Genomic DNA, 144,179 nt, shown 5'->3' on the forward strand with positions numbered 1-144,179 from the left:
CAACATGAATTCAAGACAGAACTAGGGATGTGGCATAGCTATCTGGATGATTGTTGGGCAGTATGGCAAGGCACACCTGAAAGATGGCAATTGTTTGTGGAACATCTTAATAACAACAAATATGGCATTTGGTTTAGTGGCAAAATAGATAGTAAAAATTTTGAATTTTTAGATATACAGGTCACTAAAGCTATGGATGGTACCATGATTATAGATTTATATCGGAAGCCATTTACTAAGAATTCTTTATTACGTGCGGACAGCTGGCATCCAGGTCATATAGCCAAAGACATCCCAATGGCCCAATTTAAGAGGCTAAAATGTATTTGTAGTAGATCTGCTGATTTTCAGATACAGGCAGGAAAATTAAAGTCTAGATTTCTAACCAGAGGTTATAGGGCCAACAAGATAAATTCAGCTTTACAGTCAGTTGACTCAATGCCCAGGACACAATTGTTACAGTTGAGAGAGCACCAAACTAGTGAATCTTCAGATATGCTTAGATTTATTACTAAATTTGGGAACAATACATTTAAAATCAAAGAAATAATAGATAAACACTGGCATATTCTAAAGGCAGATTTTTTTGACCTCCTTATTAGATAACAAGTGTAAGACGCTGTCCGGTTCGATTCTCAGCTAGAGCGTCTTCTGCGTGGAGACATGCGTGAATGGGCGTGCCTTCGTTGAAGGTTGTGCATCAGGGCTGGTAACTCGGCACGTAAAAATCAACTACCAATCACTAGCAGACCGGAGTTCCGCTGTGGCCACCCCTAACCTGGAAAAGCTGAAAGACACAACAACATTAGATAACAAGTCTACTTTTGGTTATAGAAGAGGAAAAACCATTGGGGAGAGTTTATCTAATTTTAGAAAAAGTAGAAGTCCAGCAGAGAGAACTGAGAGACAATTGGTGGGAAGTACTTTTTGTGGACATTGTATTTATTGTAAAGTAATTTTAAAAACAAAATCATTCACTTCAGTTAACACCACCAAAGTATATGACATTAGACATCCTATAACTTGTACTAGTGAGTGGGTGATATATATGGCTGTATGCCAGTGTGGTTCTTTTTACATAGGACAAACATCTTTAAGCCTGAAACAGTGTATAGCATTACATATCAGTGATATGAACTGTATGAGGGCATGCAGTGCATTATATAAACATACAAGTGCACCCTAGGGCAAATTTCATATACTTGGGTACTGACAAAGTAGTAAGATCAAATATAAGAATAGCACATAGAAATAAGAGTCTTACAAATAAAGAAAGACTGTGGATTGTAAATTTAGGAGCATTATTTAAACCAGGTCTAAATGAACATTGGTAGGAATATTTGCTGATTTTGACATTTTGAACTACTGATATTTTTTAATCTGACATGTATTTATTAATATGTGTTTTTTTGCAAAATGATGTGAACTAAAGTGAAGATCAATGTATGTATATTTTATTACTATATGTTGTGAATACGTATGGTGTTTGATATACACTGGGTGATGGAAAGTAGTACTGTTTTATAATGGTGTTGCTTTAAGGGCAAAAATATAAAATAGGGGCTTCCTCTTTCTGGCATTATACACTGATGACGCCATGAGGCAAAATCTTGATTTGTTGGGTGTGGCAGAACATGTCGGCCATTAAAAGAATGGATTGGCACTTTCCTGACTGTTGTGTTTTTTTTTTATTTTAACCTATTAGGGCTTTATTTAGAGTGCTGGAGTTTTGTGTCGGTTATATTTACATATATATATATATATATATATATATATATATATATATATATATATATATATATATATATATATATATATATATGGGTCCACTTCACAACATCAAAATTCTAAAATCCAGAAACCCATAATACCAAGACCACAATGTAGAAAACTTATATGACTGAAAGTTCACAACACAGAATTTTACAATCCTGAAAACTTAAAAAAAAATGAGGTATATAGTACCAAAATGTGCAAACATTACATTAATTATTTATTAAAAAATAAACATTCACCTAAACACCACCCACTAACCAATATCCGTGTACTTATAAAAAATCTCACTGAATATTAATGAAGATATCTGCATCACCTACATGAATATTAATTTGAGATTCCTCAGGTTAGTTATAACAATCACCAAAAACACACACCACGTCCGGCAGGAGACTTCTTCAAATCAAGTTAAAAAGAGTCAAAGCATATTTTTATATTTAATTCTAATTCCCAACAGTAGTTAATAATTAATTTGCTTTGTTTGTTGGCTTTAAATTTAAAAATCACTTTTTTTTTTTTTTTATGTTGAAACATTGAAAGGTGAAAATATGAAAATAATAAAAATGAAAGAATATTTCATTAAAATAAATACTGACTGTAATAAAAGTGCATATATTAAGGTGAATATAATTAAATATAATAAATAAAAAAATAAAATTCAATGGGTTGTTAATAAAATAAAAATATCTTAATATTAATCAGAAAACATATATATATACTATAATATACCTAAAACATATTGACAATAATAAAAACACATATATTAATGTACAATTTATGCAATTAAATCTTACATATAAAGACCAAATGTAACAAATGTAAAAATACTTTATTCACTTTATTTCAAATTAACTGTAGAAACTGAAGAAAAGAAAAAAAATGAAAAAAATGTAAAGAAAAGAGCTAGAATAAATTTAAAATAAATAATTTTAGTGTAGAAATGATAATGATTTTTTTTTTTTAAAAAGACATTGACATTTTAAAATGATGACACTTGACACAAGGGCATAATTGAATATAACACTGAAGTTTTAGAAGAGAAGTGAAAAGGATATTGACAAAAATTCATGCTGATATTATTAATGATTTTCTTTTCTTTGGAAGAATATAAAGTATTATATTACAGACACTGCATGACTGCTGACATAATAAATAAATATATTAACCGTAAGTTAAAAGAGAATTGGATAGGGATATTTCAGTTTATGAAAAGGCATAGTCATCATGGACAAATGGGACTATACCAAGAGAAAAGATATTTTAGACAAAGACCACCAGTATTGTTTGGTGACTAAAAATGAGATAAACAAAAACCAGTTATACCAGGTATACCAAAGATACCAAAAAGTCGGTGGTGACCCACCAGACCCCAGTGGCCCAATCAAGGGATCAAAAGAAGACTCGAACCATGTATTTAATTTATGTAGACACTATGACCAAATTTTATTATAGATATGAACAATATATTAAAGATTCATGGGATTTCTTGACTAAAATTAATGAAAGAAACCATTGGTATGGAATGGTTTGAAGAGGCTTTAAGAGATGAAAATTTCTACACCAATTCAATATAGAAATGTGCTAGAATGCATGGAATTAGTGTTAAATATATATTTTTGTATATTTTGAAGGAGATTACTACCACCAGTTTATACACTGGGAAAAACAATATGTTTTAATATGTTTTTTAAATCTGGGTACAATCACTACAAGTATTTATTTTAGGTTCCTGGACGACATTTTTATCTTATGGAATAAAAGAGGGGGAGAATATAATTTTTAAAGTACATTAATACTACTACATCCTTTTGAGTTTTGTGCATCAAATGAAATGTTACATCAAAATGTATTTAGGAAGGAATATTTTTTTAAATTCCTATCTCCACTACTGTAGTGACCATTATGTAATGCAGGGCAGGCGGACCAGATATAAACCAGACACACAGTACAACAAACATGTTTTCATCATAAATTTTTAATGGGATGTGGTGATGAAAAGGGTGGGGGACCAGCATAAACTTCACACCATATCTTACCACAAGGGAAAAAAATATGGGACTTTTAAAAGTGTGGTGGTGTGCACAATGTCCATACATTGCAGATACACTAAAACACTACCCAATTTACATTTGACTTTAAAAGCTAAAAAATATAGCACCTGTTATTCCAAATATAAGGGATATAAATAGGCACAAATGATAATATGCTCTGTATCGTCATGCGAATTTTGGGGAAGAGTAGTAGAATGTATGGAAAGAGGGGTGATTATCACCCCTGCACTAAAATTTTATACAAAAATTCCACCCATGCTCCCTTAAAAAAGTTTTTAAACACTGTTAGATGTAAAAAAGTATTTTGAAGTGGTTTTTGGAATTTTTTTCGACATGCTGGATGGCTTGTATTAATTATAAATTGTATTAAAATATGTGTTGTTATTATTGTCAATATGTTTTTTGTATTTATAATAGTATATATATGTTTCTGATTAATATTAAGATATTTTTTATTCATTTAACAACCCATTGAATTAACTATTTATTTAATTATTTATAAAATTTCTCTATGCACTTATTGCACACTATGATACAGTCAGTATTTTTAATGAAAGCAATATTTCCGGGAGGGAGAAAAGCGCTAAATCTGTGAAAGTTTTAAACTTGTTTGTTTGTTCAATTAAAGAAATTAGCTCCTACTATAGATTATTTCGTGGTTTATGCTGGTAAAAGTTATAACAATCACTTTACTTTTTATTTTTACATTTTTGCAAGGTGGCTGCACCCCCTAAACCACCTGAAAATTAAATATGCCAACTCCAAAATTCCACTATAGTGCGGAAATTAGCAAATTTCTGCTCAGCTGGAGGGGAATGTAAATTGCACAAGATATGCCCACTAGCATACAGACTGACCGGGGAGGCACTGTTCTAATGCAATGATGGTAAATTGACCTCCCTCCATCAGAGCAGGATTCTAAACTAAACAAAAGGATTCTAAACAATGCTTACCAGAAGGGAAATGTATACATCAACGACCAACACTTGATTGCCTTCTTCTAAACTTATCATAAAGTAAACATTTACAACATTGACGGACACATCGCACAAAACATTTGCCAGTGTTTTTAACTTAGCATGTAGTCATTATTCTACACATTAGCAGCTTCAATTTCAGCATTATAAAAATTGGCATTTTAAACTTTCAGCCTTATAAAAGTCGGTATTGTAAACTTTCAGTCATATGAAATTTCTATATTTTAGTCTTGGTATTATGATTTTTGGGATTTTAGTATTTCAGTGTTGTGAAGTAGACCCATATATATATATATATATATATATATATATATATATATATATATATATATATATATATATAGTTTACCTTTACATGTGTGTAATGCACATGTGTTTGGAAGGCCAAAAACAAAATGCATTGAATGTTCAATGAGCGAATGCACAGTCACATTTGCTCATTGCAGATTCGGCATTTTTGGTGCAAGGTGAACTATAGTGGGGATCAGGAAGTGGACCCTTTCCCCACTGTAGTGCGACCACAGAGTTAGAATAATAAAGTAGGGGGTGTGGGGGGTGCAGGGGTTATGCTTTGTCTTTCAGATTGAAGTTTGAAAATCAGTGAATCTGGTTTTAGATTTCCTGATTTTCAAACTTCATTGCAGATCGGACTGATGATTTTCATCATTCCGGTTCGCTCAAAGGGCCGTTCGATAAGTTGATTTTCAACCTTTCCAAGGTAAACAATATATATATATATATATATATATATATATATATATATATATATATATATATATATATATATGGATCCCTATTATATGATAGAAACCTCATTTGACTGAAACTCATTTGACTGAGGCCATAAGACTGAATTTTCAAAAGACTGAAAAGTCACTTGACTGAATCCCATAATACTGAATTTCAACATACTAAATTGTAAACTGGACCATATAAAACCAGACTAGATGGGGGCTATGCCCCCACCCCCAATGTGGGGGGCTGTGCCCCCCCACACCCCTAACTATATATACTAACTCCAGGATTGCACTACAGTGGGAAAAAGGGCATATACCTTTCACTTACCTTACAGTAGTCTACATGCTGCCACTACTATGCCCTTTTCCCCAATGAAGTGTGATCCTGGAGTTATTATATATAGTTGGGGGGTGTGGGGCACACAGCCCCCCACATTAGGGGGAGTGGAGGGCATCGCCCTTCACCTAGTCTGGTTTTATATGATCCAGTTTAAAATTTACTATGTTGAAATTAAGTATTATGGGTTTCAGTGTTATGGGTTTCAGTCAAAGGTCCCTCTACTATTTCATACAACCACTGTCAGACAAATAGCTGTTTGCTATTACAACAACTATATGGAGACAATCCAGCAACACCAGTGTGCCACAATGACAGACAGCAATGCAAACCTGCTGTTGTGTATCTTCCCTGTAGACATCATACTGCCCACTACACAGATGTTTGCAGAATTATAACGTGGCCTCGTCTAATTGGTCCTTTTTGCGCAAACATGTGGATGTGTGACAAACAGTTGGCCAATCATTGATGGAAAATATTGAGAATCTGGCTGTCACATGCCAGACCCCTCAGAAAACACTTATGCTATAATAATCTCCATTAGTCTATTAATAGTCTTTCTTTTTATGCTCAATATGTACACTCTGTCATTGAGTTTGAGCCTGTGTCCCCCACTAATAATGGCTATGACCTGAATTCCTGCTGTAAGCGGTTGACATGTATGTTAGCCATAGATCTCAAGCAATGAGTTGTGAATGTCAACAAAAGAGTGACCTAGCCAGAGTACATAAGGGACAGTCAGGGACACCTTTATAATGTCTGAACTATTTCTGTGTGACATTGACAGACTGAGAAGAGGTGAATTACAGTACATTGTGTGAAATTACATCTGTGTACACCCTTCCTTACTGTCAATATGTCTAACTCATAATTCACTAGCTTTCCTACAGGAGCCGACCATTGTAGGAGGGAGTAACACAGGCAGAGCTGTGATTTGATTTAAACCAGGGGCAGTTGAGAGGCATGCCTGCAGCTGTTGGACAACACAGTATGACCAACATGTAAATGACACAGATGTACTACAGGCCTACTGTTGTAATCTCTCTTCCTTATACCTCTGTCCTCCCATCTGCATCCCATTATATGGGGACATGTATTACATACCTGGTAGAGTGAAGTAATCCATTTATGACTGGATCCTCTGCAAACAGCTTGCTAAACTATAGTGTGTCTGAGTAAAGCAACACGTAGACCTGTTCCCATAGGCAGTTGATTGCCTTTTGTTGGGAATGCTCATTAACAGGTAATTTTCTATGCATCATTCTGTGGCTCAGACATGGTAATTGCATCCAGAACAGTTGGGGTGCACTTTCGTTAGCCAATGACATGGCACCATAGTGCAATATTTAAGGCCTTCATGTAGGCCTTGGCCTCTTTCTTTGTCTTTGAGATGAACATTATTGAGGTGTGGAGACTACAGCATCACAGAGGGTAGGTACAGCTATTGTCCACTGTTGAGATTGATGAGGTATGTCCACAGTTTTGTATGATATGTTTGGCCTTTGTCCCATGACATTGTGATTATCTGGCAGTCGGCGAAGGGATGTAGGCACATGTGGGGAAGTAAGGTGGGTAGGAGAGGTTGCATTTGCAGACAGACAAGACAGCATACAGGGGCAGTGTGTGACACATGAGAGGGGTAAATACCTTGGACTGGGAGGGTGTTGCAGAACAGAGATGCATGTGCCCCCATATGGCAGCAGCATGACTGAGCTCCCCACCTATGGGGAGTCCGCACTGCTCCTTTACTGCCCCAAAGGTGGCTGTGCTGGAGGCTGGGTGCCAGGGCCACCAGGCACCACCAGGTTGTTGAGCCTGGCCTCAATCCAGTGCAGGTGTTGTCCATAACTCCTATACACAATCCTGTGCACCATGGGTAGTAGTTAATATTGGGTGATTACTGCCCCTCCACCACCACTCCCAGTGGGGGTGATGGGCCCCATACCTGAAGTGGTTCCACTGGAGGTTGGTGCAGGGTCAGCAGAGGGGGCACCACTGTCCTGGGTCCCAGATGTGCTGATACCCGGTGCCACGGCCGGCTGAGGTAGGGTAGGTGGATCAGCAGGAACCAGCCTACCCTGTTGTGCTATGGTGATATAGATATAGCAAAGGGTATAGGTTAGATATGAACAAAACATTTTGTTATTTATAACATCATGGCAAAACATTGGAAATAACCCAATAACATATCAGTGCATATTATATGGAAGGCAACAATAAATAAGATAACAGTCAGTATATTAATAGCATACCAGTAACGGTTACAGCATAAGGCCAACAACATACATAAATCAACATGATATGTTAAAATGCAACCATTGTAATACATAACAATACTAAAACACATGCCCCAAATAAAGTTTAGAGAACAACATATGTTAATAGTAAACCATAACCAATGTATAACAATAATAAATTCAGATGAAGATAAGGGGTGGGGAGAGAAAATACAGTCTAATAATACTGATATAGGCTATATAGTTTACAACAGTACTGTCATTTATTCTACAGGTCTGTCCTTCCTTTATGTATAACAGTGCCCTGTAGCTGCTGTAGCATGTACAGACCTCTCAAGTTATCTGTATGGGACAGTATGGGTCAAGCAGTAACACCTGCAGGTACACAACTACAGAGAACACTTACACATCAGGTGGACCTATACAATGGATCTATATTAGATCACCGAATGCTTAAGTAAGCGAACGGTGATTAACTGACCCAATGTAAGCGAAAGCTTACAAAACCGAACTGTCAGAATAGCGATTTTTTTCCAAGGGAAAAAAATTGCTGTTACAACAAAAAAAAAAAAAAAAAAAAGAAAGAAAACACTTTAAAAGATGTCCCCCCTACTTAAATATACCAACTCCTAGACCACACTACAGTGCCAAAAACGGCAAACGACCAAAGTGGCCAAGCAAATTCTTTCCCAGGGAAATAATTTGCTTACATGCCACTTCGATATTTTTGCCATTTCAGTGTTTTCAGTTCGACCAAAATGCATTCGGAAACATGCGTCTTTGGTCTGCTGATAGGAACCCTATATAACTACCAAGATGTACTGTGGACTGATGCAGTGTGACTGTGCTATTGACATAATCATGTCAATGATACATCTGTGACAGGGATTTTGCAACAGTAATTACAGTCCATGACAGTGTGACACTTGAGAAACATGTATTGTGTACAGTACAGAGTAGACAAGTATTATGCTGTCCTTGGCAGGCATGGGGATAGACCTTCAGCAAACTTTCACAAACAATCCAGGCATACTATCTATGTGTGGCAAAATGTACTTCAGACAGAGAATTTAACAAACTGATCTATTGCACCACTGCTGACTACTCACCTGGAAACAAAATATGACCTTGTAATAGTACTGCGGTTTTATACTAGACTGCAGTGACAGTTGAACACACATGCATGAGATGCATGCACGACAGAGATGCTAGGTAAATTGTACATTACTATATAGAATGCAGGTGCACAAATATACTATTAGTGGTTGGAAATATTTGTGAAGTCTAGAAACCATATCAGATTATTCGGTTGGCTACCTCACCCATATATAGTTGCGGATAGTATATTTGCAGTCTACAGCTATTACACTGTCATACTTGCCTGCAGCTCTGTACCTTGGAGCATGAATACATATAGCTTAAATACAATGGTTAACACAAGACAATCTTGATATACAAAATATACATGGAGGGTTCATGCTATTGCTTCAGATGTTAGTGCAGAACAGGTGTCATAATAAATGTCTTGTACTACAGCTCCAAATCTACAGTTATTGCATAACACTCTTTATTGGCTATACCTTGAGGCAGGTAGTGGTATTCTTTTGTGTTTTTATTTCAGAGCAGATGTCATAATCAATTTCATAAAAAAACAGCCTTACTTACACACATATTGCAAAACCCAGCCTTATTAGGGGTACCTTCATGCAGATAATGGTATAGTTTTGAGTCTTTATTGCACAAAAGTTAATATAATGCAGGTGTTGCAATACAGCTGTAATTCCACAGCTATTGCAGTAGAAACTTTATTTCATTTACATTATCAGGGTTAATGCGTTAGTCTTCCCTGTTTATTACACTATAGCTGGCAGTAGTCACTTATTGCAGTACAGGCCTACATCCACCTTTATTTACTTTATTAATTTATTTCACATTTATTAACCATGTTAGTCAAACTGGGTCTGCAAACAAACCCATTTTTAGTGGAAACCCAAGGGGAAAAGCCCCAGCAAACATAAGTAAAGATAAAAGACAATATACAAATATTAAATAATCACAATACAAAATAATTGTAAAACAGAAAAGGTTATTAACTATTTGCATTGCAATGAATGACCTGCAATGTGACACCTGCAACAGAAGGTGGATGGGCAGCAGTCCTCCTTTGAGCACTCCTGTCAATATGCCTGTGTGGGACTTTGCCAGCTCTCTAGCTATGGCCATTGTCTACACTCACTGACACCATAGTTCTCACACTGTTCTGTACTAAGTCACCACTCTATCACTGTCCAATATCTGTGGCCTGTGGTGACTGGGTATTTGTGGACATACTGACTTTGTATAGGGACAATGGGGGCAGAAGAGGAATGTCAACCTCTGGGACAGATTCAGCCACAGACAACCCTACCTATGCCTCACTATGGTCACCATCATCATCAGAGTCTGATGAGACACTGACATCAGGTTATAAGGGGGAAAGACTCCAACCCCCCTGTTCACCTGTGAGAAGCAAGGCAAAAGCAGTACATTAGCACTTGCACTATTATGTATGGTAATCCACACAGACTCATACAGATGAGGATCCACAACTGCATTACATGTTCCACATCTTCTCATCTCTGATTCCATGCATAACACACAAACCAACAACAGCATACACAGACAGCCCAGGCCCTATATAACATGCACGTCACCTATATCTGGGTAACGTTGCCAGTACAATACTCCTGTGAGGTATGCAATATGACAATGTATGTGCCAGAACTACACATGAAACCCAGTACACCTATTTTAATAATAATATGCCAGTTGTAGTAGCTCTGCCTCAGGTATGTACCTTTTCCTTATTGTGTTTGAATGGGTATCTTAGAGTAATTGCCTCACTTTTAGTAGGCTGTGTAATTGCTCATAACTATCAGTGCAAACATGTTAATGTTTGTACAAATAATATGCACTGTAGTTAACTGGTATGAAATGGAACATACAATTATTCTACTCTGGCTGAGCACAACAGTTGTTCATAAGGCAAAATGTCAGCACTTATCATTCATAGGGCACATATGATCTTTAAAACAACAGTATCACACTTACCAGGTACAGAACCATGAAGTCTGGCCACACCTGATGGACCTATGAAAAGGTGAGGAAGAGGTATTGTCAACAACACCAAGTGTTGCAGTGTTACTAGGTAATATGTTCATATATCCACATGTACAGTAGCTAATGTAATACTGGCTATACTGCTGACATTCAGAGTATGTGTGCACAAGTGTGGGTAAAAGCTAAACCCTGCCTCCTAATGCAGATAGACCTCACACCCATGCACTGGTCTGTAGAGCCTGCCACATTGACTAGTAATGTATTACCCTGGTGAACACAGTAAGCTTACTGGATGTTCCTCTGATGTGGATGATGTGGCACCCACCTCCAGGACATATGGCATGATGGTTAGCTGGAAGCTGTTGGGTGATCCTTGGTTCACCAGGAATTCCTCTGTGGCTGAGAGTGGTTGCTCTGTTGCAGGCCCTCCACAAGTGGCAGTACGATCCCTGCCAACAGCAGCTGCCCTTTGACATGTGGCATTGACCATGTCTGTGGCCCGGTGTCGGACCTGCTCGTAGGTCCTGTCCTGTTGGCCAATATGATTAACTCATTCACAAGATTGGCCCACAAAGCTGCCCACTGTTTATGATTGTGGTTTCTCCTTGACAGCAGGATGTGGTGGTTGAGTCTGCAGCCATTCAGTATAGTGTAATTTTCTGCAGATGAAAATGGAGAATGTGTCAGTCAGTAAATTGTTCTTGCAAGACAACAAGAGGGGAATACGTTACAAGACCAGATTCATGGATGTACACTATGTACAGACCCTGCACACCCATGATGGCCTGCACTACCCACTGATCCCTCACATGTCAGACTTCACAGTTTGGCAACACACTACATGTGTGGCTTTCACCAAGATAATAGCAATACTGGGTAATATCTCTGTGTGTAGTGACAGATTCTGCTGTATGTCTCTACAGCCATCCCTGCAGTGTACTGTTGTGTGTACTATATGGGCAAATCCCCACTAATATGTGATGTGGCCACTGTCCAACAAAAAGCAGTGTGCTATTCCAACAACTATATGGGGACAGTCCAACAACACCAGTATGCCACAATGACAGATAGCAATGCAAACCAGCTTTAGTATATGTTCTCTGTAGGCATCATACCTCTCAACAATGCAGATGTTTGCAGAATGTCACCATGTTTGCCTCATAGATGTGGTCCTTCTTGCACAAACTTGTGGATGTCTGACAAATGGTTGTCCACTGATTGATGGTGGCTGTCAGAAAACTGACACAGAATCTGTCACCCATCAGACCCCTTAGAAAACACTTATGCTACAGTAATATCTGTTAATCTAATCACATTTTTACTTTGTATGGCCAATATGTATACTCTGTCACTGAGTTTCAGCCTTTGTCCCCACATTAAAAAATGGCTTTGCCCTGTTTTCTTACTGTAGGAGGTTGAGAGGTATGTTAAGCATAGCTCTCAACCAGACAGGGACGAATGTCCATGAAACAGGGACTTAGCCAGAGTACATCAGGGACATTCAGGGACATTTTTACAATGTTAGCACTATTTATGTGTGACATTGACAGACTGACAGGAGGTGAATTACAGTACATTGTTTGATGTTACAGGAGTGTACACCCGTACTTAGTGTTATTATGTTTTACATGTAAACCACTATCTTTACTATAACAGCCGACTGTTGTAGGAGGGATGGACAGGGACAGTGCAGAAATGTGATTCAAAGCAGGGCCAATTGAGAGGCATGCCTGTACGTGTTAGATAGCAGAGTATCACTGACATGTCATTATCATAGATATAATACAAGTCTACTGTTTTAATCTATATTCCCCATACCTCCACCCTCCCATCTGCATCCATTTTATGGGGAAATGTACTACATACCTGGTAGCGTGCTGTATTCCTTTTTTTGAAGTGTTCCTCTGCAAATGCTTTGCACATACACTGTCTGTGTGAAAAAAAACACGTACAGACTTGTTCCCCATAAGCAGTTGCTTGTATTTTGTAGGTAATGCTCATTAACAAGTAATTGCCTCTGCATCAATCTGTGGCTCAGAATTGCTAATTGCATCCAAAACAGCTATATTGCACTATCATTAGCCAATGACATGGCACCACAGTGCAATATATAAGGCCTTCATGTAGGCCTTGGCCCCTTTCTTAGTTTTTGAGATGGACATTACTGAGGTGTGGAGACTACAGCATTGCAGAGGGTAAGTACAAATACTTTCCACTGTAGAGAGTTATGAAGTATGTCCAGAGTTTTGACTCATATGTTTGGTCAGTGTCTCATGACAGTTTGATCATCTGGCAGTTCACTGGCAAACATTGTGGGTTGAGGTCAGAAAGGGGAGAGAGATGTGAGTGTCACACTTCATACCCATCAGAATATGAATGTTAATGCGGTAGCTGCTATTCTATCAACTTACTATCTTTGTAGGGGAAAACTGTGAAACATATACCTATTTCTGGGCTTTGCCCCCCCCCTTTATATATGGTTGTGTCCAGATCCCTTGTTATAGGGGGTTGGGAAGTATGGTAGGTCTGTAGCAGCTACCTTAACATATAGTTTTGTATGCTCCAGGCTGCAGCTGTTGCTGCATCTTAGAACACAATGGGGAGGGGGGGGGAGTGTGAACACTTTGGAGGCCTGCAAGCTGTAATTGTAACTGTGGCAGCTGTGACAGCTCTATCGGTACAGCAGTGCCAGGGTAAAGGTACCCGTTACAGTCCAATTGAGGCATGTGCTTAAAGTACATCTGTTATGCAACAGTCCCAATAGCAGGGTAGTAGGTGACATATAGTTAGGCTATACGAATATGTGCAGTGTGTCCCCACCTGCAGGCATGTCACTTGCAAAACTGGGTAGCTGATAATTCAATAGCAGTAACCTACAGGGATTAAAAGTGCATGAATCAGTCATTACTTGCTGTGTTTGCAACAATGTAATTGAAGAGCAACTCACTGGATTCAAAGCCAGAACTGTATGTGGCAAAATGTTCTGTGCATAAGGCATTTAACAAACAGAGCTAATGAGTCAGTGCTGCAGTAGGTGTATTTGCCAGATATATATGCTGACATACCGGCTGTGACACAAACCTGTGCTAAAAAATTAAAAAGAAAATAAAAAGTAGATGATAGGAAAGTGGTGAAATGGGAGCAGGCAGGGGAAAACCATAGCTAAAGGCAGGTAGGAATGTGCAGGACAGGTGTAGGGAAGAACCATAGCTTTCCATTTCTTGTACAGCAACAGGTGTGCAGTTTGACAGATTTTGTGGATGAATTTGGACTCTCAAACCCCCAGAGAGAGGGGTGAGGACAATATAAATGTGTTGTCAAGCCAATTGGAACAAATTAGCTGTGTCCAGTGGACACTTGTTTGAAATGGAGAGCTATGTTTGGGGCCATATTTTTTTCTGTGAAACAGGTGTCCATTTTTTTTTTTTTTTTGGAGAGTGGAATGTTGGAGAAGGTATATATGAATGTGTGGGGAGGTAAGTAGGGTAGGAGAGGATGCAATTGCAGACAGACAAGACAGCAGACAGGGGTGGTGTGTGACACACCTTGGATGGGGAGAGTGTTGAGGAATCCAGAGTCCATGTACCTCCTGCTGTTTCACTGCCCCAAAGGTATCTGTGATGGAGGCTGGGCACCAGGGCCACCTAGCCCCACCAAGTTGTTGAGTCTGCTCTCATTCTGGCACAGGTAACATTCATAGCTCCTATGAACAATCCTGTGCACCATGGCCTGTAGTCAATCCTGGTTGGCTACTGCCCCTCTGCCACTGCTCCTGGAGGGATGGGCTCTGTTCCCTGAAGCAGTTCTGCCTGAAGGTGGTGCATGGCCTGCAGAGGGGGCACCAACGGCTTGGATCCCAGACATGCTGGTATCCAGTGCCATGGCCGGCTGAGGTAGGGTAGGTGGATCAGCAAGAATGGGCCTACGTTGACATGCTGTGGTTATGGCGGTGAAGCAATACATTTAGATTAGTTATGACAAAACCACTGTTAGTAATAACAGCATGCCAGAACATTGGAAATAATGTCATTACATTTCAATCCATATTATGTGAAACACAACAATGAATAATAGACCAGTCAGTATATTAACAGCATGGCAGTAATAATTATGGCATATGGCCAACAGAATAGGTAATTCAACAAGGTATGTTAATATACAACCACCGCAATACATAAAAATAATAAAACGCATGCCCCAAAATAAAGTTTATGGAACAACATGTGTTAATAGTAAATCATAACCAATGTATAACAATAATAAATATTTGAAGATAAGGGGTGGGGAGAGAGAGAAATGCAGCCCTTTAATACCATTATAGGCTATATAGTTGACAAGAGTAATATCTACTCTTCAGGTCTGACTTTGTTTATGTGTAAAAGTGCATATAACTGCTGTAGCACATACATAGCTCTCAAGATATCCACATAGAACAGTATGAGCCAAGCAGTAACAACTGCAGGTACACAACTACATGGAACACTTAAACATCAGGTGTATTTATATAACTACCAAGGTGTCCTGTCAGCTGATGAAGTGTTACTGTGCTATTTATGTAATCATTTTGATGATGCATCTGTGACAGAGGGAATACACAACAGTAATTACATTCCATGACAGTGTGACACTTGAGAAACATGTATGTGTACAGTACAGACAGTAAACAACTATCATGCCTTGCTTGGCAGGCATGGGGATCAAACCCAATAGCAGTGACTGCAGAGGACATCTCTATCAGATGTATTAATTGAGTGCAGGAACCTTTAACACACACTCCTGGCATGCAGCCATACCGAAGTTTACACATTTTATTTATTTTCTTTTCTTTTATTATTACACTTATTTCCTGTATTTTATGCTGTATTTTCACATTCCTGGTGATGATTGTAACAGTCTGTGGCATGTAAACACACAATAATGTTCTGATAATGTGGGGTATCTCACCCATTTACCTGTAGTTCCTGTGGAGGGAATATTTAGATTTACACGGCACTGGATTCGAACCCTGGTCTCTGTGTGGCAAAAATGTACTTCATACACAACATTTGGCAAGCTGAGCTACTGAGTCACTATTGATTACTGACTGACTGATATTTGTCTAGAGCTCACCTGGCACCAAAATATAACCTGCTAATAGTGTTACAGTTTTATACTTGACTGCAGTGACAGTTGAACAGCCATGCATGACATTCAAGCATGATAGAGATACTAGGTAAAATATATATTACTGCATACAATTCAGATGTACACAATACATTGTTAATGTGCTAAAATATCTATGAAGTCAACAAATAATATCCGATTATGGGTTATTATTTGTAGTCTACAACTAGTACACTGCTACGCCTGATTGCAACACCATACCTCACAGCCTGAATGCTTGTAGTTGACATGCAATGGTAAAAACAAGACAATCCTGCTGTACATGATTTACCTTGTCGTTCTTGTTATTGGTCCATGTGTCACTGCAGACCAGTTGTCATAAGTCATTTCTTACAAAGCAGCTCTGAACCTACACTTATTTCACAACAGCCTTTAACTTTATGCAGCTACTAATATTCATTTTGTGTTTTTTATTGCAGAATAGTTGTAATACTTGATTTCATGCAAAACAGCCCTATTGCACAACAGACTTTATTAGATGTACCTTCCTACAGGTACTGATACTATTTCATGTTTTTATTGCAGAACAGTTTTAACAATTGATTTCTTGTAAAACAGCCATACTTCCACAATCACTGCACAACAGACTTTATTAGAGAATCCTTCAATCACTTACTGGTATACTTTCATGTTTTTATTGCACAGCAGTTGTCATTATGCAGGTGTTGCAACACAGCTGTAATTCCACAGTTATTGCACTACAAACTTTATTGCATATACCTTATTACAGTTACTGCTTTAGTCTTCCCTGCTTATGGCAGTACAGTTGGCAGTATGCACGTCTTGCAGTACAGATAAGTCCACATTCATTACAATACAATCTTTACTGTATATACCTAATCACAGTTAATGCTTTACTCATTCTTGCTTATTTGACTATATATAGCAAAATAAATCTGTATTCACCACACTCACAGTGCAACCTGGTCAAGTGACCAGCATGTGCATTGATGTTGTGAGCCCTCTCCTCTGCTGTTGTTGGGAGAGAAGAACACCATTATGAATACCAGTTTAGCAGACATTCAAGATTAGATATTGATGAAACACAGGTAATGGTACTTATGTAAATGTGGGACATTCCCAGCCTGAAGTTCTTGGACCCAAGTATCCAAGAGAGCCTCCTTCCATCTTTTCAGGTTGTCATGTTGGTGATGCCACTGCTCACCTGTGTGGGGGATATCAGTTGCACTGGTGAGGTCCCTTGCCAGCTGGTCCCAGGCCTCTGCCTTACACTCTGAGCCCTGGTAACCTTCCTGCATCAGTCAACCCTCATGGTTTCTGACAAGGAGTCTGGCAAAGATCCTGGACTCCTGAATGCCCCACCACTGCTCTGACAAGTGCAAACCCTGTCTAATGCCTGCCATTGTGTCCTTCAGAGACAGAACTCCAACAGATTATGCTGTATTCCTGCCTATTTGGTTTATTATAGCCTGTTTTCTCACCCTTACACACTACTGGGCAATATATAATAATGTGGCCCATTGTTTAGCACTGTGCAAACCAGCACAGCTGAGCTGAGCAGTGCTAAAACCCATATGCTTAGCAGTGCTTAGCACTGTGCAAATCAGCCAAATTATGATAAGCAGTGCATAAACAATAGCCACCATTATTGGTTTATGCAGTGCTTAGCAGGTCTTAGCAGAGCTTAGCTGAGCACAGCAGGCCAGTATTTAAAAATAATTTGCATAATTTGTATTTCAAACAAAAATGCTAGTTTGCTCTTCTATGCATTCAAACCATGCACCTACTGCACATAAGTCCATAACTCTAACCATTTAGCTACATAAAAAATGTGTGAGCTTTTGCTATACCTTTACATATACCTCTGAGCTACTTCTAAGCAATGCTGAGCACCGTGGCATACTGAGCAAACCCACTCAGCTACTCTTAAACATGACCTTTACAAGTTAATTAAATATATCTGGTTTCTATTTTAAGATGTCTTGCTGATGTCTTGTCACCGCTTAGCACTGCTGCACTCTGTGCTGTACCATGCAAACATGCTTTAAAAAATAAATAAATAAATTACATTGCTATAATACAATTGGATATTGCAGGGAGTGTGCTCCTCATCTGCAGATACAATTAGCACCACACATATAATATAATAAAGTACAAAAACAATTAAACAATATATATTCACAACATATACACAATAATCAACAAATAGAATTTAACATTTTAAAAAATTATATTATAGAAGGCATAACATATTATGGTGTTGCATAATATTTCATGTATTTATTTTAACAAGAATTCGTTTTTAATGGTTTTAATATTTAATAATTTATTTAGTGTTTATTAAAAGTAATATTCATTATAATATTAAGATGTTACAACTGTATTAATTTGAGATGTTTTTCTTTTGATATTTACAATATATTTAAGTGAAGCATCTTGTCATATACTGGAACCAGGCTTATATCTCTTTAAATAGTAATTAATTAATTTAATTGATGACATCACAGAAAAGTTAATTGTATTCTATATTTAAATAGTTTACTTGCTTTATTTGTTGTTTCTGATGAAGTCTCAGTTAGAGATGAAAGCGCTAAAACCTGTTACAATATCTGTCATACATCGTGATTATTTGTGAATAAAGTGGATTTTTCTACACTACAACAGATGTCCTAGAGTTCCTGGAGTTCCTGCTAACCTGAATTCTTTATTCATTTATCGGTTTATTGGTGTTTTTACAACAGTTTTCTTCTTTTCGGGTTTGCATATGGATATCTCCGGGGACTTGAATTTATCAAGTACCGTACTGGCCGAGGATTCCGGAGCAGCTATTCAACAACTGAGAGGTGAAATCACTCAAATTAAGGGTGAATTGGCCAAACTTATTGAACTTTTGACACAGAGGGAAAATAGTTATGCAGGTGCTGGATCCTTTATTGGTGAACGTACGGTCTTTGTCCCGCCAGGGTATAACTGTTGTGGTTCTAACATGGTGTCTCATTCAAAAAACCCGCCAAATTTACATTTACCAGTTTCCGTGAATGTTACAGCAGCGGGTTCTGACAGCGATGTTCCTGGTTCCAGTAAGACAAATACAATTGTTTCCAATGGTTTATCTGAGGGGAACATGTGCAATGCTAATACATCGGTGACTCAAACTTCTCCTATTTTGGCTAGTTCAAGTAACATGAACCAAGACTCTCGCAATCCTATTGTGCGTCCTAAAAAAGGTACTGTTTTTTCAACTGTAAATCAAGTTATCTCAGGACATAACAGTAATAATAGAGCTGTGGGTGAGCGTGTTGTTAGTAATACGTCTGGTTCTCAAACTGAAGCCAAAAATAAGTTTGATAGAATTTTTGCTAAACATTACTCTTTTTCTTCGGACAACAGTCGTGAGGGCATTTTGAACAACAACGCTGTGGACAATTCAACGCACGAGTCTTCATTTAAAGACTTGATTTTTTTTATTAGAAAAGAGATTGTTCAAGTACAAAACTGTTGAAATGGACATTGCTTACTTTAAACAATGTATTGACTTGAAAATTGTGCCACAAGGTTTGAGAATTTATAGGTTTCCTTTTGGAATTAATTATACTGATGAAATTATATCGGATTACATAGAATTTTTCAATGAAATTGGTCTGGGACTAATTTCCAAAACTTTGTATTATTATGAACAGGAAAGAGAACGTGTTTTAAGTGAGGTGAAAAGCCTGGACAGTAAAATTAAAAATGACTTGTTATTTTCACATTACAGTGCATTATATTTTAAAATATTAGACAAAGTGGATAGTAGATGTTATAATATTTATCAAAAAAAAAAAAAGAAAATTAGATAGGGACCAAAAGAGTTATCATAACAATAAAGCATATATTTTTAAACCTTCACCATATCAGCAGTTTAATGGGAAGAAGGATTATGCCTTACGTGGTCATGTAAATAATGAACAAATAGAAAGTTACAGTTCAACAAATATGGATAGAATGGACAGGCAGAATGATGAATGGGAAGGCGAAGGGGCAAACTTAGATCCCCAGTATGAGGAGGATTTTCCCATTGTCAGACGCTCAGAGAGACTGGCACGGTATTACACAAAGGAGGGGGAGTACAACAAAACTTACTACCCCCAGAGGAGGAACCAATATTCCCACTACAGGAATTACCGTTAGATACCCATTTGGTGACTAACCTTTCAATGCTTTTTAACACTAGTGTACATCATGTTCAGTATCAAGGTTTCAGTATTTATAATTATTCAGATAGAGTTATAACCAAAGAATATTTTACTCTATTTTCCAAAGGTATAAAATTCATTCCTTCTAATAATGGAAATTTAGTAGACAATATAATATCTTTAAAATTATATACTAGAAAATTAAACTTTGCTATTAGTAAAAACCAATTAGATGGGCCACTTTCAACAAGTGATTTTAATGACAATGGATTAAAAAAGAGAAGTATCTTTAATCCACCTCTTCATCCTTTAATAGAAGTTTTTGAAAAATTAGTTATGGAAGACATTTACAAAGAATTTAAACAAGGTAAACAAACTGAATGGAATTTAACCAAGGAAGAAATTATGTTACTTAATGATTTAAGAAGTGATAGTAATATACGCATCATGGTCCCGGACAAGGGGGGCGGAATAGTAATTTTTCATAGTATGGATTATTCATGTGAAATGTTAAATTTATTATTGGATGAGAACACTTACACCAATGTTTCTAAAAATCAGATTAATATATCTAGTTCCAGAATCGATAGTTACTTAGAAGAATACTTACTTGATGGTAGAATAACTAGAGATGAGTATGAATTTTTATATAGACAACATCCCAAGATTCCCGTTTTTTTCGGGATACCTAAAATACACAAGAATGTTGAAAAACCTCCATTTAGACCTATTGTTGCGGCTAAGGGATCAAAGATACACCCTCTTGCAGTATATATTGATTCCCACCTACAACACATAATACGTCAGGTTCCCCATATTCTTAAAGATTCTTGGGAATTTTTGAGGCAAATTAAACCAGAACTATATGACGAGACAATTATTTTTCTCACAGTGGACGTTAAAGATTTGTTCACTTGCATTCCCAAAGTTGAAGGACTAGTTTTTTTAGATGAAGTCCTATCTAAATTTTCTAATCTAGACAATGACAAAACTAATTTGATTTGTGAACTTATGGGGATAGTCTTAGATAACAATTATTTGTGTTTTGAGGGGGAATTTTATCAACAAATCAAGGGTGTACCCATGGGTGCAGCATGTTCCCCAGTTTATTCGAATTTAGTTCTTTTAGGTTGGGAAATGGAACATATTTTTGAAAGTCAATATATGTCTAAAATAAAATTATACCTTAGATACCTTGAATATATTTTTATTCTACGGGGTGGTACAGAAGAAGAAATTCCATTCTTTATTAATTACATTAATAAAAGTACAAATTTTCTGTCTTTCACTTTTCATTATGACATTTCAGGGATGAATTTTTGGACACTTTCATTTCCAAAGATATAAAAAAGGGACAATACAAGTCACAGGTTTATAGAAAAAAGACACTCTGCAATGCATATCTACATTTTGAAAGTAGTCATCCTCTAACACAAAAAATTGGAATTATTAAAGGACAAGCTATCAGGTTAGCAGGAATGACTTCCAAAAAAGAGGATCTACAAGAAGAATTTTGGTCCTTGAGTGAAATGTTCTTTGAACGTGGTTACCCTATTGACTTCATTCATTCTATTTTAGATGGAATATATAAGGAATGGGGGACCAAATATTTACCACTTTTGGGTAATAGTGAAACTTCTGTTTAAAATTTTAGTCAACATGCAGATAACAATACACAAAATGTCAATAATTTTAACACAGCTTGTGTGTTGCAATATAATTCTAGATCTGATAAAATTCGAAAAATTTATCAAAAAAATTGGAATATTTTCAGAACTAATGAAGAAGTTTTCAACAAGATGGGAAGCAAACCTAAATTTGTAAATAAAGTAGGGCAAAACATAAAACAACTGCTGGAAAATAAACAAAGTACCACTTCAGTTATACAAAGTACCAAAAAATGTGGAATGTGTCATTATTGCATGTACATTAATCAAGAATAGAGTACAGTGTTAAATAATTGTTTAAAAAGTAAAGTATATTTCAAGTAGGGTAATTGCAATACCAAGGGAGTGGTCTATTTGGCTTTGTGCAATTCTTGTAAAAATTTATACGTGGGTAAAACCGAACGTGCATTAAAACGTAGAATATATGAACATTTAAATGATATAAAGAATTCAAAAAGCACAAATGCCTTGTATAGACATAGTATTGGCTGCCCCAATTTTGATAAATTTGTTTTCAGTATTCTGGAAGTGGTAAATATAGATCTGAGAGGTGGAGACTGGAAAAATATTTTAAAGAAAAAAGAAAGTTATTGGCAATATAGGTTGGCATCTATGTTTCCATCTGGTATAAATGACCATGTTTCCTTAGTACCTATTTTAGTAGAAAGAGCAAATGATATTTAATATTTTTTAATATAATAAAGTACAAAAACAATTAAACAATATATATTCACAACATATACACAATAATCAACAAATAGAATTTAACATTTTAAAAAATTATATTATAGAAGGCATAACATATTATGGTGTTGCATAATATTTCATGTATTTATTTTAACAAGAATTCGTTTTTAATGGTTTTAATATTTAATAATTTATTTAGTGTTTATTAAAAGTAATATTCATTATAATATTAAGATGTTTTAACTGTATTAATTTGAGATGTTTTTCTTTTGATATTTACAATATATTTAAGTGAAGCATCTTGTCATATACTGGAACCAGGCTTATATCTCTTTAAATAGTAATTAATTAATTTAATTGATGACATCACAGAAAAGTTAATTGTATTCTATATTTAAATAGTTTACTTGCTTTATTCGTTGTTTCTGATGAAGTCTCAGTTAGAGATGAAAGAGCTAAAACCTGTTACAATATCTGTCATACATCGTGATTATTTGTGAATAAAGTGGATTTTTCTACACTACAACAGATGTCCTAGAGTTCCTGGAGTTCCTGCTAACCTGAATTCTTTATTCAATTAGCACCACACACCCTACACTGATTCAAAAACCAAGTTCAACGTCTCTCCCTCAGCAATGCACCATGATTATTATGCATGGCACGCTGCCAAGAAGGAACCATGTACACAGACACAGTAACATTCCATCTAGCCTCTACACTATGTCTACATGGATTTTATTAAATCTAGGGATTAAAGGTCTGTGCTTTAACATTATATCACAACAAATTCACATTTGATTTATATGTGTTGACATTCTCAGTCTCATATTGTCCAGCTTGTGTAAATGAAAAATCATTTTCTATTAGCCATTTACCCAATCAAACTCATTAACATCACAACTATTATTAGTAACTCATTGGGGTACAGTAATACTATTAAAGTCACCTTTTTTAAAATGCAAAGTCCTTTGCTCTTTTGGTCTTGCAGCTTTGGTTATTCTCTTATCCATTTCTGATTCCGCTTGACTTTATGCCTGTGACCGAAATAAGCCTGGTATTCCACTCAGTGAAAGCTGTATACATCTCTCTAAATCCAAAGCTTCTCCGCCATTAAGGCTGACTTCTACTTCCTGTCCACACTCTCTTCATTTCCTGGTTGCCAGGCAATGTAGTATTTCTTATGCCTAGCAAGGAGTAGAAATTATAGCTGGTGAGCAGTTTAATTGAGTAATGTCATCCATTGTGTTATACAGATCCTTGCAGCCAGTACCCTGGGCAGTTTCCCTAATTGGGAAACTTTCCTGTACCTCTGTGACCTCCATAAATTACAATACCAACACTACAAGAGAGTATCAGTGCCTATGCTTCTTCCAAACACAATACAAAAAAGCACTGCATAGGTAAACAGGATAAAAAAATGTAGAGTAGTCCAGGAATCGAATAAATGTTGTAATAGTATAAATACAAATGATTTGTTAATAAAATAAAAGATAATAAGATGTTTAAATATATTAATAATGTTTAAGGGTGCTGCATTGTCCATTGTTTATGTAGAACAATTCAATTTTTAAGGAAGCCAGTGAAATCAGCACACTGCTTATGAATGCCAATTTATATAGCTTTTGTGGCAATGGTATGAATATATCAAGCTGGAAAGAGGAATGTATGCATTTATGAGTAATTGACAATAATCTTAATTGCATTCTAGGAATGCTAGGCAATGAAAAGTGGTTGTGAATGGATGGGATCTCAAATTAGGATTTAAACCACTAACAGATGTTTTACTAGTACCCCTGAAATTATTTTTACAGTTTTTATAAAAGTACACAGATTCAGGATGACTGGAAATATGGCATTAACCAGAGTATAATATGAAAGGTTCACATACATATTAACAGTATTAACAGTTGCAGTCCTATTTGTCTGAATTTTATTTAAAACTGTAGTATACTTGTAGGCATGGCATCAGTCAATATACAGACATGAAACCTAGACCAAAAAAAAAAAAAACAAACAATAGCAGACTGAGTACAAAAACACAGCAAGGAAAAATCATAGGTAGTTGATGAAGTATATTATAAAGATCAGTACTGGACCCTTCCTTGTTTGGCTTATACATATTACACATAATCCCAATAGAGTTTTCTTTTTTTCTGGTTTTATGCCAGTGGCTTGATACCTATAAAGTATATTACAAGTCTAGATTATCAGGAGAAACTTCAGTCTTGTTTAGTACAGTAAGTGTCTGGTCTGTTGGAAATAACATGATAAACATAGATAAAACTAGGTTGATTATCTTTGTCCCCCTTATATTTTTAATACTATTTATTATTAACTCTCTCACAGTTATCTTGAAAACACATGCTGAATCCCCCAAACTGCTCCTTTACTAGATACCCCTTGTGTTAATGTATTAATGGCTGGACCCAGTCAGCCTTGTGATACTGCAATATAGTGCTGACAGATCTTATAAGGAGATACAGAATGCGAAACCCAGAGTTTTCATTTACATGGAGCCAGTCAGAATGTCTTTGATAGGGTGCGGCATATACAATTCTCCTATTTAATTAGGCCATCTGAATAGCTTGTGACCCACATCAGATATCACACTTATAGTAGTTTCTTTAAACTCTCTTCCTGGTATTGGAAAACAAGTCACTGGCTGCTTCATCCTATCACCTTTCTGGTTGATTCTCCAAGCACAAACTAGGAAAGCTCACAAACAAAGGCAAAAAACAAGCTGAGTAATGCAAGTCACCACACCACATATCAGGCAGTTTGAACCGTTTATTTGTAAAGCACTTTTCGTCTCAGGCAATCCCAAGACATCTTCAGACAAAGTACTAATACACATGCCTCTTCTTATAACTTTCACAATTAAATCAAATGGCACACCATTGGTTAAAAACATCAATTCATTAAGTATGCTAAACAGCTCTAGGTCAGGGGCCACAAGCCCACCCCTTTATGAGCAAATCACAAGACATTATAATATAGTATAATATAAGCAAAAAAAACTACTTGCATTCGCCTTATGCATGACACAGTTTCAATCACTAAGCTAAAATGCAATGCCTGCAAAAAGCTGTCATGCATTTCAAACTAACTTTCATGTGAAGACATGTTTTACTCCCTAAGAGTAGGTCACAACCCAGTATGAAAGAAACATGCTGCAAACATGCCTGTTTAGTCGTAAACATCCACAAATAAAATATCACACCAATAGTTAGAAGCATTACAACATTAGGTATGCCTCACAGTTCTAGGTTTAAAATCACAAGTCCGTCCACTGAGAACCAGTCACAACTCAGTATAAAAAGGGACGGATAGCATGCTTTCGACTTTAAGCATGAAACAATTGAGCATAAAAATAAAAAATAAAAATTAAAAAACCTAAAAGGCAGTAACTACAAGTAAAACTGTCATGCAATACTGACAGACACAAACAAGCAACATCAAACCCTTGACTTTAAACTTCAGGTCATGTTTGATCCAATAAATGAGGGCAAAGACAAGAGGTGCAAGTCTACCAGATATAAACTGGTCACGGCACCGGTCAAAAACAAGCTCCAAGCTGATTTGTAATGTTAATCGTGTTTTGACCCTTGTAGGCAGGTCTAACACCAAGTAAGAGAACTGGTTGTATGTATTTACTTTATACATACAACAGTTATCATCATAAACTAAAATACAATACTCACTCAAATAAAAACAGTCAATGCACTGGCAAAACATGTAGCTGACAACACCAACCATAATTTTTTGTTCAAGGCTATTGACTGTGTAAATTCTGATGGGAGAGGGGACCTTGAAACCACCCGCCTTGAAGTGTTGGAACTCATGTGGCAAATCTGCACGGACGCCAGCACATATCCAGGTTTAAATGAAACATGCTCCATTCATTGCATTTTAAAATTGAAGAGTCTTGTAAGATGACTTGGTTCCATTGCCTAGTACCTGGGCATTAGAGTTCAGGATTCAACAGTCCATATCACTTTTGACAACTTTATTGCATATATTGTTTCATATATCTATATCTATAGATATATATATATATATATATATATATATATATATATATATATATATATATATATTGCTTCATATTTGCTGCTTATTCATTATTTATTTATCATTCATTTCCTTTGACATCTGTGTAAAAATTTTTTAACACATTTTTTCTTTTCTCTATTATGTTTTCTCTCTATATATATTCTCTGCATATCATAACATTGTTGTTTAATGGGTTGTATCTCAACCTCCTTCCACTAGGTGTCTCGATTGTTTTATTATAGACAGGAACAGGTTTGACTCTTAGTTTTACCAACAGATTCTAGTTGTTAGTTTGTATTACCAGTTTTTACTATATAAACTGTAGGAGTAGTGGTGACCCACTGTTTATGGTAGCCATGTACTATGTTATGTATTTTTGGCATCACTGCTTTGTCCACCATCAATGGTTTACGTAAGTAGATGTTGTAACTTGTTTGCCTCAATTAGATTGATTAGATTGTGTCTGTCAGTATGGCAGCTTTTCCTTTAGGTAAGTGATTGCCATTAGGTAAGTGATTGAACATATTATTTTATGCCACGAGGCAATCGTATGGAGCCGGTAATTTTAAATGGTGCCATGACCTGTTTACAACTAGTGGTTTTACACCTTTAGAGTTTGTGCTGTTGACTGGGACAAACATGACCTAATACTTGCTTGTGTCACTTGATAGCCTTAACCTGTGAGTATCGTGTTTTAGTTTATGATGATAACTGTTGTATGTATAAAGTAAATGCATACAACCAGTTCTCTTACTTGGTGTTAGACCTGCCAGAAAGGGTCAAAACACGATTAACATTACAAATCAGCTTGGAGCTTGTTTTTGACCAGTGCCGTGACCAGTTTATATCTGGTGGACTTGCACCTCTTGTCTTTGCCCTCTTTTATTGGGTCAAACATGACTTGAAGTTTAAATTCAGGGGTTTGATGTTGCTTGACTGTGCCTGTCAGTATTGCATGACAGTTTTACTTGTAGGTACTGCCTTTTAGGTTTTTAATTTTAATTTTTTTATTTTGATGCTTAATTGTTTCATGCTTAAAGGTGAAAGCATGCTATCCATCCCTTTTTACACTAAGTTGTGACTGTTCACAGCAGACAGACATGTGATTTTAAATCTAGAACTGATAGGCATACCTAATGTTTTAATGCCTTTAACAATTGGTGTGATATTTTATTTGTGGATGTTTACGACTAAACAGGCATGCTTGCAGCACGTTTCTTTCATACTGGGTTGTGACCTACTCTTAGGGAGTAAAACATGTCTTCACATGAAAGTTAATTTGAAATGCATGACAGTTTTTTGCAGGCATTGCATTTTAGCTTAGTGATTAAAACTGTGTCATGCATAAGGTGAATGCAAGCAGTCATTTTTGCTTATATTATACTATATTATATTGTATTGTGATTTACTCATAAAGGGGTGGGCTTGTGGCCTCTGATCTAGAGCTGCTTAGCATACTTAATGAATTGATGTTTTTAACCAATGGTGTGCCATTTGATTTGATTGTGGATGTTATAAGAAGGGGCATGTGTATTAGTACTTTGTCTGAAGAAGTCTTCGGATTGCCTGAGACGGAAATCGCTTTACAAATAAACGGTTCAAACTACCTGATTTGTGGTGTGGTGACTAGCGTTACTCAGCTTGTTTTTTGATTCTCCAAGCAAACCAAAACATTTCCCATGCTCAGGTAACCAGCAGCATCTGCTCCATTGGGTTAGCTTTTGGTCCCTCCAAATTTGCTTAACTGTTATAAAACTAGGAAAAGAGTAAAGAAAATGTTAAGTTAGTCAAGGATTTATCAGGACCAGTGCCTTCAGCATTTACTAACATATTGATATTGTAGTTAAACAATGCATTATAATGATCAGTTATATTAGAAAATACATTAAATCATGAAAGCACTAGACTTAGCACTGCAAAATAAATAGTGGAAAAAGCAAAGTCTTTTACATTTTCAAAGCAGTTTCACCTTTTTCTTGTAAGTGCTAGTGCACCGGGACAGCTCTATGTACTACAAACAATTAAGACCAGGTCTCTCTTCATACATTACTTGTTCTATCTGCTCATCAATGATATCAGGATTCATCTCTTCAGCTTCACCTCACTCCACTCTTGAGATGAATGTCTCAACATCCATGTCTAGAACAGATAGCAAGTAGGTCACGATTACAGATCCAGTCATAATCCTTTATGTTAAGTGTAGAGTGTGATATGACAGCATATATTGTATTAAATGCAGAATATGTGAAAAAAGAAGGTGAACACAGTAAGAATAGGAGGGAATATGGCTGCTGCAGTGTAAACATCCCTACAACATGGCTCCTCTAAAACCAGCTTGTCTACTACAATCAGCTCTGGCACAAAAAGATCAAGACCTAGAAATTACTATTACTTACTACTCTACATTATAGGAAATCTTCCTTTCTTTTTCATCTAGGTGTTTCAATCAATGTTCACTATAAGTTTGCTGCCTTGTATGTTTGCCACTAAATGCTTTACAACATCTTGCAACCCATAGTATGATCCAATTTAACAAAATACTCTCATTTGCAAAGTGAATGCAGAAAACTGATGGTCTTCTTGACTAACATATGGATTTTCACATATTTGACAGATACGTTTGGAGGAATAGCTGAAGAAATGGACTAAATGGATCTACAAATCTCTAAAACTAAATTCTCAGCTCTGTTATCCCCTGAAGAAGACGCTACGTGTAAACAACCAAATCTTCCAATAAGGAGGATAAAATAAGCATATCATCTAAATCCAAATCTGAACAAATATTTATCCTAGAATAGTTAAAATCTACTCTTTTACCTATTCAGTAAGCTATTCAGAATTTGTCAGTCCAGATCATGGATACGAATAACACCTTACAGAACATATCTAAAAGAATGGAAACATCCAAATCAAGAATATTTGTTTGTGAAGACAAAATATCCTACATTGACCATGTTATTCAAAAATAACAAAGATATCACAATTATAAATGAAAACATTTATGGCTAGACCTGGCAGCACAAAGCACAACTTGATAACTGGAGGCCTTCCAGAAACCATTGAACAATATATTTTAATAACTACTTTGCATAAAATCCTCACTAATCTTCTGGATAACAACCCTTCTGCTAGCAGCATTATCACTGAAGGAGCCCATACAACCTTGAGATCTTCATCATAAGTGAAACAACCTAGATAAATCTACATTAAAATCCTAAACTGCCAAGATTATCTAAAATACTGACTATAACAAGAAAACAATAATTTTTGGCTGGCAAGGTTACAAATTAAGGATCAGTCAAGACTTACTACGACAAATTAAAAAAGTCAGATGGCAGCTCGCTCCATTTTGTGCTTACTTAATTAATGAAAATATACAAATTTAGATGTGCCTATCTACCCACCTCTAATTGAAAAATGCAACATTTCGCCTCTTGTCGATACCAAATGTATCCTTAAGCAAATATTTGGCTTTAAGTCTGACTGACCTCTAATGCACTGTTTCATTTGAGTGTCTGCTTAGACAGTTTATTCTTGTCTAAGGGCTATTTGCATGAATGTGTCTGTATCCAAACATCCATGTTCATTGAATCTCTCTCAGATCTATCAGACCCAGGTTTTACTTTCTTTATGCATTACTTTAAAAAATGTAGTAAACAAGTTGACTCAAATTCATAGTTGCACTTTTTACTCAGGATTTACTCCCTTGCTTTCTGAAATGCAACAAAATAATGTCTTGACTTACCAATATCTTGTTTAATTTAGAATGAAAATGCTGAAAGAGTTCATGACTGTCATGAACTTGATATTTTGTATAACTACCCAGTTTGTTCCTGTAAAACCTACCACAATCTTAATAATGATGGCAAGGATTGTTTCATTTTGCTGTACTTTGATATCTAGCCATGGTCAAGAGAAATAGTGTTCCATTCTGAATTTTTATTTTGATAAACTACAAAATGCAACATGTATTTTTTTAAGTTCAAAACATACTTATCATAATGTGCTTTGTTAATGATATCTCAGTTTGTAGTAGCAGAGTCTTGGAAAGTTATATGATCTATTATAGCCTTTCCTCATTCCTGCAAATTCTTATATTTACATTAAATATAGTTATAAATGCTAGTTACAATACTATACATACCCTAACTACGCCGACTATCTTTTTGTTGTTTTTTTATTGCTTACTCAAGATTAACCTAGGGCGGCCACGGTGGTGCAGCGGTTAGCATTGCCGCCTCACAGCAAGAGGTTCACCCATTCGATTCTCGGTTGGGGTGCCTTCTGTGCAGAGTCTGCATGTCCTCCCTGTGGTTGTGTGGGTTTCCTCCGGGTGCTCCGGTTTCCTCCCACATCCCAAAGACATGCTGTAGGTGGATTGGACACTCTAAATTGGCCCTAGGTGTGAGTGTGTGAGTGTGTGCATGTGTGTGCTTTCTGTGGAAGGTTGGGTGCCGAGCTGGCAAGTCGACACTGTAGAACTCCACTGCCAATCATGAGCGGACAGGTGATCCGCTGTGGTGACCCCTAACTGGGAAAAAGCCGAAAAAAGAAGACTCAACATTAACCTAATGTTTCCTTTTCTTTCTTTTTTCTTTTTTTTTTTCAATAGCTTGTAATGCAAGTACCTTAAAGTGTGTTAATTGTTTGGTGATGTGCTGTTGTATAGTGGATTATCAATGTTGAAAATGTATTGTATTTTCCTGCTTAGTATGTTTTTTTAGTTTAACTACCAATTACTATACTATCATTTTGGGATTACTTAGTCTCATTTTTAATTCTCAAAAGTTTACTACCATGCATCTCCTTTTAACCCATTATGATAAGTTTTCCTATATAGGGGAATATAGGGTCAGACAGGTAGGTCAATAAGAAGATAAATATATTTTGTGCCTCTACTCAGTGAATGTACCTATCTTTCTAGAAACATTAACATCACTTATCGCAACAAGTGTACCTTTTCCTTCCCTTCTTCTGAGTATCTTTTTTTTCTTCCCTCTGTATAAATGTGATATGCACATTAACAGTCCAGAAGGTAATTTCACAAAACATTTTTCTTGCACATATAATACAGCTTTGTTTATTTTTATCATATCTTGTTTCAATATGGGCTATCAAATCATAGAATGTTAATGGCATTCTACAAGCTAAAAAATAGAAACTATTTTATATTTACTTGACAAAGCTAAGGGAACAGTCAGATTCATACAGAAAACACACTTGTCCAAGCTGTAGTGGAATCAAATAAAAAATGGCAGCAATCCATTATTGCAGCTGCTGACAACACCAAAAGCAAAGGGGTAGCCATACTAATTAAAACTCTATCCTTAATATTTTTGACAGTGGTTGACAATGGTTCTGAACTTGATGGTAAACAGTGCTTATTTTATATGTAAACATGTAAACTTTAATAATCCAATTTTATCTTTAAATGTTTATTCTCACTGATATAATCAGCAAAAATTCATAATGGGGATATATAACTTATTGAATAAAATTAAAAATTACTTGTAAATTATTGGTGGGGACCAGAATTATGTCATGATCCAAAAACTGATAGAACTTCTAATGCAAAATCTTACAATGGTATTGCTTCCCTAACTATTCTTGATTTAATTTATGAATTTGATTTATTTGATCCACAAACCTTTTCAAAAACAAATTCTTCTGAAACTGATTTATACTTATTAATCTGCATGCCCCAAAACATATTCCAGAATAATTTTTTTCTTAATCTCTAATATATTTTGTTGCAAGAATATATATTTCACCTTTGAACCTTGATACTTTTCAGACCATTCTAAAATAATTTTAGATATAAATATCTCATAAGTTATGATCAATAAAACAAATCCCCAAAATTGGATATTAAATCCTGCCCTACTTCAAAAGGAAGATGTTCAAGATGAAATAACTCCCTCCTAAAAGAATTTATAGATTCTAATGTTGGTTCTGAAATTCTAATAGATATACAATGATCTGCACAAAAAGCTCAGTTAAGAGGATTACTCATGTTAGGCTTCCTTTTATAAGAAATTGAGCAATGAAAATGAAACTAACCTACTCAACAAACATATAATTAGAAACTAGACAACTGATCTATTCCAATTTGTGACTGGAAATTGATATCATTCAAATTAGGAAAGAATGTAACCTTCTCTGTACTACCCAAATCTCACGGTATGAGACATGTCTTGCAAAATATGTTGAATTGGCTCAAACTATTTTTAAGATTTTTGCCAGACTAATCAGAATTAATAATGTCCCTCCAAATATCGCAACTATCAGAAATAAAAACTTGCCATTACCAATACCATGGACATAATTTAAAAATTCTCAAATATTTTTTTCAAATTTATATGGTTATCATAATTTAAATAGCAATAAAGATGAACTTCATTCATTCTAGATTACATTTTATTTTCATAAACTTAATGATACCCAAATTAATATTTTAGATGTCTCTTTACTCAAGAAATTACAAATATCATTAAAAACCTGAAACAATAAAAAGTGCTTTGTCCAGATGTTTTTAATGTTAAATTGTATACATTTCTTGTCCAAATTTTAAAAACTTCTATTACAATTGTTCAATACTATCAGAATTCAAGAAATATCTGTTTTATACCCAAGTGGCTCTAAAATCATCTTTATACTGAAAACTAATCATGATCCTACTAACGCAGCAAACTACAGATCAATTTCACCTATTAACATCGACTTAAAACTATATGCTGCAGCTATGGCAACCAGATTCTATTTTATACTTCCTTCAATATTATCTCCCAACCAACTGCTTTCTAAATTCCAGACAAACCTCCAATCAGACTATAGAAACATTGTACTAATATATCTAATTTAAATAGCTTCATCCTAGCAACTGATTGTATCAATCTCAACTTTTTACTTGCAGTTATGGAATATTTTAAATGCCATTCTTCATTTATAAAAGCCATATAGACTGTTTATAATAAAGCATATACCCAACCTTCTATGACTAAAGTTATATCTCAAACTGTTCCTATTTCTAATAACACTAGGCTTTAACTATTCAATCTATGTACTGAGCCCCTTTTTTCTGATGTTGAAGCAAAAAAAGCATATTATTTTCCCCAAAAAATTCATAATGTCACCCTATGTTGCACTGCTTTCACATACGTCATTGCTGTTTACTTCTCACTTCCTAATCATGATTTACCTAAATCATATTCTTTAACTATAAGTTAAATCTACACAAATCTACAATGCTCCCTATAAATTCAGAATAGTCTTATCTAGGGAACCTGATAAAATATAATATTAAGATATCTTTTTCTTTGAAATATTTAGGTATTTATTTTGATCAAGATTAATCAGCAATGTTATATAAAAATACTACAAGTACCTGGTACAACATACAAAATGACACTGACAGATGAGGTAAACTCAATCTCTTTTTATTATCTTAAGTAACCATAATTAAATTAAACATTCTGCTTAAGTTCATATTCCTTCTTAGCCCAGCTTTTCAAATTATTTCTCTTAAGTTCTTCTGAAACTTTATTTTACAATCAAGCAATTTCATTTGGACACCTAAAACAGTAAGTATATTATATAACAAACAAATTCTACCCAAGAAACATGGTAGTCTAGGCTTATCACGTTTTTACTTGTACTACATGGTTATTAGCACAACAAAATTGATTAAAGTCATAAACATATCATCCAGTTCTGATGTATGGCAACCCCTCTAGATTAATATTTGACACAATTGCATTCTTAAATTTGATTGTAGCCCTTGAACATTGTTGGTCTTAAAACAACTAGATGCCAAAAATTTGGAAATAAATATATTTACCTCTAAAAGAATAATTATGTTTCAAATATTTATTAACATTTTAAATTTGAGTAATAGTTTTAATCTTTGTACAACCTATTAATAGGATTCCAAAAGTTAAGCTGAATAATCATATGATAAACTTATCCACATGTCCTCTTATTAAAGACAAATTAGTCATAGCTTTTTTAAAACACAAACCCTTTATGCCAGGTAACATCAGTGATCAATTAAATTCCACAAGAAATACCTACCCATACTTAATCAAATTTGCTACTTAATAAACTGACAGTTTAGTTCTGCATACCCTGATCCCTATGCATTAAAGCTTTTTAATAAGCTGCTATCTTCTCTGCAGTCAGGTAGACAGCTCTCCAATACATGCAAATAAACTTCCAAAATTAAATATAATAACTCTTTCACATATTCTTTATATTGGCTCTCCACTTAGCTTGATCTCTCTCTGGAAGCACTTCATACTTCCATCAAGCTTAATTCCACCCACATTCCTCTTAAAAAGCTATTATATACTTAGTTAATGATTACCAGCAGTGCCTACATGACCGCTTCAAAAATTGCATCTTACTTTCCAAATGTTTCACCTATGTGTTCCACATGAGCTGTTTAGGAAGTTGATCTATTATGTATTTCCTCAAATTTTAAACATTCTTATCAAATTTGGATGCATTTAGGATATCAAGGAGAAGTCTATACTATAACATCTATGATCTTACATATTCCACTTTTCCAGCTTAACCCCAAAAAGACTTATACATCCTGGCTGCTATCAGTATGGTAATCAAACCATACATAGCTCATAATTGTACTAATCTGAAAAATATGATGTGGCCTGGCTTTAAAGAAACAATCACCAAATATATTAGAGTCTACAAAGTCTTCTTACAAGATAAAAATAATAAAAATAAATATTTTTTCAGTGACTTGACTGGGTATTAGTTAAATATTCTTTTTTTTGTTTGTTTGTTTTATATTTTAGTTATCTTATGTTATTTCTTGTATATATTCAACATAAAAGTTAATAAAATAATTTGGAAAAAAGAACACAGTAAGAATATGCCCTGAAGAAAGACATACATTTTGATGATAAGGCTTTTTAGACAAAATAGTTTGTAATTTATAGCAAACTCCCTTAAGTGCACTCTTGGATAATACTGCACACTCCAGATATCTTAGCTGCCACAAAAACCTGGCTCTACCAAGAAACAGGTTATAACATTACCAAATTAGACAGAGCTAACAAAAAAGCTATTGGTGTTGCTATTTTCTACAAAAACATACCCAATGTCTCCCTTTTTCACCACACCCTGACAAATTTCTTTACCTCAGAAATCATACTAACTATGTTAAAACAGATTTACTATATTTTGTCAAAATGCCAAAATATCGAATAGCACTTCATCGATGCTCACAATTTCAAATTCACACTTCATCAACTCCCCAGACTTTTCCATGGTAAGTAACCACTTACCCAAGAAGCTAAAAAACCTAAACCACCCCATCCCTAATCCACGAAGGTGGGGGTTATGCCCCTCCACAACCCCCAGTGTGGGGGGATGTACCCACACACCCCTAACAAAATATACCAGCTCCAAGATCACACTAAAGTTGGGAAAAGGGAAAAATTGAATGTACCTCACAACCAGTTACTTACTGTGGGAAAGTCTTCATCGTTCCAATGAGTCGATGAAGTGCAGCTTCAATATTGTGAGTGTCAACAAAGTGGCATTCAATGATTTGGCATTTTGACAAAATCAAGTAGACCCGTTAAAACTTAACACTCACAAGAAAATTACAATTATGGGTATATACATACCCTTGGGTAACAATATTAAAACACTATAAGATATTCTCATCTGAGCATCCTCAAAAATCATTTATGAAACCATAATATTCTATGATGTTAATATAGATTGTCAAAGTATAAAATCTGAAAATCCAACCAATAATATGCAGCTGTACAAGTTCACCCAACTTATATTCACACTGACTAGATATAACAAAGCCACAATCAGATCTTCAACCCTCGACTGGATGCTGACATCCATTTTGCATCAAATATCAGACAGATAGATCTACACCATAATGTATCAAAACAACAGACCCGCATCATACCATTACAGCCCTGTAGGAAAACTTACTAACTGCATTGGAAGCACTTATTAATATACTATAAATCCTCTTAATTTGGAGCCACTAAAGGCTCTCCCGATAAATGATATTGTCTCTGAACTAAACAAAATATTCCTACCTAAACACAAGTTCACTCAGAATAAAAAGAGTCAAAGCCAGCTTTGCCCCATGCCAGTCCTCAGTAACTAAGCAACTCATGAAACAAAAAGATAAAGCCTGAAAGGTCTGGACAAAAAATGAAACCATTCCTACTTTACTAGAAGACAGAAAAATAAGAAATCTAAATAAACAACTTGTCACCAAAGATTAGAACACCTACTACTTAACCAGTCAAAATATTCACATTAATAATCCAAAACTGCTCTGGGCTTTAAACAATAAACTGTTAAATCCAAGTCAAACTACACAGCCAACACTAAGCACACAGAAGTAAAATGATACCATAGCCAACCAATTCAATACCCAATTTACACAGACAGTACAGTCATTAGCCAGCAAGACAACTACTCTTGCTCTTGAGTTTCCAACTTTTGTCATCATTGTATTTTGCAACTGGTTCCCTTAAATACCATCCAAAATAAGTCAGATGTTAAAGCCAACTACATCTGTTCCTAATAATCTACCTGGTGATTATCTTAAAATTGCAGCTGAGGCTATTGCATGTCAAGTTATAATTCTCATAAATTGAACCATATCTGAAATTAAAGTTCTCACTACAGAAAAAAAATCATTATTCCACTGCACAAGGGTGGATTCAATACAGATCTTTCAAACTTTATGGCAACTGCCATTTATCTCCCATCTCAAAAAATCAGAAAAAATGCGTTTTTAAACAACCTATCAACTATATAATAGACAACCAGCATCTGTCTTCTATCCTTATCACAGCACAACTGCTGATGATTTTTGTTAATAACATCTACACTCTCAGAAATGCCAGAAACCTAGAATTCACCATCTTCCAAGATTTCACCAAAAAACACCAACAGTGGTCCACAGCAAAGGCAAAATCCAAAGATAGTTCCAAAGTGTTGCTTTATTAAAAAATGAACCAAGACAAGTGCTTTTGCATATAGCTTTATCAAGTCTTCGCTGAACTGAAAACTAAGCCCTGTTAATATAGTAAGTCAATTAACTATATAACAAGCTACATCACCAATTACTAACTAATCAATTTAGCATTGAAACATAAATATAAAGTAATATTAACATAAAAATATAAGCATGTATACTTTGAAGTCCATGTTAAAACTGCTACCTAAACATAAAACCAAATAAATAACAAAGTAAAAATACATCATTTCAATTTTTCTTACGAGGTCTGGCTCTTAGTGTGGGCTGAATGGATATGTGCTTAGGGCTTAGTTTTCAGTTCAGTGAAGACTTGATAAAGCTATATGCGGCAGCGCTTGTCTTCATTCATTTTTTAATAAAGCAGCACTTTGGAACTATCTTTGGATTTTGCCTTTGCTGTAGACCACTGTTGGCATTTTTTGGTGATTTTACTGTCTTGGTTTATCAGTGGATTGCTTCCTTGGGTATCGTTTTTGAATTTTATTAGTATTATATCTTCCAAGATTTATCAAAACCTTTTGATACTAACTACCACCAGACACTCTTACATAAACTCTCATCCTTAGGGCTCACCAACTCTTCACTACAGTGGTTTTATAGCTACCTCTTAAATAGGGCATAAGCAATGAAATTTAAAATAATTTCTTCACCTTTTTGCCAGTAAGTATTGCCCTACAAGAATCCATACTAGGCTCTACACTTTTCAATATATTCATCAATGGTCTTTACACTGCTACAAAAAAGTGCTACCCTAGTTTAATGGGTCTATGTCATATAATCGAACTTCCAAAATTTCAAACACCATATGTTTGAACTTGGAAGTTTTAAATATGACAACATCGAAAACTCAGAACAGCAAATTTTTTCCCAGGAAAAAAAATTGCTGTTCCTAACAACACACACACAACACAGGCACACCAAAAACCTAATAAACCTACATTACACCTTGCATACACAACTATCTGTGCACTAACCTTAACCCAAGCCCTAAGCCTAAGATCCTTCACTATCGCACACTTACCTTACCTGCACCATAACCCTAAAGTCTGTCACTATCGCACACTTACCTTACCCACTCCCTAACCCTAAAGTCTGTCACTTTTGCACACTTACCTTACCCACGCCCTCACCCTAAAGTCCGTCACTATCGTGCACTTATCTTACCCTCGCTCTAACCCTAAAGTTCGTCACTTTTGCACACTTACCTTACCCGCACCCTAACCCCAAAATCCATCACACTGACACACTTACCTTAACCCAATTCGTAACTTTCACACCACAGTACAGAAAATGTCGAAGCCGTGGAAACAGCCAACCAAATTCTTTCCCTGGGAAAAAAATTTGAATTTCCATGGCTTTGCCATTTCTATTTTTCAAACTTCCCCATTGAACTTCCAGTATTCAATATTTAAAACGATTGATTAAATAACAGGTACCCAGTTTAATATGCTGATGATTCGACAATAATCTGCTCTTCCAAATCTCTGTCTAATCTTAAAGACCTTGCACAGCAATCATTCTTATTGATTGAAACATGGCAAAACGATTCACAACTACTTCTAAACCCTAAATATATATAAAGAAATTATTACTTTTCTCCCCACAGCTCATATCTATTAACACAACAGTATCAGCTCTGTCAAAACCATAATAGAACAAGCAATCCACAAACAATTCCTGTCTGTCATCATAGATGACCTGTTGAAATTCATCCACCATGTATTATGTGGTTTAAAAATATCATCAAAAGCTAGTTAAATTATACAGAGTAAAAAAAGTGTCAAACTACTTTGCAGCTACGCCATGATAAAGGAAAAATTATTACTCCAGGGATAAAAAATTCATAGGGGAGTTTTTCAGTGTGGCTTTTTGTCATCACTGCTCTTTTGTCTTGCCTTTAATCCATTAAGTTGTCTACTTAAAAGATTAGTTCATGTTTGCAATTTAGCTCACAGAAAACAACCAAGTGTAAACACTTCCCATGTTCTTTTTGTGGGTGATTTAAAACTTTATAGTTCATCAGATGAGGTGCTTAATGCACAATTACTAGTGGTTAAAACTTTTTCAGATAATGTAAGAATGCCATTTCATCTTAATAAATGTGCAAAAGCAACATTTAAAGCAGCAAAGCTGCAGCATCAATGAAATCTCAGTCTGAGATAGTAAAAGTATGATAAATAGTATTGTGTATGGATATTTTAATTCTGGCAATCTGTGGAAATTACTTTCTTCCCCTTTAATAAACAGATTACATGGGTATTTTTTTTTGTACTGTGTTTATTATTTTGAAGTATGGACGGTTATTTGCTTTTTGCCTTGTATCAGCAAAGTATATGAAACATTCTGAAATGTTTTTATTTCTTCTCTTGTGGAATGTACTTGTGTGGGCAATTATTAGCTTTTTTTCATCTTATATCAGCAAATTACATTGAAAAGTTTATCTCAGTATCATAGCATAGATTGCAGCAAACAAAGGATATATTTTTTATGAGATAAATGTATTTTTAATATGTCTGATGAAGCACATTGAAAAAATGTAAAGGGAGTGCAATAGTTTCTTAATTCCTCTTATTAAGGTGTGGGAAGCAATCATCTAAGGGAATAGAAGAGGTTGCCCATCTTCCCATCACTAAAACAACTGGTATACTAGATAACAAGGGGAGAATATGTAAAATTGTGGATCTTGACTGGAGCATGAGCAAATAGAGAATAAGGAAACCAGAATACAGTGTGCTGATGGGGTGATGATGTCTAAAACCATAGTAGCATAGTTTAGTCTAGTGATGTAAACCACCTGCAATTATGTGACTGTCACAGGTAGCAACCTGTTGTTAATCTGGGAATAAAGGAGTTACAGCACAAGAGAAAGCAATCCAAATAAATTCATTAATTGAGGGAGGGAGGTGATAGAATTATAAATAGAAGAGTATGGGGGGTAGATGACCTGATGGTGGTGATGGGGTGGCTTCAGGGTTGTGTTAGAGTCCTAAGTTTGGAAAGGAGAATGCCACCTAGGATGAGAAAGTTGTAAGAAGAAAAGATAGAGAGCTTTCTAGAATCTAGGAGATATATCTGGAAATAACACAAATGTAAGCGGTTCTTTAAATAATGTCTAAGCTATGAGATTAGGTGCATATAATTGTATGCAATCATTGGAGCAGAATTAAGAATTAAAACACACATAGAGATTGACTGAATATATGATGATATGGAGTTCTGCTATAAGAATAGAAAGTGCCATGATAGGAAGGAAAGCAAATAGGCGACAAGTGGTTACATGGAAATAGCTATATAGGGACAAGTGACATCTACAAGGAAACAAGAAGCAGGCAAGGATAAACTGACAAGTTGTTTATTTAAATAGTGATTGAGAAGAATGTGATGAAATGTGACATAGAGGAGATAGAGTTTTATAACCATGCTCATATAAGCTTAGATTTAAAAAAAAATTTCAAATAAGATTCCTACTGGAAATAATGAGGATAAAATAAATGGGTTTTGTGAGCAATAGCAAAAGTGAATTACATGGTTGTCAAACAATAAAATGTTCTGTCCATTCTTCCGTAAAAGGAATATGTCGGAGATGTGATCAAGTACACAATGCAGATTGGAACCACATTTTCTTTAATTATGTTAAAATTAAGCCATTTTGGAATGGTATTAATAACTTTCTACAAACTTTATTTAATGAATCATTTTATTTAACTAAAGCTCTTGTATTATTAAATGTGAACGAAGGTCCTCATTTGAATAGGTCAAACATGTATCTAGTATTGACTTTACTTGCAATGTCAAGGAAATGTATAACAAGAAGATGGAAAACAAACACAATACCAACTTTGGAAAACTTCTACAGCCTACTGAAAACCACAGCATTATTGGAAATTAAAATTAAAGAACTAAGAATTGAGCCAAAGCCATTTATCAACAATCCTTGGGGAAAAGTCATATCATTGATTGACACTATACAATAATTGATCAGACACTCTGATAATGGATTGGACATACTTATAAAGTAACTGTATACATTAAATTTGTTATAGTGTCAGGCTAATGTAAATAGTGCACATAGTTATTTAAGATGTTATGTATAAATACTATGGAATTCATTCAAATGTATTTGAAAAATAAAAAAAAAATTGAGAAAAAAAATGTTCCGTCCAATAAAATGAAGCCAAGACTGCATGGCAGAAGAGTTCTTCAACATAGTAGAAGGTAACAATAAGTGTATAACTTACTGGGCATAACAAAAGATCTGTAAATTAGTACCAGGCAAAGGGGGTGGGTCATGGATAATAAGAAGTTAGCTGCATTATACTAGTGATAAAGGAGAGTGTAGTTGTCAAGGCATAAATAATGAGATGCAAACAGTTCTTGTAGTTGTAGTGGCTGTAGGTATGAAAGGTGCTGGCCATATATTTAAACAAAAGATAGAGGGAGAAATAGATTACTGTCTGGAGAACAAAGGGGCAGATTTACATAGTAATGAGATTAGGAACTTAACAGTGAATTTCTGTAAAAATGTATGTGGTTCAGTTTGAGGACAGTGCATCAGGGAAGGGATAGGGTGAAGAAAAAAAAATGTGACTGGCAGAGGTCATATTATGGAGTAGTGTGCACTGCTGGGTTTGAGGATTTCAGCTGAGGGGATTAGATAGGCTGTAGGTAAAAAAAGGAATAAGAAGGTGGCAGAATATTATCTCTTTCAGCAGACCACAGGAAAATGGTACAGGAGGAGGTGGCAATGTTACAACTAGGAAGGCTACCGAGTGACAGCTAGATGGACAAAGCAATACCTTTATCACTGCAGGTCCAGGTGATAGTATTTGTGAAAGGAGGAGGAAATAAATATATAGGAAGTTGGTAGCAGTTAATTTAGTTGGCTTTACTTCAGTGACTGTGTTTGCCGTTGATTAAAAATACCAAAAGTTCAAATGCCCGTGTTACTGAAAATAAAAGGTGATGTGCATGTGTTTTGGGAGTGTGTATATGTTTGTGGACTAGGGTTAGGGTTAGCTATGGGTATACTTTTAGGGTGTCAGAGAAAAATGATGCAGGTACTGGGTAAATGCTTGGTATTCACCTCAAAGCTTCACAGATGAACAAAAAGAAAATGAAAAACCATGGCTGAAGGAATAAACACTGTTTAATAAGTAAACAAATAAAAACCAAGAGTACGTGCTTTTGCAATCTTCCTGATCGCTTCTTCAGACTAAATTACATTACCTACCTCCCTGAACTTAAACTAGTAAACAGCCAATCAAATCACAGAGAAAATTCTTCAACATGATGAATATAAGGCATTGTTAAAACACAATACACATAAAAAATGTACTATTGCAATAAAATAGAATGCATCGTGTTAATCACAATTAAAACTTAGTACATTTAATAATTCATAGTGCTCATTCATTTAAAAATAATGCATTAGCATATTGAGACCTGTCTTTTACTGTCTGCTAGAAATTATTTTAGAAAACAATGTTTTTTTTTCTTTAGAGAAGATTTTTATATGCAGGAGTTGGGCGTAGCTATGGGCATAGCTTGTGCCAATAGCTACTCCAACCTAGCCTTAGTACATTGGGAGAACACAAGTCTTTTACATGACAATGAGTTCAGTGAACATATATTGTGGTATGTACATTTCGCTGATGACATGTTTTTTCTTTGGCGTGATTCAGTAGACATGCTAGGAAGATTTATTAACTACTTGCAAGCGACAACCCCTTTTTTGAAATTTGCTTGCAAATATTCTAATGAACAGATTGAATTCCTAGATACCCTAGTTAATAAGTCAGAATTAGGTAGACTAGCATCTGGTTTATATAGGAAACCAAGTAAGAGAAATTCCCTGATGCATAAAAACAGTATGCACCCCAGGCATGTCAGTTGGAATGTAATGAAAGGTCAGTTTCTGAGAGCAAGCAGATTACATAACAGAGAAGAAGGATTAAAGTTAGTGATGCTACTGTTAGGGGAAGATTTCCTAAACAGGGCTATAATCAATTAGAAATAGATGCATGTATCAAGAAAGTATGTAAGGAACGTGAAGGTAAAGAGAGACCATATTTCTCAGAACATGTTATACGTGAACCATCTGAACCTAATTTTGTAAAAGAAAAACTTAGGTTTCCCAAATCCAATGCAAGTGACATTAATTTATTTTGTGAGATTTTTAAGAAGAACTGGAACATCCTTACAGCCACAAAAGAACTGGAAGATGTTATTGACCCTGTACCACATTTTTCTTTTATAAATAAGAAGTCACTTAAAAGACAATTATGGTATAAGATGCTAGGAGCAAAATCTAAGGATTTGTCAAATATGTTAGGGACCTACCCATGTAGAAATTGTACAGCCTGTAAATATATTTTTTCAGGCCCCACTTTTTTGAATCACAAACAGAACTTTAGAATAAAGGTAGATTTCTATGCAGACTGCAGGACAAGAAACATTGCATACCTTAGTTTTTGCCAGTATTGTAAAGTCTTTTATATTGGCAAAACTAACAGAATGTTAAAGAAGCGTATCTTGGAGCACATGAGGGATATAGTCAATAAAAAAGAGACGAGTGCCATATCTAAGCATGTTGAAGCAGAGGGGATGCTTCATGTGTTTCATTTTCTGGTTTTGGAGGTAGTGACTGAAAGCATCAGAGGGCGTGACATTAAGAACAGAACTAAAGAAGTTGAGCAGAGATGGATCCTACAGCTGAATGCTGACAAACCCCCAAGGATTAATGAAACAGTATTACTAAAACCATTTCTAATAGCAAGAACACTCAGACATTGAATTCCCAGTAAAAGACAGGTTCCCATATGCTAATGCATTATTTTTAAATGAATGTGCACTATGAATTACTAAATGTACTAAGTTTTAATTGTAAATTAGCATGATGCATTCTATTTTATTGCAATAGTACATTTTTTATGTGTATTGTGTTTTAACAATGTTTTATATTCATCATGTTGAATAATTGCCTCTGTGATTTGGTTGGCTGTTTACTAGTTTAAGTTCAGGGAGGTAGTTAATGTAAATTAGTCTGAAGAAGCAATCAGGAAGATTGTGAAAGCACTTACTCTTGGTTTTTATTTGTTTTCTTATTAAACAGTGTTTATTCCTTCAGCCATGGTTGTTCGTTTTCTTTTTGTTTGTCTGTGATACTTTTAGGTTGTGTTTGGTGGTCATTGTGTGTGAAACATATGTATGCAAGTGTTTGCTTTTATGGGTTTGAATTAGGGTTTGGTTAAATGATACTTTCAATGTAGGGCATGTGTATGTGCTCTGTATCCAAACATCTTGATTAGTGCTACTGCTGGGTATTTTTTGTTCTTACCATAATGGACAGGATTGAGGTTTGGCACAGTTTTAGCAAGAATGAGGAGAAATGGCGAAATCTTCCCAGGTGCAGTGTTGGGGGGCATAATCAATTGTTCCTATACCTGTCCTCCTGTCCTGTATCATGATTTTGAAAGTACTAAAATGTTGGTACAGCAAGGCACTTTATAGGTTTGTTCTGTATTTTTTTTTCTGAGGTGGGCATGTAGTATCTGTAGAAAAATGATTGGTACAAAAGTACTAATCGGATTTCTACATTATGCCATAGTCTTTTTTTTTATTAGCTCTTCCCTGAAAAGCTGATGATACATGGACAGACTGATGCACCAACTGGCTTCCTATAGTCAGTCAAAATCCTCTTTTTTTGCTTTTCATTTGAAGAGCTGGAAAGGGGTGGAACACTACTTTGGGGACTGGCACTGAATATTGAATGAACCAGCTACAGCTCTGAGAATTAAGATCATGGGTTAGCAGATGTGAGAAAGGTCAGCTTTTGTTCTGCTTTATTGATCAATCTGAGTCTAGGAGGCTGAGTTTTCAGAAGTGTATATTTCAGCTTGCAATGACCAATGATAGTGATTTTGACCATTTGCAGGTCAGAATACTTGCATGTAATCAATGAGTTTTACACCTCCTTCTCTCATAAATGGAAATATGAAGGTTTGGGCAAAGGTTTTGGTGGACATGTTGGATATGGTCCTTAATGGTATAGTTCTGTCTGATTGAATAGCTTTTATTAAAGGTAAAACATCAGACTTGGGTGATTGCTATGTTTTAGGGCTCATGGGCTATGCTTAGATATTCCTTTTCAGCAAGGATATCCCATTTTCTGTGAGACATACTTAAGTCTCCATCATGAATAAGATCTGAAGTTTAAACTTTCATAAAGTGCTCTTCATGATTTCAAAGTCTCTATCTCTCTTAAAGTTCAACTTCAACTGATTTGAGTGCTGCGACTAGCTTGAATACTAATAACGTTGGTTCTCTACACTGTATTTCATACCTATATAAGCAAACAAATTTCTGTGTGAAGGACTACAGATCTTCCTGCACCCGCTAGAGGAAAAATAAATCTGTGCCTCCAGCTTTCTTAAGCAAAAAAATATTCCTTACATTATTTTATTCATATTACAGTCACCAGTCTCAATAGGACACCCCAAATTCTTCAAACCACATGCCAAGGCATCATGTGTACATCTTACACCCTAAAAGCAGAAATTCATGTATGCAATATTTTGCATCAGAGGGAAAGACAGGGTGCACTTTGAACAAATCTTTTTAAGCAAAGATATAAAATTGATGATACTAGAAACAGGCATAGACACAAGAATACAAATGCAATGAGCATTCACTCACACACACACAAATGTACATACCCATGGAAACATTGTGACACACACTCTGGCATATATGGTCACATAGTTATAAATGCACTCTTTTTGGGCACACACATGCACGCACACACACACACACACACACACACACACACACACACACACACACACACACACACACACACACACACACGCACATACCTACAGTCATTCATTCAGAGCAGTGAAAAAAACAGCTCAGTTTAGTTCATAAATACTTACTAGGGTAATGAGCTGTGAGCATCTTTAAAAAGTTTACCATTCTATTCCCATTGTTGTTGTTAGCCTTTTTATTTTATATAAAAATAACACAGAGATGGGACAAACAAGGGTGTATTGGGACATTTACATGTTGAGGGACAGGAGTGCTTTACAAGGGGGGTGGGTTACATTTATGTTTACCCATCCATTCATTCAAATTACATTTAAATAAAGCAATTGAAGTACTTTGCATTGTGTGGAGTAGAAGATGGTTCCATACAAGTTACAGTCTGTGCAATACAAATGTAGCCCTCCAATATGTTTTATTTTGCACTATAGATTGAGATCCCATGAGCAGGTGATTCTGATACCTTTGGTCATGAGAATAGGTCTGACAGAGTAAGGTCTGTTAAAGTTTTGTATGCAAGGGAGACATCACCTTTTGGTATGCGTGATCCTGCAAAGACCGACAAGGATTTGAGATGGTCTGCATAAATGTTATGATTTAGGACCTTGATTTTTTTTTTTTTTTACTGAGAAAGTGTTATGCCATTTGTGACAAGTGTTTTCACAGATGCTTACTGAAAGGGGCAGTGAAGTCAATGACTGGCCAAATGAGTACCAAATACAGTGGAAGAATTCACTGTTGACATAGGTTCCCAAATAAAAACAGCATGATATACCACATGAGGATTAATAACTAAAGAACTGAAGTAGAAGGCCTGCTAAAAGTCAACACCAGAATGTATTCATAATGAAAGGACTTGGTGCTTTCATCCATAAAATCTGACTTCCTCAGAATCATATTCATGCCCATAATGCTTAGAATTTATATCATTATCCACAGGTTAATAAATTAAAAATGGGCTAATCATATTGATTCAACAGTCAAACAATTTACAAGAAGTGACACATGAATTAAAAATTATTTACAAATCACGTGTAAATTTCACTTATAAAATACATAAATATGTTGTATGTATTTTTGGCATTTCAAAAATTCATAAAAATGCCAAGAATCCCCATTTGCATCCAATAGTATTTGCAGTACAGTCTAAGACTGAGCCTATAGCAAAATATATAGATGTTAAATGTAAGGACCTTTTTTATTCATATGGATTACATTCTAAATGACTTATGGCATTTTTTGGACAACATGAATGATATTAAATACAATGACGACTTTATATTTATCACTGTGGATGTTGTCATAGGCTTCCCTGGTATTTGTAACTGGGAAACAGCCAGAGTAGTTTATGCAGCAAAATGTTTCTCATGTTATAGTTTTTACATTGGTAAGGCTGAAAGAAAAGGTTGAAATATAGACTTTATAAGCACCTTTATAATATTAGAATGCAAAAAACTGAAAAATATCCTATATGGACATTCAAACAACTGTGCAGATTTTAGCAGGTTTTGTTTTTTGTTATTGACAGGGTATATGAAAGACGTTGGCAGGGTACCTGGGAAACCAGGCTTGAATAAAAGGAGCTGACCTGACAATTAAGTTTAAATGCCTCAGTAATGCCAAGGTTAAATGATAGTACATCTGTGGCAAGTGTATTGAGAATGAGAGCAGTAAAATTATAATCCTGCAACATTTTGTAAGGGGCTTATTTTTAAATTTAGACAATTTTCATTTTTTATGCATAAGATGTTGACTGAATCTTCATTATAACATGTTGAATTGCAATATATTTATGTATTTCATAAGTGAAATTTACAAATGATTTTTAATTTATTTTTTACTTCTTTCGAATTGTTGAATCATTATGATTGGCTCATTTTTGATTAACATGATGTTAATCATATAAATTCTAAGCATTACAGGCATGAACTTGATACCAATGAAGACTGATTTTACTGACAAAAGCACTAAATTCTTTCTTTGTGAATAAATCCTGGTGCTGATTTTCAGCAGATCTCATATTTGTGTTTATAAGTTCCCAGATCCCAGGACCAGATTTCAGTGGTGTGTTCTTAGTGTGAGAGTTACAAGAGGAGTTAAGCTTGTGGAAGGATATGATTATAAACTTCTTGGCATTTAATTCCAGTCATTTGTTTTTAATACCAGCTATTTGTTTCAGACAGGCCCTCTTGGAGGATCTTGATGTGCTCTGGGGAGTTTAAGATGGCACAACATTTGCAGTAATCTGGAGACCTGCAAACCCTTTACTGATGCTTTGACCTCTGAAAAGTAAATGTCAAAGAAGAGTGGTCCAAAGTGTGAACCCTGGGATAAATTGCTAGCGCCCGGTCTTTTGGATGAGGTATAACCACTAACTCTGACTTCCTGAGTTCTATTTGTGTGCCAGTTTGCTATCCAACATGCTATGTTTAGATTGACATTTAGCTAGTAGAGTTTATCTACAATACCTGTGAGTGGGATGGTGCTAAACATCTTTGCAAAATACAGCTATGCAGTGTGCACTGTTTTGTCCTCAGCTATTCCTTCAGTAACTTTTGCAAAGAAGTCAATTAGGTTAAATAAACAGGACCTACCCTTGATGATTCAAACTGGGTTAGCTCAAGAGTTTGCAGGTTATACCTTTACTCTTATATATTAATTCCTTTCCATACTCTTTCAGATGAGAATGGCCAGGCTTATGAGTCTATAACTATCTTGGCTCATTGAAGCGCCAACTTAGTACAAGGGACTGACTGTTGCTTTTGAAGTTGTTAAATATTACTTAACATATGATGATGCACTCTTAACTATGCATATTTGCGATTTTCTTTCTGAAACAGAGCTAGGGTACATTTCTCAATGACTTAAACACATTAATATAAAATGCTGTCTAAGTTATTAACTGCTACACAGCAATCTAGATGCTAGTAAAAAAAGTAGTAAGTGGTACTAGTTTGTCGTTATTTTCTTTTTGCTGCTGAGTGGTTTGACATGAGCAGCATTGCAGCGATATCCTTTGCAATGACTTAGCACAGAGCTTGTTTAAATACGCTGGAGGAATTGAAACAATTGCCTGAAATTTAGAGACTGCGTACATTAGCTCAAAACATTAATTGATGAAACAGCCCTCATATAAATTACTTTTGCAGCATGTGTTCTTGTTTGCTTTGCAAGGCTTCTTAGCTTTCCAGCGACATTTATTAAGGCAGCATCACAATGATATCTGCTAAAGCTAATATCTTCACATTGACAGTTCAGAAACACAAATCTGTGCAATTACTACTATGACAGTGAGGATTAATGGTTAAATAAAAAAAGTTTAGAAATGAGTCTAAAATAATGCTTAGTGCAGACATTTTAATTAATATCGAATACATATATTTATTCTGATTTCCTGTACGGAACAACAGTTTCCAAAAATAATGCAAAGTAATGTCATACAATATTTACTGCAATAACAATGCACACTGGAATAATATACAACTTCAGCCTACACTGTAGAATTTTAAACTCTCAAAGGATAAAGAATCACTATTCTAAAATAAGTTTTCACACATAACTGTAAGTATAGGTGAAAATCTAATGGGAAGGAATAAATATTTGAAGGGATCCTTGTTAAATATTTTCAGTCTTAAAGATTTTAAGAACAGCATGTTCAGTGACTATTCATTATAACTTATTAGTCAGACATTTGTCAGATATAATGACAACCAACAGACCAGATTTACCCTTTACTATGCACACATGGTGTTACCATGACTTTAAGTAAGTATAATAACTATAATAAGCACCTTCATTCAGAACTAGTAGTATTTAAAGAAAACAATGTTGAATGTGCATGACTTTAGTATAAAACAGAAAAATGGCAATTACATTTGAAAATACAACGCTGAAATTGCCTGACGTTTGTCTTTATTGAGTTCTCTCACTCATGAAACATTACTGTGGTTCCATCCAAGTAAAAGGTAAATCTAGTCACTGAACAAATATACCTAGTAGTACATCATAGCAAACAATGGTTAACAGATACAAATGATAAAATTAGAAAAGATTCTTTACATAATGGCAGTGATGTCCATCAGCATGAGTGTTATATGTTGTGAGGACCAGTAGCACAGGTGGAAGGACTCCTCATTACTTTCAGGTTAATTGTTTCCCTAGAATGCCAACCTTGCAAGGAATTACTGCACTTAGTTTTTTTGTTTGTTTCCTGTCATTTTCTAGAAGAAAAATTGACCATTTTTTCTTTGTTTGAATTGCTATATTTTATGTATTGTATTTTTCAAATGAGTAGATAATACTCAATGAATATGTTCACCTGACTGTAAGTGTGAGTGTGTGTGTGTGTGTGTGTGTGTGTGTGTGTGTGTGTGTGTGTGTGTGTGTGTGTGTGTGTGTGTGTGTGTGTGTGTGTGTGTGGTGCAAATACACATTTGTCTTTAGCAGTGTGGAACTTTTCTGATTGGTATGAAGCTGTGATACTCTATTTTGCATTTTCTGACACAGAACACACATTTCAACAATACAATCCTCTTCTGTGCTAATGGGCATTATTCTAACAATAAAAAAAGTTCTTCTGCAACTTCAGCTGTGACTTGTAGGCATGTCAATGGAGTTGCCTCACTTTGTATTTTAAACTGCATTTTAAGTGCATTTATTATCTGCCTATAGACATCAGTCCTCCTACAATCAGTCGGGCAATTGACCCAGTCATTTGATGTGGGGCAAAAGACGATTGTGGGAAGCTATTATACAGAAGCAAACACTATTTTTTCTTTATTAGTCTATAACTCCCTTGCCCAGCAGCTGACATGCATATTGTCCCCTGTTTATGTGTATCTGTATGTGCACATGCCTGCACATTCACAGTGAATGCTATCACATGAACGTGGATTGGCAGTGATGAGTGCATGACAGGCCTTACAATGCATGATGTGTACCTTAAAAACAAAGAGGCACATGGGACTCCTCTTTAAGGTCAAAGGATGAAGGGACATTAGTACAGTCTCAAACTTATTTAAGGCTGCCATATGGTCACTACTTGAGAACAATGCCCTTTTCTTTTCAATGACTCTAATAGATATAAATTCTTTTGAAATGATTCAGAGAAATTTTCCCCAAAATTTCCATCTAAAAGAAATCTCTCTTACAGTAAAAGACTGACTAAACTGAACATATTTAGTGGAAATTTTCACTATGTAAGGATACGTTATGTCATGTTGTTTATATCCTTGAGGTTCATATATTGAGTGTTGTTCTAAACCCTGAACACTAAAATCCTTCCATTATAAATAGTTCTCTTTAGTAAAATTGTTACAGTGACAGATTTATCATGCAGCTGATTCCAAAATTATGAAATTAGATATGCAGGATCACTAATTTTAAGTACCTTTAAGGTAATTGGATGACAATGATTAAACATTGTCATAACAAAAAAGGTGGATAATTTTAGGACCTAAATGACTTTTGGGAATATTATGAAATTATGAAAGCTCTCTGTCCTGTAGGCCTACATTATAGTGGGTCCTACCTCTTCTATTCTCACCCTAGAATTGGTGATTCACCATTGGACAGTCACTCCCAGCTTTGGCTCAACTTGGTCATAGTGAGGGCATCATTCCTAAAAGCCACAGAATCAGGCACTAACATACTGGGATTAATTCAATAAACCCTACACAGTGTGATTCTCCATGTAGGAATAGTGTTGCAGCCCGAACACGGAATATGGCCACCAAGCGGTCCAGGAAACAAGGCTGGGGGGGGTGCATGAGTGTGCGGACACCGTGTGAACACAGAGGTGTCTGTGGAATGCAAATCACTTCATCTGCTGACAAAAGCCATGCAAATGAGGTGATTTTGCAATCCAGAAAGCAGAAAGGCATCCATGTAGGTGCCGTGTATGCAGGAAAAATGTATGCAGATAGTAACCATGTACCGGCATTAAAAATTAAAACAGGGGCTGTAACAGACCAAACATAAGCTTGTATATGTGACAGTAGCCATGCAAATAGCCAAATATATGGCCATTGAGACTAAAAAGTAATGCAACATATCAAAATTCATCTTTTTTTAATATATAAGCCACGTTTAAGAGGAGCGCAGAGGTGTGCAAACATACTATTAATTTAAAAAATTTGTAAAATATGAAATTTAAGGTAGGCAAAGCAAGTGCATTTTAGTGCTCAGCATACAGTCATATAATGGCAGGTTATAGTGGTAGCTAAGGAGATAGGTCTTTGTGTAGCACTGTATCCAGGGTATACGCAATTAGGTGTATGTAAATGATCCAGGTTTATTGAATAGCAAAAAGATCTAGTGTGTTCTGTAGTTGTTAACTGTGGTAGGGCTAAAACTGTGTTGGTGTAAGAATAACAGATAGCTAACATCAAAAGGGGGTGTGTCACACCTTCTTTAAGCTGATTGAAGCTTAGTGGTGCCTGTTTGTGCTCAGCAAAGCACAGCTAAGCAGGGGGTGTGTCTGAGGCTGCTAAGCTGTGCTTGCCCCACGGCAAGTGTTTTAGTTGGTTAAAGAAAAGGTAAGCATGACTGTGTACAGGGGAGGGCCTTTTCTGCTCAGCAATGTTTACACTAGCTCTGTGGGTTTGCGCAGAGAATCATGGAGCTTAATAGTGGAAGAAATTAAAAAAAAAAAAAAAAAAGGGGGAAATAGCCTGGGAAAGCCAATCAAGCATAAATGACTGATAAGCTCTGTTCCACTGACACTGGCCCATTCAAAGCCCTCAATAATATACCTGGCAGGTGGAATGTATCATAGTCATCCAATTACATAGACTGCAACTGTCCCTGAGCCTGTCCCTGTAGGCAGATGGAGGCATGCGCAGTATGCCCTGGCCTTGGCAAAGAGGCAATGTATAGCACATACACTGACAACCTAGGGATCCAGGGACTGACACCTCACTCCAACTCACATACACACAGTAAAATGGATGCCAACCACATCACACTACCTATATCTTACCATGTATAGGTTGTGTACTGCATGCTTCTGACAGAGTCATCCCTGAAGCACTGTCCTCTCAACTGCTGCTGGCATAAGGTAAGTCACTCTTCTTAACAACAAATGAATAGGGTAGTAGACTGTAGTAGCATACATATGGTATTGCTGCATGTATGCAAGGAAATGGAGTGGGCTACTGGGATAGCAGCAGGCAACAGACAGCTATGTGGGATAACAGGAACTCTCTGCCAAATACTGGCTGTCCCATAATATGCAGTAGGCCCCAAGTCAACAAAATCCACTGCACTATGTGAGGGACATACAAACAGCTAGGTCATAGGATGGATGCATGGATGTCAGTGTTGGAGTCACATATATACCTCTCAACGTCTTACAGCAAGAAATCTGTACAAAGCCATAAAGAAATGTGGGGCAAGGGACCAAAAACAGGAACAAGTGTTAAATATTGTTCTTACAAACAGAAAGTTGATAGAATAACAGGTTTTTCAGTAGTATGAATTCTCTGAAGAGTAAGAAGTCTGAAACTCAAATGTCTGTCATTACTTTCTAACTTCAGTCTTTAATGATTTCACATTGATTTTCCAGGCAAACACAAGTTTATGAAAAATGGACCCAAAATGTGAGGCAGAAATTTGGACATTCAGAAAAAATCTGTACAGTTCAGAGGTATGGTCCCCTACCCCCGACATACCTGTGTTCCCATAGAACTGCATTAACAGTTATGTTTGTAAGGTAATAGCAGCAGACCACACATTCTCAGGGCTGTCCCAATCAACTTGCTAACATGTTCCATTTCCACAATATGCAGGGGTCAATGTGCTATGCATGTGTGTGGTTAATAGTGTCAGGAAGAAGACAGCACAGACTGGTAGCTGTTGTGGTTCACTGGGCTAAGTACATTACTGTGGGTGACAGGGTCCATGGTTTGAGACTGGCTGTGCCTACTGTTTTGCACGTCAGCTACATCTATGGCAGAAGTTCTACAGGCTGTCCAGACATCGATATTTGTTACTGCAGGAAAGCTGGACAATGGAGGGACAGTGGGCCACAGATATGGACAATACACAGCTCTGAGTAACCTAGATAGTGCCTACTAGAACAGTCAGTTGTGACGAGTCTGTATAGCGCCAGGATACAAAGGCTGCCATGTAACTGTGTCAATACTCATAACAAGTTAGTGGGCACCTTCCATACCCCACAAATGTCAGGGTTTCTCAGAATGTCCACACATATGCCCCTGTATATCTGTTCTGTTTGTCATAACATTGCATTTGTCTGGCAAACTATTGGATAAACAATACAGGTTGGTGTGAAAACATCAATGATAGATGGTTGAGATGCAAACTTTATACCCATAAGAAAATGCAAGCTAATACAAACCAGTCTACCAACTGTCCACATTTGGAAGAGCAATATTAAGCTGCTGTTCCTATGTCTGGGCCTGTGTCGGACTATGATATATGGCCCTGTCAAGATGTCTGCCTGTAATAGTTAGACAGGTATGGCCAACATGTAGCCTTAGAAGAACAATGCAACACAAACTATCTGAGCTCCAGAGCAGATGTATGGGTCACAATGTTGGCCAACCTGCTAAACAGGTATCATCTGAAGTGTGTAGTCCGCAACCGTGTGTGTGATGTCATGACTTCTACCCCAGTCACACCATAACTACAATTACATAAGAACAGCAACTGTGGACAAAGCCTGTGACTGGAGCTGAGCAGGACAAAGGGCCACGTATAATTGAAGGAGGAACCACTGGCCACACATACATTGAATGTGCAGACTACAACACGTTGTGCAGTAGCATGGGTTCCCTGCAGTGTATGGAGTCAGTAGACAAATGTCTGTCAGCAGTTCCTTACATTAATTCCTACTCATCTGCCACTGACATACCAGGACATCACAGTGCTGTGCAAAATATACCTCGCATATTATGCAAAATTCTGCTCAGTCCAATACAGTCTGTACCCACCCTAGATATGACTCAGTTAATAAGGATAGCACACAGCCAGGAGATCTCTTAGCTAATCTATCAGTGAGGTGCTGGACTGTGTACAGGGCTCATCAGCTAATTGGCTATAGCACACAAAATCCTGGACTGGAGTACAGTTAGGTCTGGACTGGAGTCCCACTCTTACTATTGATGGTCATACTGGGCATGCTCATACATTTAGCTTCTGTCAGTCCATGTTGGAACCCACATCTGACTATAGAACTGGGATGTACATATATCTCTTCTGCATACAGACAGCTATGTACACCTTAACTGTCTATCCCCAGTCCCATTAGACATGCTTACCTCCATCTATCCGTATGTGGTACATATAAGATTTATTTGGATCAGTTGACTGTGATGTACATACAGATATATAGGTAATATATACAAATATATAATTTACAGAGAGGCAGAGACGGAGGGTGGGAGGAGAGAGAGACAGATAGACAGACAGACAGAGAGAGACCCTGAAAGGCATACAGTGATGTACTGCAACAGCCACATATACACCAATTTGAACAAGTGGCACATGCAAATACTATGGTGAGGCACATTGTGCAACAGTAGGTAGGGAGGGTTTGTACTCTCACATTAGTCACTGTGTGTGTGTGTGCGTGTGTGTGTGTTTGTGTGTGTGTGTGTGTGTGTGTGTGTGTGTGTGTGTGTGAGAGTTTGTATGCATTACATGTGCAGCAGAATACACACACCCAAGAGGCCTATGTCTGTGTAATAGCCACCCATATTTTGGCCCTGTGACTACTGTCCTCCACAACAGTGATCTCCCTGCCAGCAGCTACTGATATCATCTACCACAACAGCACTGCCAGACACTCTCTACATGCATAATTCCCATGGTGCATGCGATAAGTATGTGCGACTATAATGTAGACAGTTAGATAGGTAGAAGTTCAATTCCCAACAATGCTAACTGAGTTTGTGTGTGTGCGCGTGTGTGTGTGTGTGTGTGTGTGTGTGTGTGTGTGTGTGTGTGTGTGTGTGTGTGTGTGTGTGAGTGTGTGTGTGTGTGTGTGTGTGTGTGTGTGTGTGTGTGTGTGTGTGTGTGTGTGTGTGTGTGTGTGTACATGTCTGTGTGTGTGTGAGATACCATTCTGAGGCCTGTTCTGCCCTGCTGACTCGCCCCATTGCATTAATTCACAGGGCCTTTTGATGTCATCCACCTTAGATACAGCATTGGACACTCTGCAGGTATATGCTCTGTGGTGCATGTGATAACTACCCAGTGCTATAGTACATATAACTAGATAGGTAGGAGCTCTAATATCAAGACTGCCAACTGTGTGTGTGAAGCAAATCCCCCATGGGGTGGTTATACCATTTCAAGGCCTGTTCCACCCTGCTGACTCCCCTCATTACATTAATTGGCAGGTCCTGTTGATTTCACTCACCTTAGATGCACTGTTTCACACTCTGCAGGCCATGCCTCTCAACTGTATACAGTTTTGGAGAATGTCCAGATGATTGCCTCATATATTTCATATGTGTGTCATAAAATTATGGTTTCCTGGCCAATATCTGGCAAAGCATTAAGACATGAAGTCAGAAAATAATGACAGACATCTGAGTGTTAAACTTCAGATTGAAGATGTGGACATCGACTGGAGAGAAAATACAGCAATTCAAGGAATTACTCATGGCTCTAGCACCCTGAGAAGAGGAGGAAATATGTGGAGTTGAACAAGAGTGGCAGTGTCTAAAAGCATCATGTGTTAGGACTACAGAAAAGATATGTGGCCAAGCCAGGAATGGAAATAAGGTATATAAGAAAAGCTGGTGGTGGAATGCAGAAGTCCAGGAAGTCATCAAAAGAAAGAAGGAGTTCAGGAAGTAGTGGAAGATAGAAAAGACTGATCAGGCTAGGAAGGACTACTGGCTGGCTAACAAAGAAGCTAAGAAAGAAGTTGCAATAGCAAATAATTGGGCATTGGAGGCACTTTTCCACCTTCTGGAAAGTGACTCAGTAAAGGGCACAAAGAAACTGTATCAGGTTGCAAGACAAAGACACAAAGATAAAGAAGACAGTCAGCCACCCTTCATAATGGATGCCAGCAACAACCTGATCACCAGTCCACTGGACATCAAAGGCAGATGAAATGAGTATTTCCAGCCGCTTCTGAATGAAGAAAACCCCACAGAAGCTGTACTGTCCTAGAAACAGCCTACAATGAGAGAAGAAGTGGAGCCCACCTTAGAAGAAGTAAGAACAGCACTAAGGAAACTGCAGTCAGGGAAAGCAGCACACTCAGATGAGTTTGACAACCGATATGATAAAGATGCTGGGTGAGATATGGGAGAAATGGCTCCTGAGGGTACTAATAGCAGTGTGGAGAGAAAGGAGTATCCCAGATGACTGTAGAATAAGCATACTCATTCCAGTGTACAAGAACAAAGGGGACATCCACAACTGTGGGCAGTACAGAGGAATCGAACTCCTGCCACATTGCATGAAAGTTCTGGAGAGGGTGATTGATAAATGGATATGCAGAGTAGTAGAATGGAAAATGGGAGATGAGCAGTTCTGATTCAGATCAGGATGCAGCACAATTGACCTGATGTTTGCATGGAGACACATACTTGAGGAGAAGCTAGAGATAAGGAGAGATTCCAACTGGGCATTCCTAGACTTGGGGAAAGCATATGACAACATCCCAAGAAAGCTGATCTGGGCAGTAATGTGGTGGTTTGAAGTCCAAGAAACATTGGTAGAGTTAGTGCAGGCTATGTACAAGGAACCAGTGACTCAAGTATGAACATTGTTCGGCCTCACAGAAGGGTTTCCAGTCAGAGTGGGTGTACACCATGGTTCAGCTCTGAGCCCACTGCTGCTCATACTGGTGATGGACTACATTAGCAAACAGGTTGGAAGGGACAGATCAACAAAGCTGCTGTATGCAGACAGTATGGCAGTGCAGGCAGACTCTGAGCTAGAACTTTAGCAAAGGATAGGAGAATGGAATGCACATCTGAAGTTACATAGGATGAAACTAAGCACAAATAAGACGGTGGTGATGGGAGCAAATTGGGGAAATCAGAAGAAGCTGAGAATAGAGAAAGAAGGGAAGATGGTGGAACAGGTAAACAGCTTCAAGTATCTGGGAGGGGTGGTTGAGGAGAAGAGTATTCTAAATGAAGAGGTCAAAGCTATAATCAGAGGGGCTGCAATCAACTGGCATAGAGTATCAGGTGTAGTCTAGGACAGAATAATGCCAAAGAAGCTGAAAAGTAAAGTGTACAAGACATTGGTGCGACCAGTACTACTGTATGGTACAGAAACCTGGGCAGTAAAGGCAGAACAGTTGAAGAAGCTAGATGCGATGGAAATGAAGTACCCAAGAAAGGTGGTAGGATGCACACTGTGGGACAGATGAAGAAATGAGGAGAGCAGAAGACAAAGTATCTCCAATTGCTGAAAAGAATCAAAGAGAACAGATTACAATGGTTTGGGCACATATGTAGAAAAGCAGAAGACATTCTGGTGAGGAAGATTTGGTACAGACAGGAAGAAGGTAAGAGGAAGCAAGGACATCCAGCAAAGAGGTGGCTGGATTGCATGAAAGAAGATCTACAGCAGTCAGACATGAGTGTGGAAGAAGTCAGGAGTGTGGCACTGAATCAAGAAAGTTGGCAACAGTTAACATAATACCTCAACCCCATGTAGAAAAAATGGGAAAAAGGAGGCTGATGATGTTGATGATGATGATCTGAATGTCAGACTTCATACCATTCACAGAAGTAATGGTAATATGAAACCTGTCACTCTATCAGTTTTCTACACTTGTAAGAGCAGTATGTAAAAACTGTCCCTATTTTTGGGCCTGTATCTGCCATTATTAAAGACTGTGTTCAAATGTATTGTTCTAACAGGTTGAGAGGTATGCCCTGGGGATATAAGCTCCATGGCATATGCAATAAGGACATAGCACTATACTTCATACAACTAGATAGGTAAGGGTTGTAATCTCAATACTGGCAGCTGCGTGTCTGTGTATGCAGTATAGTGCTATGTCCTTATTGCACTATACTGCATACAACTAGATAGGGCGGCATTGTAATCTCAATACTGGCAACTATGTGAGTGTATGTGTCTTTGTATGCATATCGTCTGTATCAGTGTCGCTGTCTTGCCTGTGTGTGTGCAATGCCTATACTATTTTGTGTGTCTGTGCCACCCTGTTAACTACACCATTACCAACCTATTCGTGGCCTACAGGTGTCATGCACCTTAGATGCAGAGTTACACATTTCAACATATGGCTGTCTATACTCTACATAACTAGACAGATATGTCTTGCAAGTCCAAAACTGGCAACTCTCTCTGCATGACTGTTGGAATGCATGTTTCCCTGCAGCAGTGTGTGTGTGACATGGTTATACTATTTTAAGTGCCTGTTAACCCCCCAGTGGCAATACTTACAGCACCTGCAGATGTCAACCACCTGAATAGTAGTGGCAGACACTGCAAAACTGTATAAGCTCTGTGGTTCATGTGCTATGTATATTGTGATATCTTATGTATAACTGGGCATGTAGGGGTTCTACTGTCAACAAGGGTAGTTCATGAGTGGGTGTAGAATTGTATGTATGTATATATCCTTGCAGCAGTCTATCTGTGTTAGGGCCACAAACATACCTCTCAACCCCTTACAGAAAGTCACCTGGAGAACCCCAAACAGAAAAGTGGGCAAAGCCCAAATATTAGGGTCAATCTTTAAATATTGCTCTTACAAACATACAAAGTAAATAGCATACCAGGTTGTGTATTCACATGCATTTTCTAAAGAGTATGAAGTCTGACAGGAAAATATGTGTCATTATTGTGTAACATCAATCTTTAATGATTTACCACTACATTGCCAGAAAACCACAATGGTATGCTAAACAGAACAAAAATATGTGGCAAACATCAGGACATTCTGAAGATATCTGTATAGGTGAGAGTTATGGCCACCATCTGTCTCATCCTGCAGGTTGGAGCCCATGTTTAGCTAGATGTGACCTGTGACAATGACACAAACAATACAGAGGTCTCCAGAGTGCAAGACAACAAACATTTTCTAGGGTTGTCTACTACTTGCATAAAGCAGTTATTTCAGATCAGAAGCACTTTACTGGTATGAGAAATAGCATAACCTATGGTGATGTGATACAAAGAAGCTATCATATTGGCAAACCATGGGAAATCTTGTCTGTTGCACTTGCCATTGGTTATGGCATGTCCTGCCAAGTGTCACAATAATGCAAGGCATGTTCCACATAGGTTCATAGGTTCCTAGGTAGGTACTAGGCTATCGGCCCTAGGGCCTATACAAGCTTAGCAAAACAATTCCCCGGATTTTTCTTCCCACAATATCTACTTCCCTGGACCCCTGTTTAGCAAGGTGACTGACGTGAGCCCTAGGGTGAATTTCCTATCTCTCATCCAATCGTCAAGGTTCCTTTTGAAGAGGGCCAAGGAGGTGCTCTGCTTGACATGTATGGGCAGTCTAATCCAGAGTATGGGGAGTCTCTGGGTCAGGAACCTATCCCTCCAGCATGTTTTGTTCATTGTGATGACAAGGTTTAGATCCCTGGAGCATGTGGCTCTGAGGGATTGGGATTTCTTTAAGTGGAGCATGTCCAACAGCTCAGGATCTGACATGGCCTTGTATGTTAAGCAAAGATCACCTCTGAGTAAACAATATGCAACAGAGTAAAGCTGACATTTTTTTAGATGGTCAGCATAGGGCATCTGCTTTAGGCCTGTGATTCTTTTATTGAGGTATTTCTGTGGCCTTTCCAGTTGTTGCAGATGTCTTGTGAAGTACATACCAAATGGGGCGTTGTACTCTAAAATGGGTCTAAGGAGTGATGAGTACAGTGGGACAATAACCTCCTTTTTTTCTGGATGAAAAGCCCTTAGTAATGAGGTGTGTCACATAGAAGGATTTACTGACTGTTGTGGTGATGTGGTTATCGAAGGTGAGACCACTGTCCACCTGTGTTTCCAAGTCTGTCATCACACATTCGGTGTTTAGTGCACTGCCACCTATATGATAATTCATGGGTACATGTTTTTTTCCCAAAGGGGATAACTATACATTTCTTGGCATTAAGCTTGAGCCCATGGCTCTGGCACCAAGCATCTGTTTCTGTAAGGCCCTTTTGTAGAATATCCACATCATTTGGGGATTCAGTAATGGCTCCCAGTTTGCAGTCATCTGCAAAGTTTGTTAGCCAGAGTCCCTTAGTGTTGGCCTGTACTTCAGAGAAGTAGATGTAAAACAAGAGCGGTTGCAGGACTGAACCCTGAGGTACTCCACTTGTCACTTGTCTGGAGCGGGATTTGGAGTCAGCCATTTTTACAGTCTGGGTTCTGTCAGTAAGCCAGTTGGCAACCCATCGAGTGACATAGGTATTTATTCCAGCTTAGTATATTTATCTATGATTCCAGAGTGGGGGATGGTGTTGAAGGCCTTGGCGAGGTCCAGATAGGCTGAGTGGACCACCTTACCCTCATCCACAGCTCTGGAGACTGATTCAAAGAAATCAATCAGGTTCAGGAGAAAATATCGGCCCTTCATGAACCCAAACTGGGTGGGGTCCAGTGTTTGAAGGTTGCCAATGTCTTTGTTTATAAGTTCCATGATAATGGGTTCCATGCCCTTGCAGATCAGGCTTGCCAGACTGATGGGATCGTAGTTCCCGGGATCCAAGCTGGATCCCCCCTTGTGGAGTGGGATAACTGTAGCTGTGCACCACTCAGTGGGCACAAAGCCTGAGGTGAGGCTATGCTTAAAATGACACTTAGGTGAGGTGCCAGTTCATTTTGTAGTTCATGTAGTACATAGCCTGGGATGTCACCTTGTCCCATAGATGCTGTATTCTTAGCTTTGGAGTGTGCGGTTTCTACCTCTGTGGCCGTGATTACCAGAATTTGGCATTTTTTGGTATTGAGATGGGCCATTTAGGAGTGAGAGGGGGGTGAAGTTGGCACTAAATCGATCTGCCAGGATATTTGCAATATCCTTGGGATCAGTATATTTAATGCTATTCTGTTGTAGCTCAGAGCATATCTGAGCATTGCCATTTAGATTCTTGACATAAGTATAGAGTGCCTTGTGGTTGTCTTTGGAATCTTTGGCAATTTTATTTTAGTAACTAGCTTTGGAGAATCTTATGAGGGATCTCAGCTTTTTACTTTGCTGGAAAGGGAATTTTTTGCATCCTGGGATTTTCTTCTTTTCTGCAACAGTTTCTTCCTTCTGTTGTATAGTTTGTTTATGGCAGGGAACCACCAGATTGGCTTATTTTTTGAGTGGATTTGCTCGTACAGTGCCTTAGTGTAGGATTCAGCAGTCGAACTTTCAGCTCTCATCTGCATGGGTGCCATAAAGTTTGTCACTTCTGATTTAAGTAGCATGAAGTTGGCTTTGGAGAAGTTTTTTACAGATGTTTCCTTACTGGGGGTGGGATGTGGATGTCAAGGGTGATTTGCTTATGGTCAGACCTGACCAATGAGGGGGTGACAACTGGTGTGGAATATCTATCTCCCATGTTAGTAATGACCAGGTCTAGGATATTGGAGCCCCTGGTGGGAAAATGGATTAGTTGATCCATGCTGTTGGGATTTATGAATTCCAAGAACCATTGGGAAAAGGTGTTGGTACCCAAGTAGTTTTCCTAGTCAATGGCAGGGTAGTTGAAATCACCCAGTATTAGGGTGTTTGGTTTTATCTTAATATTTTCCAGTATGTTTAGAAAGGTGTAGTGAGAATCTTGGGGCATGGTGGGGGATCTGTAGGAAGCTACAATTTGGATTGCAGTCTTACCTAGTGTTAGTTGCACCTGGAGAATTTCAGATGCATTGTGTTGGGCAACTAGCATGGAAGTGTGAATATCCTTGGTGAATATGGACACTCCTCCACTAGTGTTTCAGTCTTGGTTTGGTGGCCAAAAAGTGTGGTAAGAGTTCTAGCCTGGTATTGCAGGGGTGCTCTCTGGAGTCTTGAACCAGGTCTCAGTTACTGCACAGATATCGATGTTCTTCATTTTTAGGAGTGTCTGGAGAGAGTGCATTTTGAGGTTTAGACTTCTAACATTGAGTAGCATTACCTTCAGATTTTGCATGTTTGTATCTGTTATGGTGGTGGTTTTGTCCTTTGAACCTTGCCTAAAAAAGGCAATAGAGGGGTGGCAAGAGCTTTAGCCAGTAACCTGAATTCCAGCGATGACAGGCGCATACCATCTCTGGCAAAGCATTGTGGTTTGTCGATTATGCCATCCCAGGCAGACAGATACTGGATCCCCATTGAATGACACCAGAAGCTTAGCCAATTGTTGAAGTCAATAATTTTGTCCTTATACTGTGGTATAGTTCTGGGCGAAGGCAGGATGCTACTCAGGACTAGGGTCATACCTACCTGGGCCACATGATTTGAGAGCTTTTCCATGTCTCTTTTCATGTAGTCCAGGGAGGTACATCTCAAGTCATTCACTCCAACATGGACAATGACAGAGTCATATTTGTACTTGTTATGGAGTGACTTGAAGTCATGCGTTATGTGGCAGATCCTGGCACCCGACAGGCAGCTGACTGTAATTTTCTCCTTGCTCTGCCTGGGGAGTGGGACATCAGAGTGCCTGACTATAGAGTCACCTATGACTAAAGTGATGGGTACGTTGTCTTGCCTGAGGGACTGTTGTTGGGTGGCACACTGGTGTTGTGAGCTATGTGTTAATTTGGTTTTGACTTGTGTTTGTTTGCGTTTCAGCTTTGCAGGTCCTTGTTGCTTAGGCAGGTTAATGTTAAGGGCCTCCGCATATGTGGGTTTAGTGTTGCTATGTGTGGATGTTGATGGTGTGGGTTTTGAAGGGCTATGTGTTGCTTGAGGTGTAGTGCAGGTATTGACCTTCTCCTCTTGACTGCCTAGCACAATCTTGACTGGAGCGAGCTTTGCTTCCAGTTTGGCTATGTAAGTGCATCTCTCACAGGTTGTAGTGTTGGGTGGCAGGAGGAGAGGGTTGTCTCTGCACATGAGGCAGTAGCTGCATTGTCCCAGTATGCCTAGATTCACCCGGTGGACAGGAGAAATCACCGGAAGCTGGCCCTTGGACATGGCTGTTTAGGTGCTTTTTTTGTAAAGTACAAGAGCTATTTTCCTTTACCTTTGCAAGGTACTTTGCAATTATAGGCTGTTTAGTGCCTACGATTAATTTCTCCTTATTAACAAGGAAAGTTGAGTGCTTGTATCAGTTTAAAGCTTCTTAGTGCAGCAGGTTCTAGAGCAAGTGCTAGTCACAGGGGTTCAGATTTCAGTGCTTCTACTGAGAAACCAGCTAGTTCTAAGGGAAAATTTGAAGAGCAAACTTTCTGGCACTTGGAATAGTTTAACCATAGCCCCACGGTGCTGCATGATGTGAAAAATGTGCAAACACATGCATTTTTAAGCCAGAAAGTTGAAAGGGATAGAAACCAGCCCATAATGGCTAATAAAATTACAATTTCAGAGCTGGAAATCACCACTCCTCTAGTGTTAGGCGGTACAATGCTCACCACCCCCATTGGTAAGCAGTAGGACTTCCCTCTACCACAGCAAGGTCTGGATAGCTCTGAACACAGAAAATAAAGCCCTGAAACCAGCAAAGTCTGGGATCTGGACTATACTAGCTAGGCAAGGCAGGAAACATGCAAACAAGATAGTATTTTTTTTTTGTTTTTTGTTTTGGTTAAAACAGGCTAAACAGTGCAATAATACAGTAAATAAACACAGAAAAGGCTAACACACTTGATTGTGTAGCCCTAAACAGTAAATGCAATTAAAACTCTACAAAATTAGCAATTTAAAACTTTTTGAATGAAACAAGGCAAGCGCACAACTGAAAAATGATTTAAGAGGCAGTAATACAGTAGAATAAGTAGCTAGTTTACATATACAGAAAAGTCTATATATACAGAAAAGCAGCTAAAATACACTAAAACAATTCAAATGCAGTGCAGCCTAAAGCACTTGAATTGTAGCAATATTAAGGCAAGTACAGTTTTAATAAATGCACTAAAATATACTCTATGTTTACAAAATGTTTGAGAAGCACATTCAGAACACAAGGAGATTCAGGCAATTCTTTTTGTAAGAAAGGGAGAAAGGAGGAACAGAAGGAAAGAAACTAAGTGGGTTGGCCTTCTCAGATGTTCTCTTTTTATTAGGTAGAACAAGTTAATGACACTAGACTGGGAGGAGTGTCCCAGATCAAATTTACAGTATGGTAGGGCAACTGCAAAGCCAGAAAGTAACCATACTAAAGCTAGTAGCCTACATTGTTTTAGACAGTAACCACTACAAAAATGTTTATTGCAGCAGTGAACCACAAATGAAAGTTTTTAAACAGATAAAGGAGCAAGGAGACTGTACAGAATTCATTTAACTGCAAATAAATCAGTTATATGATACACTCCTTGGCAGGAAATCAGAACAAACAAATAGGTGCTTAACAAGTACAGAAAATTTCCCGTTAATACCTTTCATACAGTGAAACTAGCTATAAAGCATTACAAAAAGTGGGACAGTAAAAAACTTCTTTCTCAGGCCCTGTAAGGCAGAAAATTTTAGTTTAACCATGCAAATTAGTTACTAGCAATAAAATACAGTAAAAGTATGCAGCAGGCAGTAAAAAGTGCTATATATAAATTGCAAGATGCAGTAACCAGTATAAAAAAGCCAAAAAAGGATACTTATTGTTATATATCTCAGATCAGAGTTGTAGTCAATGTCCCTCCTCCACTCAGCTCAGATAAGGTGGCAAGCCTAATCTGTGTTGCCTATGTGTGGGCAATATGTAGATATGTGTACACCCTGCAAGTAGCTTCCGCCCACAATGACCTACATGTATGAAGGTATGAATGCTGCCACCTCCCACATATGTAGGCACAGCCTAAAGCTGTGGCAACTATGAGTAGTGTGCTGTCTGTCATTGGCCCACAAATTGATGTTTACACACTGCAATGGGGTCATACAGTGGGTATGGAATGGTGGCCAGGTCCTGGCCTCCAACTGAATGCAGAAAACAGTACCATTGTACCATATGGTGAGGACATGGACCCACTATTTCCCACATCAATGGCAACCCCATAAATGCACCAACTGCATCGACAGACATGGGTACTCAGGTTGATAACCCTGTTGCATTCACCCATCCAGTAGTGACAATGGTCAGAATAGGCTTGGATGTGGTTCACCACATAGGTAAAGGGACTGCATCCAGATAAAAGGTGGACATTAACTCTGTATAGTCCTCAGTCAATACAACAATGCGTGACCAGCATGGCCGGTCTGGTATGTACTTATGCAGACATCTGCATCAAATGGAAAGGCTATGTTAACACCCACAAAGGTTATCCATGGCCTTCAACACCTGTTCCATGTAGACAGCCTCAAATCAGTACTGACCCACTCGGCATTAGACAGGTCATCCACAAGTGGGCTGTGGCATGCTTAGATGGCAATGTTTTCCTCAGCCCTTCAACAGCTGCCCTATATATGTCAGTATAACTCTATGCACATTAACCACATGACAGACTTGAATCACATATGAGACAGCAAAAAAAAAAAAAAAAAAAAAAACAGCTAGAGAGGCAGGTTTGTCTCCTAGAGGCTGCCTAATCTTTGGAATGCACTCACCAAAAATGTCAGAGTACCATGCAGACCCTCATCAACTGCATGAAGGCTTAGTGGATGTGAAAAAAATCTGTCCCAGGGGTCCAAAGTGTGTCAAGCAATGCCAGGGGGAACAGGTGCTGATAGATGATTCTATTAAGGATAGAGTACTGGCTAGGCTTGTAAGGGACCCAGGGTCAGTACTGTAGTAACCTCCTCTGTACCTATGAACCTGTGATTCCACGGAACTCCCAGGTGACATGTATTAAGAGTAGCATGCTGTGTCAAGGGGTATGAATGCAAGGTATGCCTTCTGCCCCATTGTCCCTCATACAGTGTTTCATGCATATGCACCTAGGTAAACATGCACATATACAGCTGTACCTTGGTGATGAAAAGGTCTGTGTTGCCACTCTGCCATCCTGAGCTTCAGTAATGACAGCAGCCCACCATGACTTAGACACACAGACACCTGGAACAGAAACAGAAAAAGGTCTGTGAGACAACAGTCAGTCAGCAGTACTAACAGCAATAAAGCACCATGGCACAAAGGTACATACATTTTGATGTATACGCATGACAATTGTCAGCAGACAGCACCTTACAGGCCATAACACTACTACACTACAAACTGCCATAACTTGTACTACATTCACCCTGTGCATCAGACACTTATTAGCATGTCCCTGCAGTGATGGTATGAATAATAGGGATGTGGCACAGGTATCATCACATGCACAGGGTGTGGTATGGTGTGGGGTTGCCAAAGGCATAGGCTGTGCCATACAGTTGACATCATGTGTGTGTGTCTGGAGGGATGCTGGTCAGCTGGGCAATGGAGGGGAGCTGTGTGCATCTGTCAGTGACCTGTATGTGAAAGTGATGTTAGAGTGTGTGTATGCACACAGTCAAGCCATGTGCTAGCACTACACCAGGGTATGTTGGACAGCTGTGGACCGTACATGGCAGAATGTACAGTTCATCATCTCTGGCCATGAACCTGGGAATTGGTTCTTCCAGGAGTGGCACTGGCAACACCATGCCCAAGGCCAGATGCAGTACTACTTCTTGATGGTGACAGATGTCTGCTGGATCTGTGTCTCTCATGGCACCACACAGAACCACGTGCCCATGGCCTGCCATGTTGTGGTCTGGACAGCACCCTCCCTTCAGTAGTGCTGGTGGTATTGCCACTACGGGAGTGTGACTGTGCATGGCCATGTGGGCTCTCAGCTGATGTTGTTGCTGACCTATGTCCACATGTCCAATGCCCTACTCCTACAACATGTTCAAGCACAGACATTGCACAGTTAAGGACTGACAATGTCTCACCCCACTGTCTATCCACTACATCAGCAGAATGATGTAAGGCATCACCAATGCTGTGGAGGGTGCCATGCATGCCAAGCAGTGTGACATCCATGACCCTGAGCATACATCTGGTGTGCCATTCACAACCTGACTGTGTCTCCATGACAGACTGAAACATGCTTCGGCTGACACGTGCTGTGACACCTCTGTCAGGTGTTGGATGAGCAGCAGTCCTCCTTCGAGCACTGCTGTCAATCTGCCTGTGTGGGACCTCTCCAGCTCTCTAGCTATGACTAGTGTCTACAGTCACAGATGCCATAGTCCCCACACTCCCCTGTTTGATGCCACACCCTCTGACTGCCCAATATCTGTAGCTGCTGCGGACTGGGTATGTGTGGGCATACTGACTATGTGTGGGGAAAGTGAAGGTGGAATTGGGGTGTCAATCAATGGAACAGAATCAGCCCCCAACAACCCCAGCTTTGCCTCACAATGGCCACCATCATCATCAGAATCTGAAGAGACACTGATATCAGGTTGTGAGTGGGACACACTCCAATCCCCCATGGTCACTTGTGAGGGGAGGACAACATGACTACATGAATACCTGCACTATAATGTTTGCTGATACACACACACACACACACACACACACACACACACACACACACACACACACACACACACACACACACACACACACACACACACACACACACACAGTTAAAGTGCCACAAAGCCATTATACACACCACACCTTCTGACTGATAACTTGCACAACACAAAATCAGACCACAACAGACACACTCTGGACAGGCCCTGAACAACATGCAGTGCAGCTATGTGCAGTTAATGTTGCTAGTACTATACACCTGTGAGATATGTGACAAGTTGGAGTATGTGATGGACCTTCACTTAACACACAGTGCACCCATTTACACAATAGTAATGCACTCCTGTATAGCAGACTGGCAACACCTATATAAAACTATGTGCAAATATGTTACAGCTCTTGCAAATGTGCTACTGTGATTACCAGTGTGATGCACTGCAGTGAACATCACCACAAGTGAACATGCAAGTATTGCAACATGGCTAAGCGTAACAGTCGTGTGCATGGCAAACTGGCATCCCTTAACATGCCTAGGGTATAGGTGAGCCATTACATGACAGTTCCACACTCACTGGCTACTGGTTGATGTTCCACAGCCACAAAAGAGGTACCTATGGATTTGTGGGGGGAGAGGTATTGCCAGCACATACACATGTGGCATTGGTACAGGATAATATGTGCATTTATCAACATGTACAGTACAAGTTGCGATACTACCCAAATTGCTGACATTCACCATATGTGTGCACATGTGTGCATTACAAAACCCCACCCACAAATGTAGATTGACCACACATATGCATACAGGTATGCAGACGCTGCCACTATGAATGCTACAGTATTAATATGATGACCACTGGAGGCTTACCTGGACACTCCTCAGCTGTGGAATCTGTGCCAACCACCTCCATGACATATGCACTGATGGTTTCCTGTGAGCTGGTAGTTGAACCCAGGTGTGCCAGGAACACCTCTGTGGCTGAGAGTTATGGTTGTGTAGCAGGCCCTCCCCCTGTGCCAGCATGGTCCCTGGCCACAGCTGCAGCCCTTTGCCATACATAGTGTATGAGATCAGCTGGACCTGTTCATAGCTCCTGTCCCGGTGGCCCACATCACTTACTGTTGCTGCCAGGTCTGCCCACAGTGCAGTGCGTTGTTGCTGGTTGTGGTGACTCCTTGACAAAAGCACCTGGTGATGGAGTCTCAGGCCATCAATAATTCCTGTGGTTTCAGCTTCTGAGAAGGGTGGTTTGCAAAGTCTGTACATCCCACCTGAAAGACATGAACAGGGGAACATGTCACATGGCTCCATACATTGCTCATCATTATGTACAGACCCTACACATCCACTTTTGCCAGCACTATCCACTGCTAAGCCCCACATCATAACCCTGGCATCTATCAGCATAATATGTCTGTGGGTATCAGCAACATAGTGGCAATACAGCATGCATTGCCCTTCGATCCTGATGTTTCATGCTACTTGATGCATGTGCTATGAGGTGTTGCAATGCATGTACCTGTTGTACCTATTACTGCTTGTTCATAGCCTGTCTACATGGTCTGCTGTGGTGTCAGCCTCCTACTGTATTAGTAATCACCTGTTCTGTAGGCCCACCTCTCAGGTCTCCCTAGCCTTCCTCCCTCAGATTCTGGACTATATAGCTGGACAATGCACTACAGTTTCCCCAGCCAGTGTGGTTGATATGGGAGTCCTGGCACTGTGTAACACCTGCCTCATGTATAGACACCACCAAGAAGGAACACAGTGTATGAGAAATGCAATGACAGTAGGAACCTGCAGTCCATGTTCTCTTCCTGTCAATGCCACTTATCTCTCCCCAAAAATGTTGTCAACACAATCAGTTCACCTCACACTTCACCCACTCCTACACAACACACACAAACATCTGCAGTGGTCCTTAGCATACACATCCACAAATAAAGTGGATCTCCAAGGCAAAGTCACACATGAACACCACAGCCATACACAGCACATACCACACATGGCTACACACCTGTGTATCACAGCCACACAGGGGTCAGCCCATGTCAAACATGTTACACATAGGGGACTTGAGTGGAGACACACTGGTGTGCCTCTGACCAGGCTGTGTATGTGGATGGTCATAGTTACTTGTGTGTCACCTGACAGACTCCACCATATTGCATATGCACTGCTGTCTCTCATCAACAGGTACTGTCATGGGTCTGTCACAGTACATGTTGGCGTGCCTGACCTGACATTTACATCCGTGGACTATATGCAGTGAGACATTTGTGAGCAGACTGGTTATGTGTCCTCATGCAGGTATGCCCCTAGATTTATTCAGCATTATACTGTCACCAAGACTGAAGCCACAATACAATCAGGGAATGATTGCCTTGCCCTTAACATGTGCACATTTATCCTGTGATATTCCAGGGGTTCCATTACTTGTGAATCTGGGATGATATGGTAAACAGACCATGATGTTCTGCGAGAGATGGCCTACATCTGTCTTCACTGGTCTTCATGCATCTGGCACTGGTTCCCTCCAGCCCCATAGTGACTCCATAATTAAAAGTGGTGAAGTTAACACTACCAACATACAAGTGTCAGTGCAGCACACATTGAAGGCCATGCTGCTAAATGGTAGAGGTGTACACATGACTTTGCCCTAATTGCAAGTAGTCCTAACCGTAGGAACTGCAGTCATCTGTGCATTCACACAGACCATGGTTCAAAGCTGCAGAGAGCACCCCAGCTGACATGGTCAAACATCTCATCATATATTCAGTAGCCAGAGTGTTGCCATTAATGCCATGGGACATGTGGTTTCTGTATATATGAGACAGATATACACCTCCACACTGTACAGGTAGTAAGATGCACAGGGGACACTGCAGGGGCAGTTCACCATTGCCAGCACACATCTATTCAAATCACAGCTAGCTACTGGCCACCACATGTGACCAGGAAGCCCATTCGGTCTATATCAACCTCATCAATTGTATTAGGAGTCGCATCTGTATCCTGATCCTGGGTCAGTTGAACAACCCTAACATACATTGTAAGACTACACATGCTAGCACACAAATGGCCAGAGAGCAAGCAACAGTGGAAGTACAAACACCTTGGTGTGGCCAGGGGATACCTCCACATGAGGTGAAGGTGTAATGCAGCTGACATTACACAATACAGGTTACCAATGCAGTATATTTACAGTGTCATCCTCTGTGGCAAAGCAACCATCATGCGGTCAAATTTACAGTCACCATCACCCACAATACTCGTCTAGCTAGGGTCAGCCATACATATACCTCCAACATGGAATACACCCTCCTGGGGGAGTATACACAGCCTCACAGCCCCCAACCTCTCATTAAGGTCTGGTACCAATATCCACACATACAAACAAGCAATATATGTGCATTTGTATAGATGCATGTAGTCAGATATACCTGACAGGCCTATATCATCCTCTGCTAGGATATGTGCACCTGTCTGGTGGACATCTGCAATACATACTGTCCATAACAGGGATAACATACTGCTGTCCTAGACAAAGTAGGGGCAGGTGCCCAATTTGGATCAATGTCTCCTTAGTGTGTACATGAGAATGGGATCAGTCCTGCAAATCTGCACAACAAACACAGAGCTTATATTGTCTACATCCACTACAGACATTCATCTCCCCTACTGCACATATGTCTGCAACAGCACAGAAAGCACCTGCAGCTGCTCACTTGTGGTGCTCAAAGACACCGGCTATACCAGTGCTGTTGCTATAGCATACTGGATGCCTGAGAGAGTTGGTGTAGGCTTCACCCCTTGTCTTCCCCATCAGTACATCAGGATAGCCACAGTACCTTCTCTGTCTCTATATGTAGGGAATAGGTCACCACTGTCATGTGAAAGTCATGATATACATGTGTCATGGAAGACGATCACATCACAGGATGCATCATACATGACCCCAAGCATAACTTTGAAACACCATAAAGAACCATATTCAAAGGGGGGGTGACTATTGCCTTTGTCTCAGCCATTTCATGGATGACCACTGTTATCCCTTTAGACTAAGCTGGGACGTCTCCCACTCAGTCACATGATAGACCCTGCAGCCTAACTAGGCTGTTCTGCAAGGCCATAGCACAGTTTAAAGTGACCCCATTAACAAGTAGATTGTCGACCTGCACACACTCCATCACGCACACTAAGGCTTTGCCAAGGAAGGATTCATGTCTGTTACACTTGGTTGACCTCTATGACACAGTCACCAAAGCCATGGACAGAGGGTGACAGTGCAAATTGCCTACCTTGACCTGGACAAACTCTGTGACAGTATAACCCACATGACCATTATAGATATAACACCCCCTAGTATGCATCACACCATATGTTACCATAGGGGTAGCACACAAGTGCGGTGACATGACCTACCTATTACACATAGGGGAATCCCCCTCAAGCATTTGACCCATAAATAGGTGTGTAACCTGTTGTTCTGTATTTGGTCATCTGCTATGTGTGATGTACACTTCTGAGGTGCATGTAACAGCCATTAACCTATGTCCGACAATGTCTGCAGATGACTGCATGCTGTGTTATGTCACCAGATGCCCTAGTGTTGTTGACATCTGCCTAGAAGGGTCTCACACAGGTACATAACTCTTGCCAGACACATGGTCTCAGGCCACATAGCAGGACATGCAGTGTCAACCCCTTTGAGGAATGTGATGTCCCCACATAGTATCACAGCACCAACAAGATCCTAGGCACGCAATCAGTTGTGAGGGAGCTGTGGACACAGGTCTTTGGCAACATGGCATTTCAACACAATGTTGCTCCCATTGTAAGGCAAACCTGGTTCATGGCCCATGTCATCAAGGGACATGGGGTATAAACATCACCATATTCCCCCCAGTGAGGTCCATTATTGTGTCTAATTCCCTGTTATGTCATTGACATCATACAGCACATGCAGCAGCTGAGGATATCACAGAGGTTCCCCATCAGGGAATACCAGGGCATCAAACATCTACCATGCACCGATAGGCTATAAGGGCAACCCTCTAACTGGTTTCAAAGATACTCCTAGGGGTGACTTCAGTGTGGCATATAAGGCAATCTTGGACTCCACATGGCTGGGACTGCTGCACAAGTGCAACTTATGGTCTAGTCTGTTAACACACACACACACACACACACACACACACACACACACACACACACACACACACACACGCACACACACCCTCAGCCTGGCATGTGACATGAACTGGGCATATTGGCAGCTCAGATGTGTGTCCCACATAATCACCCTGTGGTGAAATTAGCCCCCTGTCCACATCAGGCAGGGTAGCTATTTACACCTTTGCAGATGTAACCTAGATAACTGGATGGTTAACTGCACATACAGCCTTAGGACACCACCTGTGCCCCTGTTGGACTGGGGCATCAGGTGCTGCCTTGCATACACATCGACTAACATCTGGCCTAGGCTTATGGCTCCTCAGGGCCCATAGCCTAGTAATGTCATATGGTACTAAGAATACCAGATATGGACTGAGTGCTGTAACAGACTGTATTGTTATGTGCCCACACGCATCACTGCCATCGACTGTTGGGTGTCCCCTATGGGCAACGTTATAGTACCATGTCATCCAGCTTACATCCAACAAATAGGTGAGTGGTAGTACAAGTGCATATGGACATTCCAGCAACACCTGTGCTACAAAATAACTGAGAGCAGTGCATATGTGGTGTAGGGTGTCCTCCCTGTAGGTGTCTGACATCTGCAGTACCCATATGTTTGTGGAATGTGTACATGTGCCAGATAGATGTAGACCTCCTGCCAGACAAATGTGGATTTCCAGACACCAGTTGGACAATACATAATGGTTGTCCCCAGAGTTTGGGGGCTGTGTCTGTGACATGCCAGACCATTGGGAACACAGTAATGGTACACTAATATCTGGTAATGTACTCATTCCCTTACATTGTATGCTCAATATGTACAGACTGCTGCTGAGGCAGAGCCAGTGTCCCACCACTCCTGCAGGGGGTCAACAGGTATGCTATCCATAGGTGTCAAGCAATGAGATACAGGTGTGGAGTACACAGTCACCTAGCCAGAGTATGTCAGGAACTGTCAGGGACACCTGGACAGTCTTTGAACTAAGCCTGTATGACATTCATAGACTGAGAGGGGCTTTGAGCTGACCATTGCTGGGTTGAGTCAGGGGCCAGAGCTGTGATCTATGTCACTATAGACAGTGCCATAAGGAATGACCATAGGTGCTGGGCAGCAGACTAACAGCAACATGTCAGTCCAAGAAATGTGGTTGAGCTCTACCGTGTAAATTCCTGTTTCCCATAACTGCATCCTCACATCTGCATTCCATTACCTGCTTAATTCTATGACATACTTGGTATATTGCTGTACTCCTTTGTGAGAAGAAATCCAGTTGTAGTCTCCTAGAGAATCGCAGTCTGTCTTCATGAAGAAAGTGTCAGACCTGTTTACCATAGGCAGCAGCTTGCCTTTTGTAGGAAATGATCATGAACAGGTGATTGCCTGTGCAGCTATGTGTGACTCCCACTAGCTAATTGCATCCAGAACAGCTGGGTTGCATTGCCATTAGAAAATGGCATGAGAACACAGTCCTATAATCAAGGCCTTCATGTAGGCCTTGGCGCTTTTTCTGGCATGTGAGGAGGACATTATTGAAGTGTGGGGGGTAGAGCAGCACAGAGGGTATGTAAAAATACTGTTAACTGTTTGGACTGATGTGTTATTTCCACAGTTTTGCATGCTGTGCTTGGCCATTGTTAAAAGCATTTGTGATTCTGTGGCAGGTTACTGTTTAACAATGTGTATTGGGCTCAGTAAGGAGACAGGCAGATGTGAGTGTCATACATCTTTTCTATCTGAATGTGCATGCTGTTGCAATTAATGCTGGTATATCAGCTGTCTATGTTTGTAGGGGGAGACTGTGACACATGTCCACAAAACAAAGTAAAAAAAAAAAAATAGCACAAGTCCAAGAAAGTGGAAGCCAAACACAATATTAGTGCTTTTGTTTGCCTTTTAATAAGACACTCAAACTTCATCAGAATAATTTAAGTCTACTCAATGTTTTGACTAATGGGAATCATTATTACATAATAAAACTATTCATTTTAAAAACATTTTATTTGGACAGGTTAAAGAAACACTACTACAGTACTTATGTAATGCCACACCTTCATTAGTCAAGTAAAATGTGCTTAAACAATAAAGTTAAACAGCTTATATTCCTGAAAAGGAAGACAATGGATAATAATGTTTAAAAAAAATATATATATATATATATATATATATATATATATATATATATATATATATATATACATGCATATATATATATATATATATATATATATATATATATATATATATATATATATATATATGGGTCCATTTTGTAATTTCGAAATACTGAAATCCCAAATTTCAGTGTTTCGAACTTACAAAGTCGAACATTCACATTTCTGAAACCGGCAGAAGTGCGGAATTCAAAATACCGAAGTACCGATATTTCGAATTTCGGCTTCCGGTGGTATGGAATGTGGATGTTTAGGTTTTATTTTGGTAAGTTTGTGTGTGTTAGTGTGCTGGTTAGAGGTTTAGTGTGTGTAAGTGTGTGTTGTGACTGTGGTGTGTGTTTGAGGGACTGTAAGATGTGTGTGTGTGAGTTTTGTTTGTGTTACTGTTTGTGCGATCTCGGAGTTAGAATATATAGGTAGGGGGCTTGTCCCCCCACTTATATGTAGTTTAGATTAGTTTGTTTGATTGTGGGGGGGAGTTTTGTATATGTTTATATGTGTGCTGTATGTGTAGTGTGAGTGCGGGATTTTGAATTTTCTGGTTGTGTGTTTTCGAGTTTCTGAGTTTTGGTTGGGTTTTCGGCTTTGTGGTTTCAGAACACTGAAATTCGGGATTTCAGTATTTCGAAATTACAGAGTGGACCCATATATATATATATATATATATATATATATATATATATATATATATATATATATATATATATATAGATTAAAAACAATAAATTTTATATTAAAAAAATTGCAAATGTCCTGTGTATTTTGAACATCATAATTTTTGCAAATGCAAAAAACATTTTATATTGATAGTTTCATTAAGCCCTGGACTTTGTTCGGCACTAAGTTTTATTTGCCATTTGCTCTCTCTACATCCAAGTAGACTTTTAAAATCATCAATAAAAACACCTGTATTGACTGCATCTAGTGACTGGCCAGGGTGAGGGTAGCCACTACAGTCCAGGTGAGGCATGTGCCTCTTTTACATTTGTACATTAATAAGTAGTACAATCCAGTGAGTGGTAGGGGAGGTTTGGGACATATATTGATTTTTTTGACATGTGTCCCACCTTCCAGGCCTTTGACATGCTACTGTGGATGACAGTGGCTGTGGTAGCAGCAACCAGGTCTGCTGGACATTGCAGGGCTTAGTTATTTCTAAGTTTTATTGCTGAGCATGTAGTTGTCATGCAACAGACTGGACTGTGGCCCTGAACTGTGGGTGTCCAGATGTCAGACATGCTAGCAATGTTACAGATAGAGCTGCGGAGTAATTATTATGGGAGGTGTAATTGCAAGACATATGTGCATCCATACAGTGTGTTACACAGGATTGGCATGAGCATGTGTGTTTGCATGGCTATGACATGTGACACTGACCTGTCTGTCATGTATTTGTAAAATCAATCCGCACTGCCTTGCCATTACATCAGCACACAGAATAGCTTTGATGACAACCATGCCATTCGTAGGTGACACAAATGTGGACATTCTGCAACAGTATGTGCAGTTGTCAGCTATACCTGATACCCGAGGCTTCACTTCAATCCATCAACATGTCTCTGGCTCTGTACTGGTTTGGTGTCTGCATCACAGGCCCAAGTACGCTGTCAATTTTCATAACAACACCAGTAATTCCCAAGATTGAGTTGGCCTACGGGGGTATTGCAGTGAACTGTAGTTCAGAGGGTACTAGGGCCAATACTTGGCAGGGGTGTCTTTCTTTCCTAATGTTACATGACTGTACTGCATGATATATTTAGATAACAACAGTAATTCCCCACAGCTTACTTGGTCTAGTGGTCTATTGCTCTGACTATAGTTCAGAAAGTCTTGGATTCAATAGTTGGCAGGGGTGTCTTTTTTCCCTAATGTTACATCACTGTACTGCATGCAGTGGCAGCTGGTGACTTCAAATTAAAGGGGGGCTGCAGGAGACAGCTGAATGAGTGGGGCCAATGGGAAGGGGTGTGGCCAACTAGAAAGGGGCAGAGCTATGCTCAAAACCACAACAACTGGAACTTTAATTAAATATGCTGCCCTGGGTGCCAAACCATCATTACCAGAGTCCAATCAAGATAAAATAAAGTATAGAAGAAAAAAAATATTTCAGTGCATTAGCTACATGACAGCTTACTTAATATCTAGATGGAAACAAAAAGGTTGCGAGGCATGAACAAATAAATTACTTTTTAAATACATTACTGTAATGCCAGTCAAAATCAAGTATAAAAAAGAAACAAGCAGCACTCATCTCAAAACACTTTTCTTTGCACTGCAGTTCTAATTCTAATTTATATTCAGTTTTATAAAAGTACCAAGTAACATGGTGAAAGTAGCAATCTCTGTGATACCTCCACTTGCAAAAATGTTTGTTATCCAAAAAAGACCTGTTGCCTGACAACAACAACTATCTACTTGTTCCTTGGGGAAAACATGATCAAAGTGAAAAATGAACAGCAAACAAGAAACAAGCTCAAGATAAATTGCTTAAAGGATTACTGCACAGGTTATGGACCACACATGACAGACTGGCATTCTGTTTAGTTTATGGGTAAACCCTGCAAAGATGGCTGCAAGTCTCCAACAAATATAATGAGCTTCTGAAAATACTGTAAATCTGTCATTTATTACAAATACTGTCTTATGCATTTTAATACCATCCACATACTTCTGCTCTTCCTGGATCACTGTTACGAAAATATTGCATGCAGCAGCTGTTAGATACACTGGTCAGTTTAACATATGCTGACACTTACTTTATTTCTGAGTATGCCAGTAACTAAAAATTATAAAAGGATAAAAAAAAAACAAGAAAACCATCATAACATCATCACAAATGATTGCCTTGAGAATGTCAGAAATTGTCTTTTTCCGAGCATGTGGTTTAACCTGATGCTTTTCATCCATGCCTCCTTATAACATCTAATCTTGGTTGCTATTTACATTCCTCTAACAGCAAAACATTTTTAAAAATCATCCTGTCTTAAATTCTAACTTGTGCTAACACCTGAAAAGAAAATGTTGCATCATGCAAACATTTGTTATGAAATTCAGTAAGTGTGCTATTCAAATTACATGTGATTTTTTATCTGAGTATGCAAAGCATAGTCTTCCCATGTAAAAAGTTCCACACTGATATTTACCTAGATGAAGAGCACTTTCCATTAAACATGAAATGTCTTTTACATTTACTGCAGGTATATCTAGTGCCAAAATTTATGAACTTAGTGCTGCCATTTCTATACTCATATCTTTTACACCTTAAATGTGTCATCCTCTCCTTCAGAATCTAGTTACACTGACCTGCTGCTTTATGACTGAATAATTCCATTAGGCAAACCACAGCACTTCTCCCATGATGTTAATCACAATCCTATTTGTCTGAAGTAAATTCCAGATGTTCATCGTGTTTCACTGTTGCAGTCATGACTGTAGGGTTCTCCCCTGCCGGCAGGCAGTCCTCGGTCGGCCAGAATCCCAAAGTCTGGGTCCAGCGTCAGCTGCTCAGCCATGCTCCCTGACGTCAGAGCGCCAGGAGTACAAAGCTGACAGCTAATGCCATGTTCTCCAGTCTTTCTTGCTGTGCAGTGATAGCAGTTCGCAAGTGCCGGTCAGCTGACTCCTGACAATTTTTTCTAAACGTACTTCAGTCCGAAAACTTTCTTCTCCTACTTAAGTACCCCGTTGGGGAAACTTTTTTCTTGCTCCAGTCTGATGTCAGAAAAAGGATAAAGATAAGGATTTTCATTCTTACTGTATTCCTTGCTTAGGCTATGACCACGACGTAGCTAGTTGTCGGTTTTGTGCTAGATTCAATCAACGTACAATTAAACGAAGGTATGATTTTGCATTTCATTACTTCGGTAGGCGTTTTAATTACAAAATGTCGTCGGATATGGTTCCGGCTACCGGAGTTCACAAATGATGCAAGGACAAAGACAGGCCTCCGAGGTCCAAATCAGACGATATCATACAAGCAGAGCCAGCTTCAGGTTCAGCCGTCGTCGATGAAGCGCTTTTGCAGCCCCTGTTGTCGGCCATTTCGGAACCGATGACTGAAACGGACTCCCACGAGGAGCCAACTAGGTCTTTGAATATTTCTGTTGCAGGACCTTCGGACAATGCTCCTTCGGATGGGTCCAGAGCCACTGTGCAGGTACCAGCTTCCGAAGGGGTTTTCAGGCCTACTCAACTTCTAATAAAGGTAAAGCCAAAGACAAAGGCAAAGACTCCTTCCAAATCAAAGACTGCAGCCCAGGCGTCTTCTGATCCGGCACCCATGTCTCAGAAACAGTTACTCAAGATGGCTGAAGACTTACTTACTATGATTAGGGGTTCACATCCCCCTCCAGATAAAAGGCCAAGGCAGGAAGTGTATTATGACTCCTCTGATCAGGCTTCTGTTTCTTCAGTTTCTTCTTCTGACAAGGAATATTCTTTCCCTCCTTATGAGGATTCTGATGCTGAGGAATCCATTCCTTCAGCTTCTCCCCCTGAGGATTTCTCTTTTGGGGAAACTTTGCATGAAATGAGGGAACATTTTCACTGGGAAGGACAGGAGTACTCGGAATCTAAGAAAAGACTAAGGGATTTTCTTCTTCTTCCTCAACATAGACCCCTGGCTATTCCTCCTATTTTGGATATTGTGGATGATGCTTTTTCGGAGGCTAACTTAACTCCTGACTCTTTTCCTCCAGCTCCTGTTAAGCCAGACAGATATTATAGGGTTCCTGATTCCCACCAGTTTTTATACAAGAATCCTACTGCTGATCCTGAAACCATTTCTCAGGGTCCTAAAGGGGTTAAGGCTGCTTCTGCTAAAAACCCCATTCCCACTGAGAAGGATTCCAGATCTTTAGAAAGATGGGGCAAAAAAGTGTACACTTCTGCTACTTTATCTATTAGGGCTTTAAACTGTCAGTTTCATATGCTGAAATGCCAGCAATTTCTTCTGTCTGTTCTTAAACAAAAGTTAACTTCCATTTCCGCCTGTGCAGATGATAAGGAATTAAATGACTTAATGCATGCCACTGAACAAGTTGGGAAGCATGGTTTACACTGTGGATTTGATGCCTTGGAGGCTTCTTGTAGGACTGCTGCCTCTGGCACAGTCATTAGAAGGCATGCATGGTTAAAGGAACAAAACTTGCCAGATCAAGTAAAAGCTAAATTATTGGATGCTCCTGTTCAGCATAATGTTTTGTTTGGATCTAAAGCTGAAGAGGTGATAAAGGAGATGGAGGACAAGGCAAAATCCATGCAAAGATTTCTTACAAGTACAGCCACCCAGATTTAGTAGGAATTGGCCTACTAAACATTGGTCCTTTCCCAATTCTGACAGGCCTCAGAGGGATAGGTATAGACGCTCCCAAGGAAGGCCTCAAACGCAAGCCTCTTATAGACCAAGACAGTGGACTGCTTCAACCGCTAGGGGAGGAGAGGACAGGTCGCAAGCTCATAGAAAACAGACTCAATGACTCCCTCTGTTGGGCTGCAGGAACTTCTTGCCTGGAAGTCCCTCTCGGAGGAAAACTTTCTCTTTTTCACCTAAATTGGACTCATATAACCCAAGACAAATGGGTTCTGGATGTGGTTTCAAGAGGTTACAAATTCCATTTTCATACCCTACCAAGACCAAACAGATGGCCGGATCTTCCAAAACATTAATGGTTAGAGGCCTTAAACCAGGTGGAAGCTCTCTTGGCTATGAAAGTCATAGAACTGGTTCCACTTTCAGAGATGGGACAAGGTTTTTACTCAAGGCTCTTTTTAGTCCCCAGAAAGCAAAATTCATGGAGACCCATTCTGGATCTGTCAGTCCTGAACACTTTTCTTGAGATACCAAAATTCAAGATGCTTACTCTACAGCAGCTACTTCCAATGCTGACCAAGAATGCATGGATGGTAACTTTGGATTTAAAGGAGGCATATTTACACATTCCCATCAGGCAGGAATGCAGAAAATACCTCAGGTTCAAGGCCGGATCGAGGCCCTATCAATTCTCTGCTCTGCCCTTTGGATTGTCTACTGCGCCCAGGGTCTTCACCAAATGCCTGGCTCCAGTAGTAGCTTATTGCAGACTCAAGGGAAATCAAATTTACCCTTATCTGGATGACTGTCTTATTCAGGCAGACAGCAAGGATGTCTTACTCCAGCATCTAGAATTTGTTCAGAATCTTCTCAAGTTCTTGGGATTCACTGTAAACATAAAAAAGTCAAATTTGACACCCTCTCAACAGATAACTTTTCTGGGTGCTCTTCTCAACACAACAACCCAGATGGCATTTCTGACATACGAAAAACAATTACAGCTGGCTTCAACTTTCAAAACCTTGGCAACATTAACTCAGCTATCTGCAAGGAAATTCCTGCAGGCTTTGGGTTACATGGCCTCCTGCATCCTTCTCATACCATATGCAAGACTACATATGAGGAAAATACAGTGGTACCTAAAAAGTGTATGGTCTCAGCATTGCCACAGTTTAGACATACAGATTACCGTCCTGCCATGTCTTCAAATGGAATTCCTTTGGTGGTCCAAGGCATGTACTCTAAACAAAGGAAACCCTTCAGTCTGCCTCCAGCCACTCAGATACTAACCACGGATGCCTCAGATTATGCACGGGGAGCCCATTTTCAGGGAAACTGTCTGCAGGGCCTTTGCACAAAGGATCAGAAGCTCCTGCATATCAATTTAAAAGAAATGTTAGCCATTCAGAAGGCTCTATTGGCCTTCAGGACTCTTCTACATCCAGGACAACTACTGATACGAACAGACAACACCACAGTTATGTGGTACATAAACAAGCAAATGGGATCTCATTCCTATCCCCTTTGCAGACTAGCCATGAATCTATGGAACACAGCTCTAGCTTGCAAACTGGACCTTCAACCTCAGTTTCTACCAGGGAAGCAAAACTTCCTGGCAGACAGTCTGAGCAGGAACCTGTCAGACCTACACGAATGGATGCTGGACACCGAAATATTCAAGATGATTACAGCAGTCTGGGGATGTCCTCACATAGATCTCTATGCATCCCACCTCAATCATCAACTACAGATTTATTTACACCAGGATATTCCACGAACTAGCTTGGAAAGTGGATGCACTATCATTCAGTTGGAGAAACCTCTCGGGGTATGCCTTCCCGCCTCTACCTTTTCTTCCACGGGTGTTATTAAAGATCAAACAGGACAAGCCCAAGATGATAATCTTGCTGGCCCCAAATTGGCCTCGACAGTTTTGGTACCCAACACTGAAAAACCTTTGTCTGGAGCCCCCTTGGGTTTTACCACAGACTCCGAACCTTCTGTTCCAACACCAGGGTCAGGTTCTGCACTCCCATGTCAAAACTCTCAGCCTGGCGGAAGGGTAATCCAGGGTCTATGATTCATTCTCTCCTACCCAAGCAGGTTATGGATGTCATTTTAGAAGCCAGATGTCCTAGCACTAGAAAATCTTATGCAGGAATATGGAAAAGATTTTGCTCCTGGATGCAGGTTCTGGATTCAGATCCTCTTATTCCTAACATTCCTCTGATTTTACTTTACCTGACAGACCTCTTACATAAGGGTCTCTTTTTCTCTTCCATAAAAATACATGCCTCTGCTATTTCTGCTCATTATAATACAGACCCTCCAATCTTTTCCCACCAGCTCATGAGACAGTTTCTCAGAGGAGCTAAGAACTTAAGGTCCCCTAGATCTCCACCCATTCCTGCTTGGGATCTCAACTATGTTTAGGAAAAGCTCACCTTACCTCCCTTTGAACCTGCTGCCTCATCTGACATCAAGTTTTTATCTTGGAAGACAGCCATCCTGTTAGCTCTGACCTCTGCCAGGAGGGTTTCAGAGTTGCAAGCTCTTATGGCTGTGGAACCTTATATTATTTTTCATCAAGACAGGGTGTCTTTAAGGACTAATCCTACTTTCATGCCTAAGGTGGTTTCCAAAGTGGCTTTAAATCAAACTATTCACTTGCCAACTTTTTTCCCCGCTCCTCAAAATAAAGGGGAAAGGATCTTGCATTTCTTGCATGTACACAGACAACTATGTTTTTACCTGGACAGAACCAAGAACATCAGGAAATCAGAGCAATTGTTTGTTTCTTATGCTTCAAGTTCTCAAGGTAAAGCCATTTCAAACCAGACCATTTCTAAATGGATTGCTCATGGAATCAGATTTTGCTATTCACACCATGGAAAGCAAATCTCAGGGAGTATAAGGACTCACTTTACCAGAGCTGCTGCCACTTCAGCTGCCTTCCTCAGGGGAGTTCCTACCAAAGACATTTTGGAAGCTGCAACTTGGAGACTTTGCTTCTGCAGTCTTGCAGGGCCTTTTAGCCGCCCCCTCTACTTTATGACCACCTCCCTTTTATTCTGCTTTGGGATTCAACCCTACAGTCATGACTGCAACAGTGAAACACGATGAACATAGTACAGTTGTGTACACTTACCATAAATAAAGATGTTCGAGTGTCTTCACTGTTGCAGTATGGGTTACCCTCCCTCCTGTCCCCTCTTATTTTTTCCTTTGTGTGGTTCCCTTCTTCACCCTTCTTCTGAGGTGTATTTGCAAAGGGTATGGGATATTACTCATTTTGGAACACCTGACTTCTGGGGCAAGAAAAACTGGAGAACATGGTGTCGGCTGTCAGCTTTGTACTCCTGGTGCTCTGACGTCAGGGAGCATGGCTGAGCAGCTGATGCCGGACCCAGACTTTGGGATTCTGGCCGACCGAGGACTGCCTGCCGGCAGGGGAGAACCCTACAGTCATGACTGCAACAGTGAAGACACTCGAACATCTACATTTATGGTAAGTGTACACAACTGTACTTTCCCCACAGAACCTTTTCTACTTTTTTCTACTTTTAGTTGATACCAGACAGATTAAAGCTGACAATAATACCTGAAATTTATGTTACTTTGACATGAGAAAGATCGTATTGTTTGTTTTTTAACAACATTTTGTTAAACCCTTTTTAATTTTTGCACCCCAATTATTTATTTAATTTATTCTTAATTCTTTGCCAAAATTTCTTTTTTGTACTCCTTTCAAAGAAATGCCACTAGATTGTCAAGAGTAAAGCAATCCACTAGCACCATGATTAGCACCAGAATGTCATCATCTGCTAGCGCCAGACAATAAACTTGTGGATTGGTTTCCTCTTGATGATCTAGTGACATTCCTTTGATTTGAGTTTACAGTTGGTGAATTGCAGTTTGTGCTTTTTATTTATTTATTTATTTAACATTTGTTTTCTAGGAAAGTCTGACTTGGAATGAGACATTTTTCAGTGGAGGCCCGTGGAGAAATGCTCCAGATGCATGTGTTTGTAATGTTGTAAATTTTTATACTTCTTCTGTAAAGCTTCCATTTACTGTATACAACCTCCAGTGGAGTATCATGCAAATAAATTTTTCATGGAGAAGAGTTATAAATTAAATTATTTTTAAAGTGTAAGGGAGACCAGATAATTAAAACAGTCACCAGTCTTCCCGTGATGAAAGCAATACAAAATCATGGGAAAAAAGCAATAATATTTTATGTACTTTAATAAAAAAAGGTTAAGTGCTTCCATCCTTAGTATTCACAAACTGATAAAGTCAATGAATATTAAGGACAAGAGTAATAACCTTTTTTATTTAATATAACAATATATATGTATTATTTATGTATTTAAACTGCCTCATATACTCAGCTGGTTACACTATTTCTTCTGAATGAACCATGCTTAACTATGTAGTCTAGGTTTGAGTCTGGTGAAGTAATCAGTTTCTGAAGTAGTGCAATGACTATCCCTGGCCTTTCAAGTGGATTTGTAGGTCTTCAAGGAGGCATTGGATCAGTCTCTTTACTGCACTACAATATTTACAAAAGATACCAAGCTTCTCAGAGAACATATGACTGTCCCCTTTCAAAGTTATAATTGTAAATATTGTACTAAAGCTGAGTTAGTCCAAGAAAAAAATGATGAGACAAAATGCATATGTTGAGAGCAGTTAACAAACACTTGGGCTGCAGAGCTTGAACAGTTGCTTAACTGATGGATGAGCTAAGTCTTTGTTTAACAAGTATTTGTATTGCAAAGGTACTGACAATTTAGTAATATGATGTTTAAACTACAACATATGCAATACAACATGATGATTAAAAAGCATGTCAGACATTTCATGTGTAGATATTTTCAAATTAGACAGGTGAGAGTTTTTTTTTTTTTAGCTGATCCAAAGAATAGTCATTTTGTGGTAGAACTGAAGAACTCAGAAACTATGAAGCTAGACTGAAACATTAGAGGCTAAGGCCTGCTAGGTTTCACAGGATGAATTTCTTAGATTCATGAGCCTGTCAAATCTACTGAATCTAGAGGTGACCTCCCAAGGGAATCAATGTGACAGGTTTAAATTACAGCTTTGGGACAAAATCCAACAAATGTGACTTATTAGAATGCTACACAGTTATCACTGCTTTGGTTATAAAAGATTTGCAACTTGTTTTCTTTATTTAAGGCAACATATCATCCTATAAAATATTCTAGTAAAAATCAGTATGAGCAAATTCTGCAGTCTTCTAGCTCTCAAAGTTCCACAACACAAAGCATCCTCTGACAACACGTATACACACACACACACACACACACACACACACACACACACACACACACACACACACACACACACACACACACACACACACACACACACACACACCCTACCTGAAAGTCCCATAGTGGCTAAACCACAGTCTCCTTGGTCGCAGAATGGCTAAAATTTTATTTATTTATTTTATTTTATTTTATTTGCATTTGTTTAACCAGGATAGTCCATTGGGCTCAAGAACCCGTTTTCAATGGAGTCCTGGGGAGAAAAGCTCCACATACATATTTAACAGAGAATGAGGATATACATAGACATTACATGGGGTTCAACATGAGAAAAGTACCAAATACAGAGGAAATACATATACATTTGATGGGGTAAAACATAGTACAATTTATGTAATTAAACATGCAGAGACAGCTGAAACAAGGCGATAAGAGTTACACCAAATTTATAAAAACAATTTTTTTTTTATATATATATATATATATATATATATATATATATATATATAGAGAGAGAGAGAGAGTTAGTGTAGTATACAGGTAGGCCAAGGGTAATGCTGCCTGGTGTTCATATAGTCAGAACTGAAAGAGTTACTAGATGAAATAGTAGGTTATGAAGGGTGAGAGCAGGAGCAGCAGTCCTGAATTAGTTCCAGTCTCCTTGGTCCTGCTACACAGTAAAAGCAGTCTCCTCAGCCTGCGCAAGCTAATGGCTGGTTTCTGGGTTTCTGGTTCACCTGGCTGGCTGGTTTTCCCCACGAGAGTAGGATGGAGGCTCCAGCCTGCAGACAATGCAGTCTGGTGTCCTTCTGTTCTATGCGGTCATCACCACACAGACTTCTGGGCTGCAGGGCAGAGATGCCTTTCTCCCCTATCTAGACTGCCTAACACAGCAGTCTGGAGTTCTGTGAGTACCAGGAACTGCAAGCATGCATGCGTGTAGTTCTGGGACTCACAATTTTAGTTTTGTTTTATTTTCTTCTTTCTGTCTACAGGTGGGGGGGGGTCTGCAGTCCTGCAATCCTATAGCATGAGCCGCCCCTGACTGCATGATATATTTAGTAAAAAACAGCAATTCCCCTGAGCTGAGTTGGCCTAGTGGTATTTGCACCAACTGTAGTGTAGAGGGTCCTGGGTGTGTAAGACTTGCTAGGCCTTGTTATTTTGTTGCTGGGTAGAACCATGTCTGAATCAGATAGGGTGAGTAAATCAGTTTTAAGCGAGTTTGCGAGCCACTCTGCAATGGCAAGTGCCACTCATCCCTGCTTAACCCCAAAAAAGAAAAGAAAAAAGGGGAGATAGAAAAGCAGTGAAATAGGGGCAAGCAAGGGGGAAAACAATATGAAAGGTAGCTAGGGATGTGCAGGATGGGTGTATGAAAGGACCCCATAGCTGGAAAGGACCCCATAGCTGGACAGGTGAAATCCTTGGTTACAGTCAAGGTGTCCCACATGGCTCTGTACTACGCCCTTACTTGTTTAGATTGTATCTTTTAGACCTTACTTTTTTTATCTGAGGTGATCAACAGTCTATATGCTGATGACCTGAAATTGGGTAAACTGATTACAAGTGTTACAGATAAGGCATGTCTGCAAAATAATTTGACTAAATTGACCATTTGGGCACAGGAGAATAATATGTTGCTAACTACATCAAAAACTAAGCATATGAGATTTGGGAGACATAAACTGAAAGGTGAATATTTAATACAGCACACAGTGATTGAAACTGCAGACTCATTTAAGGACCTGGGTATATGAGTAGATTCAGCTATGAGTTTTTCTAATCATATCGACCAATTGGTTAATGATAGTTATAGAACTATAGGTTGTATAAAAATATTTATAAAGTCTAGGAAATCAAACATAATGAAGTCATTGTTTGTTAGTTACATTAGACCCAAACTTGAATATGGAATAACAATATGGAAACCCTATAGGAAAACAAGCATGAATAAACTTGAAAGAGTACAATGGAAATATACTAATAGCATCCATGGATGTAAAAATATAAGTTATTATGAAATACTAAAATATCTGAAATTGTACGGTGTCTCTTATAGATATTTAAGAGGAGATCTTATTCAGGTATATAGGGCATTTAGGGACAACTACCTCTGGGAATGTTTGGTGTTATCAAAAAGTACTAGAGAATCATCAGATAACATATGTAGAAGATTCTATAGGAATGAGAAGTGTACTAATTGGTTCTCTGACAGAGTAGTTGATGCTTGGAACAGACTACCAAATTACATTAAAGCAAGTACTAGTTTAGATATTTTTAAGAACAGCCTGGACAGTTGTTATGGGAACAAGTGTTTTGGCATATTGGCAAGCTAGAAGGGCTTTAATGCCCATGCTTGAAACATTTGTATGTATGTATGTATGTATGTATAGCTCTCCATTTCTTGTGCAGCAACAGTTGTGCATGATGTGGACAATTTGGAATTTGGAGCCTTGCACCCCACAGGAAGAGGTGTGGGTGACATAACTTTGTTGATTAATTGAGGAGATAATTGATTAATGGCAGTGTATGTGGTGGAGAAATGGAGAGCTATGTATGGGTCGAAATTGTTTTTGGGGACAGGTGCCCTTTTTTAAGGTGAGAGTGGGATACTGGGGAAGGGTTTTAGGTACATTTAGGGAGGTAAGTTGGGTAGGTAAGTTTTGCTTTTACAGCCAAACAAGACAGACAAGACAGTGGACAGGAGCAGTGTATGACATATTAGGGAGGGTAAACACCTTGGGTGGGGAAAGTGGTTGGAGATCAGAGGACCAAGTGAACCCAGATGGCAACAGTGGGATTGAGTTCCCCACCAATGGGCAGTCACCACTGCCCCTTCATGGCCCCAAAAGTGGCTGTGCTGGGTGCTGGGTATCAGGGCCAGCCTGCACCTCACGGTGTGCCAGTCTGCCCTCAATCTGGCATAATCTATAATCCAGGTAACATTGGATGACCCTGTGCATCATACCTGAAACTTGATTCTGGGTGACAGACTCCTGTCTGCACCTGTGCACAGGGGGGGTGAGCCCCATTCCCTGAAGCAGTTCCACCCAAGGGTGGTGCAGGACAAGTAGAAGGAGCAGCTCCAGGTTGGGTCCCAGACATGCTGGGACCTGGTGCCATGATCAGATGATGTGGGATAGGCAGATCATCCAGAACACGGCCTACCCAATCATGCTATGGTGTAGAGGTTTGACAAGGTGTATTGGTTAGTCATGAACAAAACATTTCAATGTCAGTTATAGCAGCATGCATGGGTATTCCAAGTAACACAGAGCAATAGAATTGCATAGCATGCAGAACACAGGCATAAATGGAATAACAGTCATTATTTTAACAGCATGCCAGTAACAGTTATGGCAAAATGCCAACAACGGTGGAATTTCAACAAGATATGTTAGTATGCAACCATTGAAATATATAACCAATAATACAACACAAGGCCCAACATTCAGTTTTGAGAACAACATATGTGGAAATGAAACCATACCCGCAGTATATGAATAATAATATGTGATGCAGATAAGGGGTAAGAGGAGAGAAAAACATTCTATTAACAACTGTATAGGCTATATATTTTGCAACAGTACTGCTGAACACTCTACATGTCTGCCCTTACTTTACATCTACATGTGCCTTATAGCTTCTGTAGCATGCACATACCTTTCAAGCTGTTGACATGGCATGATATGGGCAAAGCTGTAAGAACTATAGGTGCATAACTACAGGGGACTCATACATGTCAGGGTAAGATATAGATGTATAAGATATATGAATAACAAGGTGTACCCTGCACTTATGTTGTATGAGTGTTCTATTGGCATACTTCAACTGGATTTATATCTGTGTCCAAGGTTATTGGCAACAGTGATCACATGCTTGACAGGGTGACATTCAAGAGACATGTATATACCTCTTCCTGCTGTCATTCATAGGCATGGTAGACATTTGTATACCCTTCATACAGCTAATACAGACATTTCTTTACCTGTATGTCCTGTGTGGGAAATATCTGTTAATAGTATGTGACTATTACTATAAATTGTCAGTGCTACTTGTCTGCTACTATAAATAAATCTTACTACCGGTCCCTGGATTCAAACCCTGTTCTGTGTGTGGAAAAATAACATGTATTCCTTATCACACTGACTGATCAAGAGACATGTATATACCTCTTCCTGCTGTCATTCATAGGCATGGTAGACATTTGTATACCCTTCATACAGCTAATACAGACATTTCTTTACCTGTATGTCCTGTGTGGGAAATATCTGTTAATAGTATGTGACTGTTTCTATAAATTGTCAGTGCTACTTGTCTGCTACTATAAATAAATTTTACTACCAGTACCTGGATTCAAACCCTGCTCTGTGTGTGGAAAAATAACAACATATGTATTCCTTATCACACTGAGCTACTGGGCCACTGCTGTGTGTTTGTTGACTGATATGTGCCTAGAGCTCATCTGCTGACAAAGTCTGACCTGGTAACATCAGTAGAGTGACACAGCAGACTGCAGTGATAGCTGAACATACATGCATGAGATTCACACATGACAGGGATAGTAGGTGAAATGTGTTTTAATACTTGGAATCCAGGTGTAGACAATTAACCCCTAATGGATGGGTATATGTGTGATCTGTACAGACCATATCAGGGTTCTGGGATGCCTACCTGACCCATATACACTTGCAGATGCTACATTTGCAGTCTACAGCTACTATTGTGTCATACTTGACTGCATCAACATACCTACAATCAGAAATGCATACAGCTGAAATGCAAAGGTTATCACCAATAAATCCTGATGGGAAAACACTATAATACCTTATACATTACTATTCAAGATTCACATGTTAGTGCATAACATATATCAAATTGCATTCTATCTTTTGGTACATCTCCACATCTACACTTTAGCATAACAGTTCTTTTGCAGCCAAACGTCAGTCACTTCATTGTGTTATACCCATATTTTCTTTGCAACACCTGTTAACTTGGACATCTTCAACAACAAAACAGAATACACACAATTGCCAGAAGACAGCTTTATTGAGAGTGACATGACATAGTCATTGGTATAAATTTGACAAACTTTATCTAGTTTAATAATGCATGCATTGATGGTGTGCTGTTATTACAGAACCTATGCAATACTAACACTTTTACCTTCACATTTCTGACTGCAGTTGAACTGTATTTCCTGTAGATCATGAATGGATGCTATTTATTCTCTTTACATTTAGAATGTCAGTATGATTTATTACTGGATAATTAGTATTAATATCATATACACGTCATTCCTACACATTATTACTGTTATTGCAGTACAGTCAGAACAGAATATACCTACTGGAAGTTACTACTGTACTCTTTCTTATTAATATTACTATATATTGCAAGATATATCTGTACTCACCACAATCTCGGCACATCCTCACTAGGCGCCCTGCTTGGGCTCAAAGTTGTGAGTCCTCTCCTCTGTAGCTGTGGGAAGGGATACACACCATTATGCATACCTGTCTATCACATATTCATGCCAGAATTTCATAAAACAATGGTCCCTATACTTGCAAACTTCTGGGACATTCCTGTCCCAAGTATGTTGGATCCATTGGGCCAAGAGTGCCCCCTTCCTCCACTTCTGGTCATCATAATAATGTTTCACCTGCTCACCAGTGTGGGGGATTCCAGTGGCATTGGTGAGGTCATGTGCCAGATGGTCCCAGGTCTCGAACTTGTATTCAGAGCCCTGGTGCTGGCCCTGCAGCAGTCTGTTGTCATAGTATTTAACAAGGAGCCCAGCCATGACCCTGGACTCCAACATGCCCCAGCACTGTGCCCAAAAGTGTGCTCACGCTCTGACACCAGCCATAGCTCCTGCAGTGATAAAACTCCAACAGGTTCTGGCTGTATTCCCACCTGTGCAGCTTAAATAAGGCTATTTTCCCACTCTTTGCCATCATTGGACCATTTTTAAAAATGATAAGCTCTGCTTAGGAGTGTGCAAATCCACTAAGTTTAGTTGAGCAGTGCTTAAAGTGGAAAATGCTTAGTAGTGCTTAGGGGTGTGCAAATCTGCTTAGCTCAGCTGAGGACTGCTTAGAATGGGACAGCTTAGCAATGCTCAATCAGGTTAAGCATAGGTTCATAGGTTCATAGGTTTATACTAGGCTATCTGCCCGAGGGCATTTACAAGCCTAGCCCATAGTTTTGTGGCTTACGCCACCCCTTTAGTTTGGAGAAACTATGGCCATTATTTTGCAGTGCCTCTGTTGAGCAGAGACACTGAGGTAATCCCTGGGGTATATCTGCGATCTCCCATCCATTGGTCAAGATTCCTCTTGAACAAAGCCAGCGAGGTGCTCTGCCTCACATATACTGGGATTTTGTTCCACAGCATAGGGAGTCTTTGGGTGATGAATCTATCCCTCCAGCACGTCCTATTAATAGCTGTGTCTAGGTTTAGGTCTCCTGCCCTTGTGGCTCTAAGAGATTTCGATTTTTTGAGGTGAAGCATGTTCATCAAATCTGGGTTTGACATGGCCTTGTATGTCAGGCACAGGTCACCTCTGAGCAGGCAGTAAGCGACTGAATAGAGCTGGAGTTCTTTCAGCCGGGCAGCATAAGACATATCTTTGAGACCTTTTATCCTTTTGGTGAGGAACTTTTGGGGCCTCTCCAGCTGCTGCAAGTGTCGGGTCAGATACATTCCGAATGGGGCATTGTACTCAATCATTGGTCTGATGAGTGATGAGTACAGGGAGACTATGACCTCCCTTGATCTAGATGTGAATCCCTTCATGATCAGGTGGGCAATGTAGAAGGTCTTCCTAACTATTTTAGCAACATGAGTGTCGAATGAAGGGTTACTGTCAACCTGGGTCCCCAGGTCCCTGATAACTTCTTCTGTGCTCAGTGGATTGCCTCTTATATGGTAGCTAGGGGTAACCTTGATTTTCCCGAAGGGTATGACTATGCATTTTTTGGCATTTAACTTTAGGCCATGGCTCTGGCACCAGTTATCCGTTTCTGTAAGGCCCTTCTGAAGGATATCTGTGTCAGATGTGTTTTCGACTATGGCGCCCAGTTTGCAGTCATCTGCAAACTTGGTCAGCCATAACCCTCCTGTGTTTGCTTGTACTTCGGAGAAGTAGATGCCGAACAAGAGTGGGCCCAGGACTGAGCCCTGTGGGACACCACTTGTGACAGGCATTGAGTCTGACATGGCGCCAGCAACTCTGACCCTGTGGGGTTGTAAAGTAGTACTCAGACAGGTCCTATTTAAGCATTGCTTAGCTTGGCTTAGCAGTGCTTAGCAAAATTTAGCTAAGGGCAAGCAAGAGTTTTAAATAATAAAAATATATATTGACATTAATTGCTCATTATTGACATTTTGTTATTATGTGCATGTATTTTACTTTACATAACCTCATGTTATGTACTTTAATTACATTACGTTGGTGTGTGACTGAACTGTATTGGATAGTTATATTTAACTGGAGGTTTTCACCTCATATCTCCACTGACACTGGGATTATGGACCAGCTGCACTAACCTGGTTGACAAATATCAATAATTGCAGCAATAAAATAAATTAAGGATATAAATATAAATTCTTTCCAATGTGAAAGCTAAATGGCCTGTTCTGGTATTCAAACCATGCACCTAGTACACACAAAGCCTTGACTCTTTTTCAGCTAATTTGGCTGCGAAGACTTCAGCTATACATTTCTTTACAGTTTTTCATTATCTTTAAGCACTGCTGAGCAACGCACCATGCAAACCTGCTCAACTATACTTAAACTAGACAAAAAAAGATATACTAAAAAAATAAATAAATAAACATAAAAGGAAAACTCACATTTGCACATTTAATTTCTGTGCTGTACAGTACTCTGACAGACACTGTAACACACCCCCTACAGCTCCATTTTCATACTGGCCAAGGACACACTTTATGTAACATTTTAGTGCCGTACGGCACTTTGTCAGCCTAGGCGTGTGTGTTACAGGCACTATAACACACCCCCTGTTTGACATAAATTTAACCGTTATTAATGAGTGTCTGAGGACAGTTTATTTAATCTTTTAGTGCCATACAGCATTTTGACAATGCAGGGGGTGTGTTACTGACACTGTAAGACACCCACTGTGTGACATAAATAAAAATAATTATGAATAAGTGACTGAGGACACTTTAATTGAATCATTTAGTGCTGTACAGCACTTTGACAGTGCAGGAGCTGTGTTACACATCTGCAGGCACTGTAAACCACCCCCTAGCACTGATTCAATAACCATGTACATGGCTGTCCCAGAGTAGCGCGCCTTCATGAATATGCAAGGTGCACTGCTGAGGGGGAGCTGCAGACACGGCCACTATACACTCTATGTAGAGCCTGCACTATTCCTACATGGCGTTCATTAAATCTAGGGGAATATCTTTTAAAATAATTCTTTATATATTTACTTAGCATTATATTAATTTTCTGACTGATTTGGAGCTGTAGCATTCTATTCAGCATTTTTTTGACATTGAAAATACATTTTAAAAATATAACCGCTATTCAGTGGTTATAATTGGAAGTGTACAATGCATGATCTATAGTACTTTAACTGGAACTATAACATGATGGGACAAGTAGAGGTATGATATTTAGAACTTCAATTTATATTAATGAAGAAGTAACATATAAAAAATATATATTGTTTTTTTTTTGTAGCTCTGTTAAGGGTAGCAGAGACATAAAGCAAGATAGCAGCTTAAAATAAATGCATAATTCATAGCTAAACATAGTTAACTGAAGTGATCTGTGTAAAGGCTGCCCTAGCACTGAAACTATAAAGTCAAAAAAAAAAAAAAAGAACAGGTGCCATATAAGAGTTGACAGTTTCTGACACAATTTTTACAGCAGTCCAACTGTCAAAAGCAGTGTGAAAATAGAGAAGGGGACTTTCAGAATTACTACAAGGTTATGGCTATTTCAGTCAGAGAATTAAGTATAGCACGTGATAATGGATACTAAAGCTGCACATGCCTTTTTTAACATTATATGTTAGCTGTTCTTATGTGTTGTAGGGTTTTCAAATGTTTTTTGTGGTTTGATGAATAAGATTTTAATATGTCAGAAGATCATTTGGTAATTAAAGTTTCACCTTGATCTGATAAGTGGCACATTCATTGTATGAAACCACTGTCCACTTAGAAATGTCTACTGATACAGTCAGATGCTGTTTGGAATTACTTTCACTGGGCATTATTGCATTAGATCAGTACCAAAAGTAGGTTGAGGTAAAGCAAAAAAGGGGTGAGTGTTCCGTAAGCAAAGTTGTAGGGCAGTGATCAGCACCAGGGCAGGATTCAGAACAAGGTGACCTAGGCAGATGTGCTGGACCCGATGCTGACTGGGGACCAGGCTATAAAACTTAAAGAAAAGTCCAAATCTTTATACCTCAGTTTACTGTTTTGCTTGGCTGCTCCCTGTGTGACACCTCCAGTCTTTTTCATTAGCTCAGATGTAAAGCATTTAAGGATATAAGAGAGACATTCAAAAGCTGAAATCAGAGTGATCTCCACGTGTTTTCTTTTTAACACATTTAACAGCAAGCAGGTAGATTCACTTTGGAGCAGAAGCATTTCTTTGAATGGTGGCTTCATTGCCGGTGCAGGGTCATAGTCTAAGCAGATTAATTTCCAGAAGTGTCAAAATTAATATTAGTATTACTGTAGAGTGTGCATGTATATCCCTGAATGCTTGTAGCTGGAAACATGACTACAAAATTGCTTTTTGCTCTTGAAACATGTTCACCATGAACTCATTTTGCTTTGCAAAGGTGTCCTCTCATTTCTAGAAAATCACTGATGATTAAACATTATAATTCTGCAATAGTCAGTCAATAATAGCAGTCATTAAAGTGTCAATGCAGCAGTGGTTCAGCTAAGTTGAATGATAGCTGTTTGTTTTTCAACTCCTGTGTCATGGCAAGTATCACTCTAGACATTATCTATTGAGTTATGTGGCCTTGTTACAGTTTTTCATGAAGTATTTAGAAGTTTTAGACAATGCCAGAGAATTGTTGCCTCACAGCAAGAGGTTCTCTGGTTCGATCCTCAGCTGGGGTGCCTTCTGTGCGGAGTATGCATGTCCTCCCTGTGGTTGCTGTTTGTTTTTCAACTCCTGTGTCATGGCAAGTATCACTCTGGACATTATCTATTGAGTTATTTGGCCTTGTTACAGTTTTGCATGAAGTATTTAGAAGTTTTAGATAATGCCAGAGAATTAATTCAGTATTAATGGAGCACTGTGGACATCAAATGTGACATTATACCATTTTTTATTTTATTTTATGTGAAATGTATTTTATAAAACTTTACAAAAAAGTGGTTTGTCTGCTAAAGTAAAGCTAGGTTGCTTAAATTGTGTACAATAATTAATGCCCAAGCATAACATTCTGCATGTGATTAATTTACACTAGAGTTGATCTAGTGTCAGAGATTAATATAATGATGAGGAGCTCAGATATCATATACTATTCAACTCTCGGGTATCTAAAACTGGTTTCACCTGTTTATTTCATGATTATATGACTCACTAGGCCTCATGAACAGTACTAAAGTACTACAGAATGAATACAGTGAATGAGTGGCTCATAGAAAATACAAGGCAACTGGGCCAGTGTAGTCACTTATGCCTAGTTTTACTCACCCTTGGGCCTTATCTCCCTTTTCAATGATTGATGTGTCAGTCATGCTAGGGGGTGAATTGTGAATACCTATCCATTTGTATAAGTCCTTTTTGAAGGAAGATAGTGTGCCACTTTGTTTAATATGGGCGGCAGTCTGTTAGAAAGAAGGGGTTGTCATTACATGACAAATCTGTCTCTCCATTGTGATTTGTTCATTTGCTGAAGCATGTTCAGTTCTCTGGTACTATTGTTTGCTTAACTGTTTGATTTGTGGAGATATGGACAAAAAAGCATGTCATAGATCACCCATAAGAATTCTACAGAGCACTGAAGAAAGGAACCAAGACTTCAATCTCTGCTGGGGGGGGGGGTCAGGTCTTTTAGGCCCATGATCTTTTCTTTAAGGAATCTTTGGGATCTCTCCAACTATATATCTGGCAAGATCCATCCCAAAGGGGACCTTGTGTTCCATGATGCCATGATCAGTGTAGAATCATGAGAGGTAAGGACTTCTTTGGATCTACTGCTGATCTCCGTTGCAATCAGTTTCAGTAGACAGAATTATTTTCTAACTGCTGTTGCAGCATGACGATCGAAGCAGATGGCGTGATCTCCCTTTGTCCTAACAACTTTCACAACATCTTTATTTTGGACTGTATAAGCTGCATGGAGAGCTTTTTATCAAATATAGCAGCAGATGGAGTGATCTCCCTTTGTCCCGAAGACTTTCACAATATCTTCATTTTGGAGTGCGGTACTATCTATATAAGCTGCGTGGAGAACTTTTTACCTAATGTGACTGCAGAGGGAGTGATTTCCCTTTGTCCCGAAGACTTTCACAACATCTTCATTTTGGAGTGAGGTACTATCTATATAAGCTGCATGGAGAGATTTTTACCAAATGTGACAATATTAGTTTTTTTTCAGATTTAATTTTAGCATGTCTTTTATGTACCAACTATTAACATGTGTAAGTTTGAGTTGTAGCTTTTGCATATCATAAGAGGATTTCAGGATGATACCTTATTTACAATCATCTGCCCACTACATTAACCAGAGATCTTCATTTTTGATTTGGAGATCAGAAAAGCATATGCAGAAGAGCAGGAGTCCTAGCACAGATCATGAGGTACTCCACTATTTATTTTTATTATTTTATTATATTGCTTAGTTCTGCTTGTGGAACACCAGACTGGTTTGCTCTTAAAATTCTCATTTTGTTTAGTTCTGGTAGAGACTATCAGGTTAATATATTTATCTAGTTGTACATAAACATTATTTGCATAACTACTGATAGCCATGTCAACATTTGGGGGTTACAGTTATAGATGAATTTTGAAACGTCATTATAGAATTGCAGGAAGCTAGTACATTAGCAGTCTTTAGATGCTATGAAATTTGCATCTGATGATTTAGGTATTTGGAAAGAGAAGGTTACTGGTCTGTAGAAAGAAGTTACGGAAAGGGACTGACATGAAAAGAGTCCAAGGATTGACCAGCCAAGGCTGGCGACAGTATGAGTAAAGTAGCTAATCCCATCAGTTCTGCCCACTTAGGTAACATGATTGCCAGCTGTTCATACATGCTGCTTCCTATAGCTCTTAAAATCCTGTTTGTGGCTTTTAACTCAGAAAAGAAAATCGTTTTTTTTTTTTATTGCAAAGGGTATACAGTTTTGGCAGTCTTCTGAAATGATTGTAAAATAATCAGCAGAATACAAACTATGAACATTTAGTTTTACGACTGCCAAACTTGAGGCCTCAGTTAGTCTCAGCTTGCATTCTTAGCACTTTAGAAAACAGCATAAACTGATATACATAGTGGAAAGCATACAGGTTCCTATGGACATTAAGATAGTATATAAATAGTACATTTCCAGGGCTGATTAAAAGAATAAATTATCTGATGTAGACACTACTTGTCTCCTCTTACATGTTTTTATATGAACAATGTTTTTTCTACTTCACATGTCAAGATAATGTGTTTTATGTAATAATATTTGGCATGACTTTTTTTATTTCTCAGACTTATTTATTAAAAAGGCTCAGAACACAAAGTGGCTCTTTCCTTAGCAATTAATAGTTGTCTATTTCTGAGTGAATTTTATTCAAGATCTTTGTAACTGATTTAAAGGATCCATTTTACTGTTCTGTCTGCCTTTTGTAACAACTGCAATGTAATAGGGCCCTGGGGAGAAAACTTCATTTGGTACTGTGATGATTAATGTTGCAGAGTCAGCATGCAGAGACTGTAATCACATGAAGTTACAAAACTAGTCCAACTGCTGGCAGATGTGCAAGAAGAAAGGCGAATAAGCTTAGTTTTAGAAATGCTTAGTTCTAGAAATAAGTGTGAAGTAAACTTTCTGCTTATGGGTTTAAATAAATGTCTGTGTACCTCAATATGTGTGCTGGATGTTTCATAAATGTGTGATAATTTATTTGTATATTAAAACATCAGTGGCTATGTATACTGATAGGCTGTACATGAATGTGAAGTGCAGATAATTTCAGTGGCAATATATAGATCAATTTTTTTCTTCTTTAAAGCAGCTTAATTTATTTCAATAATAAGGCATACACCTGAATATTTAATATTCTTTAATATGATAATTAAATTAAAGACAGAATATGCAAAGATCCCACTAAATATAATGCATGGATATACTGAGATAGCAAACTGTAAATGGGTACTGGTTATTTTAATATGAAAGGAAGTACAATCCAGCCATAATACTTACTTCAAAATACATACTGTAAATAATGTATAATAGTAACAGAATCTGGCTGCATTGGATTGCTAGGGTAATTGTACCAAGATATAAATGAATTAATTTGCAGATCCCATGAGTATGTAGATACTTTAGTGAAGTATTTGATTATTCACTTTAGGAAAATGGATATCTAGAGTTGAATATTTAGTTATATAGTTAACTGTTTCGGTGTGTAACTGTGTGCTTGGAAGGGGCTGCTGTCTTTTTTTTTCATCCTTGAAACATGCACACAGAGTATTTAATCAATAATATAATATGACCTTCTACATATTTAGTATGAGAATATGTCAGTGGCTTGTTTGACACTGAACTTCTATCCCTTTGTTAGCATACGTTTAAAGGATCGTATTGTCATTCAGAGTCTTCGTAGCAGGCAATGTCCTTATTAATTTCTTGCAGGTATCCTTTTTTCGAGTCTTCCAATTTTTGATCCTTATAGAGTCAAAGTAATGTAGACTGAAGTTCTTTCATTTTTTTGTTTGTATGTCTTCTATGAAAATTATCACAAGACACTGAGTGACTGCTGTTGTCAAAAATAATGAACTGTTCTTCAGTTAATGGGTGGTGCTAACTTCTAGGTAGAAAAATGTTGAAAGAAGTGTAAAACAGTATCTGTAGACCCTGGGCCATATTTGAATTCAGCAATCAGAGCTCACTGAAATAAAAAGAAAAATGTTGGTAGATATGGCAGCAATTAGAGATTTTCTATCATTATGACACATCAGTTAGTATTAGCTTTCAAGAAGGTAGCATTTCTTCTTAAGTAGATTGCTGGATTTAAAAGAAAGGCTAATGCAGCTGCTCATATAACAAGGAGGACTAGTAAAACAAATAGGTTCAGTCATACAATGGTACCACATAAGACATAAAGAATGATCAACTTTGCTAGTTCTGTTATTTTCCCAAGTTCCCAACCCCTTTGCCATGCTATGTAACTAATAATGGTAAGAAGCTGGCAGGATATTCCGCTACGTCATGCCTCGACAAGATACATTTTAGAGTGAATTAGTTAAATAAGACAACCTCTGCCCTACACTTTCTAGCTGATGTGCCACAGACATCCTCTAGATCTCTAACCATGATATGTCCATAAGCTCTAGTGAGGTGATCATATTAATGAAACAAACACACAAAAGCCATCAACATATTCCAAACAGCATTGCCTGCAGGGTGCCCTGTGCTGGTGTTAACTCTTTATCTCTCTCCTCCTCCCTCCCTCCATCCCTCCCTCTCTTGTAAAAATCCCCAACCACAACTTCATGATTATGTCCCTACCGAATGCTCATAAGAGTACAATTAATAAACATGTTCACAAGTCTGCAATATTTAATTCATCATTGTTTAATTTTCTCTGCCTACAATTTTCGTAGGAATTTTTTATACCCATAATTGCAACATACTCTCTCTCTCTTATATATATATATATATATATATATAGAGAGAGAGAGAGAAAGAGAGAGAGCTGCTGATCATACTGTAATTGCAAATCACACAGACTTGTCAAATATATATATCTATACCTATTTAACTCTCTCTCTCTCTCTCTCTCTCTCTATATATATATATATATATATATATATATATATATATATGTATATGGGTCACTATCAGTTGATTGTGTTTTCAGAAACATAAAATTCATATGGTTGAAATCATATGACTGAGTTTTTGAAAACCCAAACCTTTTGAATGGAGATTGCAGTACAGTGCTGATCAGGGAATTCATCCTTTTTCTCCCTGTAGTGTGATCTCTGAGTTGGTATAAATTGCAGGGGATGTGGGGGTCACAGCCCCCCACATGGAGTGTAGGGATATTTGCCTCCCTGCAAAAATGTATAGAAAGCTAGATTTTTTTTTTTTTTTTTTATGTTCGAGTTTTCAGAATCTTGATCATATGGTCTAGACTGTATGAATTTCAAGTTTATGTAGAGTTGATCATCTCGTGTATATATATATATATATATATATATATATATATATATATATATGTTTGCTTTGGCTGCTTTGTGTGTAATTCAATAAATGGTTTGGATATACTTAGTTGGTTTCAGCTTCGCCTCAAGCACTCCTTTTGTGTTTTAGTGGTATAATTATTGACTGCTTTTTCCACTTTTCAGTTTTCTTTGGTTTATTTCATGGATTTGCGATGGAGAAGCAAGCCCTTCCTGAAGGTAAAGGGCAGGACAAGGTAGGTCAATCACACAAGTTGATTGGCCAGTTAACAGAATTGATAGACTTGCTGACACCACTCAGCCAGTCCCTAGTAGGGCTATGTGGAAACCTCCTGAACCAGTGCTCACAAGGAACTGAAGGGTTTAAACAGCTGAGACCTTGTGAAACTAATGGAGAAAGGGAGCTTAGTGGTGCTTATAAAAATGCTGGCAACCCTAAAGAAGTAATCGGAGGGACTTTTAATCCAGAATCTACACCCAATGCATTGAGAAATGGAGAAGCTGCTACCAGCTCTACGAATGGAGATTCCTTATACATAGCACTGGGACAAAAACTGCCGACTGTTTCTAAAGCGGCAGCAGGTACTTTTAAAGTAAATAATTTAAAGGAAACAAGAGAATGGTTACGTACCAAGTATTTTTTTAAACTAAATGAAACTAATAACAAACAACCACCAATCACTGATTCTTACCACATTAAGCTGGATAATCTGGCTAAGCTCATGTTAAAATACAGAACTTTGGACATTGTGAACGACTATTTAAATGACTATGATGTTTGCAGATGACATTGTGATCTGTAGTGAGAGTAGGGAACAGGTGGAGGAGACCCTGGAGAGATGGAGAGATGCTCTAGAGAGAAGAGGAATGAAGGTCAGCAGGACTAAGACAGAATATATGTGTGTGAATGAGAGGGAGGATAGAGGAATGGTGAGGATGCAAGGAGTAGAGGTGGCGAAGGTGGATGAGTTTAAATACATGGGGTCTATAGTTCAGAGTAATGGTGGGTATGGAAGAGAGGTGAAGAAGAGAGTACAAGCAGGATGGAGTGGGTGGAGAAGAGTGTCAGGAGTGATTTGTGACAAACGAGTACCTGTAAGAGTGAAAGGAAAGGTCTACAAGAGGGTAGTGAGACCAGCTATGTTATATAGGTTGGAGACAGTGGCATTGACAAAAAGGCAGGAGTTTGAGCTGGATGTGGCAGAATTAAAGATGTTAAGATTTGCACTGGGTGTGACTAGTGTGGACAGGATTAGCAATAAGTATATTAGAGGGTCAGCCCAGGTTGGAAGGTTTGGAGACAAAGCAAGAGAGACAAGATTACTTTGGTTTGGATGTGCTGAGGAGGGATGCTGAGTATATTAGGAAAAATATGCTAAGGATGAATCTACCAGGTAACAACAAAAGAGGAATGCCTAAGATAAGGTTTATGGATGTGGTGAGAGAGGACATGCAGGTGGTTGGCGTGACAGAACAAGATGCAGAGGATAGGAAGAAATTGAAACAGGTGATCTGCTGTGGCTACCCCTAATGGGAACAGCCGAAAGAAGATGATGATGATGATTTCAAGGGGAATAGTCCCTAAGGGACTACGTGTTTGTAAATTCGCCAACAATGTGCAAATTGGTTTTGTATTTCATAATGAACTAAAAGAAGTATTTAATAACTGTGGTTTGGATATTTTAAGACTTATTATCAAGGAAAATACAAGATGTCAGGATGATTTACAAAAAGTATTGATGAGCTTGACCAGTGTATTAAGGATGATTTAATATTCACTATTAGTGAAGAAATGGAAAAATACTTTAATATAAGAAGTGAGACTGATAATAAATGTGGTGAAATGGTGCATCGAAAATTAAAAAAACTGGAATGAGATGTTAATGAATATGAAAGTAATACCAGTTACCCTAAACCATGTTATGGGCATAAGAAGAATGTGACTGATAATAAACAAGTTAATGATTTTTCTAACCATGACAATGGTTTAAACAGTAACTCTCATCAGGAAGAGGATGACTCTGATTTTGATCATGCTTTTCCACCTTTACGTAGATCGGAAAGACTGATGAACAAACCAGGGTACCAACAATCAAATTTTTACTGGAGGCGGGGAGAAGGGGGAGGGGGAGAGGGAGATATTAGATCATATCCATCCTACCTTTACGGATCTAAATGATATTTTAGTTGACTGGGTTAAGAACACATATAAAGATTTTTCTATATATAATTTTAGTAATATAATATTAGAGAGAGAACATTTTGACCTATTGTCAAAAGGCTTAAAGTTTATTCTGTACAGAAAAGGAGATCTAACAAAGTCATTGCTTGACGTTAAATTATTTCTAAGGAAAGTTAACTTATGTATAATGTTCCCTAATGACAATACGAACATTGATCAAGGATTAAAACGAAGGACTATTTACAACCCCCCCTGCACCCACAGTTAAAAAATCTGGAGAAGATTATTGAGAAGGAACTTAGGAATGCACAAAATAAAGTTAAATATAAGGCTAACCTAAGTAAAAAAGAGAAAGAGATACTTGATGAATTGAAATCCAATTCTAATAACTGAGTGATGAAACCAGATAAAGGGGGTGGTGTTGTTATAATGGATAGTATACAATATGAGGGTAAAATTAATTCAATATTAAGGGATGATTCAAGATATTCTTATGTTTCCAGGAATGAAGTGAATATAGCCTACAATAAAATTGATATAGGCCTTAACGATATGCTACATGAAGGTCTTATTGATCAAAAAAATGTATACATATTTGAAAGTGGATAAACCTAGGGTACCCACTATCTTTGGAATTCCTAAGACCCACAAAAATGAGAGGGACCCACCTTTGAGGCCCATAGTTTCGATCAAAGGGTCTAAAACCTACCCTCTAGCCAAATATGTGGACACCAAATTAAAGCATTTATGGGTCAGAAGGAAAGACATTTTAAAAGATTCATGGGGCCTATTGAGAGAAAATTTTAATGATTTATATCATAAAGACCTTCTTTTTGTAACTATCGATATTATAGATTTGTTTTCTTGTATACCCTACACTACTGGTAAGGAAATATTTGAGGAAATTGTTTTTGAGGACCAGGTGTTAACCCACAATGAGAAATTATTGAATGTGCTTTTAATGGACATGGTTTTGAAGTATAATTTTATATGTTTTAATGGAGAATTCTTTCAGCAAATTCAAGGGGTGGCAATGGGTGCAGCATGCGCCCCCACTTATGCCAATTTAGTTTTGGCAAAATGGGAAGAAAAGCACATTTTAAACTCTGAATGTAGGTCCTGTTGGAGCCTCTACTGGAGGTTTTTGAATGATATAGTTATTTTTTGGATAGGAGGTAAAGAAAAGTTTGCAGATTTTATGAAATATATGGAAGAAACTACTGATTTTCTAAATTTTACCTATAAAATATCCAATAAAAGTTTACAATACCTAGATTTAGAGGTATATAAGATAGACAATAAGTTTGAAACTAGGATATACAGAAAATCTTCCTTTTGTAATTCCTTTCTTCACTATCAGAGTGCACACCCCTTACATTGTAAAAAAAAAAAAAACATAGTAAAGGGTCAGTTTGTAAAGGGGAGTTGTATGACTAGCCTGGATACTGATTTTCGGTCAGAGTGTAATTTGCTTGAAAAGATGTTTATTGAGAGGGGGTATCCCCAGGAATTTATTAACAACATTAGAATTGAGGTCAAAAAAGGAAGAAGTAGTAGATTTAAACCCATTCAAGGCCATAGGGAACAAATTATTGATGTCGATGCATACAAGGACAAAAACAATATAAATAATACTTATCAACAGGCAATTATTTTAGAATACAAAACTTTGAATGACAATACCAAAAAATTTTTAATAAAGAATGGAATAGATTTGTATCTCTCTCGGACCTGGAAAATATTTCTAAATTTTCTTTTAAAGTGGTATATAAAAATTCACAGAGTATTAAAATATTATTGAAAACAGGGACAATAAACCCCTTCACAATAGAAGGAGGCTTCGGACATACAAATGTGGACACTGTTCCCAATGCACGTATATTATGAACACAGATAAGATTTATTTGGAGAGTCGGAAAAGATGGATTAATAGTACTGACTGCTATAACTGTGAAACAAAAGGAATAGTCTGCTTGGCTACTTGCTTGGTTTGTAAATCCTCCTGTCGGTAAAACTGAAAGAATGTTAAAAAGAAGGATCTACGAACATATTTATGACATGGCAGTAGGGAAAGAAACCAGTGCTTTGTTTGAGCACACAAAGTCATGTGTAAAACCTGAATTTTCCTTCTTCATATTGGAACAAATTAAAAATGATATTAGGGGAGGCCCATAGAAAGAAATGATAGAAATCAGGGAATTGTGGTGGCAAGTCACCCTCGAAGCAGGAAATTTCCCTGGGTTGAATGATTATGTCTCTATATTGCCATTATTGAAATTAAGATCTGCAAAACTTTGAATGGCATGGGATGTAATTATATTTTCTGTCAGGAGATGGCAATGCTCCCTCAATTCAAATAGGTACACAACCACACAAAAGGAATAGTGAAACTTTTTAATTCATTTATTTTTTTTTAAATATGACACTTATTTTAATTAGTTACTCAATCTATTTTTAATGAGATTTATTTATGAATTTGTTTTAGTTCATGAGAAGTGTAATAATACATGAAAATGTTTTTTAATGAAATATTAATCGCATTATAATATGGTGTTTTATGTTTAAATGTCATTGTTTTTTTTTAAATGTACTGTGTACAAATTCATTGGCCCAGCATTAATTAACTTCAATATAAATGATTAATTGTTCCTACACTGGTCATCTGATGAAGTCTTTTCTATTGAGACGAAAACGCAAGTGAATGTGTAAAGGCGTTTATGTTTGCTTCAGCTGCTTTGTGTGTAATTCAATAAACGGCTTGGATATACCTCGGTTTCAGCTTTGCCTCAAGCACTCTTTTTGTGTTTTTATATATATATGTATATATATATATATATATATATATATATATATATATATATGTATAGATATATATGTGTGTGTGTGTGTGTGTGTATTACATTTATATTTAGGTTATTTTAACAGTGAAAGGAATATTTTGTAAGCCTATGAACCAGTCAGTTAAATAAAAACAATGGCATAAACCACATACAATCAAATAATATCTTGTGTAAAAGTGTCTGTGATTATATATCCCACTGCTTGAATTTGATAGACTGACTGATATGTGATTGTTTGTTGTTCATTTACTTAGTACTGACCCAGTCTTAATTGCTGCTGTTTGCTATTGTTACTTATCATGGCTACCTTTCCAACCATACGATACATTTCTCATCACTATTTGGAACTCAGCCCCTATTACATCAATTAATGATTGGAAAGGTTTGTTTGTAAGTTATAAGCACTTTCTTAATGACAGAATGTAAAGCTGTGTATATCTAGTCCAAACAATCTTCAGTGATACATGGCTATTTTACCAACAAACAGAAATAATTATATGGCAATATAAAAATCTTCCCGAAAGCATACATTCCTGAAATGTGTGGCAATTTCAGAACTATCAGTACTGAGATTTATACATTTAACTAAGCTGATGTGGACACAGAGAAGTCCACAATAGCTAGCAGACAGTGTGGGGGATCCAACCTCCCCAGCAGGATGTCCAGTGACCTCACAATAAAATGCATCTTTTGATTCCATTCTTCTGTGGTACGGTTTATTTTGAGAAATCAATATTTAGGAGAGTTGTGTTCACTGGGTATCACATCACTTTGAAAGTGATCATAGATATGAATCAGAAACTGAAAAACAATACATCATATAATTTGCATAAGTAAGGTAAGCTGCCTCTTCAGAAAGTAAGAATTCGACATTATATGTTGATGACATATTACTACTAGAATCTCATAAATCCTCCAATTGCCTACAAACTCCTTTCCAGCAATCATTCTCTACTCTCTGCACCTGGGCAGAGGCTAACAATATCCTCCTTAGCCATAGAAAGACTAATGTGATGTTTTTCTCCACCCCCCCATAAGTGCAAGAACTGCCTCACTGCACAGTAATAGTTAACCATAGTAACACTATTCTCATTGTCTCACAGTACAAATACTCTGGCATTACTCTTGATCCTTCCCTAACCTTCAGCATTCATACTGACAGTATAGTTAATAAAGTACTAACACTACTAAAATTATGCTATAAAGTAACCTACTGCCTGCTACCTGTCCAAAAGTGTTCTTCTTATGTTGACTATGAACTTCCACTACCAGTCTCTCATTCTGCCTACAAAACTCACAGGATTCAGACTTCTGAGAACACAATTTGCTTTGCCTGCAGACCCATGCACCTACCATTATAGCCTACCCAAGAAAGTCAATTGGCTACCAATCTTGAAAGTACACTAATTTACAAAGTTCTGCATGAGTGTTCTGTCCACCCTTAAGAAGAAAACTCATTTTCAGAGATCATTTATACAGTTTAAGAAACAGCCAAGGAAATGATATCTCACTGAACAGACCTCATTTCAAAACAGCGACTGGAGAACATGCAACACTCCCAACAGAGATAAAAGCCAAAATACCATCCATTGATTCAAATCATCCCTAGTGGAGCATCTCCAAAGTAAAATAGCTTGCAATTGTTTCAGAGGTTATGGGGAATGTGGTTATCCTGATACACAACTAAATCCACAACCTGCCCTGTAATCAATAATTTAAAGTGATGTATACCCAGGTATTGGATTATGCATTGTACATATTGTATCTAGACAACTGTGCCTATGCAAAACTTTCAGTTGACACATACCTAGACATGAATTTAGACATTATATATGTCGTATATAGTGTGGCATGTCATACTATTTGCTTATGTAATTAGTGTTAAAGCTGTTAACTAGTTTTATCCTACTATCATTGAGAACTATTTTATCTATTAATGATTTGTCCATATTTAATTCATTATTGTTTAATTGTCACTGGTTACAGTTTTCCTAAGAATTTGATGATGTTTGTACTATGCTACTGTGATGCTGTTCCTATTTTTTGTTATGCTGTTTATCTAACAATTGATCTAACCCATAATTGCATTAACTACCTATGCAAATGCAATACTATTTTTATCAAAATGAGTCTCTGTATACCTGCCTTTAAAAGCAGGTATACTTAAAAGCATCTTTGGACCAGATCACCTACCAGGTCAACAAACAAAATAAAAATAAGTAGTTACAGTGTACACTAAGTCTCAGTGCTTCAACCCCTCCTTTTTGGCAGACATATTTTTCTGACTTCTGTACCTTGAACCCAGCCTATGGCTAACAACTCCCATTTGTGGATCAGGCTGCCCTTACATATTAAGTTGAGAGCTTCCCTAGAATTTCATAAAACCAGTCTGGACTACTGGATGGATGATTAAAAAAATCACCTGGGATATGTGAGGAAAATCTACTTAATGGGGGGTAATTGTTTGTTTCCCATCAGTATTAGATGGTGTTGCCAAGCTTCTTGATGATCTCCTCATCTGTAGACTTAGTAAGAGCCTACAAATCAAATTTATTTGTCACTATAAAATGGGTGTTATCAATCACTCTCCTTTAAATTTAAAGTTGCCATAGCAATAATTAATCCTTACAAACCAATGGTTTACAGAAAAGGGCTTAAACAATGTAGTGAAGTGCATTGTTGTAACTTATAGCAAGCACACATCATTTACCCCTTACAGTATAGCTAGTACCCCACTTCAAAGAATACTTTAGCCATAGTCCTTGGCACCTGAGTTGATAATTCCCTATCCTTCAACCACTATTTAGCAGAAGCAGTCAGGAAATCCTGCTGTCTAGAAAAATAATTTTCATGTCCTCTAGTCTAGGTCAAAAATGATCTTTCCTCTGTACTCATACATTATTAAGTCAGTTATAGAGTGCAATGTCCCTTTTAGTCTGTTTCCTGCTAGATACATATGTAGCTGGAATGGCCACAGATATTCCTAACTTGAAAAATTATTAGTATAAAAACCTTTATGTACCAAGACAGGCTTGATGCTTTATTCCTATACTCACTCTTGCAAGGAGATCTATGTATTGTATTCCATGCCATCAGAGATGGTACTCTACATGATCTCTTATACCAGCATAAGATAATCAGCTTCATAAACACTTGAACTAAGGATCTAAATACACAAATAAAACATGGAGGGATAGATTTATTAGCTAGTGGTTACCTCATCTCTGTAATAACTCCTTTTCTTTGTTAAGCAGAATGACCACTTGCATCTTCCAAGAAGTATCCGGATGATCAGAAGTGTAGCCACAAAATCATCTCTGGAATGACAATTAAAAATGGCAGGTATATCTTGAGGGTGGATATTACAAAGAAAAAGTCATCAGTTAACTTACCTGCCTTGTAACTATTATAATACTACACAAAAGTTGGGAATAAGCTATACTCCATGAGGTATGTATTCAGAGTGAATTATATATGTGCAGTAAAAGATATATTACTTTTTAAGTTTGCAGATTTTGTTATATTTATTTTACTTTTTGTTGTATTTATTTACTTACACTTTGTTGACCGAGTTAATCCCAATAGACCAATGGTTTAACATCTTATCCAAAGGACAACACACTCTGGAGTGTAGTACGCCTGTATGCTGAACTTCAGTGTTAGTATTGGAAAATTATTCCAACTACCTGGTATGTACTGATACTCTTCTGTGCCAAAGGTGAGTATGCTACCTGTCGAATTACCGAGAATGATGCATAATGCATCTTATATCTTTCTGTATGAGTTTGTTTTTGTTCATTTACCTGGCATCTCTATATCAGTGTGCTCATCTCAGTAGTATACACAGTGTCTTTGACCTCATATTTGTATTTGCCTCTTATTTATGAAAGACTGCACATTTAATCAAATCAAACTTGAGCATACTATTAAATACCACAAACTAATACCAATAAAATGAAATGCAAATATAATAAAAAAATGATAATTTAACATTTTGTTCTTTTTAGTTATGTCCAGTTATCAAAAATCACATTTACAGCTTCTAGCAACAATTGCTCACAATATCATTTTGTATATTTGTAAATACATCTTTTCTTAACCATTCATGATTCAAATCATGAATAATTCATGTCTTCTGCAGAAAGTCATTGTATGTATAGTTGTGATCTATTCAATCCACCCACACTTTTTTCTTTCAGTAATATTTTCCTTAGGGGCAGCATTTTTTACAGTTTGCTACTGCTGTCCCTGTATGCAGAAATATTAACTTTGTTCTCTTTCTGCTAGTCCCTAAATGAATGACATGGTAAGGTCATTTTCTGTATAAATCAGGACTTTGTGCAAGCTAGGCTTGACTATTATTATGAAAAATGTGTTTAGTCTAGGTAATGCAGCATATAAAATGTTTAGTCTCAAAGTTGTCCATGCCTTTCTCAGAATGCTTAGATATTTGGTCTTTGGATACACTGTTTTTTGGCAGCAAATATAAGTACCCTGAGATTATAAGTGTATATCAGATGTAAGCATTTATGTGTATGTGAGCTGATCTTTTTAAACCATTCAATCATCATCAACCATCTTTTTCTCATTTCTACATGAGGTCGGGGTGTTGTGTTAACTGCTGCCATCTCTCTCGATTCAGTGACACAATCCTGCCTTCTTCAACACGCACACCTGACTGTCACAGATCTTTTCTCACACAGTCCATCCACCTCTTTGGTGGATGCCCTTGTTTTCCCTTACCTTCTTCCTGTCTGTCCCAAATATTATTCACCATATTGTCTTCTGCTTTTCTTCATGTGTCCGAACCACAATAATCTTTTCTCTTTGATCTTTTCTGCAATTGGATCTCCTTTGGCTTCTGATCTTATGTCCTCATTTCTTCATTTGTCCCACATTGTGCATCCTACCACCCTTCTCAGCCACTTCATTTTCATTACCTCTAGCTTTCTCATCTAATCTGCCTTTATTGGCCAGGTTTATTTACCATACAGTAGTACTGGTTGCACCACTGTTTTGTACACCTTACTTTTCAACTTTTTTGGTATTTTCCTGTCATATACTACAGCTGACACTGTATGTCAGTTGGCTACAGGCCTTCTGATTCAAGCTTTGACCTCTTCATTCAGACTTTCCTTCTCCTCAGCCACCCCTCTCAGATACTTGAAGCTAGTAGCCTGTTCCACAATCTTCCCTTCGGGTCTATATTAGAAAATCGAAATTTCACAAGTTTGAATGTTCTAATATCGACCCCTATTCAGCAAACACCAAAAATAGCAAAATGACAGAAAAAACACATTTTTACATAGAGAAAGAATTTGATTGTCCATTTCTGTTGTTTTGCTATTTTCTGCGCTGTGGTGGAAAGTTACAGGTCGGGTTCAGGTAAATGTGTGAGTGGGCATGGGTTAGGTGAGATAGGGTTAGGGCACAGGTTAGGTATGTGTGCAATTGTGTGGACATGAGGGTTAGGGCGGGTTAGCTGAGTTAGGGTTAGGGCGCGGGTGAGGTGAGTGTGTGATAGTGATGGACCTTAGGGTTAGGGTTTGCGTTAAGGTAAGTGGATAGTTAGTGGTGTTTGTACAGTTTAGTGCAGGGTTAGCTGTAAGATTTTAGGTGTATGTGTGTAAATTGCTGTTTGTTTGGTGTGCTTGTGTTGTATGTATGTGTTTCCGAACAGCAAATATTTTCCCTAGGAAAAAAATTCACTGTTCTGAATGTTCGATGTTGTCAGTGGGGGTTGATATTAAAACATTCGAAATTGTGAAATTTCGATGTTCTAATATAGACCCTTCCCTTCTATCTCAATGCTCAGCTTTTTCTGATTTCCCCAATTTGCTGCCATTACCACTGTCTTATCTGTACTTAGTTTCATCCCACGTGCCTATCCTTTGCTGAAGTTCTTGCTCAGAGTCTGCCTTTAATGACACAGCAACATTGTTGATCTGTCCCATCCAACCTGTTTGTAATGTAGTCCATCACCATTATGAACAGCAGTGGACAGAGCTGAACCCTGGTGCACAACCACTCCCACTGGATACCGCACTGTGAGACTGAACACTATTTGTACTTAAGTCATTGGGTCCTTGTACATAGCCTGCACTAATTCTACCAATGTTTCTTGGACTTTGAACCACTGCACTACTGCCCAAATCAGCTTTCTTGGATCTTGTCATATGGTTTAAACCCATTCAGTCATAATAAATCATTTCAAGTGGAAAGCTGAGCTTAGTTTCATTTGAAAATTGTTTAATACATAAAAAAAGTATCTAAGTACATTTTTAATCTGAAATATTCATTTTTAATCTTGCTTCTCATTTGTTCAAGCTGAAGTCATGTTCTTTCTCTACACCAAGCTTGATGTACCAAATTCATATAGTCACTATGAGATTATCCACTTAGAATGCTTGAGGTCTCAGGGGCATATAATCCTTATTTGGAAAAGTTTTTTTAATGAGGATGTCAATCCATCAGGGAATGAATAAATAAAAATAAATAAATAAATATGTACATACATAAATAAATATTTTTTTAAGAAGTGTTGTTCCTCCTGAAAGGAGGGTTGCTTCAGGACTTACCATGTATATTATTTCTTTGTACTATTCAATTTTAGGAATTCTCTTTCACAGGTGGAAAATCCCCTTTTTGCATTACTTTAATTGCTACTCATGGAGCACACAGGGATGTTTATTATCTTTACTGCCTGACAGGAAAACTCAAATCTATATTTAGTTACAGGATGATTAAAAATGGATGATAATATAAATGTATGTAAGGGTACCATTTCTTGTTTAAAATGTAATTATTACAAATAAAAAAAAAAAACAGAAGTAACCACAGTGTAAAATATAACTAAAGAAAGTCCAAAACATATACTGTGAAGCAGTAGGAAACACTTTCAGTCAGCCAAACTCTTCAGTTCTAGCTGCTTTTATTCTTCCAATGTACAAAAACACAGATTGAGTGCTTTCATCCCCAAAATGGGGACTTCATCATGATTATTATTATAATTCAAATTAATTAGTTGAAGAAGTATATTGTGTACATGAAAGCCTGTATTTGTTAAACTGTTAACTTCTTGTAAGCTATCTGATTTATTTTGTATTATATTTGTATTTTAAACAGTTAGGGTTTTGTGAGAATATATTTATGTTATATTGTATAACAATTATTAATGTTAATGTGGTTAAACGTTGGAGTAAACACATTTTTTTCAAAGAAAAAATGTAATGTACAGTGGGCTGTATACATTATATCATGTCATATTATCCATTAAAAAACAAAACTCTAAATCAGAAAAAGTGCTAGAGTCAGTAATTAAATATTAAAAGTTGCAGTATTTTTTGTAAAAAATAATATTTTAAATAAAGTTTATAGATATTTTAATTCAATATGTAATTTGTGCCAGTTCATCAAGTTTAAAGGTAAAAACTTCAGTCTTTAAAATTACAATATTTTTTCCCCAAGACAATTTAAAACTTGAAAGGTTCACAATTTCAAATCTATCATTATCATGCATGTCATAATTATATATTTTTGGGAAGATAAATAAGAGTGTAAAACATCAGAGTTGAAGAGTTCTTATTAGTCATGTCTGTAATGTATACCTTACTGGTGCTTATGATATGTAGTCACAATATGTAAAAAGTTGCAGCTGCTGCTGTTGCTGGAATATAAAAAGTAATTACTTCCCTCTACCATCACCATCCATTCTAAAGGAGGTTGTAATACCAGCTTGAATGTTAGTATTTGTACTATAGGCTTTGTGGCATTCACTGGACAGTATTATTTACTAACTTTGTTGTTCTTAACTCATTTTCTATTGAGCTTTTATTTGATGTTTGTATAAATGAATACAGTGATGGTTTACTTCCACCACTCACATCATACCCGATCTTCTGTTTTTTTTTTTAAACAAATATAATCTATATAAGGAAAAACTTAACATAATCATAACTATTTACAGAAGTCCATAACAAAATATGATAAAATAAAATAAACCATGATTATTTATCTAGTAAATTGTTTAATTTTTAACTAATATCTATACTGATGTGTGATACTACTTGTTTTCATTTTTATATTTGACAGTTCTTTTTAGCAAACATTATGTGCAAAACATATAAATTTGTTGAAAAATATAGTTGTTTTACTTTTCCAATTTTCTGTAAATATTTTTTCTTGCAATGGCTAAAATGGACCAAAGAAGAGGCTGCTGTAGTTTAAGGATATATTCTAAAACTGGAGCATTAAACAAGATCAATGGATTAATTATGTTGCAGTTATCTGTCCACAATGCTTGAGTAAAATTTCTAAATTCATTTCAGAATGGTGCAACTGTTGTATATCCCAATGTCATATAGAGCCAACTAGCATTAGAATCTTTGTTACACCCCCAGCAATTGTTTTCCCAGTTTTATATATTAATTCAATTTTATGAGTACAAAAAAACTCTGTGAAGAAATTTCCAAGTATAAATCTTCCAATGAAGAGGAGATGCAGTTGTCCCTCCAGACTTCAGAATTAAACTTTTTTTTGGTGATTTCTCCTGTCCACCTGGTGAATCTGGGCATACTGGGGCAGTGCGGCAATTGCCTCATGTACACAGACAATCCTCTCCTCCTACCACCCAACACTACAACCTGCGAGAGATGCACTTACATAGCCAAACTGGAAGCTAAGCTCTCTCCGGCCAAGATTGTGCTAGACAGTCAAGAGGAGAAGGTTAACACCTGCATTACACCTCAAGCAACTCATAGCCCTTCAAAACCCACACCATCAACACCCACACATTGCAACACTAAACCCACATATGCAGAGGCCCTTAACATTAACCTGGCCAAGCAACAAGGACCTCCAAAGCCGAAATGCAAACAAACACCAGTCACAACCAAAGTGACACATAGCTCACAACACCAGTGTGCCACCCAACAACAGCCCCTAAGGCAAGACAATGTACCCAACACTTTAGTCATAGGTGACTCTATAGTCAGACACACTGATGTCAAACTCACCAGGCTGAACAAGGAGAAAATTACAGTCAGTTGCCTGTCAGGTGCCAGGACCCACCACATAACGCATGCACTCAAGTCACTCCACAACAAGTACAAATACGACTCTGTCATTGTCCATGCTGGAGTGAATGACTTGAGACGTACCTCCCTGGACTACATGAAAAGAGACATGGAAGACCTCTTGGATCATGTGACCCAGGCAGGTATGACCCTAGCCCTGAGTAGCATCCTGCCTTCGCCCAGAGTGATACCACAGTATAAGGACAAAATGATTGACTTCAACAATTGGCTAAGCTTCTGGTGTCATTCAAAGGGGATCCAGTATTTGTCTGCCTGGGAAGACATGATCGACAAACCACTATGCTTTGCCAGAGATGGTCTGCACCTGTCACCCCTGGGATTCAGGTTACTGGCTAAAGCTCTTGCCACCCCTATAGTGCCTTTTTTAGGCAAGGTTCAAAGGATAAAACCACCACCGTAACAGATACAAGCATGCAAAATCTGAAGGTAATGCTACTCAATGCCAGAAGTCTAAAGCTCAAAATGCACTCTCTTGAGGCACTCCTAAAAATGGAGAACATTGATATCTGTGCAGTAACTGAGACCTGGTTCAAGGCTCCAGAGAGCACCCCTGCAATACCAGGCTACAATTCTTACCACACTTTTCGGCTACAAAACCAAGACTGAAACATTAAATGTGGAGGAGTGTCCATATTCACCAAGGATATTCACACCTCCAGGATAGTTGCCCAACACAATGCATCTGAAATTCTCCAGGTGCAACTAACACTAGGTAAGACTGCAATCCAAATTGTAGCTTGCTACAGATCCCCCATCATGCCCCAAGATTCTCAATACACCTTTCTAAACATACAGGAAAATATTAAGATACAACCAAACACCCTAATACTGGGTGATTTAAACTACCCTGCCATTAATTGGGAAAACTACTCAGGTACCAACTCCTTTACCCAACGGTTCTTGGAATTCATAAATTCCAGCGCCCTGAATCAACTAATCCATTGTCCCACCAGGGGAGCCAATATCCTAGACCTGGTTATTACCAACATGGGAGATAGATGCTCCACACCAGTGGTCACCCCTCATTGGTCAGGTCTGACCATAAGCAAATCACCTTTGACATCCCCATCCCACCCCCCAGTAAGGAAACCTCCTTAAAAAAATTCTCCAAAGCCAACTTCATGCTACTGAAGTCAGAAGTGACAAACTTCACAACACCCATGCAGACGGGATCTGGAAGTTCGACTGCAGAATCCTACACTAAGGCACTGTACGAGCACATCCACTCATGCATGAATCGTGCCATCCCAAATAGAACCAAGATGCTCTTCTCCAAAAAAAGGAAGCCAATCTTGTGGTCCCCTGCTATAAACAAACTATACAACAGAAGGAAGAAACTGTTGCAGAAAAGAGGAAAATTCCAGAATGCAAAAAACTCCCTCACCAGCCTCAGTAAGAAGCTGAAATCCCTCATAAAATCCTCAAAAGCTAGTTACTAAAATAAAATTGCCAAAGATTCCAAAGACAACCTCAAGGCATTCTATAGTTATGTCAAGAATCTAAATGGCAATGCTCAGATCTGCTCTGAGCTACAACAGAATGGCATTAAATATACTGATCCCAAGGATATTGCCAATATCCTGGCAGATCGATTTAGTGCCAACTTCACCCTCCTCTCACCCCCTAAAGGGCCCATCTCAATACCAAAAGATTGCCAAATTCTGATAATCATGGCCACACAGGTAGAAACCACACTCTCCAAAACTAAGAATACAGCATCCATGGGGCCAGATGACATCCCAGGCTGTGTACTACATGAACTACAAAATGAACTGGCACCTCACCTAAGTGTCATGTTTAATCATACCCTCACCTCAGGCTTTGTGCCCACTGAGTGGCGCACAGCTACAGTTATCCCGCTCCACAAGGGAGGATCCACCTTGGATCCCAGAAACTACCATCCCATCAGTCTGACAAGCCTTATCTGCAAGGGCATGGAACACATTATCATGGAACTTATAAACAAAGACATTGGCAACCTTCAAACACTGGACCCCACCCAGTTTGGGTTTGTGAAGGGCCAATCTTGTCTCCTGAATCTAATTGACTTCTTCAAATCAGTCTCCAGAGCTGTGGACAAGGGTAAGGTTATATGTATTATGCATATCTAAATCTGTAACAAATTGTTCCAAGTGTTTATCAACTGAGGATGATCTGAGTTTTTTACCATTTGTAGTGTCCTTACTAGACAAAATGCAATTACAATATCCTGTAATTATCAATTCACCCTTTGCGTATAAAGCTATGTTGTCTAAAAGTTTCTTAGCAGCTTTACCTCTGATTCCAGGTATTCTATAAGTATTCACAAAAGTATAATGTTGTTTTTTTTTTTTTGCTGTCACTAAACTCAACATGTTCTTTTTATCTGGAAAGGTATTTACTACTTTGGGCACAGGTAATGAGTTTCTACAAACATTCAAAGTGCCTCTTCTTTTTGATTTAGAATGAGAGCTCACCAGAATGGAATAATCTTTTAACAATTTGTCCACATCTTCAATTAATAAATGTATTTCCTGTAAGAAGATTATGTTGGCTTTATGTAAATTTAAGTCTTTATTTAAACGACTCCTCTTCATAGGACTATTAAGTCCATTAATGTTTAATGAGAGACAATTATAAACTGACATGTATGAAAAACAACTTTAAAACTAATATATGATGGCTTAATGTAAAAAATGAAACCCAAATAATGAAAAGTTTTGTTATGGACAAATAAATTAAGTTTAAAATCAAACATTCAAATTAAACTTGCTAAATAAGGCAGTCCTTTTTTTTGTTTTGTTGTTACTAGTTTTATATGTGGTTTGTACCCTTGAAACTTGATTTTTACATTTTTTAGTGTCCATTTTAACATTCTATTTGCTCATTTCCTGTTAACTGGGGTCAAAGTTCAACGTCCATCTTCCTGTTACTTCTATATTTTGAAAAAAGTCCAATCTGCCGCTGCATTTGAGATACAAAATTTGTGCTGATAAAACTCCCTTTTTACAAAGGAAAATGTGCACTAAGTGGGAAAAATTAGTTAAGAAGGGAGACTAATTTGTTTAATATATGATCACGATTGTTTTTAACAACAGAGAATGATAAAAATGACAGTTAAGCTCTCTTTTTAAAATCAATGAGCATTTCAACTATCAAAAACAAAGGCTTCCAAATAACCTAAGATTATTTCAACAATAAAAGCACCACATTTAAACACTTAAAATGTATTAAAAGTAGACTGACAAGAGATGAATACTGTATTATAACAAATAGTTAATTTAAACTGATCAGTGTTACAAATTACTGTACAAACAACTAATCCTATCATTAATAAAATATTTCAAAGTGAATAACTGTTAGTTTTAAAATGCCTGTAAGTATAATGTATCAAATATGGAGTATGTAAATTAAATGTATTAAAGAAAAAAGTAATGCAAAATCATCTTACACTATTATAATATTAATATAACATATATCTTTCTATTTGAATTTTACTTATGTTAAAGCAAATAGTGTGTATGCAGTAATTCAATGATAATAAAGTATAGCTATTATAAGAAAAATAGGTATAATAATAGGAAAAAGAAGAAATACAAAAAGGAGAATTACTTTGCAAAGTACTTATAAAGATGACAACATTGTATGTATGAAGATAAACACTTTTAATTAAATAGCAATACCATTAAATTTATTTCAGTTTTTTGCTATTTTTTTCTTTAGATGTCCAACCATTTCTTGTTGTCTGCCATGTTAAACTCGTAAGATACCAGTTCATGTGTTCAGTTTTATCTAACAAGTTCTTCTTTTGAGCAAATTTCAAGGCATCTTCTTGTGTATTAAAAGTGTTTTGACCATCAGAAAGAGAAATCTTAATTCTGGCAAGAGAAGTAATTCAGCTTTTATATTAAGATTCTTTAAACTTTTTATAAAAGGGATATAGGCTTTTCTTTCAGTCGTGCCTTGTAAAGTATAGACATTATGAAAACTGAAAGTATTTTATTTTATTTTTATTGGAGAAATAGCCCAAGCAGACTTCAGCACCAATTCCTTATCTTGACTGGAAAGAAACTTAACAATGATAGAGCTTGGAATCAGAGGTTTTTTAATGAAGAAGTTGAAAGAGATCTGTGAGCTCTCTCAATACCAAAAAAAGAGACCTTCTGTCAGGTTAAGAGGTTTAGGTAAACAGTTATTCAAAAACTGTAGCATGTCATCCCTTTTTCCTTCTCTGAATTCCATATATTCTGACATTGTTTCTCCTAGATCTGTTTTCTAGATCTTCTACTTTCTCCAAAAGCAAAGCATTCTGTTTTTAGATGAATTCAATATGATTTCATTTTCTGCCATTCTTCCATCCAAATCATTTATTTCATCATCTGAGATATGTGTAGACTGTTGTTTTAAAACTTCAACTTATTACAGCCAAATGCACCAACAGGTATTTCTCCAGCTGCCTACTACTGCACCTCTAGGTGTCAAATATTGCTTGTTCATATTTGCATTAACAATTCCAAAACCATGCTACATACAGGGTATCAGAAAATTGTATCTTGAAGCATGCATGATGGCAAACACAACTGTTCTGATATCTGACCTCTCTCAATGAATATTTGTTAGACTTGTAAGGTGATAATTTCATTTTTTTGAAGGCTCAAGCCACACCCACTGGGTGGAGGGAATGAGTTAACATGTTCATTTGTTTTCTGTGATCTTTTTAATAGTCCAAAAACAAAACTTCAAGGAAGCTAGTGTCCAAGATAAAAATCAAAACTTCCAATAAAATCTGGAAAAACACCGATTCACCACAGCACAATTTATTTTTATTTGTACAATTTTATTGCAGGCAAAATCACATGCAAAGCTTTCGAGGTGCACACTTTTTCAATGCTTAAAAACAATAAAATGCCATAAAAACATGAAATACTATCCTCCGCATCAGCTAGCCAATGACACAGTGGTAGTTAACAATCAAGAAAAGTATTTTGCAATACCCTAAACTTAAATTTATGATTAGTACCTTTAGTAGCAATATGCTTATATAGGGCATTTTCATTAACACATCTACGTATATCAGAAAGATGTGAACTAATACACTCTAAGTTTTTGGTTAGTTTTCCCTATATAAAAATTATCACAGGCTTCACAGTTAGCAAGATGTATAATATTATCTGCGAAACATATAGCATAAGTCCTAAAAACAAACTCAGCCTTTGTAATAGGATGTATGAAAATTAAATCAGTGTTAATTTCCTTTCAGAAAACACAGTTATGACAAGGTGTAGTACCTTTTTTCTTAATGTTAAGATTCCTTCTCTTAGCCATTTCCTTGTAACATAATATCTGTTTCAAAATGTTCTCTCTCTTATAAGTAAAGCTTGGTTGTACCCCCACAATATCGACAATATTGCTACTGGATTGCAAAAGTGTCCAGTTTTTCTTAATAATATTCCTAACTATATTAGTATATCTATTATATTTAGTTATATATCGTAAACTGTGTTCCTTGTTACTATTAGCACTACCTTCTTTATCCAAAGGACCAAACAAATAAGGTTTACCTCTTGTAATACGTGCACACATCACATTCCATTTCTCTTTTTCTATCATTGCTTCATTGTACCCCTGTATCTTAAATAGACAATTTGATTTTCTTGTGTAAAGGGGGGTGAAGAAATAGAAGAATTTATTAGAATGTTGGGTAATAATAGATTTGGACTATCATTTGATGGTTTGAAGGTGGGTTAAATTGCCTTTTTTTGGATGTAGTCTTAGATGGTAGTAACAATATAAAAGTTTGCACTAAAGTACATAGAAAATTTGAAAATGGAACACAATTTGTGAGGGCAGAAAGTTGTCATTCCCTTCATACTATTAGCTCCATTCCCTTTGGAGAATTTGTACGCATATACAGAATATATAATAATGAAGCTGATTATGTAAGGGAAATGAAGAACACTATTAATATGTTTAAAAGTAGAGGTTTTGATCAAGAAATGCTGAAAGTTGTTGGACAAAATTCTTAAAGGACTATATTTGTGATACTAGAGGTAAAGGGAGAAATTTATGTTTAAAAAAAGTGTGTGGACATTGAAATTATATGTATTTCACTACAACATATAGTAGTTTTAGTACCATACTTAAAAAAGTTTTGGTTGGTTACTGAACATATATTGAGAATTTGAGTGACATGTTTGTGCAAAAATTGGGGGTCCCTGTGATGTCATATAGAAGAGGAAGAAATCTAAAAGACTTTTTGGTGAAGTCAAAAATAATATTTCCAGTGCAGAGTATACAGAGAAGTTTAAAAAGCTTAGGTACAAGTGCTTGTGGTAAATGCAAAGCATACAGTTTTATTTCTCAACGTTTCAGACATATTAATGGACATATTTTTGAAGTGAAGAATAGTTTTTGCTGTCGTTCTGAGGGCATTGTTTATGCCCTCAGATGTCCATGTAAAAATACTACATAGGTGAAACTAAAAGATCTTTCAAGACTAGATTGTTGGAACATATTAGGGATATAGCTAAAAATAAAAAAGAAAGTGCTATAGCGCACCATTTCAATGTGAGACATGCAAGCAATAGTGATGGCCTTAAAGGCACTGTTTTAGAACAAATTAAAGTATATAATGATGAAATTGATCTTAAAAACAAATTATTAACAAAATAATCAATTTATATTTTAAAATTTGATACTATGTCACTCAAAGGGTTGAATAATGAACTCAACTGGAGATGTTTTATTTAATTTTATGAATTAATTGAATTGTGATGTAATTAGAGTAAATTGTTTAATTATTTGATTGATGTATGTATTTAGGCAGGTTGTGATTTGAGAATGTTATACTTCTTGAAGGCTTGTAAGAGCAGAGATGTCAGAGTGTTTTATTAAACTATTTTGCTGGTGGTTTTATTCGCGTTTTGGATTTCTCATTGTGTTGTGCTGCAATCTCTAACCTGCAATCTAAATAAATTCTTGGCATCTGACCATTCTATTACCTTTTCCTCTCTGGTTATTTGCTCCCAGTACCTTGGTTTCTTTGCCAGTTTTCTCCAATAAATTCCAGCCCCCTCTTGCCCTACTGTCTGTATCCCCAATTGCAGTCATCCCTATTAGCGGAATCTCCTTTCTCCATTCCCGTGTTAGCTTAGTCCTTAGAATACTTTCTGCTACTTTATGAATATAATATTCTGTATGATTATTGTTATTCTCCTTAAAGATCTGCATTCAAAATCAGTCTTTCCTTGTTTCTTGAGCTTCATCTCTTTGTCCTTAGGGTAGTATCTTCTGTTATGTTTTCTTTAGTACTAATGTTGAATCTTTATCTTAATACATGGAGGGCTCTGATGTGTTCTTATTTCAGGATTCTGATAGCACATAGTGTACTTTTTCATTACCAGATAGTTTCTTAGAAGCTTCTAGGATAACTAAGTTTCCCTTGTTCTAATCAGATTTTTCTAAATATGTGTCAGAAGCATGGTTCAGGTCTCCACCTATCCCCATTTTGTGCAGGGATTGCATTACACTTTGTTGGTTGATTTCTGCTTTGTTTCTATTGTCTTTTTGTCTCAAATCATTTAATTCTGTCAGTTTGTTTCATATGACATTAAACTGGGAAAGTCCTACCTGACAATAGTAACATGGGATAGCTGAGGTACTATTGCTACAAAATGTAGTTTGATATATACATATTTTAATTAACTCCATGCATTTTATTACATCCACACACACTCCTTGTACATTGTGCATCATATTGTATCACTTGCTGGCTCTATTTCCTTTTGTGTTCCTATTCTTTTCTCCATGATTTGCTTTTGTGTTCTTCTTCTTCTTCCTCGTGGTATTGCTTTCACTCTTGTAGTATTCCAAAACCTCTTACCATTGCTATTTCATTTGTCATCCCCTGCTTTCAGTTCCTACCATCTTCAGTGTCTAGAAACCTGTTATTCCATGCTGTTTTTTCTCCCCATTCACCTTTAAGATATGAAGGTTTTAACTTTGGCACTCTCTCTTTCCCATTCATGCACCAAATGTATAGTGTCCAATCCACCAAGTGCATGTCTTTGGAATGTGGGAGAAAACCAGAGCACACAGAGGAAACCCACAGGAATGCAGGGAGGACATGCAGACTCCACACAGAAGGCACCCCAGTCAAGAATTGAGCCAGTGGACCTCTTCCTGTGAGGCAACAATGCTAACCGGTACACCACTGTGCTGCCCAGCTTTGGTACTCAGTCATCTGATAATGTTAATTTCTCTTTCTTTCCAGATGCTGCCCTTTTTCTCTATGCCTCATAGAAGAAATTCGCAACCATACTCCGATTCCTTCTGAAATATGTGTCCACAATTTTTCTGTGCCTGATCTCAGACTTTTTTACCCACTCATAGTTGAAGAACATGCACATCATTCCTGCCTTTTCTTCTTCTTAACACCTCCATTATCTACTATCCTCCTTCCATTACCAATCTCATGGGGGTTACATACCGCATATACAGAATTCTTAAGCACTCAGCTTCCACTCTGTGTACTTCTGGATGTGCCTCCTTGCTTCTTCATGCTTTAGATAAAATGTCTTTCATTTTATCACAGTTCAAAATTATGCAACTTCCATTTCTATCTAGATCTTTAAAGTATCTCTAGTGAGTTTTGATGAGAGATATTTTGTCTATTCATAGTTGTTCCAGGTTTCTTGAGCCACATATTGTTAACAAGCAGTCTAGTATGACTCTGCAACACCTTTCTTGGACAGTTTCTTTAAGAGTGGTGTAATTTTAATAATACACTGGTATTAAGTTTCACGTGTCATTGTTAACACACTGGATGCCAGTCTGTGGCTGTCTCTCTCTCCATGATAGTTTCAGTGAATTTCCCATGATTCCCTTCATTCACGAAACAATTTGGTAGCACACAGACACAGTTTTCTGTATGCTAACAGAAGCTGATCTGCACTGTTCACTTCAGGGTTACTGCATTTCATTCACTAGCCAGGAATGTAACAGTGCTATTTGGATTTAATTTCTTAGTACAGGGAAAACAACAGCCACAGAAAATTTCTAATTTAATTTCAAGACTTTTTAGCTTTAGTTGTACTACAGTGAAAACAGTAACTTTTAAATGTAATGGAAAACATGCCAGTTTGTTGTAGAATTTTAGCACAATTACCTCTCTGTTGTAAGTTATTAGCATAGGTTCATTGGTGTTTACTAGGCTAACAGCCCTGGAACCTATATAAGACTTGCCAAAGAAGATTCCCTGGCATCATGCCAGCCAAAGTTAGTTCCCAGTGCTTTTGTCAATGAAGGCCACTGAAGTGGTCCCTGGGGTGAACTTCCTATTGCCCACCCACTCGTCAAGATTTCTTTTAAAGAGGGCAGGTGAAGTACTCTGCTCGATGTAAATGGGAAGTTTGTTCCAGAGTATGGGAAGTCTCTAGGTTAGGAAGCTGCCCCTCCAGTATGTTCTGTTTATTGTGGTAATGAGGTTAGGGTCCCTGGAGCATGTGGCATGGAGGGATTGGGATTTCTTTAGGTGTTGCATATCTAGCAGCTCTGGGTCAGACATAGCTTTGTAGGTCAAGCAGAGATTACCTCTAAGTAGGCGATAAGAGACAGAGTATAGCTGGAGTTTTTTTAGTCTGTCCATATAGGGCATGTGTCTAAGGCTTAAGATCCTCTTAGTGAGGTATGTTTGTGGCCTTTCCAGTTGTTGTAGGTGTCTAGTGAGGTACATACTAAATGGGGCATTGTATTCTATAATAGGTCTAATGAGGGACGAGTAGAGTGGGATTATGACCTCTTTCTTCCTGGATGAGAAACCTTTTGTAATGAGATGTGCCACATATAAGGACTTTCTGACTACAGAGGCAATGTGATTATCAAAGAAGATGTTGCTGTCAACCTGTGTCCCTAGGGCTCTTATCACACCTTCAGTGTTTAGTGGACTACTGCCTATGTGGTAGTTCATGGGGCACAGAAATTTTCCCAAAGGGAATAATAATGCACTTTTTGGCATTGAGCTTAAGGCCATGGTTTTGGCACCAGTCATTGGTGACAGTGAGGCCTTTTTCTAGAATGTCTACATCAGTTGGAGAATTAATAATGGCTCCAAGTTTGCAATCATCTGTAAACTTGGTCAGCGAGAATTCCTTTGTGTTGGCTTGAACTTCAAAGAAGTAGATGCCAAACAGGAGAGGACCTAGGACCAATGCCTGTGGGACACCACTTGCAACTGGTCAGTAGTCAGATTTGGAGTCTGCTACTTTCACAGTGTGGGTTCTATTAGTGAGCTAGTTGGCAACCCATCTTATTACATAGCAGTTTATACCTAGTTTAGTGAGTCTGTCTATGATTCCTGAGTGAGGAATGGTGTCAAAGGTCTTGGCAAGATCTAGGTAGGCTGTGTGAACAACCTTGCTGTCATCCACAGCTCTGGTGACAGAGTCAAAGACGTCTATCAGGTTGAGCAGGCATGATCTGCTTTTCACAAACCCATACTGAGTGGGGTCCAGAGTTTGGAGATTGACTATGCCCTTGTTTATAAGGTCCATGATGTTGCGCTCCATAGCCTTACATATCAGAATGTCAGGCTAGTGGGGCGGTAGTTCCGAGGGTCTGTAGTCACACCCCCTTTGTGGAGTGGGATGACAGTAGCAGTGCGCCATTCAGTAGGAACAAAGCCTTATATGAGGCTGTGATTGAACAGGGTACTCAGGTGTGGCACCAGTTCACTTTGTAATTCATGTAGAACATAGCCAGGGATATTATCAGGTCCCATGGAAGCTGTATTCTTGGCTTTGGACAGTGTGGTTTTTACCTTTGTAGCCATGGGACTTGGCATTCCTCAGGTATTGTGATAGGCAAAAGGATAGACAAAGACAGCAAAGCACTTTCTTGCAGTGTAAGTACAAAATCTAGTTAGTTTACACAGAATACAATTGCTTTTGCCAACTGTTCATGCCAGATGTGGTATTCTGATGAAGACATAAGTAACTGAAACTATATATTTTATTCACCTCTTCTGTTGCTTTAATCAAGGCTTTGAAGTATATGAGAAAAAAAATAATGAAAAGAAAATGTCTATGAACAAATTTTTTCCACATTTCAAGTCAAAAGTCCAAACTTATAAAGAAAAGAAAAAACTACTGATCTAGCTAATACACATTTATCAAAAGTTGCAGACTGTTTAACATCTAGAGCACCGCAGTCTTGGCCTGTAATTAATACTTTCTCTAAAGCTTCCTACTTTGGCAGTTGAAGACAATTTTCCTTCCTGGGCATGCCTTAACAAGCATGAGAACCCACTTCTCACAGATACATAGAGACAGTCTCAACTTAATCTCGAGTTGAGGGCAACCACCTTCTCCCCTGATATTTAGCAAATTTGCTGAGCTTAAAATAGTCCTCATTTTATGCAACACTAAATCATGAAATGTTTTTTATAATGACCCATTAACCCCTTATGAGGTAATTTCTACAGAAAATAATACATTGCATTAACATACTGTGGCTATTACAATATTCATATCAAGCAATAACATTAACAATATTTTAAAACCAAAAGTTTTTGAAATATAGCATTTTGTAAAATTTAAGTCACATATCGAATTCGGTACCCCAAAATTCTACTGTAGCTTTAAGACAAAATACTCACATATTTTATAAAATAAAATTATAAGGTACCTGATGTATGATGTAGCCAAATTTTCAGCCTCCCCATGTCCACTGAGGGCTGCCATTATGTGCTTGTCTCAAAAAACAAATTGACTTATGAACCCAATACTCCACTGCAGTTAAAAATGTGCAGGAAGTTTCTTAAAGTTTTATGTTAGTATCTAATTATTAAAATGTAATATACAAATTGCCTAAAATTCCTCATTACATGCATATCTCTGATCATTTCAGCACTTTACTCTGAATACACTATCTGTTATGTATTAGCTTTCATTTGTTTTCCTGGAAGCCCACATTCTTATATGCCATGTGGTGCACACAAAGAATCGTATTTGATTATGGCTCGTATTTTCATACGGTTGCCATTCCCCTACTTTTTTAAACTGTTTTCATATCTTAACTCAGATTTCTCATATTACTGGTTCTCTAGTGGATATATTCTCATACATATCTATAGCTATATATATATATATATGTTTTCCAGTATTATGAAGAATTTAACTTATTTTGGTTGTCACTGGCAGATTTTTCAACCATAGCTTTCAATCTTAGCTTGTACACTTACACCAGTTTATATTTATGTATTTATGTATGTATTTATTTGCAACAATATTGAAATGGCTTATGTTGAAGAAATAGATAACATTTTATTATTATTCCCACATTTTTTGCATTGTTATCTTTCAAGTATTGTAGTCATTGGCTGGGGTTTAGCGATAGCCCAAATGTACACGTATTAGCTCCTATTAGAAGGTTGACTTGCATTAGCAGGATTCATTGACCTGCATACTTAGTAGTATCCAAATTTACAAATGTGCAAGCTTCATAATGAAGATAAACCAAAGTACCATAATAGTAAATGTGTTTGTGTGTGTGTGTGTGTGTGTGTGTGTGTGTGTGTGTGTGTGTGTGTGTGTGTGTGTATGTGTGTGTGTGTGTATATATATATATATATATATATATATGTGTGTGTGTGTGTATACATATATATATATATATATATATATATATATATATATATGTGTGTGTGTGTGTGTGTATGTATGTGAAAAGCTGCATAAGTTCTCTATGCTCTAGTTTTTTAAATGTTCCAATTAACTATAATGGTGAACACCAGAAGATAGCAGCATATACATGTTGGTCATTTCTGGGCACCATAGATGTGTCTTCTCTCCATAGCGGTCTATAAATTGATCTAGTCATCCAAACATCAGGTCTGAAATATCTTGTACAGGAAATATACTGTGGAACCACCTTCTTAATAGTAAATAGGCATTCCTGTGCTAATAGATGTATGGTGCCTTTGTGAGTTACAATGACCATGCAGTCTACCCAAGTCAAGTGGCATACATCTGTATAGCCTTCCAAGACATTTCCTGATTTGTACTATAGTGTTATATATTTTCATATGTTACTGGAATTAATCTGTCAGTCCCATTTGTTTGTCAGCTCCATAGTTCTTCAGCTGTTTTGTAAATAACACTGGCAGTTCATTTAATTCCCTCTCCCAATGATCTGAGAAATGTGCAATGAACAGTCTGATTACATTCAATTTTCTTTTAAAAGGAGTAATTGCTTATTTCTTGTCATTTTATTTATTTATTTTATTATTTATTTGCAGTTTGTTTGCCAGGATAGTCCATTGGGCCATGAGGAGCCCAATTTCAATGGACTCCTAGGGAGAAAAGTTCCAGAAAAAAAACAAATACATTGTACACATTGCATATATACATTGCAGATTATCTCATAGGAATACAAAGTAAATATGATAAAAAAGGTTAACAATGATAGAATACATCAGTATAGTTCATCAAACAGCAATAAAAAACATTTTTTACAAGCATAGCAGCATAGGGTAACTGTTAAGTAGTTGGTCAAATAGTTCAATAGAGCAGTGGAACTATAGGAGCCAGTGATGGTGTATTTAGTTCTAGGAGAGTAGGAAGTGGCATTAGAAGAATTAGGTAGAATGGGAACAGGGGCACTTCCATTGTGAAGTTAGGTGTGAGTGCAGCAAGGTTTTAAATGAGGAGAGACTGCTGGTGATGTGGATAGGAGATGGTAGAGAATTCCAGAGGTGTGCAAGAGAGAAGGACATTAGCTGATTCCCAGCTGGACATGTAGGTTTGTGCAATTTAATTAATTTTTGAGAATTAGGTCTTAGAAGTCACTCTGGTTCATGCATTTTAAAGGTAGTGGCTAGGGAGGGGTTGTAAATGGGTTTGTGTATTTGGATGAGTTGGGTATAAGTGAGTAGGTTAGGTAGCTCAAGCCAGTTTAGTTGGTGAAGAGAATTACAACAGTGAGAAATGGCTCTGTGATGTGCCACAAATTTTGATATCGTGTTATAGCAAGAGGAGAGTTTTGTTTTGAGGGAGGATTACAGGTTGGTGAGGATAGATGCACCATATAGGAGGGATGAGATGAGATAAGAATTGGCAGTATGAGCCTAGTGGAAGGAGAGATATAACAACTATGTTGTTAGAGCATACCAAGTTTTTTGTGAGTTTTTTTTTTTTATATTTACTTGTAAATGTTTGTCGAATTTTAGTTGATCATCTATGAGTACTCCTAGTAATTTAGTGTCAGAGACTATTTCTAGGGGAGTATTGTTTTTGCTGGTGATTATGAATGAGTGCTTATCTGGGGAGAGGTTTTGGAGGTGGTGAATAACATAAGTTTAGTTTTGGTTGTATTAAGAGCCAGATAGTTGTCTAGCATCCACTGCTCAGTAGAGGAGAAGGTGCTTTGGGTAAGCTTATTTAGAGTGGGGATAGAAGGGGAGGAGCAGATAATGGTAGAATCGTCGGCATATTTGATGAGGCTAGAGTTTGGAATAGCTTGGTTGAAGTCGTTAATGAATACATTGAATAATAGGGGGCCTAAAATGGAACCCTGGGGGACACCTGTGATAGTATTAAGGAAGGGTGAAGTGTCTTTATTCCATTTGACTGCTAGTTGTCTGGTTGTGAGGTAGCTGGAGAACCATTTTGTACAGGAGGGGGATAGGCTTAGTTTGGAGAGTTTAAGAAGAAGATTGTGGGAAATAGTGTCAAACGCCTTGGAGAGGTTGAGAAGAAAGGTGGACATGAAATGGCCGGAATAACAGGCTTTGTTAATTGTTTCAAGGAAGGAGAGGAGGGCAGTGGAGGTGCTATGACCAGGTCTGAATCCATGCTGTGTGGGGTAAGAAGCTGGTACTTGATGAGATAAGGTAAGAGTTGTTGGTGGATACTTTTTCAAGAAGATTAGAAATAGGGGATAAGATAGCAATAGGGTGGAAGTTTGTAATATCATTATTATTGCCTCATTTATGTAGAGGAATAATGAAGGCTTTTTTCCAGAGCTGGCAGACCTGGCTTTCTGAGATAGACCAATTAATTAGTATGCTGATAGGGAAAGCAATGGCTTCTGCTGCTACTTTTAGGAAGTAGGAGGGAATTTCATCAGGGGCATTGAAACCAGGTTTTAATTTTAGGAGAAGCTTTTTTATGGTTGATACAGAAGGGTGGAGGTTGGGGGTAAGGGATGCTAAGGGAGGAAGGGATGGGTGCAGGCTGAGGTGAGGTTGTAGAGGTGTTGGTGAAGGACGATGTTAGCTTCCTTATGGACACTATGAAGAAAGAGTTAAACTGGGTGGCTAAGTCCATGTCAGAGGCATATGGTTTAGGGCAAGGATTTTCTTTTTTTCCTGGGTTGAGGAGAGATGAGATTCTTTTCCAAAATAGTTTGGGATTGGTTGTGGTTGGTTTGGAGAGTGAAGAAATAGGCTTTGCGGTCTGAGGTAATACATTTTTTGACTTTATTTTTTAGTGTTTTATATTTGTTAAGGGTGATAGTGGTTTTATTTTTATGGTAATCTGTCCAGACTTTGTCATGGAGTCACAAAGTAGCTAAGGTGTTTTTGATTAACCAGGGTACAGAGTTACTTTTTGTACATTTTGTTTTTAGGGGGGCAAAGGAGTTGAGCAGTTTTGTGAAAGTAGAGTTAAAGTAGGAGACAGTGCTATCTAGGGGAAGAGTTTTTAATGGGTTCCAGTTTGTGCTTTTTAATGCATTTGAGGAGGTTTCAGAATTGAAGTTCTTTAGGCAGCAAGTGGATATGTAGGTGTGAGTTAGTTGTATGGAAGAGGGGAGACGGTTGGGAAAAGAAGGAAAGTAGTCAGCTAGTGGGTCTGGGAGAATACCACTATCAGAGATATAGTGAGGATGGGATACTAGAATCCAGCTTATTGTACTTCCACTAATGGACTTCTTGGAAGGTCTAGTAGTGGAACTGATTAGTTGTGTAAAGTTATATAAGTTAATATTGAGTGAGTTAGTGGGAGATTGGATTGTGGCCCAGTTTATATTCATATCCCCCAGGATTATGGTTTTCTGAGTAATGTTGGTGGAGCCCCAGGAGAGAATATCTTCAAGGGATGAGATATTGTCTCAAGGGGGAATATAGAGGGAGAGAACAAATATGAGTTCATGCTTGTTTAGGTGGAGTAGGGCTGGTATCATTTCTGCCTTTCCAAATTTGGGAAAGGGTTTGGTACAGGGGGGACTAAGAGGGATGCTGAGTAAAGGAGTGCTACACCCCCTTTTTTGGGGTCTATATTATAACATTGACGTATTTAAACATCAAATGTTATAATATCGAACCCTAAACTCCAAAATCTGAAAACATCAAACAGTCAGAATAGCAAATTTTTTCCCAGGGAAAAAAATTGCTATTCCGAGAAACATACACACAACACAAGCACACACAAAAAACAGCAATCCACACACATGCACTTAAAATCCTATACCTAAACCTAAACTAAGCTTTACATACACTACTAGATATTCACTTAACTTAACCCAACCCTAACCCTAAGGTCCGTCACTATCGCACACTCACCTCACCCATGCCCTAACCCTAACTCACCTAACCTGCCCCCTAACCCTAAATTACATACAACCGCACACTTACCTGACCAGCGCCCTAACCCTAACTCACCTAACCCACCCCTAACCTTAACCTACACAATCACACACTTACCTGACCCACACCCTAACCCTAACTCACCTAACCCAACCCCTAACCCTAATGTCCACACAACAGCACACTTACCTGACCCGCTCCTTAACCCTAACTCACCTAACCCGCCCCCTAACCCTAACCTACTCAAAATCGCACACTTACCTGAACCCACCTGTAATGTTCCAACATATCAAACATTGAAAACAGCGAAGCCACAGAATAGGCCACTGAATTCTTTCCCTGGGAAAGAATTTGGTGTCCTGCACCTTCACTGTTTTCAGCGTTCATCATTACGGGTTCAATATTATAACATTCTATGTTTAAAAACTTTGATGCTATAATATAGACCCCTTTGTTTGCGTTCTGTCATTCCTTAACATGCAGTAGTTGGGAGGAGTTATTTCAGAATTTTTTATGTAGGGCTTAAGCCAGGTTTCTGAGACGGAGAGAATATTGGGCTGGTTATGTAAAAGCTAGGCATGAAGGTTTTGAATTTTGTTACATAGGCTCTGAGCATTTAGAGCTGAGAAGTGGAGGGGTTTGCCTGTTGCTTGGAAGGGGTGGGATTGGAGGAATGGATTCTGTGTGGTAGAGGGACCTGGGTTTGGGTGGATGTCCCCCGAGAGAAGGATAGAGATAAGATGATGGGTGTGGTATTTGGTTTGTTTGGGATGTAGTATACAGGTAGAGAGTTTTGTGGACATTAGACTAGTGTAGTTGGGAACAGTGTTTTTAGAGTTATGTAGGAGTCTATAGAGGAAGACCATGCTAGTGTTGAGGGAGTAGAGACTGGGAGATATAAGGGTAATAGTAAATGTGTACTTCATTGAGGATGGGGTAGTTGTGTGAAATGGGGAGACTGGTTTGCATTAGTAGGTTGGGTGATATAGTTTAGGTAAGTTAAAGTAATTAGAAGTATTATTTGACTAAGTAGGGATAGATGCTTGAGGGTCATGATGTTAGTTTTAGGATAGTAGTAAGGTGTGAGTTAAGCTGGGAAGTTAGTTTATTTGATTAAGAGATTACGGTTTACGTTAATTGTTTGGTAGTTTGTCAGGATAAGTAGTGTTTGGCAGTAAACTTTGAAGGGTAGGCTTATTTAATAAGTGAACTGTGGGAGAGGATTTTGTGGGTATGATGGGTAGTTTGGACTGGATAGTGGGAAGTGGTGGGAGTGGTTAGCTAAGTATAAGTGTAGAGGTACTGTGGCGGATGGGATTTGGGGGCAGGGTGGGGAAGCAGAGTGAGCCCGCAGAGCAAACGGAGCAGGTAGAGCCAAGAGAATGAAGAATCAAGGTCAAAGAACAACAACAAAAAAATCAGTGGAGTGGAAGCTAAGTTCAGAGGAAACTATGCAAGGGGTAAGGGACATTCTAGCAGTAGTATAGGGAAAGGATTAGAGTGGTTCAGAGGGTTAAAGATGGCACCACAAGAAGGAAGGGGAAGTTAAAGAGTCTGGGGGATGGGTTGGAAAGAAAAAAAAGTGAAAGAAACTGGGGGAGGAGTTGGAGAGAGAATGGAGATGGATGTTACAGTGGCCTACCTGGTTGGAATCAGTACTGACACAGCCAGGTTAGCAGTGTGAAACAACAGTGAAAATAACAATCAGAAAGGAAGCAACTGTGAAAATCAGAGCTGAAGGGGTAAAAAAAGAGAAAGCCAGAGATGGAAATGTTGCAGATATAAATTTAAAAACAGGAGACAAAGGGTACAGAAGATGTACTAGGGGTTAAATAACACTCTAGAATATGGCTGGCAACATTAAACCTACATATACTGGAACTATTGTGAGTTAAAAATAACATTAAACTAAAAGCTATTGGTACTATTGTTAGTTAAAACAGCAAGGTATATGGTAGACTGCTGATGTACTGCCTCCTGTTGACCAAAGTAAGTTACTACAGCCAGAAAAAATAACCTGCATGTATGCTCACCTGACCTGTAGTGATACTATAAATAATGAACAGTTCAGTTTTTATAGGTTCATAGGTTCATAGGTGTGAACTAGGCTAATGGCCCTGGAGCCTTTACAAGCCTAGCCCATAGGATTACCCTGGCATTGTGCCACCCAACCTTAGTTCCCAGTGCCTCTGTCAAGTAGAGCCACTGGAGTTATCACCGTGGTGAATTTTCTATTTCCCATCCACTCATTACGATTTCTCTAGAAGACGGCCAGTGAGGTGCTCTGCTCGACATGTCTATTCCGGAGCATGGGCAGTCTCTGGGTTATGAACCTGTCCCTCCAGCATGTTTTTCTAAGTGTGGTAATGAGGTCGAGGTCTCTGAAGCATGTGGTATGGCAGGATTGAGATTTCTTTAGATGTAGCATTTCTAATGGAGTTGGGCCAGATATTGCTTTGTAAATCAAGCAGAGATCACCTCTAAGTAGGTGATATGAGACAGAGAATAGTTGGAGTTTTTTGAGTCTGTCCATATAGGACAAGTGTTTAAGGCCTAGTATCCTCTTTGTGAGGTACTTTTGTGGCCTCTCCAGGTGTTTGCAGGTGTCTAGTGAGGTATATGCCAAATGAGGCATTGTACTCAATGACTGATCTAATGAGGGAAGAGTGGAGGGAGACAATGACCTCTTTCTTCCTAGATGCAAAACCCTTAGTAATGAGATGTGCCACATATAAGGACTTTCTGACCGCAGTGGCAATGTGGTGGTCAAAAGAGAGGTTGCTGTCAACCTGTTTTCCCAGATCTCTTATAACTCCTTCTGTGTTCAGTAAAATACCATTGATGTGGTAATTCAAGGAATCTGGGTTTTACCAAAGGGGATGATGCCACATTTTTTGGCATTGAGATTAAGGCCATGGTTCTGACACCAGCCATTGGTCTCAGTAAGGCCTTTCTGTTGGATTTCAACATCACTTCAGGAGTTAATAATAGCTCCCAACTTGCAATCATCTACAAACTTTGTCAGTCAGAGTACCTTCGTGTTGGCCTGGACTTCAGAGAAGTAGATACCAAACAGGAGAGGACCCAGGACCAAACCCTGTGGGACTCCACTCATGACTGGTCTGCAGTCTGGCTTGGAGTCAGCTACTTTCACGCTGTGGGTTCTATCTGTGAGACAGTTTGCAACCCCCTAGTGGTTGATGCCAAGCTTAGTGAGTTTTTTCTGTGATTTCTGAGTGGGGAATGGTATCAAAGGCCTTGGCCAGATCAAGGTAGGCTGTATGAACCACCTTGCCTTCATCCACAGCTCTGGTGACTGACTCAAAGAAGTCAACCAAGTTGAGCAGGCATGATCTTCCCTTCACAAAACCAAACTGTATAGGATCCAGAGTTTGGAGATTCCCTATATCCTTGTTTATTAGGTCCATGATGATGCATTCCATAGCTTTGCATATCAGACTCATCAGGCTAATGGGGCACTAGATCCCAGGGTCTGTAGTCACTCCTCTTTTGTGGAGAGGGATGACTGTAGCAGTGCGTCATTTAGTAGGGACAAAGCCTGAGGTGAGGCTGTGATTGAACAGGGCACACAAGTGAGGTGCCAATTCACTCCATAGTTCATTTAGAACACAGCCAGGGATATTGTCAGGTCCCATAGAAGCTTTATTCTTGGCCTTGGACAGTGCTGTTTATCCTCTGCAGCAGTAATACTGGGTGCCTCTCAATCTACTGGTATTGTGATTGGTCCTTTAGGAGGGGAGAGAGGGGTAAAGTTGGCACTGAATCTGTTGGCCAGTATATTAGCAATATCTGTTGGCTCACTATAGGAGGTACCATTGTGATGTAGCTCAGAGCAAATCTGGGCATTGCCATGGAGATTCTTTACATAACCATAGAAGGCTTTGTGGTTGCCTTTACTATCTGCTGCAATTCTGTTTTCATAGCTAGCTTTAGAGGATTTGATGAAAAAGCTGATAGTCTTAAAAACACTTTCAAAGTGTGGATAAATTACAGTAGAAGGAACACCTACAACTGAGCTAGAAAACTGTATTTTTCAGTTTGTTTTGGAGTTGCTTCAGGCAGGTACATTAAGCAGATTTATAACTCTTGCACAAGGTATTTTGCTGAGTGAGTCTGTTGGGCAGGGGATGACCACAGAGCGTTTAACCTGTCGGGAGAAACTGCAAGAGATAAGGGGGAACACATATAAAAGGTTATACCAAGAAAGTAAGAAAAGACATATGAGATACCAGAACTAGAGAAACCCTAGAGAATCAGAAGGATAAGTGGGGCATAATTCAGACAAGAAATAACCAGTGCAGCAATAACAGTATTCCCCGTTGACTAAGCCCTGAAAGCAGAATCTTGGGAAACCAGTAACTTGTAACTCCTTCTAAACAAATGTATCCAAGGTACCATCCAATAAATGCAGCAGTCATCAAATATTTCCAAACTTTAATCGAACACAAAAACAAACACGAACAACATGAAAAAGTTAAGCGCTTTCACCTGTACACATCACAGGCTTCATCAGAAGCCCTGAAAGCAGAGCAGATACTACTTTTTATACAACTAATGTAGCACTAAATGTAAATGCAGTAGTTTGCACAGAAATAGCAAATATTAGCAAACACAGTTAACTAAGCCCTGTAAGCAGAGCAGAAAACATTCTTAAAAAAACTAATGAAGCACTAGGAATAAATGCAATAGTTTATACAGATAAAGCAACTTTTAGTGAACAAAGTCAACTAAGCCCTGTAAGCAGAGTAGAAGACAGTTCTTAAAAACTGTAATGTAGTACTAGGAGTAAATGCAGTAGCTTGTACAGATAAAGCAACTTTTAGAAAACACAGTTAACCAAGTCTTGTAAGCAGAGCAGAAAATTCTTAAAAACTGTAATGTAGTACTATGAGTAAATGCAGTAGCTTGTACAGATAAAGCAACTTTTAGCAAACACAGTTAACTCTGCACTGACAGTGCATAGTAGCAGTGTAAACAGCAAAAAATAAAACAGTATGTCTTGCACAATAGCTTCTAAAGCCAGAGACCACAGAGGCGGGGTGAGGGGTAGAAGCTTCCATGTGGACTGCACAGAAAGCTAGAAAGGATTTTAAAGATGGCACCACAGGAAGGAAGGGAAAGTTAAAGAGTCTGGGGGAGGGGATGGAAAGAAAAGAAAGTGAAAGAAACTATTTTTACTGCAGCCATTATTAGCTCATCTAGGAATATTTTGGTCAATGAATTCTGAATTTGTCATTAAACTGAAAGCAGACAGATTAATATAAGAAAAGAGACAGTTAGATGTGCTGTAGTTCCAAAACATTGTGCTAATGCATCTGAGCATTAATTTGAATCCATGTGGATAACAGAATTCAATAATCCACTAATTTGGTATTCTCTGTCCCTTTTGTATTATATATAGTGAATTCAAAATGTAGTGTAGGTTTGAAAGGTGCAGTCTACCTTATGCTTTCAGAAGTCTGTTAGCCAATATGGGTTTTAAAAATGAAAACAGAAGCTTGTTCATATGTGTCATTACTTTGAGACTCATTTTACCCGAGGAAGAGCACAGTAGGTGAACAGAAAATACTAGTCATAATCATCAATAATTCTTTTTCCACTGATGATATACAAGGCTGTTCCCTTCCAGGAAGGCAAATACAATCTAAGCATTTAGAAAGTTTCCATTTTCTTGTTTGCACTTAAAGATGCCTCTAAGTTAGTCTTTGTTTTCATTCAGCAAAAATGCATCTAGTCTTAAAAGGAATAATGCAATATGCTGGGAAATATAGTTGGTTAACCATATAGAGACTTGAGAAAGCCTTTCATCATAATCAGATTATTTGGCTGAGCTGTATATACCAAGAAATTCACATGAAGAGTGGAATAATGTGTGCGCAGAAATAACAATATTAATTAGTCTTACTTTAGCAGGTAATTATTTTCTTCTCCCATAGAAGCTTTATTCTTGGCCTTGGACAGTGCTGTTTAACCTCTGCAGCAGTAATACTGGGTGCCTCTCAATCTACTGGTATTGTGATTGGTCCTTTAGGAGGGGAGAGAGGGGTAAAGTTGGCACTGAATCTGTTGGCCAGTATATTAGCAATATCTGTTGGCTCACTATAGGAGGTACCATTGTGATGTAGCTCAGAACAAATCTGGGTATTGCCATGAAGATTCTTTACATAACCATAGAAGGCTTTGTGGTTGCCTTTACTATCTGCTGCAATTCTGTTTTCATAGCTAGCTTTAGAGGATTTGATGAAAAAGCCGATAGTCTTAAAAACACTTTCAAAGTGTGGATAAATTACAGTAGAAGGAACACCTACAGTTGAGCTAGAAAACTGTATGTTTTAATTTGTTTTGGAGTTGCTTCAGGCAGGTACCTTAAGCAGATTTATAACTCTTGCACAAGGTATTTTGCTGGGCGAGTCTGTTGGGCAGGGGATGACCGCAGAGAGTTTAACCTGTCGGGAGAAACTGCAAGAGATAAGGGGGAATACATATAAAAGGTTATACCAAGAAAGTAAAAAAAGACATATGAGATACCAGACCTAGAGACACCCTAGAGAATCAGAAGGATAAGTGGGGCATAATTCAGACAAGAAATAACCAGTGCAGCAATAACAGTATTCCCCGTTGACTAAGCCCTGAAAGCAGAGCAGATACTACTTTTTATACAACTAATGTAGCACTAAATGTAAATGCAGTAGTTTGCACAGAAATAGCAAATATTAGCAAACACAGTTAACTAAGCCCTGTAAGCAGAGCTGAAAACATTCTTAAAAAAACTAATGAAGCACTAGGAATAAATGCAATAGTTTATACAGATAAAGCAACTTTTAGTGAACAAAGTCAACTAAGCCCTGTAAGCAGAGTAGAAGACATTTCTTAAAAACTGTAATGTAGTACTAGGAGTAAATGCAGTAGCTTGTACAGATAAAGCAACTTTTAGAAAACACAGTTAACCAAGTCTTGTAAGCAGAGCAGAAAATTCTTAAAAACTGTAATGTAGTACTATGAGTAAATGCAGTAGCTTGTACAGATAAAGCAACGTAAAATGAAGGTATAAATTTCACCAAAATCGAAAAAGCAGAACTCGGGTCCACAGCTCGAACAGGAAACAAATGTTATTAAAATCTTCCAACTGCAGTCACACTCCTGTGTCAAGAAGAAACTCCGTTGTCCGTACAAAACTCAGGTTTATTGTAAAATCACAGAACACTCCATAGACATAGACATAGATCTTAGTGGTTAAGCGCTTTCATCTGACTCTCTCAGATTTCATCAGAACCACCATTAACACTTGGCACACCCCTTTTATACTTAATTTGGCGCCAAAACAACAGTAAATAGGTAATGTATCTTAAAAACATTTTAAAACCATTTTTTGAAGAATCATTTTTTAATATATTTCTAAAACAAAATAAATTGTCAAATCCTAACCAATGCATCTAAATACTGGGACATGTACCCTATAATACCAATGTATACAAACATTGGTGTATTATAAATCCTTTCCATATTCATATGAACTAAATACTACCCTAATTATTAAAGAGGAAATATAAGAATTTAAAAAATATATATAAAAAATTTTATATAAAAAATATATATAAAAATATATATATAATAAATATATATATAATATATAATAATGTACTGTAGTCCTAGTGTTTGTGTGGATAAATTTAAAATAGTCTTGTAATAATCTCATTCCCGGTCCAAAAGTAAAAAAGGTTTGATACTGATAAAATCATTTAGACCAGGAGGGGATGTGGCATCACAAATGATTTGCCACTCACTCTCCTTATATGATAAAAAAGTTTTCCAGTTGCCCCCGTACATAGTCAATTCCACCTGATCAATTATTGTAAACTTGAATGTGTGGTCATCACCTTTGTCTAAAACATGCCTACTAAGTGCATTTTTAGTGTCCTTTTTCTTTATTTTATATAGATGTTCATATATCCTTGCCTTGAGTTTCCTCTCTGTTTTGCCTACGTAGTAAGCAGAACAGATGGTACACACGGCAAGGTACACCACCCTTTGACTGTTACAATTGCCCTTAATACTCTTCAATCTGGTTTGTAAAATATTATCTAATCTAATAATTTTACTCTCATTAATATTATTGCAATAATTGCAACTTCCACACTTTTTTGTCCCACTCCAAATCTTATTATTGTTTTTGTTACTTGAATGTAGCTCTAATAATTTTTTCAAGTTTGGTGCAGTTTTGAATACACAGGTCAATTGACTCCCTATGTGTGATGTAATGTTGTTTGTAGTGATTAACAATTCCCAATATCTTTTGAGAATATCCTTCACTATATTTGAGTGTGGATTGAATCTTATTACACAGACTGTCGAGTTAAATCCTGAACAGGTCTTTTTATTCTTAGGCTCAAAGGGAACACCTAGTAATGACTTGTATTTGATATTCCAATTCTTTTTGACAAAAAGCGTTACTTCTTCCACCATTCTTCTCGGATAGTTTCTTTCCAAAAACATCTTGGCAATACCCTCAATTTCTCTTTCCATGATGTCTTTTGTAGATGACATCCTTGCTGCCCTGATGCACTGTCCCTTTAAAACATTCTTAAAAATGTGCTTGGGGTGACAACTTCCGAATTCAATATAATCATTGGAAAAGGTGGATTTCCTGTGTATCTTTGATATAAATCCTTGTGGGGATGTACTGATGAATGTATCTAAGTAAGCTATACCAGATGATTCTTTCTTAAATGTAAATCTTAAAAAGTCAGTACTAGTGTTGATGAAGTCAATAAATCTAGGAATTTCTTCAGTCGGGCCCTTCCATATAATAAATATGTCGTCCAAAAATCTTGAATATAGGGTAATGTTCTTAAAGAATTCACTAGTGAAGAGAAATTGATTTTCCCATTCAAGCATAACCAGGTTAGCGAAAATGGGAGCACAAGATGCCCCCATGGCCACTCCCCTGGTTTGCCTGAAAAATTCTCCTTCAAATTCAATATAGTTATAATCCAAAATTAACCCCATCATGTCCAAGATTAAGGAGATTTTGTCCCAACTTAATCCTGAGTACTTTTTCAGACTATTCTCAAAATATTCTAAACCTGTAGTGTATGGAATACAAGAAAATAAATCTTGTACATCTATTGTTAAAAATGTAATATCTTCTGACCATACTTCAACAGTTAATCTACTCAAAAACTCCCATGAATCCTTTATAAGATGAGGCACTACATTGTAAATGTGCTTTGTCCACTGGTCAATCGCTACACCCAAATTGTATGTTTTAGAATGAGAACCTTCAATAATAGGCCTGAATGGTGGTGTCTCTATTGACTTGTGGATCTTCGGAATTCCGAAAATATGGGCCATTCTTGGATGTTCCGTTCTCAAAAAATTATAGGTTTCATTGGTTATTCGATTGTCCAGTAAATATTCTTCAATCACTAGATCTATCCTGTGATAGCCTATATTAATCTGATTTGTTGAAACTTCTTCATAATTACCTGATGAAAAAAGAATATCGTGTATTGCTTTGATATAGTTGGAAGTATCAAAAATAATAATGCCCCCACCCTTGTCAGGTTTCATCAGTCTAATATTTTTATTATTCACAACTTGTTGTAAACAGTCTCTCTCCCCTGTAGTTAAGTTATCTTTGAACACAGAGGTCAAAAAGTTTGTCTTATGAATGTCTCTGTGTAATCTATAAATATCTTTAACAACCATTTTCTCAAACAAAGCAATTTGTGGGTGGGGATTAGGTATATAGACACTCCTTTTACATAGTCGTGGAATATGGTCTGCACTGCCTGAGGCAACATTTTCCTTATCTTGGAATTGTAAAGCCAAATTAAGTCTTCGGCAGAACAACTTTTAGCAAACACAGTTAACTCTGCACTGACAGTGCATAGTAACATTGTAAACAGCAAAAAATAAAACATTATGTCTTGCACAATACCTTCTAAAGCTAGAGACCACAGAGGCGGGGGGAGGGGTAGAAGCTTCCATGTGGACTGCACAGAAAGCTAGAAAGGATTTTAAAGATGGCACCACAGGAAGGAAGGAAAAGTTAAAGAGTCTGAGGGAGGGGATGGAAAGAAAAGAAAGTGAAAGAAACTATTTTTACTGCAGCCATTATTAGCTCATCTAGGAATATTTTGGTCAATGAATTCTGAATTTGTCATTAAACTGAAATCAGACAGATTAATGATTGAAAACAGTGATATCATCACATTTATATATGCATTTCTGAGATTCATGAGGAATTCCTTATATAGCAAGCTGATTAAATGAAGAAGGAATTATTGCTTGAACATGCACATGAAGGATATTGCAATTTGTAATACATAACACTTTATTTAAGGTACCATTCTCACTCTCCAGGTCCAGAAGTAAAATCATCATAGCACAACAAACATGAGAATCACTGATATGCTCAGTCATGATATAGAAATAATTAATTTTATTTTTCTTTGCTTTGAATAGCTGCCTGTTCTCCTGTAATGCTATTTGTCATGTGAAACTAATTCCAGGTGTGAATGCTACAATTGATAAGTCCTTTAATACAGTGACATCATTGCCAGATGCACGTATGGGTAGCCAGCTTTGAGTTTTTATAATTATATCAACCAGTTGGTTAATGATAGCTATAGAATTATAGGTTATATAAAAATGTATAAAGTCTAGGAAATCAGAAATGATGAAGTCATTGTTTGTTAGTTACATTAGACACAAACTTGAGTATGGAATAACAATATGCAAACCTTATAAGAAAGCAAACATGAGTAA

Source organism: Protopterus annectens, chromosome 6.part0, assembly GCF_019279795.1.
Source record: "Protopterus annectens isolate FY-2018-M chromosome 6.part0, PAN1.0, whole genome shotgun sequence".
NCBI lineage: Eukaryota > Metazoa > Chordata > Ceratodontiformes > Protopteridae > Protopterus > Protopterus annectens.